Source organism: Dendropsophus ebraccatus, chromosome 7, assembly GCF_027789765.1.
Source record: "Dendropsophus ebraccatus isolate aDenEbr1 chromosome 7, aDenEbr1.pat, whole genome shotgun sequence".
NCBI lineage: Eukaryota > Metazoa > Chordata > Amphibia > Anura > Hylidae > Dendropsophus > Dendropsophus ebraccatus.
This window is the reverse complement of record NC_091460.1, coordinates 146,731,962-146,856,664: the sequence shown is the minus strand read 5'-3', so window position 1 is coordinate 146,856,664 and position 124,703 is coordinate 146,731,962. Positions and strand designations below refer to the sequence as shown.

The window sequence follows — 124,703 nt, the reverse complement described above, 5'->3', positions numbered from 1 at the left end:
TATATAGACAGGACCTGGGGGAGGCTGTATATGTGTATATAGACAGGACCTGGGGGAGGCTGTATATGTGTATATAGACAGGACCTGGGGGAGGCTGTGGACGTTGTGTATATAGACTGGACCTGGGGGAGGCTGTGGACGTTGTGTATATAGACTGGACCTGGGGGAGGCTGTGGACGTTGTGTATATAGACAGGACCTGGGGGAGGCTGTATATGTGTATATAGACAGGACCTGGGGGAGGCTGTATATGTGTATATAGACAGGACCTGGGGGAGGCTGTATATGTGTATATAGACAGGACCTGGGGGAGGCTGTATATGTGTATATAGACTGGACCTGGGGGAGGCTGTGGACGTTGTGTATATAGACTGGACCTGGGGGAGGCTGTATATGTGTATATAGACAGGACCTGGGGGAGGCTGTATATGTGTATATATATAGTACCTGGGGGAGGCTGTATATGTGTATATAGACTGGACCTGGGGGAGGCTGTATATGTGTATATAGACTGGACCTGGGGGAGGCTGTATATGTGTATATAGACAGGACCTGGGGGAGGCTGTATATGTGTATATAGACAGGACCTGGGGGAGGCTGTGGACGTTGTGTATATAGACTGGACCTGGGGGAGGCTGTGGACGTTGTGTATATAGACTGGATCTGGGGGAGGCTGTGGACGTTGTGTATATAGACAGGACCGGGGGGAGGCGGTGGACGTTGTGTATCTGGACTTTTCTATAGTTTTCGATACTGTACCGCATTTAAGATTGGTCTACAAAATGAGGACGCTGGGAAATATAAGGAAAGTAAGTAACTAACTGGCTAAGTGATAGAAAACAGAGGGTGGAGGGGTCATTGATGGAACATATTCAGATTGGGTCACAGTTACTAGTGGGGTACAGCAGGGGGCAGTGTTGGGTCACAATTACTAGTGGGGTACTACAGGGGTCAGTGTTGGGTCACAGTTATTAGTGGGGTACTACAGGGGTCAGTGTTGGGTCACAGTTACTAGTGGGGTACCACAGGGGTCAGTGTTGGGTCATAGTTAGTGGTGGGGTACTACAGGGGTCAGTGTTGGGTCACAGTTACTAGTGGGGTACCACAGGGGTCAGTGTTGGGTCATAGTTAGTGGTGGGGTACTACAGGGGTCAGTGTTGGGTCACAGTTACTAGTGGGGTACCACAGGGGTCAGTGTTAGGTCACAGTTACTAGTGGCGTACAGCAGGGGTCAGTGTTGGGTCACAGTTACTAGTGGGGTACCACAGGGGTCAGTGTTGGGTCATAGTTAGTGGTGGGGTACAGCAGGGGTCAGTGTTGGGTCACAGTTACTAGTGGGGTACCACAGGGGTCAGTGTTGCATCACAGTTACTAGTGGGGTACAGCAGGGGGCAGTGTTGGGTCACAGTTACTAGTGGGGTACCACAGGGGTCAGTGTTGCATCACAGTTACTAGTAGGGTACCGCAGGGGTCAGTGTTGGGTCACAGTTACTAGTGGGGTACTACAGGGGTCAGTGTTGGGTCATAGTTACTGGTGGGGTACTACAGGGGTCAGTGTTGCGTCACAGTTACTAGTAGGGTACAGCAGGGGTCAGTGTTGGGTCATAGTTACTGGTGGGGTACTACAGGGGTCAGTGTTGGGTCATAGTTACTGGTGGGGTACTACAGGGGTCAGTGTTGCGTCACAGTTACTAGTGGGGTACAGCAGGGGTCAGTTTTGGGTCACAGTTATTAGTGGGGTACCACAGGGGTCAGTGTTGGGTCACAGTTATTAGTGGGGTACCACAGGGGTCAGTGTTGGGTCACAGTTACTAGTGGGGTACAGCCAGTGGCGGTCTTTGGCACCAAGCACCCCAAGCGATCACTTGGGGCCCCCAACATCCAGGGGGGCCCCCACGCCCCGCTCTTGTGCTCAAGACCGCTGGATAGGGCCGCTGCCCCACTCGCTGCTGCCATCTGAACTGTAACTATGAGCACTCGTAATGAGCGCTCATAGTTACATGCAGCAGCGCTGACAGGGCTGGAGACATTGGCTCCCTTCCTGTCAGTCACTCTTGTGGCCGCAGGAAGGGTTTTCCCTGCGGTCACAAGTGGCAGCTTTGTCCTTGTGGTGCCACCCTTCCTGCGGCCACAAGAGTGAAGAGAAGAGGAGACGCACAGACCCAGGTGAGTATAAGTGTTTGTTTTATTGTGTTATATACTATATGGGAGGGGGAGCACACAGGGGTTTGTTTAACTCGGGGAGCGCACATCGGGGGTCTATATAAATGGGGGGAGCACACAGGGGGGCTATATAACAGGGGAGCACACAGGGGGTCTATATACTACTGGGGGAACATACAGGGGGTCTATATACTACTTGTGAGGCACACAGGTGGTCTATATATAACTGGGGGAGCACACAGGGGTCTGTATACTACTGGGGCAGCACACAAGGGGTCTATATAATACTGGTGGGGCACACAGTGGGTCTATATACTACTGGGGGAACCACACAGGGGGTTTATATACTACTGGAGGAGCACACAGGGGTCTATAACAAAGTGGGGGAGCACACAGGAGGTCTATATCCAAGTGGGGGAGCACACAGGGGGGCTAAATACCCCTGAGGGAGCACACAGGGGGCCTATATACTAGTGGGGGAGCACACAGGGGGTATATACAACTGGGAGCAGCACACAGGGGGTCTATATACAACTGGGGCAGCACACAGGAGGTCTATATACTTCTGGGGGAGCACACGGGGGCTATATATAACTGGGGGAACACACAGGGGTCTATATACTACTGGGGGAAGCAAACAAGGGGTATATACTACTGGGGCAGCACACAAGGAGTATATATTACTGGCGGTAGCGCACAAGGGGTAAATACTACTGGGGGCAACACACAGCGGTATATTGTTTTTGAACGCATGTCGAGGGGGGGGGGGGCCCAGACATAACTTTGCATGGGGCCCCAGAAATGCCAAGACCGCCCCTGGGTACAGCAGGGGTCAGTGTTGGGTCATAGTTACTGGTGGGGCACCACAGGGGTCAGTGTTGGGTCCACTTCTTTTTAATATTTTTATTAATGATCTTGTAGAGCGGCTACAGAGTAGAATCTCCATTTTTGCGGATGATACTGAACTGGGTAAAGTAATCAGCACAGAGGAGGATAATATCATATTACAGAGGGATTTGGAGAAGCTGGAGGCTTGGGTGGAGAAATGGCAGATGATGTATAATGTGGATAAATGTAAGGTTATATATTTTGGCTGCAGAAATAATAAGTACAGTTATGGCTAAATAATAAAACACTGGGTAACACTGCTGCCGGACAGGACCTGGGGGGATTGGTGGCCGGTAACCTCATCTATGGTGATCAGTGCCAGGCAGCAGCTGCCAAGGCTAATAAAATAATGGGAGGCATCAAAAGAGGCCGAGATGCTAAAGATGAGAACATAGTTTTGCTCCTTTATAAATCACTGGTCAGATCACACATGGTATATACTGTATACAGCACCGGACACCGGTATATAAGAAGGACACAGGTGACCTGGAGCAGGTGCAGAGGAGGGTGACCAAGGTCATTATAGCGAATGTACAATCAGGTACATTAACTTTAAGTATTACCCATGTATAGGATCAATGGAGCCACGTCATAGAGGGGCGGGGTTTTCCTCCTACTGGGGGCGGGCCGGCTTTACTCCTGGCCCAGTACCTGTGAATAGAATAGCACTGTACGTGGAAACCGGGACGCGGTTTAACAAAAGGACTGCGGCACCATCGGGCCGCTCTATACATGGGTAATACTTGAAGTGAATGTACTGATGATACATTCGCTTTAAGGGAAAAGGAGGGTTACAGAACCAAGACAGGTTATCAAGCTTAGGGTTTTAGGTTTTAAAAAAAAAAGTCTTAGGGGCAGCAGGTTACATAGAGCGGCCAGGACTGGGCAGAAGTTGCTGCCCCCTCAGAGATCCCGAATATCTGCCGCCTCTGCCACGGATTTCTCATTCTGCCTCCTAGCCCGGGGCCCTATAGAGTTTTTTGCTATGGGGCCCCATGAATCCGAGCTATGCCCCTGAGAACCATCATTCATATTGCAACCCACCAGTGTCCTGTGCCAGAAGGAGTGTGAGGAGAACTGTGGAAGCCCTCCAGTTATCGAGATCACTCAGAGTGTAACTACAAGTCCCAGCCATCCCCAGGCCTCCTGTACAGCTTCCTCCTGAATCCCTCGGGCCTCTGGCACACACATCAACCAATATTTATTTGGCGCTTAGTGACAACCTGAATAAGTACAGGTCTCCTTGTTGTGGTGTAATAACGTTCCCTCTTGTGACATCCAGTGGACGTCTTAATCTTTTATTGTGTATTTCTTCTTGTCGCCTCTTCTACAAATTCAGAAATTAATCTGCAATGCCGGGTGTTCCTGCTGTGTCCGTATACAGACTGCGGCACGTTACTCAGCCGCCCCGTCATCCACACGGAAACTGGTTGGGCCGGTGGCGAATTAATGTCAGTCAGGTTTATTTTATGGGATTAGCACTATGTGTCCCAGTATATAATAATATAAGACATCGCTGCCACTCAGGAGACCAGGCGAGAGGCCGGCAGACATATATTATATCCTAATAAAACCACGGAGGAGAAGGAGCCATCTACTTCCTCTTCAGATCTGCACTGCCACACCATGGCTATGGAATAAGGGAGAGACTATCTGACACAATGGAGAACTACGGTAAGCAACTGATCAGGGTTAGCAGATTAGGTCCTAAAGGGGAACTCCAGCGAAAATCTTTTTCTTTCTAATTAACTAGTTTTAGAAATTTATATAGATTTGTGATTTACTTCGATTTAAAAATCTCAAACTTTCCCATACCTATAAGCTGCTGTATGTCCCGCAGGAAGTGGTGTATTCTCTCCAGTCTGACACACTGCCCTCTGCTGCCACCTCTGTCCATGTCAGGAACTGTCCAGAGCAGGAGAGGTTTTCTATGGGGATTTGCTACAGAGAGCACCATGTCAGACATAAAGGAATACAGCACTTTCTGCAGGACATACAGCATCTGATAAGTATGGGAAGACTTGAGATTTTTAAATAGAATTACAAATCTATATAACTTGATTTGAAAGCAAAAGATTTTAGCCAGAGCACCCCTTTACGGGCTTTTTACATGGGGGGATTCTTGTGCAAAAAATTTACAAAATTGTTCGAATTTAAGTGATGTTCTTCTGGTGCAAACGCAGCAACCATCAAAGGACGAATCAAAATTTGCTTGCATGTCGTTGGTCGCATCTTCTGTGCCAACCTTAAAATCATTGTTAATGGTTCTCAGCTCTTTCAGTGTAAACGTTCAGCGTCATCGTTCACAGCATATACAGTAGATACTAAGGTAATTACGACCTTCCTAGCGATTTATCTTCTCGTCTAAACGCATTGATCACGTAAGCGATTTATTTGTAAGTGTAAAAGGACCGCGACATTCTACAGCTGACCAGTATATTGAGCACAGGGATCAGATACAAGTGACAGCAGATTGTTCTGGGCCCTGGCATGTGTGTGTCTCATCTGCCGCCTCATCTACTGCAGGAGACACAGCACGCAGCACTATCTCTGCGGCACTATCTCTGCGGCACCATCTCTGCGGCACTATCTCTGCGGCACTATCTCTGCGGCACTATCTCTGCGGCACTATCTCTGCGGCACCATCTCTGCGGCACTATCTCTGCGGCACTATCTCTGCGGCACCATCTCTGCGGCACCATCTCTGCGGCACCATCTCTGCGGCACCATCTCTGCGGCACTATCTCTGCGGCACCATCTCTGCGGCACTATCACTGTGGCACTATCTCTGCGGCACTATCTCTGCGGCACCATCTCTGCGGCACCATCTCTGCGGCACCATCTCTGCGGCACTATCTCTGCGGCACCATCTCTGCGGCACCATCTCTGCGGCGCCATCTCTGCGGCGCTACCTCTGCGGCGCTATCTCTGCGGCGCTATCTCTGCGGCACTATCTCTGCCATCTCTGCTATCTCAGTCATTTTCTTAAATTCTTGCACTACTGCTTTCCGTAAGCCGCTTGTTCTTTCATTTGCCAGTTGACACAGACACACGAGGACGTCAATTGTACAAATAATTAATATAAAATAAACGTTTATAAATATTTCTGGAAAAGTAATATTAAAACAAAATAAGATTCCACATTTTGGGGGTTTAATTTTTTTTTTTACAGCAGGTGCCTTGCAGTATAATTGGGTCAGTACAATTATGGGTCCGTGTTATTATAGGTCAGCTATGGGTCAGTGTTATTATAGGTCAGCTATGGGTCAGTGTTATTATAGGTCAGTGTTATTATAGGTCAGTGTTATTATAGGTCAGCTATGGGTCAGTGTTATTATAGGTCAGCTACGAGTCAGTGTTATTATAGGTCAGCTATGGGTCAGTGTTATTATAGGTCAGCTACGAGTCAGTGTTATTATAGGTCAGCTATGAGTCAGTGTTATTATAGGTCAGCTATGGGTCAGCTATGGGTCAGTGTTATTATGGGTCAGCTATGAGTCAGTGTTATTATAGGTCAGCTATGGGTCAGTGTTATTATGGGTCAGCTATGGGTCAGCTATGGGTCAGTGTGATTTTGGGTCAGTGAGATTATGGGTCAGTGGGATTATGGGTCAGTGTGATTTTGGGTCAGTGAGATTATGGGTCAGTGGGATTATGGGTCAGTGTGATTTTGGGTCAGTGGGATTATGGGTCAGTGTTATTATAGGTCAGCTATGGGTCAGTGTTATTATGGGTCAGTGTTATTATAGGTCAGCTATGGGTCAGTGTTATTATAGGTCAGCTATGGGTCAGCTATATGGGTCAGTGTGATTATGCGTCAGTATGATCATGGGTCAGTGTGATTATGGGTCAGTGTTATTATAGGTCAGCTATGGGTCAGTATGATCATGGGTCAGTACGATTATGGGTCAGCTATTGGTCAGTACGATTATGGGTCAGCTATTGGTCAGTACGATTATGGGTCAGCTATTGGTCAGTATGATTATGGGTCAGTATGATCATGGGTCAGTATGATTATGGGTCAGTATGGGTCAGTATGATTATGGGCCAGTGTTATTATAGGTCAGCTATTGGTCAGTATGATTATGGGTCAGTGTGATTATGGGTCAGTATGATTATGGGGCAGCTTTTTTTACCTTAGCCTGTGGCGCAGTCCCTTTTTTGAATTGCCCCCTTGTTCCTGTACTTGGGGCCAGTATTTTCGGGAACACCCGCCTGCTCCAGCGCTCACCAGCCCCCAGTGTGGCAATATCCCCTCCCCTCTGTGACACAGGTCCATTGATTCTAATAGCACCACATCCAGAGGGGAAGGGTTTGGTCACACTGGGGGCCGTCAGGGGGAAGGGGGTGGCATCACCGCGCCAGCACCGATCCATTAAGTTAAAAAAATAAAAACACAGCGATGCATCCGATGATACTGTGGTGGTACGATTGAATTTGCTTGTCAGCTCAGCCAGGGATGTTAGTGACGTGACGCCAGTGCTTGTCCAGCACACAGGTGAGATGTTGGTACCTGCTTGTTTTGTGTGGCTGTATTCCCCAATGGTCGGTGACCTGCCGGGTTGTTGCAGGTCCCTTGAGTGGCAACTGACCCAACCGGGTCGGTACTATCAGTACCGCCACCCACAGTCACAGGGAAAATTAACCCAAGGTGTACAGTGCTGTGTGTGTGCGCTGGTGCGTATATATCAGACAGGGTCCCAGTGATGTAAAAAAAAAAAGAACAGCTTTACTATAAAATTCTTCAGTAATCCAATAAACTTTTGCAGAATAAATAAATCTCTGACCCAGACTTTAGTGCTTGAACTTGTGCTTAAGGAGGTGCTTGAGAAGAAGAATAGAAGAGAGTTATAGTTGTATATAGTTGTAGTGGTGTTTGGAGAGTAGAGAAGAGGAGAGGAGTTTGTCGGAGGAGCCCCAACCCAATGTAGCAATGTACTCTGCCGGAACTTAAAGAAATACTTTATAGTGAGAAGTTTACTGGTAGTTGTGTTTAGACTTTGGTCTGACCACCTTCTGCCCTACAGTGTTGAGCTACCCGTCCTGTCAGGGTACTACAAGCCCCAGCCATGGTTATCTGGGCTTAGCTAAGTGTCCGGGGGTGTCCCAGTTACCTGCTCTGCAAGATAGGATACATAGACCTTCTTCACGGCAACTCTGTCCTATCCAGTTCCTCTTGTGTTCAGAATACTGCCCTGCTCTTTGTAGACGTGTTCTCAGCATGGGTTAGGGTGTTCCTTGATTCCTCTCCCTGTAAAGTGCTAAGCACTGCATACTGAAATGGTAGTAGTCAAAGAACTGGTTGTCTCTAGCTGCATCTATACATATGGGTGTCTAGACTAGACTGACCTAGTTGTCCCTGATGGGGGTCCTGGCATAAGCCAGGCCCTGGCTTAACTACTGCAGGAACAGCTGCTTTTGCTTCTTCCCTCTCTGAGAATCTGGTTAAGACAGAGACTGCACTTCCTCCTCCGTGTAACTCCTCCTACAGGGGCTTTCATATGCCTATCTGTGAGTGTTGGGGATGAGTGTATGCATAACAAAGGAGAGAAAAGATTGGTTAGAAGTAGAGAACAATGACCCATTACTGACTTCAGCCGTGCAGACAAGAACAAAGGTATATAGTGGCAAAACTGTAAAACACCTGCTGATACATTCGCTTTAAGCTATAGGCTTTATTGGGGTACAAATGACTTTTTGATGACTTTCTCTCACAGTCTTTCTGCATTATTTTTTATGTCTTACAATGTCCACTAGATACCAACGACAGAACTGATTACTGACACCATATTGATGGATCACATTCAGCAGGACTATTTGAAAGGGTCTGCCAAACGTACATACCAGACATATCTAACCCTACCGTTATACAGTAACACACGTCTGCCATTGACTCCCATTAAAATGTATACTGAGTAATCAATTACTTTCTTAAAGGGGTTGTTCACAAAAAATATTTTTCTTTCAAACCAACTTATTCAAGGAGGTGGTCAAAGAGTGATCCTGGAAACTATAGGCCGGTAAGTCTAACATCTATAGTGCATAAAATATTTGAGGGTTTAGTAAGAAATGCTATACTGGAGTATCTTATATAAGAAATGCTATACTGGAGTATAATATATAAGAGATGTATACTGGAGTATAATATGTAAGAGATGTATACTGGGGTATAATATATAAGAGATGTATACTGGGGTATAATATATAAGAGATGTATACTGGAGTATAATATATAAGAGATGTATACTGGGGTATAATATATAAGAGATGTATACTGGAGTATAATATATAAGAGATGTATACTGGGGTATAATATATAAGAGATGTATACTGGGGTATAATATATAAGAGATGTATACTGGAGTATAATATATAAGAGATGTATACTGGGGTATAATATATAAGAGATGTATACTGGAGTATAATATATAAGAGATGTATACTGGGGTATAATATATAAGAGATGTATACTGGGGTATAATATATAAGAGATGTATACTGGGGTATAATATATAAGAGATGTATACTGGAGTATCTTATATAAGAGATGTATACTGGAGTATCTTAATAAAAATAATCTTATAATGCAGCACCAGCATGGATTTATGAGGGATCGGTCCTGTCAGACTAATCTGTTCAGCTTCTATGAGATGGTCAGTTATAGACTGGACCTGGAGGAGGCTGTGGACGTTGTGTATATAGACTGGACCTGGAGGAGGCTGTGGACGTTGTGTATCTGGATTTTTCAAAGACATTCAATACTGTGCCGCATGTAAGGTCGTTCTATAAAATGAGGATGCTGGGACTTGGGGAAAACGTATGCAAATGGGTAAGTAACTGGTTGAGTGATAGAAAACAGAGGGTGGTCATTGATGGAACATATTCAGATTGGGTATTAGTTACTAGTGGGGTACAGCAGGGGTCAGTGTTGGGTGACAGTTATTAGTGGGGTACCGCAGGGATCAGTGTTGGCACATAGTTACTGGTGGGGTACCACAGGGGTCAGTGTTGGGTCACAGTTACTAGTGGGGTACAGCAGGGGGCAGTGTTCGGTCACCTTCTTTTTAATATGTTTATTAATGACCTTGTAGAGGGGCTACAGAGTAGAATCTCCATTTTTTGCAGATGATACTAAACTGGGTAGAGTAATCAACTCAGAGGAGGATAATATCATATTACAGAGGGATTTGGAGAAGCTGGAGGCTTGGGCAGAGAAATAGCAGATGATGTATAATGTGGATAAATGTAAGGTTATGCATTTGGACCACAGAAATTATGTTACAGTTTTGTGCTAAATAATAAAACACTGGGTAAAACTACTTCGGAAAAGGACCTGGGGGTATTGATGGAGAGAAACCTCATCTATAGTGATCAGTGCCAGGCAGCAGCTGCCAAGGCTAATAGAATAATGTGAGAAAACAAGGGGTATCCACAGCTCCTTAAAAAGTATATGCGTTTTTATTGGTACAACTTAAAAAAATAACAAACAATATTAAAACCGCGCCGACGCGTTGTGGAGGCAACCCTCCTTAATCATGGCTAGTGTGTGTTTAAACATTCAATACCTTTATACCTGGCAAAAGTGTACCTCCTACATCCGGGCCCCACCCCCAAACGGGGAAAAAAGGAACAAGGGGGCCAAGATGGAGAGACCACGTGATACACATAATAAATGAACAAATAATGAACTATACAAAAAACAAAGCAGGTAAATAAATTAGTAAATAAACATTAGGTCTGTTTTTTGATTCATACCCTTTGGAAAACGGGTTGCGAGATGTAGGATCCAATATGCCTCCCTCTTGCGTAGCATCTGGACCCTGAACGCCGCAAACGAGTGGCAGAAATATTTGCGGGCACGGATATATCCGGCACCACGGAAGATCTACAAAGAGCCATCTGGAATTATGAAAAAGTAAAGAAAAGACAACTAAAGATATGGTGGCATGTAAATACCTTAAAGGAATATGTGGACAGACAAATGATTCCACGAGGACTCCGAGTGAGAAAACCTCCCAATCCAGCTGAGGGAGATGAATATGCCACGGAGTGGAATGCTGCTCTGTCCACTTGCTCTTTCACTTTAATGAAGATTATTATAGCCAAGGGTGAAAGCAAACTGATTTCCCTGGATGCTAATTTAAATGAGCTGGAAACTTCACTGCAAACTTTCCATGAAATCCCGCAATACAAAATACTCATGGACACTACTACTAAGTCTATATTGGAATACGAAAATGATATTGTGGCCACCAAAAAGATCAAGTTCATACGCGATCACAAAGATTACTCCATGGATACAGTATACAGCTGGTGGGAGCAGAGACGTAGATCAAGAGCTTAATTAGAACCAGCCGGTACACCTGGACAGAGACAAAAAACTGTTACCTTTGTTTCTACGGATTGCGAAACCTCTGACACTCAAACCGACCTCTCTGAACAAGAGGATGCTTCCCATACACCTGCCCCTCAAAGAGGCCGCTCATGGAGGAGATCGACACGAGGTAGTATGTACCAGGTGAGCCCCCAAACACACGTTCCCGTGTCAACAACTACAATGACCAGCCAAAAAACGAGCAAGGCCGCGGAGAGCAGGCAGGAAGCACCGGACGAGGCAATCGCAACCGGCAACAGAGAAGGTAACAAATGACTTGTCTGTTGATGTTTATAACCTCTCTGCCAGTATCCTCTCTAAGGAACACCTGAAAGTTCTCTCAAGAGGCCTGAACTTTGTCCCTAAAAAACCTTTTGATTTATACACAACATTGCAAGATGTGAACAGGTTCGTACGCCTCTTAACGGTAAAGAGACATTTTCTTTCTACAGAAATGGACTATCCACCACAGCCTCAGTGTGAACAGTCTAGTAAATGTTGTGACCTTAACATGCTCGGTCAAAATGCTGTACCACTAAATTTATTATTTCATGAACAATTGTCTATCCAATCCTTATTAGATTTACAGGGGGAAAACCTGAGTCATTCGGGCTCTGTTACAAATACAAATAGGATTGCCATCCCCAATCCGGGTTTCTACCCAGTCCAGTCCAGAGCACCCGTCATGGATGCCTTTCAGACTAAACTGGAGGAGGAACTTACTGCCCTCTCTAATGTATCCGTTTTGGATAATGGCAATGACAATCTTACTAAATCAGAAAGAGTGGCCCTGAAAGATCTTATGTCTAATCCCCATTTGATTATACGGCAATCTGATAAAGGAGGATCCGTGGTGGTACTTGACAGGGATCTGTATGTTCGTGAGGTACTTCATATTTTACAGGATGAAACGACATACAGATCCCTTCCAGTGGACCCCACTGAGAGGGTTAAACAAAAACTTTTGGGTATCTTAGATACTGGTATTGAGGGGGGCTACATAGACACCAAACAACAATTACACATGGTGCCTGAATTCCCCAGAGTTTCCATTTTCCATGCACTCCCCAAAACACATAAAGGGGTGTTTCCCCCTCCCCTCCGCCCAATTGTTTCGGGCATCGGATCTCTTTTAGAGCCGTTATGCGTTTGGCTGGACAGTCTACTCCAACCTCTAGCCACACGCAGTGCAGGATATATACGTGACAGCAAAAGCCTCCTTGCCAACCTTGATAAATTGCCTCCCCTACAGGGTGCATCATGGCTGTCATGTGATGTGGTTGCTTTGTACCCTTCTTTACCACATGATCTTGCGGTACGAACACTGTCCTTCCATCTGTTTAAATATAGTAATTATGAGAGGGGTCTATGTGAGTACATCCTTTTGGTCACCTTTTTTCTGTTGTCAAATAATTTTTTTCAGTTTAAAAAAAAGTTTTTTCTCCAAACCAAAGGCTGTCCCATGGGGGCCAGCTTCTCTCCGTCCCTGGCAAACATTTACATGGCTTATTGGGAGGAGGTCGTCTTGTATGCCGTCCACAATCCCTACCGAGGACACATATTGTGGTACGGTAGGTACATAGACGATCTCCTCCTAATATGGGCAGGGGACAATGACACAGCTCAAAATTTTGTCCATTATATTAATGGGAACACTTTAAATCTAAAATTTACATCTCAGTATGAACTCTCCTCTATTCCTTTTTTGGACGTCATTTTATCTTTCTCTGAAGGTAAAGTAACTAGCACTTTGTACAGAAAACCATCAGCTGGTAATGGTATCCTCCACGCTGACAGCAGCCACCCAGCACATGTTGTCAAAAATTTGCCAATAGGGGAATTCATACGTGTCCAACGCAATTGTTCGTCTGAACAGGGTTATCTCAAAACCGCATCAGACCTAACCAATAGACTGCTTATACGAGGATACAGCAAACATTGCATTGCCAGGGCCCGAAAAATTGCAGAGAGCCATAATAGACAGTATCACTTAACTGGTCGGCACCCACGTACCAGTAGCTCCAGTGATGCCCACACTGACCCTAGAGAAAATACTAGTCACTTGACTTTCTCAACTGTATACAGTCCACAATTTCAGGCTATTACAAATATAATACGTAAATATTTACCCATGCTATTTCAGGATGACTTATGTGACAAAATCCTTTCCCAAGGTGTCAGGTATGTGGCTAAGAGGGGTTTAACCCTTGACAACATCTTGTCCCCCTCCGCACTTCCTGAGACATTGGCCACACACAGCGGCACAGCGTGGTTGAGAACCATTGGATTTAACAAGTGTGCCGCTTCGAGGTGTCCAATGTGTTTTTTCACAAAAAAACAACTTACTTTTACTTCTTACACCACAGGACGCACCTTTAGAATACGGAGTTTTCTAAATTGCGATACTACATATACCGTGTATCTAGCACACTGTACTATCTGTAGATTACAGTATGTCGGCTCTTCCAAGAGGAAACTTAAAGTTCGGTTCTCTGAACACCTCCGTGACATACGCTCCGTTGACCCTCCCTTCGGAGGTTCTAGAGCTATGTCAGGGTTGTCCAGACATTTCCACCAATGCCATGAGGGTGACACTAGTTCACTCATTATACAGGCCATTGAGAGGGTGGACAAACCTAAAAGGGGCGGAGATTGGGTCCAGATGCTACGCAAGAGGGAGGCATATTGGATCCTACATCTCGCAACCCGTTTTCCAAAGGGTATGAATCAAAAAACAGACCTAATGTTTATTTACTAATTTATTTACCTGCTTTGTTTTTTGTATAGTTCATTATTTGTTCATTTATTATGTGTATCACGTGGTCTCTCCATCTTGGCCCCCTTGTTCCTTTTTTCCCCGTTTGGGGGTGGGGCCCGGATGTAGGAGGTACACTTTTGCCAGGTATAAAGGTATTGAATGTTTAAACACACACTAGCCATGATTAAGGAGGGTTGCCTCCACAACGCGTCGGCGCGGTTTTAATATTGTTTGTTATTTTTTAAGTTGTACCAATAAAAACGCATATACTTTTTAAGGAGCTGTGGATACCCCTTGTTTTTAACACAATTTATACGGGTGACGGCCCGCAACATTTTCCACGTGCTCCTGCCTCCCGGGGAACTGCATCATACTATAACCACTATTTGCCACAAGGGTAAGCTAAAGTTTCCCCCCTTAGAATAATGTGAGGCATCAAAACAGGCCGAGATGCTAAACATAAGAACAAAGTTTTGCTTCTCTATAAATCACTGGTCAGAGCACATATGGAATACTGTGTACAGCTCGGGCACCTGTATATAAGGCTTGGTTTACACTAGGTTTTTACAGCCTGTTTTTTTCATCTGTTTTTGCAAAAAAACAGATGGAAAAAACGCATGCAACTGTGCATCCATTTTGATCCGTTTTTTCCATTGGCTTCCATCAAATCTTATCTTTGTGTACATAAAAAAAAAAGTATGCGTTTTGATCCGTTTATTTTTATAACGGAAGTCAATGGAAAAACGGATCAAAACGGAAGAAAAAGATGCATTGCAAAAAGGTAGTGTGAACCCTGCCTAAGAAGGACACAGCTGAACTGGAGCAGGTGCAGAGGAGGTGACCAAAGTCATTAAGGGAATGGGTGGGTTAGGGTCCTATTCCACGGGCCGAGCAGGGCCCGATCAATGATGTAAATGAGCTGCGATCTGCTAGATCGCCGATCGTTTACTAGGCCTATTCCACGGCCCGATGATCGTTGAGCGAGGGCTGCAGGGACATCGTTACCGGTATCCTTGCAGCAGTATACATTACCTGTCAGGTCTTCTCCGCGCTGTCTTCATCCCCGGGTCCCGCACGCTCTAACTTCAGAATTGCCAGTCAGCTGACAGTCCACACTGCGCTCCGTCAGCTGACCGGCCATTCAGAAGATAGAGCGCGCGGGACCCTGGGATGAAGAGGCAATGTGATCACAATGTTCAAATGTACGAATGGACAGTACAGAGTCTAGAGGAAAGATGGGGATTCTTTACTGTAAGAGCAGTGAGATTATGGAGCACTCTATATTCTTTACTGTAAGAGCAGAGAGACTGTGGAACTCTCTATATTCTTTACTGTAAGAGCAGAGAGACTGTGGAACTCTCTATATTCTTTACTGTAAGAGCAGAGAGACTGTGGAACTCTATATTTACTGTAAGAGCAGAGAGACTGTGGAACTCTCTATATTCTTTACTGTAAGTGCAGTGAGACTATGGAACTCTCTATATTCTTTACTGTAAGTGCAGAGAGACTATGGAACTCTCTATATTCTTTACTGTAAGTGCAGTGAGACTATGGAACTCTCTATATTCTTTACTGTAAGAGCAGTGACACTATAGAACTTTCTGCCAGTCCAGAGACCAGTAAAGGGTTTTTTTATGGGGATTTGCTGCTGCTCTGGACAGTTCCTGACATGGACAGAGGTGGCAGCAGAGAGCATTGTGCCAGACTGGAGAGAATACACCACTTCCTGCAGGACATACAGCAGCTGATAAGTACTGGAAGACTGGAGATTTGTTAATGGAAATAAATTACAAAACTCTCTGGCACCAGTTGATTTTAATGAAAATGTTGTTTTGGTGAACAATCCCTTTAAACTAAAGTCAGACTGGGAAACATTTGTACCTGTGAGGGTTGTATCCCTCTCCTCCATTATGTTCAGTGCTTCTGTGTTGTGCGTTGTGCACGTCAGTACTTTCCCAGTAAAACTTGTTTCTGCAGGTCTGAGTAATTCCAGGGTAGAGAATGACGCTGAGGTCATAGATGATACTTAGGGAGTGCGACTGTGCGACTGTGCAACTTCAGCATTTGCCCGCAGAATCTTCTAACAATCACACCCAGCTGTCTTATGTGTTCGCCGATACTACCAGGTGGTTTATCTTAGGGATATTTTATGGTTGTGACAGGTTTCCAGAGCAGATTTCCTTCACTACAGTGTATAGGGTCACCTCCCTGGTAAATCCCTATCTATCCCTATATAGAGAATCCGCAGCAGAAACCATCACACATCTATCTGCCTTATACCTATTTATTCTGGGCTCATTATACTGTATGTACAAAGCGCTAATTGTATTGTCATCTAAGTAAACAATGGGGGATGGATGAATAACAGACAGAGGTGCCAAGGAAATATTGATTCTTGAAAAAAGTGTTGCCTGAAACCAAATAAAGCTCAGGGATGGCACCATGCCGGGACTGGCATCACACAGCTACAGTGTAACATGGAAGGACTGGCATCACACAGCTACAGTGTAACATGGAAGGACTGGCATGACTGGCAGGTACAGTGTAATATGGAAGGACTGGCATCACACAGCTACAGTGTAACATGGAAGGACTGGCATCACACAGCTACAGTGTAACATGGAAGGACTGGCATGACTGGCAGGTACAGTGTAACATGGAAGGACTGGCATCACACAGCTACAGTGTAACATGGAAGGACTGGCATGACTGGCAGGTACAGTGTAATATGGAAGGACTGGCATCACACAGCTACAGTGTAACATGGAAGGACTGGCATCACACAGCTACAGTGTAACATGGAAGGACTGGCATCACACAGCTACAGTGTAACATGGAAGGACTGGCATCACACAGCTACAGTGTAACATGGAAGGACTGGCATCACACAGCTACAGTGTAACATGGAAGGACTGGCATGACTGGCAGGTACAGTGTAATATGGAAGGACTGGCATCACACAGCTACAGTGTAACATGGAAGGACTGGCATCACACAGCTACAGTGTAACATGGAAGGACTGGCATGACTGGCAGGTACAGTGTAACATGGAAGGACTGGCATCACACAGCTACAGTGTAACATGGAAGGACTGGCATGACTGGCAGGTACAGTGTAATATGGAAGGACTGGCATCACACAGCTACAGTGTAACATGGAAGGACTGGCATCACACAGCTACAGTGTAACATGGAAGGACTGGCATCACACAGCTACAGTGTAACATGGAAGGACTGGCATCACACAGCTACAGTGTAACATGGAAGGACTGGCATGACTGGCAGGTACAGTGTAACATGGAAGGACTGGCATGACTGGCAGGTACAGTGTAACATGGAAGGACTGGCATGACTGGCAGGTACAGTGTAACATGGAAGGACTGGCATGACTGGCAGGTACAGTGTAACATGGAAGGACTGGCATCACAAAGCTACAGTGTAACATGGAAGGACTGGCATGACTGGCAGGTACAGTGTAACATGGAAGGACTGGCATGACTGGCAGGTACAGTGTAACATGGAAGGACTGGCATCACATAGCTACAGTATAACGTGGAAGGACTGGCATGACAGTGTAACATGGAAGGACTGGCATGACTGGCAGGTACAGTGTAACATGGAAGGACTGGCATCACATAGCTACAGTGTAACATGGAAGGACTGGCATGACTGGCAGGTACAGTGTAACATGGAAGGACTGGCATCACACAGCAACAGTGTCAGGGCCGTCTTATCCATTGGGCAGGGTAGGCAGCTGCCCGGGGGCCCTTGCGTCTTAGGGGCCCCTGCCCTCTGTGACCTGTATTTTTAGCTTTATAAGACGCACTTATAAAACTAAGTGCGTCCTATAAAGCGAAGACGGCTCCCAAGCAGGGCCGAGCACCGCAAGGAAGCCGCCCCGCCCGCCCCTGTATTGCCGCTCACTATACATATGCATAGTGAGCGGCCCTGAGCCACCCCCTCCGCCCGCCCCTTCTATCGCTTCTCAGCTGACAGCCGATCAGAAGCCCAGGAAAGTGCAATGAGCAGCACTTTCCTGGGCTTCTAATCGACTCAGCCAAGCGGCGATAGAAGGGGCGGGCAGTCCAGGAACTCACCCGTCCGCCGGCCCCAGCAGCTCCTCTCCCGGCAGTGCGCACTCCCGACATCCTCCGGGCAGAGGCAGCGGGGTACAGAGACGCTGCCTGTGTCCTGGATGTGTCGTGCAGCCGGACACTTCGGCACAGTCAGTCTCTCTGTACCCCGCTGCCTCTGCCCGGAGGATGTCGGGAGTGGCATGCTGACGGGAGAGGAGCTGCTGGGGCCACCGGACAGGTGAGTAACTGGTTTGTTGTTTTGGGGGGCACCTCTGCCCAGGGGCCCATAATACTGTTAAGACGGCCCTGAACAGTGTAACATGGAAGGACTGGCATGACTGGCAGCTACAGTGTAACATGGAAGGACTGGCATCACTGGCAGCTACAGTGTTACATGGACAGACTGGCATGACTGGCAGGTACAGTGTAACATGGAAGGACTGGCATGACTGGCAGCTACAGTGTAACATGGAAGGACTGGCATCACAAAGCTACAGTGTAACATGGAAGGACTGGCATGACGGGCAGGTACAGTGTAACATGGAAGGACTGGCATGACTGGCAGGTACAGTGTAACATGGAAGGACTGGCATGACTGGCAGGTACAGTGTAACATGGAAGGACTGGCATGACTGGCAGGTACAGTGTAACATGGAAGGACTGGCATGACTGGCAGGTACAGTGTAACATGGAAGGACTGGCATGACTGGCAGGTACAGTATAACATGGAAGGACTGGCATGACTGGCAGGTACAGTGTAACATGGAAGGACTGACATGACTGGCAGGTACAGTGTAACATGGAAGGACTGGCATGACTGGCAGGTACAGTGTAACATGGAAGGACTGGCATGACGGGCAGGTACAGTGTAACATGGTAGGACTGGCATGACAGGCAGGTACAGTGTAACATGGAAGGACTGGCATGACTGGCAGGTACAGTGTAACATGGAAGGACTGGCATGACTGGCAGGTACAGTGTAACATGGAAGGACTGGCATCACAAAGCTACAGTGTAACATGGAAGGACTGGCATGACTGGCAGGTACAGTGTAACATGGAAGGACTGGCATGACTGGCAGGTACAGTGTAACATGGAAGGACTGGCATGACTGGCAGGTACAGTGTAACATGGAAGGACTGGCATGACTGGCAGGTACAGTGTAACATGGAAGGACTGGCATGACTGGCAGGTACAGTGTAACATGGAAGGACTGGCATGACTGGCAGGTACAGTATAACATGGAAGGACTGGCATGACTGGCAGGTACAGTGTAACATGGAAGGACTGACATGTCTGGCAGGTACAGTGTAACATGGAAGGACTGGCATGACTGGCAGGTACAGTGTAACATGGAAGGACTGGCATGACGGGCAGGTACAGTGTAACATGGTAGGACTGGCATGACAGGCAGGTACAGTGTAACATGGAAGGACTGGCATGACTGGCAGGTACAGTGTAACATGGAAGGACTGGCATGACTGGCAGGTACAGTGTAACATGGAAGGACTGGCATCACAAAGCTACAGTGTAACATGGAAGGACTGGCATGACTGGCAGGTACAGTGTAACATGGAAGGACTGGCATGACTGGCAGGTACAGTGTAACATGGAAGGACTGGCATGACTGGCAGGTACAGTGTAACATGGAAGGACTGGCATGACTGGCAGGTACAGTGTAACATAGAAGGACTGGCATGACTGGCAGGTACAGTGTAACATGGAAGGACTGGCATGACTGGCAGGTACAGTGTAACATGGAAGGACTGGCATGACTGGCAGGTACAGTGTAACATGGAAGGACTGACATGACTGGCAGGTACAGTGTAACATGGAAGGACTGGCATGACTGGCAGGTACAGTGTAACATGGAAGGACTGGCATGACGGGCAGGTACAGTGTAACATGGTAGGACTGGCATGACAGGCAGGTACAGTGTAACATGGAAGGACTGGCATGACTGGCAGGTACAGTGTAACATGGAAGGACTGGCATGACTGGCAGGTACAGTGTAACATGGCAGTGATGTTTCAGATACTTCACAATAAATATACATTGTTACCAGAAGGATTTACAGCTGTGGAATTTTTGCTAATTTGCATATTTCTTTCCCATGGTGCACCACCTGGACAGGAGTCTTCATTCTCCCCTGTGATTCTTCTGTGAGGATTCTCTCCCTTGTCCTGCACTCTGTAGGTCGGCACCATCTGTCTGTCCTGAAACTTTCTCACTATCTAGGAAACTGAAGGTGGGTATCAGAAAGACTTCCTGGCTGGCAGTAAGGTGACAGGGTCTCAGTACACACTATACCGCCGAGTGACAAGGACATCTGAGATGCTAGAAAACTCGCACCTTTCCTCTGCAAACACCTCACAGGTCTATGAGAGTCCCAGCAACCAGCTGCAATAATACCCGGTCAGATGCGCAGCTGTGGAGCTCAGTCTACTGTAGGAGGGGCAGAGGGGCTTCTACCATGTGTCCCTTTTAACAACATTCCCCCCTCATGATGGTAGGTTATCCCTTAAAGGGACAGTTCACAAAAAAAAATCTTTCAAATCAACTGTGCCAGAGATTTGAAATGTACTTCTATTAAAAAATCTCAAGTACTTCCCATACTTATCAGCTGCTGTATGTCCTGCAGGAAGTGGTGTATTCTCTCCAGTCTGACACAGTGCTCTCTGCTGCCACCTCTGTCCATGTCAGGAACTGTCCAGAGCAGCAGCAAATCCCCATAGAAAACCTCTCCTGCTCTGCTTGTGACGTGTGAGAAGTTATAATTGATGTGTGATCAGTGATGTGTGAGGAGTGATGTGTGATAAGGGATCAGTGATGAGTGATGTGTGATCAGTGATGAGTAATCAGTGATGAGTGATGTTTAAGGAGTGATAATTGATGTGTAATAGGTGATGTGTGAGGAGTGATACGTGATGAGTGATAAGTGATGTATGAGCAGTGATATATGATGAGTGAAAAGTGATGTATGAGAAGTGATAAGTGATGAGTCATATGTGATGAGTGATAAGTGATGCATGAGGAGTGATAAGTGATGAGAAATATGTGATGAGTGATAAAAGATGAGTGATAAGTTATGTGTGATTTGTGATGAATGATGCGTGATCAGTGATGTGTTACCAGTGATGAGTGATAAGTAATGAGTGATATGTGATGTGTGAGGAGTGATAAGTGATGTGTGATATATGATGAGTGATGTGTGATCAGTAATGAGTGATGTGTAAGGAGTGATAATTGACGTGTGATGAGTGATGTGTGAGGAGTGATATGTGATGAGCCATAAGTGATGTATGAGTGATAAGTGATGAGTCATATGTGATGAGTGATATGTGATGATAGATAAGTGATGAGTGATGCATGAGGAGTGATATGTGATGAGTGATAAGTGATAAAAGATGACTGATGTTATGTGGGATGAGTGATGCGTGATCAGTGATGAGTGATGTGCTCTCAGTGAGGAGTGATAATTGATGTGTGAGGAGTGATAAGTGATGAGAGATGTGGTAGGAGTGATAAGTGGTGAGTGAGAGATGTGGTAGGAGTGATGTGTGATATGTGATCAGTGGTGTGTGATCTGTGATAAGTGATGTGCGATAAGTGATTAGTGATGAGTGATATGTAATGTATGAGGAGTGATAAGTGATGTATGATAAGTGATGAATGATATGTGATGTATGATGAGTGATAAAAGATGAGTGATAAGTTATGTGTGATAAGTGATGCGTGATATGTGATGAGAGATGTGTGATGTGTGAGGAGTGATAGGTGATATGTGATGAGTGATGAGAGATGTGTGAGGAGTGATAGGTGATATGTGATGAGTGATTAGAGATGTGTGATGTGTGAGGAGTGATAAGTGATATGTGATGAGTGATGAGAGATGTGTGAGGAGTGATAGGTGATATGTGATGAGTGATTAGAGATGTGTGATGTGTGAGGAGTGATAAGTGATGACTGATATGTGATGACTGATATGTGATGACTGATATGTGATGACTGATATGTGATGACTGATATGTGATGAGTGATAAGTGATGTGTGATGTGTGAGGAGTGATAGGTGATATGTGATGAGTGATGAGAGATGTGTGAGGAGTCATAAGTGTTATATGATGAGAGATGTGTGATGTGTGAGGAGTGATAGGTGATATGTGATGAGTGATGAGAGATGTGTGAGGAGTGATAGGTGATATGTGATGAGTGATTAGAGATATGTGATGTGTGAGGAGTGATAAGTGATGACTGATATGTGATGAGTGATAAGTGATGAGTGATATGTGATGAGAGATGTGTGATGTGTGAGGAGTGATAGGTGATGAGTGATTAGAGATGTGTGAGGAGTGATAAGTGATGTATGATGAGTGATGAGAGATGTGTGAGGAGTGATAAGTGATGTGTTATCAGTGATGACTGATGTGTGATATGTGAGTGATGTGATGAGTGATATGTGACGAGTGATGAGTGATATGTGATGATTGTGTGAGGAGTGATATGTGATGAGTGATTAGAGATGTGTGAGGAGTGATAAGTGATGTATGATGAGTGATGAGAGATGTGTGAGGAGTGATAAGTGATGTGTTATCAGTGATGACTGATGTGTGATATGTGAGTGATGTGATGAGTGATATGTGATGAGTGATCAATGATGAGTGATGTGTGAGAAGTGATATGTGATGTGACGAGTAATAAGTGATATGTGATGAGTGATGTGTAATTGGGGCTTTTCATGTCATTTTTTTTCTGTATATTTTTTTATTCCATTGGAATGATTTCACATTGAGCGTCTCTCAGTCTATGGAGTCCAGATAACCGAGGATTTGGTGTGTTCCTCTGTGACCCTTCCTCTCCCATCCCTGATGTTCTCCATAGCAGAGCAGATACAACGTCCATGGCCGAGCTTCTCCTGTAGCTCCTGCTCTCCATCCAGCCTTCCCTTTGTGAGTGGAGCTGTCATTGCTGCCGCAGGTGCCTCCTCCTCTTCTTCTTCCTCCTCTTCCTCCTCCTCCTCCTCCTCCTCTTCTTCTTCCTCCTCCTCCTCCCCCTCTGCCTTTTGTTTTACTATCACAGGGACCGAGAGAACAATTTCCTGTTGACACCGGAATATTTAGAAAGTGCAGGGAAGGAGGGAAGAAGGGAAAGGAGGAGAGGAGGAGGCAGGAGGAGAGGAGGAGGCAGGAGGGAGGGCAGCGGCGGCGGCGGCGGCGGCGGCGGCGGCATCAGGGGAAGTTTCCTCCCGCAGCGGCGCTTGTGCCCCCGGGGAGCCTGGCAGAGGGGCAGCTGGCTGCATGTGCCCCCACACCGGGTGCAGTCAGTGTGCAGAGCCCGGCCCGCCGCAGCTGTCACCGGGGATCAGGTGCAGCTCACACCGGCAGCTTTGTGTCTCCTGGATGGATGGGAAGGATCCCGGGCAGGAGGCTGCAGAGCATCGCGCACTGATCGGCCACACACACTGATCCCTGCCCGGCCGCATCTGGGAAGGATTCTCTACAGCCCCGAGGAGGAGGAGGAAGGAGAGATGTGATTTTCTGCGCCTCCAATGCTGTTACCCTGTGCCGTCTGCTGATGGCTGAAGCCTGGCTGGAGGAAGAGGAGGAGGAGCTGAGGGAGAGTGCGGGCAACAGGAGACACAGGAGGTCCAACCTCAACCAGGCTGCAGGTAGGCATGGCAGGGGGGGGGCTGCAGGTAGGCATGGGGGGGGGGGGCTGCAGGTAGGCATGGGGGGGGGGGGGGCTGCAGGTAGGCATGGGGGGGGGGGGCTGCAGGTAGGCATGGGGGGGGGGGGGGCTGCAGGTAGGCATGGGGGGGGGGGGCTGCAGGTAGGCATGGCAGGGGGGGGGGGGGGCTGCAGGTAGGCATGGCAGGGGGGGGGGGCTGCAGGTAGGCATGGCAGGGGGGGGGGGGCTGCAGGTAGGCATGGCAGGGGGGGGGGCTGCAGGTAGGCATGGCAGGGGGGGGCTGCAGGTAGGCATGGGGGGGGGGGCTGGGGGGGGGGGCTGCAGGTAGTAGGCATGGCAGGGGGGGGGCTGCAGGTAGTAGGCATGGCAGGGGGGGGGCTGCAGGTAGTAGGCATGGCAGGGGGGGGGGCTGCAGGTAGTAGGCATGGCAGGGGGGGGGCTGCAGGTAGTAGGCATGGCAGGGGGGGCTGCAGGTAGTAGGCATGGCAGGGGGGGGCTGCAGGTAGTAGGCATGGCAGGGGGGGGGCTGCAGGTAGTAGGCATGGCAGGGGGGGGCTGCAGGTAGTAGGCATGGCAGGGGGGGGCTGCAGGTAGGCATGGCAGGGGGGGGGGCTGCAGGTAGTAGGCATGGCAGGGGGGGGGGCTGCAGGTAGTAGGCATGGCAGGGGGGGGGGCTGCAGGTAGTAGGCATGGCAGGGGGGGGGGCTGCAGGTAGTAGGCATGGCAGGGGGGGGGGCTGCAGGTAGTAGGCATGGCAGGGGGGGGGCTGCAGGTAGTAGGCATGGCAGGGGGGGGGCTGCAGGTAGTAGGCATGGCAGGGGGGGGGCTGCAGGTAGTAGGCATGGCAGGGGGGGGGCTGCAGGTAGTAGGCATGGCAGGGGGGGGGCTGCAGGTAGTAGGCATGGCAGGGGGGGGGCTGCAGGTAGTAGGCATGGCAGGGGGGGGCTGCAGGTAGGCATGGCAGGGGGGGGAGGCTGCAGGTAGGCATGGCAGGGGGGGCTGCAGGTAGGCATGGCGGGGGGGCTGCAGGTAGTAGGCATGGCAGGGGGGGGCTGCAGGTAGGCATGGCAGGGGGGGCGCTGCAGGTAGGCATAGCAGGGGGGGTGCTGCAGGTAGGCATGGGGGGCACTGCAGGTAGGCATGGCAGGGGGGGCGCTGCAGGTAGTAGGCATGGCTGGGGGGGCGCTGCAGGTAGGCATGGTGGGGGGGCGCGCTGCAGGTAGGCATGGCGGGGGGGGGGGGCGCTGCAGGTAGTAGGCATTGCAGGGGGGGCGCGGCAGGTAGTAGGCATGGCGGGGGGGGCGCTGCAGGTAGTAGGCATGGCTGGGGGGGCGCTGCAGGTAGGCATGGCTGGGCAGGGGGGGGGGCGCTGCAGGTAGGCATGGCATGGCAGGGCAGGGGGGCCGCTGCAGGTAGTAGGCATGGCAGGGGGGCCACTGCAGGTAGTAGGCATGGCTGGGCAGGGGGGCCGCTGCAGGTAGTAGGCATGGCTGGGCAGGGGGGGCGCTGCAGGTAGTAGGCATGGCCGGGCAGGGGGGCCACTGCAGGTAGTAGGCATGGCTGGACAAGGGGGCCTCTGCAGGTAGTAGGCATGGCTGGACAAGGGGGCCTCTGCAGGTAGTAGGCATGGCTGGGCAAGGGGGCCTCTGCAGGTAGTAGGCATGGCTGAACAGGGGGGCCGCTGCAGGTAGTAGGCATGGCTGGACAGGGGGGGCGCTGCAAGTAGTAGGCATGGCCGGGCAGGGGGGCCTCTGCAGGTAGTAGGCATGGCTGGACAGGGGGGCCTCTGCAGGTAGTAGGCATGGCTGAACAGGGGGGCCACTGCAGGTAGTAGGCATGGCTGGACAAGGGGGCCGCTGCAGGTAGTAGGCATGGCTGGACAAGTGGGCCGCTGCAGGTAGTAGGCATGGCTGGACAAGTGGGCCTCTGCAGGTAGTAGGCATGGCTGGACAGGGGGGGCGCTGCAGGTAGTAGGCATGGCCGGGCAGGGGGGCCTCTGCAGGTAGTAGGCATGGCTGGGCAGGGGGGCCGCTGCAGGTAGTAGGCATGGCTGAACAGGGGGGCCGCTGCAGGTAGTAGGCATGGCTGGGCAGGGGGGCCGCTTCAGATAGGCATGGCTGGGCAGGGGGGCCGCTTCAGATAGGCATGGCTGGGCAGGGGGGCTGCTGAGCCCTACACGATGCATGCCAAGGTGTAATCCTCAGGGACCTGGGCTGCTTATCCTCCTGGCAGGCACGAGGAGTATTATATTCTTAATGGGAATAGTGATGGATGAGCCACAACATATGGTGACATAAGCTTCTAGCGCGCGGCAGCCATTTCCCAGTATACTATCTATATCCTGACTTATAGGTGTATCCTGGGGGAGCAGAGGAACCCGTCTCCTAAGACCGGCCTAGGGGCTGAGGCCTGATGATATAATACTGTTATTACGGCCTTCATTGGAGACTACAGCAGATCAGGCCTCAAAGTTTTCCAGCGTACGGATTAGACAGCGATGCCGAATATGTTATAATATAAGAAACGTGACGCATAATAAAGAGCCCAGAAGCTGCAATAGTGATGGGAAATTGCTGCAGATATTTATAATGCTCTTCTATCATGTTATATACTGGCCGGTATAAGGCTATGCTCCCACTGTGCATAAACAATGGCTGTCTATGGAGATGAACGACATGAACGTTATTTTGACGGCCATCGTTCAATACATTGTGCAAAAAAACTGCGTCTGTTTACATTGACTTCATACATAGTCCGGTGTGTGACCATAGCCTAATAGTCCAATGTTGGTTCCTCTGTGGCCGTCGTTCTCCCTGGAATGAACAATAATAACAGGTGTCTGTACATATTCTGTCCTGAGATTTCTCGCTGTATACAGGAGTGGATAGAAGAGGGACAGAACTTTATATATAGTGATACAGTCCATCTCGGTCCGATGTCGATGTACATTTGGGTCAGATGTAACATTTGTCTGAATTTATTTTTTATTATGGTTTAGGTGTTTAACATGAAGTTACAATAATTACGTGAACATTTTATTATTAGAATATCCCATTGGTGCTGGACCTTTTCCACCTGTCCTGCAAAGCCCAATATTCAGGGTGTCAATCAGGTGGGATTGGCTGGCAGAAGGGCTCCGGCTCCGCTGCGGCCGCCATGCCCACTCACCAGGTGGTCGCCTGAATGGTCTTCAGAGTTCTCTTTTCAGACAGTGCAGCAGCAGAGGAAGGTTATGGGCACAGTGGCTAAAGGAGGCCGTGCTGAGCCTCAGCATGCATGCCTCTTGCCTCCCCATCCCAAGTTGAGGCTGTAGGATCCCGGTGTATCTGTCTCTCAGTATACATTTTTGCATCATAGTCTATATATACTCACGTCAGCATATACAGCAGGAGATCTGTCTGACGTATCTGTGCCGTGACTGTCACTTTGTTCAGTGTCATCTTAGATTAACAGTCACTAGAGCAGATCCAGATTACAATGTATTTCAACCTCTATTCCTGTGGGATTGTCCCTTCTGGTCATACATGTTGGATGTGAGGTCCTTGAAGCCTGATGCGGCTATCCTCACTACTACGGCTTCAGACTCAGATTCCACCTCTCATTTTCCAATGAGTCTGTGAGGAATGAGAGGTGGAATCTGATTGGTTGCCGGGGGCGACTGAGCCAGTCTCACTTTACACCATGTCTGATAAATCTCCCCCTATATCTTTGCTGAGTTTTATGTTGCAACCGGGAAGAAGAAAGCGCGTCCTGGGCCTCGGATGTGTTCTTCTATGATTGTACTATGTATCAGCAAAGCCAAACATCAAAGCCCTCCGCATCCAAGCACCCGAAGAACCCTTTAAAATCCCATTTCCACCTAAAACATTTACTGAGTGTTTTCCCATTTGTAGCATAGACCCAGTATAGTCCCAGGATTGCGATGTGCAGCAGTAATTTATATGGCTCCTGGTACAATAAATTTGGAGTAAAGGCCAGAATGCGCGCAGGCCCAGAGCCATGCGGCTGTGTCACTACAGTGCCGCAGTGATTCAAACACTTTCCCTCTCTCAGCATAATATTGATACACCATGCCGGGTGGAGACCCAATCCATTACATCAGCCTTCACTGTCCTTAAGGTTTGCAAAATTGCGGACGTGACAAAGCAGCCTATGGGCCCGTTCTTACAATGAAAAACAGGCGAAAATTTCACACAAAACCCACCGGCCATGGACTCCACTCAGAATCCTGCCTGCTATCTGTTTGAATGGGATGCCTCCCTCCCCTCCGGTCTGTGCGCTTCTCCACTCAAAGAATTGACATGCAAGGCATCCCATTGAAACAGATAGCAGGCGGGATTCCAAGCAAAGTCTGCAGGCGGCATTTCCTCTCGGAATTTCCGCCTGTTTTCTGTAGTGTGAACAAGCCCATGGGGAATTGGTGAGGAGTTTGTAGCGAAATCCACACTTTATTTCCCACGAATTCTGCTTGAAATTCTGCCTGTGAAATATTAACAGAACAAAGTCCCATTGTGTTCAATGGGATTCTGCTCTGTTATCAACATGGTGGAATTTACGCGCGTAATATTGCGCTGCGGATTTGCTTTCTGCCTAAAGAATTAACATGTCAATTCTTTGGGCGGATTCCGCTAGAGAAATTCCATAGAATAAGCTGTAACTACGCAAAACGCCTTTTCCTGAATCTGAATCCTGAATACTTTACACCATGGGGGAGATTTATCAAACTGGTGTAAATTAGAATTGGCTCAGTCGCCCCCGGCAACCAATCAGATTCCACCTCTCATTCCTCATAGATTCTTTGAAAAATGAAAGGTGGAATCTGATTGGTTGCTAGGGGCGACTGAGCCAATTCTAATTTACACCAGTTTGATAAATCTCCCCCGTGTGTGTGTATATTCAGATTGTAAGCTCTTAGGCTGCACTGATTTAGGGGCCGTTGAATCCTATGAGTCTATTCAGACGATCTGTCGGGAAAAAATAGGACATGTCATAACTCGGACATGATCACGGCACGGATAAGCCAATAGAATTCTATGGGATCCATGTTTTTCACGGACGTAAAATCGATCAAATCAAAGCAAACTAGTCAAACTTTTTTTTTAACCAGTTAAACATTTTATGCTATGTAGAAACAGACGCACCAGGATACAATTAGGGACCAAATTGTCGGATTACAGAGTCAAAATAGCGGACCTGTATGCGTACCTGGAAAAAAACCTGAATGTGTGAATGCAGCCTTAGTGTTGGGTCCCTCTGTTTCTGCATTTTACATTAAAGCATCTGCTGTTGCGGCGAATTATTGAAATGGCTTAAAATGTGAAAGTGGGTTACGCAGGTTTTGCTGTAAGGGGGAAATAATTACATTTGTAATCTATAAATTTCTTTAATTTTGGAGTCCTCCATTCCATGTGTATTGGAGCAGTAAGTGACCATGTGACTGCAGGGAGTCCCAGAGCTCGGTCCCCATAATTGTTAGTGTTTTCCATATGATACAGCGGTCGGTACAGTAGTGCAATGATTTACATGATTTTGGAGCTCCTGGCATCATAATAAATGATGATGCTGGGAGTTCTGAGGTCCGTTCTGTATCACAACGTCCATATATACGGACCGTGCATCAAACGGGTGAATGACCCTTATAGTGATATACAGCAAGATGTAAGTGATCCCTAAGGGTAGCAGGGTGGCGCTCCCTTCATATTCAGTAAAGTGCAACAATAAGAACGATGAAAACCAGCAGCTGCCCGCACCCTTCAAGGGTTTCACAGATTTGGTTATTTCAGTGCATCCACAGCTATTCCATCCCATGTAACGCTCTTCTAATACTCTGAGTATTCGCATGGACGTTATATTTCTGCAGCTTTAGTCTCATTGTATTGTACACGTCCGGATCCATCTTGTTTGTAGTTGTCTTTCTCGCGGATACACGTGTGGGATCCTCTGCTTTAGGACAGAATTAGTAGTAGAAGTGTGAGGATAGTCTGGTAGCTCAGGTTATGCAATATACTGCGGGACAACACCCATCAACATGAGTCACTCGACGTTCAAATACTAAAGATATGAAATGGGAAACTTTACACCTGCACCTACGTAAACAAGTGCGACAATCAAGTTTCTACGATACGGAGGATCCCGATGAAATTAGGCTTCATCAATAAAGGTTCAGCTCTGCCGTGATGATCGTACATATACATGTATACGTTGGGGATGTGCATAAGTAACTATTACCTTGTATCATTTCATAAAAGGGAAACAATCAGTAAACTAGACGAATCTAACCTGCGGCTATGTCCCTACAGCACAGGAGACACTGAGGGGGAAGCTGTGTCTCTTATAGTGTGTCCCTTATAGTGTGTCCCTTATAGTGTGTCCCTTATAGTGTGTCCCTTATAGTGTGTCCCTTATAGTAATGTCTCTTATAGGGTGTCTCTTATAGTAATGTCTCTTATAGTAATGTCTCTTATAGTAATGTCTCTTATAGCGTGTCTCTTATAGTAATGTCTCTTATAGTAATGTCTCTTATAGTAATGTCTCTTATAGTGTGTCTCTTATAGTAATGTCCCTTATAGCGTGTCCCTTATAGCGTGTCCCTTATAGCGTGTCCCTTATAGCGTGCCCCTTATAGCGTGTCCCTTATAGCGTGTCCCTTATAGCGTGTCCCTTATAGCGTGTCCCTTATAGCGTGTCTCTTATAGCGTGTCCCTTATAGCGTGTCCCTTATAGCGTGTCCCTTATAGCGTGTCCCTTATAGCGTGTCCCTTATAGCGTGTCCCTTATAGCGTGTCCCTTATAGCGTGTCCCTTATAGCGTGTCCCTTATAGCGTGTCTCATATAGTAATGTCTCATATAGTAATGTCTCATATAGTAATGTCTCTTATAGTAATGTCTCTTATAGTAATGTCTCTTATAGTAATGTCTCTTGTAATGTCTCTTGTAATGTCTCTTGTAATGTCTCTTGTAATGTCTCTTATAGCGTGTCTCTTATAGCGCGTCCCTTATAGCGTGTCCCTTATAGCGTGTCCCTTATAGTGTGTGTCTTATAGCGTGTCCCTTATAGTATGTCTCTTATAGTGTGTCTCTTTTAGGATGTGTCTCTTATAGGATGTCTCTTATAGTGTGTCCCTTATAGTGTGTCCCTTATAGCGTGTCCCTTATAGTGTGTGTCTTATAGCGTGTCCCTTATAGTGTGTCCCTTATAGTGTGTCCCTTATAGTGTGTCCCTTATAGTGTGTCCCTTATAGTGTGTCCCTTATAGTGTGTCCCTTATAGTGTGTCTCTTATAGTGTGTCCCTTATAGTGTGTCCCTTATAGTGTGTCCCTTATAGTAATGTCTCTTATAGGGTGTCTCTTATAGGGTGTCTCTTATAGTAATGTCTCTTATAGCGTGTCTCTTATAGTAATGTCTCTTATAGTAATGTCTCTTATAGTAATGTCTCTTATAGTAATGTCTCTTATAGTGTGTCTCTTATAGTAATGTCCCTTATAGCGTGTCCCTTATAGCATGTCCCTTATAGCGTGCCCCTTATAGCGTGTCCCTTATAGCGTGTCCCTTATAGCGTGTCCCTTATAGCGTGTCCCTTATAGCGTGTCCCTTATAGCGTGTCCCTTATAGCGTGTCCCTTATAGCGTGTCCCTTATAGCGTGTCCCTTATAGCGTGTCCCTTATAGCGTGTCCCTTATAGCGTGTCTCATATAGTAATGTCTCTTATAGTAATGTCTCTTATAGTAATGTCTCTTGTAATGTCTCTTGTAATGTCTCTTGTAATGTCTCTTGTAATGTCTCTTGTAATGTCTCTTGTAATGTCTCTTGTAATGTCTCTTGTAATGTCTCTTGTAATGTCTCTTGTAATGTCTCTTATAGCGTGTCTCTTATAGCGCGTCCCTTATAGCGTGTCCCTTATAGTGTGTCTTATAGTGTGTGTCTTATAGCGTGTCCCTTATAGTGTGTCTCTTATAGTATGTGTCTTATAGTGTGTCCCTTATAGTGTGTCCCTTATAGTGTGTCCCTTATAGTGTGTCTCTTATAGTGTGTCTCTTATAGTGTGTCTCTTATAGTGTGTCCCTTATAGTGTGTCCCTTATAGTGTGTCCCTTATAGTGTGTCCCTTATAGTGTGTCTCTTATAGTGTGTCCCTTATAGTGTGTCCCTTATAGCGCGTCCCTTATAGCGTGTCCCTTATAGCGTGTCCCTTATAGTATGTCTCTTATAGTGTGTCCCTTATAGTGTGTCCCTTATAGTGTGTCCCTTATAGTGTGTCCCTTATAGTGTGTCCCTTATAGTGTGTCTCTTATAGTGTGTCTCTTATAGTGTGTCTCTTATAGTGTGTCTCTTATAGTGTGTCTCTTATAGTGTGTCTCTTATAGTGTGTCTCTTATAGTGTGTCTCTTATAGTGTGTCTCTTATAGTGTGTCTCTTATAGTGTGTGTCTTATAGTATGTCTCTTATAGCCTGTCTCTTATAGTGTGTGTCTTATAGCCTGTCTCTTACCTTCCTCCTCGGTGCACTTAGTTATTTTCTCCTTGGTTTGGTAGCACCGTTAGGGGCACTGCCTGCTCCCCTATCAACAATCTCGCCCAGCCCCCCAGCTCACTGCAATGATTATTACTACAAAGGGGCAGATCAGCGCTATGGGGGGCAGTGCTCCTAGCGGTCTCACTGGACCATGAAGCAAAAGACTAACTGCAACGGAACGGTGCACGCGGAAGGTAAGAGACGCGCTATGAGAGACGTGCTAGGAGAGACACACTATGAGAGACGTGCTATGAGAGACACACTATGAGGGACGTGCTATGAGAGACACACTATGAGGGACGTGCTATGAGAGACACACTATGAGAGACGTGCTATGAGAGACGTGCTATGAGAGACGTGCTATGAGAGACGTGCTATGAGAGACGTGCTATGAGAGACGTGCTATGAGAGACGTGCTATGAGAGACGTGCTATGAGAGACGTGCTATGAGAGACGTCCTATGAGAGACGTCCTATGAGAGACGTCCTATGAGAGACGTCCTATGAGAGACGTCCTATGAGAGACGTCCTATGAGAGACGTCCTATGAGAGACGTCCTATGAGAGACGCGCTATGAGAGACGCGCTATGAGAGACGCGCTATAAGGGACGTCCTATAAGAGACACCCCTTCCTCCTCTGCGTCTCCTGTGCAATAGGGACATATCAGCAGGTTAGAGTCGTCTAGTTTCCCCTTTAATGTTATTGACCCACTTACAGGTGGATGAACCAATAACGGGAAGCAGGACAGGAAATGCAAATAACGACTTTGCCATGTAAATTTGTCGTCAGGATACAGGCGGCTGTTTGGAGCAGTAGACACAGGGTGTTGTGGGTAAAGGGTATTAGATGGATAGATGACTGATGCAAGTGATGGTGAATTAGATCAGTGTGTAATCATCCTTTTACACCGTTTGGCAGCTTTAGGGACAAGGACACACAAATGATCACTGGATTGTTTGAGCGGCCATTCTATCATTTGTCATCTGCACACCCCCTATTATAAGGGGAGACGGACGTGTGAGCCGTGAACAAGTAATGTTAAACATGTCAAAACCCGCGATCAGCTGATGAATGGGTGTCTGCTGTTTCGTCAGCGAGCGGATCCCTGGACCTGGTACACACAGCATCAGGTATCAGCCAGTCTGTTTGGTCGATAAACCCCCTGATCGGGTTATCCCTGGTTATATTATACATGGGGGGGGGGGGGGATCTGCCTGTCCAGCTGATAGGGTTATCCCTGGTTATATTATACATGGGGGGGGGGGGGGGGATCTGCCTGTCCAGCTGATAGGGTTATCCCTGGTTATATTATACATGGGGGGGGGGGGATCTGCCTGTCCAGCTGATAGGGTTATCCCTGGTTATATTATACATGGGGGGGGGGGATCTGCCTGTCCAGCTGATAGGGTTATCCCTGGTTATATTATACATGGGGGGGGGGGGGATCTGCCTGTCCAGCTGGTAGGGTTATCCCTGGTTATATTATACATGGGGGGGGGGGGGGATATGCCTGTCCAGCTGATAGGGTTAACCCTGGTTATATTATATATGGGGGGGGGGGGGGGGATCTGCCTGTCCAGCTGATAGGGTTATCCCTGGTTATATTATACATGGGGGGGATCTGCCTGTCCAGCTGATAGGGTTATCCCTGGTTATATTATACATGGGGGGGATCTGCCTGTCCAGCCAATAATCACCCCATGTAATTGGGCCCTTAGTCTCTGTAAATGGCTGACCGGAATACTACAGGGAGTTCCCTACTGCTGCCCTGATCTCTTATTGGATTGCCCCCACATAATAATAGACAGGTCTATTAGTGTATATTAGGGCAGTGGTCTCCAGACTGAGCTTCTTCATCCTGAATCTGGGTCTTTTTACCGTAGATGTAACTATGTTATTATGTTATTTGCTGATATACTGAGCTGCAGATTATCGCTGCTTGTTGGAGTTTAGGTCAATTTGTTTCTTGTCTCTGACAACAATGGATTCCTGACCTGTCCGTCTCGTGGTTATCCTGAGTGCAGGAACACAAACTGCAGAGGCGTGCGCTTGTGTGTGCGTGTGTGTGTGTGCGCGCGCTTGTGTGTGTGTGTGTGTGTGCGCGCGCTTGTGTGTGTGTGTGTACGTGCGCTTGTGTGTGTGCGTGTGCGTGTGCGTGTGCTTGTGTGTGTGTACGTGCGCTTGTGTGTGTGTGTGTGTGTGTGTGCTTGTGTGTGTGTGTGTGTGTGTGCGTGCGCTTGTGTGTGTGTGTGTACGTGCGCTTGTGTGTGTGTGTGTGCACTTGTGTGCGTGCGCTTGTGTGTGTGTGTGTGCGCTTGTGTGTGTGAGTGTGCATGCGCTTGTGCGTGCGCTTGTGAGTGTGTGTGAGTGTGTTTGCGCTTGTGAGTGAGTGTGTGTGCGCTTGTGTGTGTGTGTGCGCTTGTGTGTGTGCCTGTGTGCGTGCGTGCGCGTGTGTGTGCCCTCATATGTGTGTATGTATGTGTGAGCATTGCTCTTACTCCATAATGTAGGGCACTGGATAAGGTCAAATGTGAACAGTCCTGTATTCAGATTTTACATCAACTGCAAATTGTGGCAGCTAAAAGGCTCAGCCCTAGAATAGGTGGAGACCGGCTGCTGTGATGTCTCCGGTCTGTAACGTTTCCTGCATTCACATGTATATATGCCGTCTAATGAAGGTGTATTGTGTGTCAGAATCACCTTGTCTGAGGGTTTCTTAGTGTAAGTTGTACAGGGCTGTGCCGCCTATAGCTGGTGATTGCTGTGTTTTGCCTGCAGGTGGCGCTCCTGACTAGGAGGCATACAGGAGCTGCAATCGCTTAGTGAACCATTTCACACTGGGCGCACTGGTGTGGGGGCACCACATACTGGTAACAGCTGGAGCTGGCGTTCTCCTTTAGTATAGGATTATTCCCAAGATCACATTGGTGGCCATGTACACAGAATAATTATTATTTGCAATAATTTTTTTGTCCAAAATACGGCATTTAGCTTTCATTTCTCTTGTAAATCCGCCATTCTTCGCTCGGCAGTCGGGCATGCGCAGTAGGTCCTTGTAACTACAGCCTGGATTTCCATTGAAAACTGTGGGAGCCATATTTCGTATGGATTTTAGTGTGGAATCTGCCTATACGTGTGTGCGGTTTTACCCTTAAAGGGAACAGTAGACGACGTGATTCAGTAGCCGGCAGATTCACACGCTTCTCTTCCTGTGTGTCAGCTTGTGTTTTAGGTTGTTAACGTTCTAACATATGTCTTGTCATTGGTTTTGAGGAAAACTGTAAATATCGTCTGTTCTATTATTCTGGCATCTGCCAAGTTGTTGAACATTTCAACCAGGATGAGTTGCTTAAAGGGGAACTCCACCGAAAATCTGGTTTCAAAAAGTTATAGAGATTTGTAATTTACTTCTATTTAAAAATCTCAAACCTTCTCTTACTTATCAGCTGCTGTATGTCCTGCAGGAAGTGGTGTATTCTCTCCAGTCTGACACAGTGCTCTCTGCTGCCACCTCTGTCCATGTCAGGAACTGTCAAGAGTAGCAGCAAATCCCCATAGAAAACCTCTCCTGCTCTGGACAGTCCCTGACATGGACATAGGTGGCAGCAGAGAGCACTGTGTCAGACTGGAGAGAATACACCACTTCCTGCAGGACATACAGCAGCTGATAAGTATGGATAAACTTGAGATTTTAAATAGAAGTATATTACAAATCTATATAACTTTCTGAAACCAGTTGATTTGAAAGAAAAAAAATCTCACTGGAGTACTCCTTTAGGATGCATTCACATGTACAGAATCCACAGCAGATTTGATGATGTGCTCAGTTATTTAGATTTTTTTTACTTTTATTCAATTTTTTTACTTTTTTGTGGATATTTGAAATTTTCCAAAGGTTTTTATTGGTTATGACTGCTGGACGTTATCGTTTCATCTTGGATTGTTCTGTAAGTGCCGACCCGGTGACTCATGTACCTGCAGCCGACCGTTCCTGTCATACAAGATATTTGCTGTTGGTGTCCTCGAGATTTCTATGGGTGTGTTCAGATAAAAAGTGACAGCTACAACAATATGGAGCCCTGTGTGAGCGGCCGGCGTGACATAAAGCTACGTGTAAAGTCTGTGTTGCAATCGATTATATGCAGAATGAACTGATAAAACGCTGCGGCTACTAATAGTAATAATAATTGTCAGTTTTAGCAATTGCAGTTAATTACAATAGTAAAAACTGGCAGCAAATATTACAAAAATGCAGGTTAGCAGCGGCGCAACCTCATCTGCAGCCGTATTGTGTGCTGTCCCTCTAAGAAACCCTTTCTCTATGGGAAATATACAGGTTCTCATTTTCTATACGTCCCCACACTAGGTGCACCTTAGATACCTCCCCACAGTAGGTGCACCTTAGATACCTCCCCACAGTAGGTGCACCTTAGATACCTCCCCACACTAGGTGCATCATAGATACCTCCCCACACTAGGTGCACCTTAGATACCTCCCCACACTAGGTGCACCTTAGATACCTCCCCACACTAGGTGCACCTTAGATACCTCCCCACACTAGGTGCACCTTAGATACCTCCCCACACTAGGTGCACCTTAGATACCTCCCCACACTAGGTGCACCTTAGATACCTCCCCACACTAGGTGCACCTTAGATACCTCCCCACACTAGGTGCACCTTAGATACCTCCCCACACTAGGTGTACCTTAGATACGTTCCCTCTGAGGCCCACACCTGTCTTATGGGCTCCCCAGCCCCCTGAGGCCCACCTGCAGCTATTGGAGGTGGTCGGGAAGTCAAACAAAAAAACAGAGTGGGCTCCTTTAAGCAACTTGCATAATTCTTGATGGAAGTATGGAAGGATTTAAAGGGGTACTCGCCTTTCTCACCTAACATGCTCCCCCAGGGTTTTACCTGTAATGCCTTTGGGTTTCCTGCTTAACGTTCTGGCTTCTTCTTCCAAGACGGATTCCTCTGGGCAGTAAGAGCCCCCTCAGCAGGAACCTAAAGACATTGCAGGAGGACCCCCAGAGGGTCATGTCAGGGACCCCTTTAATGTACTGTATAATGTGCTGAGAAGCCCCTGACCATTAGTCATCCTCTAACTTGTGGGTAATTTATAATCTTGTGATAACCCAGTTTAAGTAATAATGGGTTACAGAGAAGACCCCCCAGATGCTATTATGCCGGTTACGTACATTTCATTAGGCCTTTGTTACTGTTGGGAGTCTATCCGGATCTATAGAGCTGCTTGGAGAATGATATATTGGAGTGGCTACAGGTTATAGGGACGGACTGTATCCATGTCTGCCTGTAACCCGGCTTCAGATTGCATAACAATGCCTCCTAGATACTCACCTTGCCCATCCAGTTCTGCAGGACCCTCACCCCATCACACACGGCCACTTATCTATGTCTCGTATTCAGCCTTGTTCTAAGTATCAATGAAACCTATATCTCCTCCCTGTAACACAATCCCACGATCGATGAACTCCTATACCACCTACAAAACACTGGCCCATATGCCAATAAACAAGAACAAAAAATATTAAATTATTCAAATCTTTATTATTCCAAACAAAGTGCCCATTAAAGAGATGGAAGACACTGGAATGATTAAGTACTATGACCACCACAATAGCAGGATTAGTCAGGAAATGCACTAATACACATAATAAAAAATAAAATAAATCACTTTCTCCCGACTCATTGTACCAGTGGATAATTATATGTTCTTGTTTATTAGTTTATGTCGGATGTATATTCAGAATACTATAATGACACTTTCTCCCTGATGCTAATGTAAGTCTGCCTGCCCATCAAAACGCCAAGGGGGACATTTATCAAGGGCTTTGCGCCTATTTTTAGGTGAATAATTAATTGGATTTTTCAATAATTTTTGGTCTCTATTTATGAACCAGGATTATTTTTCGATGCAACTTTTTTTTTTTTTTTTTTTGTTAAATCTGCCTGTTTTGAGTATCTACCCAAAAATTTGCATAATCCAGAATTTGCGCAAAATTTATCATTTGCAACTTTTGCAAAAAGTTGCACAAACAGGTGAAGGCCTATGTCCGGTCAGTACTAAGTGAATATGTTTGCGCATTTTTAGCAAATATTTTATTCACAAATTTATGAATAGTTTGTTTGATTAGTTCTATTCGCTGGGTAAAATACAGACAAATACTCATTAGAAATATTGCAGGTTTTAGACTCCATAGTAAATGTCCCCCATAGAATCTGCTGCAGCTCCCGTTTCCATGAGTCCTTCTCCTTTGTGCCGTCCCCGTGGACGTTCATTGTGTGGGTCTTTGTAGGATCACTGGTTTGTGCACTGCAGGAAGCAGACGGTAGGTGGTGGTAATGGGAATCCCAACCCCATAAATATTTGTTTTCCCACAAACCGTGCGGTGAAGAAAGTGGAGTACTTAACCCGACTTCCTACTCTGAGTGGTGAAAATGAGGAGGAACCAGTCCCTTCCTGTATGGCTGCATTCCTTCATTGCTCTTTGACCAGTTGAGCTTCTCCAATCCTACGTGTAGTAACCAGGAGCCATCCCTCCTCTCCTCCGCCTCTCCCGTCTGGATGCTGCCAGCTGATCTCATCCCTCTCTCGCTGTCTCTTACATATAGATGGGCAGTAAAGACCCCAGCAGGAGGCCTAGCTAGACCCTCTCCTTCTGGCAGCAGGTAAGCCGCAGTTCTGTGGGTTTTCCTTGACTTGCTGAGTGCAGTTGTTCTTCTACAACTCGTCTGCTGAATTATAAACCTAGCGAGGCGTGGAATAGTGACGTAGTGGAGGTGAGATTGTCTCCTGGCACACCTCACCCTTACATTGCAGTGACTTATTATAGGAATGAAAGTCAGGGCGCAAACAAAGATTGGAAGTATAAACTCAGCTCTGCTACATCTGCAGGCCCATAGGTGAGGTGATGGCAGTCACACTTAGTAGCATAACGCTGCGTGTCAAGGGGTCTGACAAATATAAGGATATCTTTACGCCAAACTAGGAGATCTTTATACAGGTACAGGTGATATCTTTATACAGGTAGAGGTGATCCGCATACACGTACAGGTGTGATCCTCATACAGGTACAGGTGTGATCCTCATACAGGTACAGGTGTGATCCTCATACAGGTACAGGTGTGATCCTCATACAGGTACAGGTGTGATCCTCATACACGTACAGGTGTGATCCTCATACACGTACAGGTGTGATCCTCATACACGTACAGGTGTGATCCTCATACATGTACAGGTGTGATCCTCATACACGTACAGGTGTGATCCTCATACAGGTACAGGTGTGATCCTCATAAAGGTACAGGTGTGATCCTCATACACGTACAGGTGTGATCCTCATACATGTACAGGTGTGATCCTCATACACGTACAGGTGTGATCCTCATACACGTACAGGTGTGATCCTCATACAGGTACAGGTGTGATCCTACAGTTGATCTTTATTCACTCCCTTTCCTTTGGATCTAATCTCACCTTTGTGTAGACTCTACCAGCGCTGCATGTTGTGAACACGGCCCACAAAACATGTAACAAATGAAATTGATTTCAGAATGTTTCATTGTATAACATTAAGAAGTTTTGCTAAATATTTATTTTAACAATGTTGCTTCCGCCGTCTGTGCCCCCCCCCCCCCCCTCATAGGTATTACCAGAGTTTAGTCTCAGCTTCTTCACACTTTATATAACTCTTCTGCTCTTGGCACAGTAGGGGTTAATGTGCAGGGTCTCCTATAAATGTTCCGGTATGTGTATAGCCATACAGGACATTTCCAGATGTGGTACAGACCTCCTTTGAACCCTTCCCCCTCCTCTGCAGATCGTTGCCAGCAATGATTCATGGAATAATGTTCTTTGTTGCCCCCCTTCCTTTCTGTGGTTTTTATGTTCTGGCTCCTGTCCGGACCGACCTGTAGGTGAGGAGACAGCTGCACACGCTTTGCTTTCTCAGCACTTTATTTGCTACTAAATTTAGTTCTTTATTAGTAGACAGGGAAAGTGTTTATGATCGGATATGGATGGATGAGTGTGTGGCGTCTACATATAGAGGTGAGAGATGGTTATTGTATACCGCCATATGCAGCGTTATTGTAATACTGTGCTAACATGCATCTCGGGATCAAGGTGATAGTAAGTACAGAGATTCTTAGTATCTCCAGACTTCATATGGAGCCAAGAATAAGTGCAAAACCTGTATTCACTATATTTCCCAGATATGTGCAGTACATAAACTAGGCGAAGTCCGTCACAGCGTGCACAATACAAAGCAGCTTCTATCCATACCATGCACAACGTTCATTCACCATATTTACAATAATTTGGCCCACCTCATCTGTGCAAATATGGTGAATAAATAAGTGTTTGCGCTTTATCTTGGTTGCAAGTTTCCTGATTTTCCTGATGAATTAAACCTATCACTATAGATGCACTATATATACTTGCCTTGTGTGTCTGCTCCTTCCAGATGTCCTAATTGTAACTTTGATTAATAAAACAATGTGAATAGCAATCAGAAACCATTCATTGTAACAAAGTGAGTGTATGTGAGCATACGATCCGCCTCTGAGCAGTGGTCGTCATCCGTACTACTAGGAGGAGTATGCTGTGTGTAAGGCCGACCATAAACCTCCATTAGCCTCCAGCTAACATCTGGCCACTGGCGTTTTTATTGGCGGGCTGCCGGTAGGCCGCAGCCACTGAGGGCGGAAGCCATAAACACAATGCGGCTGGGGTGGGTTGCAGGAAGGTCCTGATGTATTGTAAAGGTGAGCACAACTGGAGCCATAGGCTGTATCCGAGTTTTCCAGAACTCGGTTGGGCTGCATCCGACTTTCATGGAGACAGTTAGAGGCGCACAGGCCATGTTGGCGCATGCACATTTACATATCCCATACAAAGGACATGGAACCGATTTGCATAAAACAGGTCAAAGATTATTTACAGGCCAGGTGAAAAAAAAAGTTAATTTACAGCCCAGTCTGATTACTTGAAAAGCACATAAATATCTGTGGCAAAAAAGAGGTAACACTGCCAGATCGCATGTATTTTTGTAAAGAACAACTTGCAGACAGCTGCCCCTACATATAACAATGGTGTTACTGCATCAGAGTAAGCCCTGTACTTACAGATTCGGGCAATGTTCACACTACATAAAAAACACGGTCGTATTTCATAACTTATTCGTTATTTGCGCAAATATGCCCGTTGTTATGAAATACGGCCATGTTTTTTACATAGTGTGAACCCGGCCTCAGCTTATGAGCTTATAAATACCCTGCCTCATTGTGCCTCAATTTACCCGTTTTATATATATATTGGGGTCTGGAATGCGTGTGTGTGTGTGTATATATGTATATATATATATATATATATATATATATATGGGTTATGAAGGGGGAGATTTGTCAAACATGGTGTAAAGTGAAACTGGCCCAGTCGCCCCCGGCAACCAATCAGATTCCACCTTTGATTTCTCAGATTGTTTCATAAAAATGAAAGGTGGAATCTGATTGGTTCCTGGGGGCAACTGGGCCAGTTCTACTTTACATCAGCTATCTCCCTAATATCTTCCCGAAATATAAATATAAATATATATATACACACACACACACCATGGGGAAGATTTATCAAACATGGTGTAAAGTGACACTGGCTCAGTCGCCCCCGGAAACCAATCAGATTCCACCTCTCATTCCTCACAGACTCTTTGGAAAATGAGAGGTGGAATCTGATTGGTTGCCGGGGGCGACTGAGCCGGTGTCACTTTACACCATGTCTGATAAATCTCCCCTAATAACCCTATTACACCTACTGTCCACCTTCCTTTGGACCCCTCTGTATACAGTGAGACCTCGGTGGATTATAAGCATAACTCATTCCGGGAACCTGCTTGTAATCCGAATCACTTGTATATCAGAGCTGATTTTCCCATAAGAAATAGTTGAAATGCAGACAGATACCACAACCCCAAAATAAGGTGGGTAAGATGTTCTGTATTAATAAAGAAGACTGTATCAGTAAGGAAGGGGTTAATCAGCTAACTCTCTGCCTCCACACACAACCCCCCAGGTGGCTGCAGACCTGCTGGTGCTAGTGGCGGCTATCGGTGATGGGGTAATTCAGGGGTCAGAGGTCAAACACCATCCAGCTCCATGTGTAGGTAAGATGGAGGCGACTTGTGCGTGGCGACCGCGGGAGATGTCCGGACCAGGCCCTGCTCACTGCTTGGGTTACGCCTGGGCACGTAGGATCTCGGCTGCCTGAACACCAGAGTAGGAGGGCGCCGCAGCCTCACTCGCACTCAGTCCTCCGGCAGCAGGGAGAGGAGATAAGGCCAAGCTGCTCGCTTCCACAGGAGGATCTCTGGAGGAGAAAAGCCTTTTTGAGGCACACGTTTTCCCATTGACGTGGGTTGGAACATGTGTTGGTTAATTACAAGTGTTTTCCGTCAGATCTTGGCTATTGATTCTTAGATAAGTGATAGTGATGAGCTTCTTGCTCTTCAGCAGCCGTGACGTTGGTTTGTGTACCACATTGTGCTGATTCTCATGGAGGTGTCTGTAACAGGCCGCCCACTGGTTAGGCATGGCTTGGCTGGCATCGTTGCTCTGAGTTCTGATGCCGCTCTAGCTTTTCAGTGAGATCCCGGCAGATCCGTTCATCCTCCTCTTTGTTCTAGGCGGCCGCTTTTGTTTTTGTTAATCCGCTCAATGGTGTGATGTCCGGGTCCCGTGCCAGCCGGAAGGCTCTCTAGTGGTCTGCAGGGCTGAATATAGTCAGCATGGCCGGCTGCTGGGGGAGACTGCTGCACGCAAGCCTGGCTAGTAGTAAAAACTTACTAAAAATAATGGCTTATTACCCCCCTGACTATCGCTGTGCACTCGGTCAGTCAGGTCTAAGCAGATAATATACAGAAGACATATATATATATATATATATATATATATATATATATATATATATATATATATATATATATATATATATATAGTGTGCGTGGCTCCTAAGAGGCTGCTGATGATTCTGCTAGAACAAAGCTCCACTCCTTAGGCCTAATTCACACGGCTGCTGTTCTGTCCCCAATTGTGGACAGAACATAAAACTGTTATTCAATGGCCCTGTTCACACATCTATACGTGTATACGAGGATCCGTGTCACAAAAAAACTGAAATTTTGTAATGCAGACTGTTTTTTGCGGCACAGATCGCTGCAGTTAACGTAGTGCGCAGTGAAGCACGGAGCACTACAGATGCACATTTATAGTGCGGGCCGTGGGTCGGCGGTCACGGACTGCACTATGGGTGTGTGAATATAGCCTTATTTTTTTTTTTTTTAATTTATATTTATTTATGAAAAATTTCCATAATTATGCCAAATACAGAAAAGACATTTCAGCAAACATAACTGCCTGCCCGTATAACAAATATTTTAATACATAAACCCCCACCCCCACCCCCACCCACCCTGGACAGAAAGAGTGAGAAAAAAAAAAAAAAACAAAGGACTTTAAATATACTATCCCTCCTGAACCCATTTTCCCCAGAAACACTGAAATTTATAAGCGCCATTATTTTTCCTTACATACCAAACTCGTTCATAGGACATGATTTTATTAACCAGATTAATCCATTCTGAGACAGAGGGAGGAGTAGCTGTTATCCAATTTCTAAGAATAACTAACCTAGCGTAAAAAAGCGCCCTTATAATTAATTTCTCATGTCTCTTGATACCACTAGAGTCCCCCAGGATTAGAGTAAGCGGATCCCTGGGAATCTTCAATTGAAGCCTGCGGTCAAGTGTATCGCAGACGTCTTTCCAATACTCCCCAACGCTGTGACAGGACCAAAGCAAATGCACAATATCAGCATTTTCCAATTCACATTTGGGACATTGAGCTTTTTCTGAAATACCTATTCTACCCCATTGTCTAGGGGAGTAATAAACACAATGTAACAATTTAAACTGAATAAATTTATGGGCTTCACAAAGGGATACCCTATTTAGATTTCCAAGGATCCGCTCACGCCCCTCCTCACCTATATCGCCCAAGAAGCCGCTCCACCTGGACCAACATTTGTCTGTCGCTTTGCAGGGAACCTCCATAATCAGGGATTTATATATGAATGAAAGGGACTTCTTGCCTGCCGGATCAGCAACCAAATTATTAAACAAAACCGAACTACAAATTTTAAAACCGAGTGCCTCCCCAGAGTGAATTTTTGCAAATTCTAATTGTTTATAGAAAAACCAGTGAGAAGTGTCCAAACCATATATCTCCTTAAGTACCTGAAACTTAATAAGTGATCCATTTTCAAATATCTGACCAACCCGAGTAATGCCTTTCCCTATCCAAAAAGAAGAACTAGGGATATTGAGAAAAGAGTGCAAAAAAGAGTTATTCCAAATAGGAGTGAGATAAGTGCTCCCCACTATCCCACATATATTTTTAATATATACCCAAACCTTATTAATAAGCAAACAAAATTGGATCCTCTTAAAGGTTCCTTCCAACAGATTTCCCGACTCCAACAACTCAAACCAGTTATCATGTTTACTCAAAAACAATAATTGTGCAAACACCACATAATTAGTTCCCTTAAGAATACGTGAAAGATGTGCAGCAACAAAATAAAGCCGAAGATTCGGCATGCCAAAGCCACCCCTACAACTTGGAGCGGCGAAGGCAGAATACTTCAGCCTAACCCGCTTCCTGCCCCATATCAAACTCCCAAGCTTCACTTCGATCCGACGGATCCAGGCATTGCTAATCCAGATTGGAGCGGCTCCAAAGAAGAACAGCAGCTGAGGTAAAACTACCAATTTTATGATTGCAGCTCTATCAACCATGGTAAGCGGTAGCCTAGTCCAGATTTTAATACGCTTGTCTAGATTCCGCTCAAATGGTGACAGATTGGCAGGCCCAAGTTTCCCTGGGTCTCTAGTGATAAGCACCCCTAGGTACTCTAATGCATCCGATTTCTTAAGAATCCTAACTTTCCCTAACTTTTCCTTTTATAAAGAAAATTAAATCGGAACCTAGATCAGTGTCGGATCATTCTCCGATTTTACTGGAGGTCGAATTTGTTACAAATGAAAGGACCCGCAGTCCATTTCGGATGAACCCACACTGGTTTAGTGTTCTTGAAAAAAATAAAGAGTTCTGTAGTGAAATATCATGGTTCTGGTCCGTCAATAAGACATCCACTCCGGTTATAATTGCCTGGGACGCGCTGAAAGCATACATGAGAGGTATTTTTTTTAGAGATATCCTGGTTAAGAAGAGAGATTTTAGAAAAAAGGAACAGGTTGCGTTGGAGGAGGTAGAGATGGAAAAATTACGGTATGAGCAAAATGACTCACAGGAGTCCTGGCTGGCGTTACAAACTGCCCAAAAGAACTATGAGACTCTTCTGAGAGAAAAAGCCCAGCATAGAATTTTTTTCCAGGGCCAGAGTAACTTTACTGCAGGGGGAAAACCCAATAAGATCCTGGCGAATATTCTTAAGGGTAATTTAGAGAAGTCCCCCCTCAGAGCATTGAAAACGCAGGGAGGGGTAATGGTAAATACCGATTTGGAGATTGAGGATGAGATTGTCTCCTTTTTTTCCAAACTCTATCAGTCGGAGGCCTCCCCTAATACTGAGGAGCAATCATTATTTTTGAGTAAGCTGGACTTACCAGTTTTATCCTCGGAGCAGAAGGAGGCTCTGTGCGGAGATATTACCCTGGCGGAGCTCGGTGAGGCGCTCGGCTCTTTTGTTGGCAATTCCTCCCCTGGTTCGGATGGACTGCCGTTACAGTTCTATAGGGAATTATCTGGTGTCGTCTTGCCCATTCTTCTGGATGTTTTTAATGAATCCTTGAAGGGAGGGAGGCTACCTCAGTCTATGAGAGAAGCTCACATAGTATTAATTAAAAAAAGGGGAAAGGATCCTGTTGAGATATCATCTTATCGCCCAATATCTCTCCTTAATACTGACGTTAAATTACTAGCTAAGATTCTGGCTCGGAGGTTAAACTCCGTTATTTCCAGCATTATTGGGGAAGAACAGGGAGGCTTTATGCCGCACAAAACTGTTCATGATAACATCTTAAAGGTATTCGCTTCCATTCAGTCGGACTGCCCTGGGCCCCGCTCCATCCTGTCACTCGATGCTACTAAGGCGTTTGACAGGGTGGAGTGGGGTTTTCTTTGGTCAGTTCTTGAAAAAATGGGGGTTAGTGGTTCCTTTTTAGACTGGGTCAAGTTGCTGTACTCTGACCCCATGGCTAGATTGATTATTAACGGCTCTCTTTCCCGTTCTTTCAGCTTGTCTAGAGGAACCCGTCAAGGGTGTCCTCTCTCCCCTTTACTATTTGCAGTCTATATGGAGCCTCTGGCGGAATGGGTAAGACGACATGCGGAATTCCAGGGCTTTGGCCTTGGTGGCGACTCGAGTAAAATCCTACTCTATGCGGATGATGTTCTGTTGTTCATGAGAGAGCCGGTGAGAGCTCTTCCGGGGTTTGTCTCCGCCTTAGAGGATTATGGTCGCTTTTCAGGTTTGGAGATTAATTGGGGGAAGTCTTGCCTGTTCCCATTAGATGAAGAAATAGAAGACCCCATAGTGAATATAGCCTTATACTTCAGGGATCTGCTAATGTCTCATTCATCCAAACGTTATTTTACACTGTACATATAGTTATAATACACATAGAAAGTCGCCATGTAGATACATTGATTTACTAATACTGATCCTGAGTCCTGTATTTAAAGGGGTTGTTCACCAAAAAACTTTCAAATCAACTACTTCCATAAAGTGCCAGAGATTTGTAATTTACTTCTAATAAAAAAAAAATTAAAGGGGTAATTAAGGGGTAAAAAAGGGGTTTTTAAATCAACTGGTGTTAGAAAGTTATACAGATTAGCAATTTACTTTTAATAAAAAATGTCCAGTCTTCCAGTACTTATGAACTGCTGTATGTCCTGCAGGAAGTGGTGTATTCTCTCCAGTCTGACACAGTGCTCTCTGCTGCCACCTCTGTCCATGTCAGGAACTGTCCAGAGCAGCAGCAAATCCCCATAGAAAACCTCTCCTGCTCTGGACAGTCCCTGACATGGACAGAGGTGGCAGCAGAGAGCAGTGTGTCAGACTGGAGAGAATACACCACTTCCTGCAGGACATACAGCAGCTGATACTGGAAGACTGGAGATTTTTGAATAGAAGTAAATTACAAATCTCTGGCACTTTTTGGCACTAGTGGATTTGAAATAATTTTTTTTGTGAACATGATCTGCCCCCCCAAAAAACGAAAGTGTACTCTTTTCAATCCTAAATATCTGCAAGATAAAAGGAACTTTAATGTGAGGCCATGTTTCGGTATATGGTTGATTTTTGGTGTATATTTGGTAAAGCACACCGCTACTCCCAACCTGTTTCTGATTTTCCTTTATCTCGCTGTGTCTATGACTAGTATACGCCTCTTTACAAATTTCCCTTTTTTTTTTTTTTTCTTTTATGTTTCTATGAGCCAATGAGTCTTCTCATTTTAGTGGCACTTGTTATTCCGGTCTGTTGTATATCATGAGGTTTTGTATACTTGTGCATTGTCGTCCCAGTGTTGCAGCGGTCACTTAATATATCAGACTCTCGGTAGGATGGATCTGTCTGCCTGGAATCCCTTTAGCTGGTTGACCTTTCTTCAGCCGGTAGATTTGCTGTAATCCAGCACTGGCTTCCCACGTGTGTAATGGTTGATCTTATGCCGGATTCCACGTCTGTCCGTTCTTTCCCTGGTTATGAGACTCGCTTCAAATTGCATTGAGGACTATTAGTGACTAATACAGGAATGGTGCCCGGGTGCTGGTATTTCTGAAGGTTTCCTAGAATTGGGTTTTCATTTCGTTGTGTGTGTGTGTGTGTGTGTGTGTGTGTGTGTGTGTGTGTGTGTGTGTGTGTGAGCATATGTGTGTGTGTGAGTGTCTGTGTGTGAGTGTCTGTGTGTGAGTGTCTGTGTGAGTGTCTGTGTGAGTGTCTGTGTGAGTGTCTGTGTGAGTGTCTGTGTGTGAGTGTCTGTGTGTGAGTGTCTGTGTGTGAGTGTCTGTGTGTGAGTGTCTGTGTGTGAGTGTCTGTGTGTGAGCATATGTGTGTGTGTCTGTGTGTGTGTCTGTGTGTGAGCATATGTGTGTCTGTGTGTGAGTGTGTGAGTGTCTGTCTGTGCCTGTGTGTGTGTGTCTGTGTGTAAAATAACAACATACTCCCGCTGTCCAGGCCACCCCCATCACCGCTGACTTCCCCTAATGACGCGCTCTTCCAGTTCTCCTGATGAGAGGCAGGCTTGCATGAGGATAATACACTGAGGTAACAGGGCAGGCTGAAGAACCGGTGTTGGACTGTGAGGCGACTATAGTGTATTTTATTAATTCCATGGAGGACAGATATGGCCGCCCATCTGCACGGCTCTCACTGACCATCTGCTTCTCAGCACTATTTCATACTAACATCAGGAGTTGGTTACGATTTGCATGAAGTTTACATGTCGCTGAGGGTTTCCTCCCCGTGCTTTAGCTTTCTGACACCCTAGATTAATACTCATGGGTTAATTGTCTTCCCGTGAATTGGTGGAACATGTTTTAAGAGAAACTGTTAGTTTGCCTTAAATGAGGGCAGCATAAACTAGTGACAGAAATGCTGAGCACATCGGTGTATTACTGACATCTTTCTGTTCAGCCGTTCTCCTAATATGCAGGAGAATAGGATTCTTGCCACACCCCTCCCCCGCCCTCCAGCTGCTGATTAACAGGTGACTGCCTACACACAGCATGGACAGATAACTGCCAATCAGCAGCTGGTGGGTGGAGTTTTCTGCTTCTCATGAATATCCAGGACTACTGAGCTCATGCACATAATGGAGAGGACTACTTATTGTGAATGTTATTCAGGAGGAGATCTCTGGATCAGCTGCACAGAACAATGTAAGTGATCCATCATCCTGCTCAGCTTCTCTGTCACTAGTTTATGTTACCCTGAGATAGGACGCCATACACCTGCTGACCCTGAGATAGGAAGCCATAGCCTGCTAGAGTCTCTTTACAATCTATTTTCTGACTCTTCGTGTGATTGTAGATCCCTCCTTTACATCTGACAGTCCCCTATATTACTGGCCCCCATTACTTCTTCCCGCTCCTCACTATCTAATGTTTATTAATACTTTGTGTATAATAAATCTGATTGTGCAAGCCGCCCCCATGACCCTGAACGTCTCTGACGGGAATGATGGAATTTCTTCCTTGTGCTTTGTCAGCTTATACGACATTACATGTTTCATAGCTACATTTCTTATTTGTACAAACTGTTATAAGAAAAATAACTTAAAGGGGTAGTCCGGCGCTCGAGCCGGGGAGGAGGTGGCTGAACCTAACTACTTCCACCCACCTCGGTCGCTGACTGGCTTAGTGGGGATGACTAGTCAGGACCTGGCTCCCCGCTCAGATCAGGAAGCGGTCGGGGAAATGTCGGGCACGGACTACCCCTTTAAAGGCCACTTGATAGATATTTTCTGCTGGAGTTCTTCTTTATATCCTTTATTTCAGTTGTGCTCATTATCCTACCGGGCAGTGGGCAATTGCTTTTTTTTTTACTGAAATAAAGCGATGGATGGTGGATACAGAACTATTACAGCTATCTGTGAGACAACTGCAATATAACAGTGTAAGCAGTCTGACACAGTGCTCTCTGCTGCCTCCTCTGTCCATGTCAGGAACTGTCCAGAGCAGCAGCAAATCCCCATAGAAAACCTCTCCTGCTCTGGACAGTTCCTGACATGGACAGAGGTGGCAGCAGAGAGCACTGTGTCAGACTGGAGAGAATACACCACTTCCTGCATCACATACAGCAGCTGATGAAGTATGGATAAACTTGAGATTGAATCCAGTCCTATTTTATAATGTCACCATTTTTGCCTGAATATTAAATACTTGTTATATTTCTCTCCTTTACAATAATTTTCTCCCCGTCTCTTTATTGCAGAACGTCCAGAAAGGAATAAGCCCGAGCACCGGTTCCCTGGGTAAGTGCTGATTCCCAGTCTATTACTTGTTTTACGTACTTGTTTAAAGGAATACTCCACTCAAACATACCTTTTGATATGTTGCTACCCATGGTCACACTAACAATTCTGCTGCTTTATGCTGAAGATACAAAAATCTGTGTGTGAGCTTTTCTCTCCATCTCCCCTCCTCCCCCCTCCCTTCTGAGACAGCTGTTGTTTTCAAGTCCCTGGCAGGCTGTATCTGCAACATTTTAGCTGCTTTGTAGTGTTGTGAGGGTTAATCACAGTGAGTTCTTTAGCAACTTGACCTTAGATTAACCCTCCCGGAATTACAAAGAAGCTACAATGTTGCAGATACAGCCAGCCAGGGACTTGTTTACATCAGCCGTCCGAGAAGGGAGGGGGAATAGGGGGAGACAGAGATAAAAGCTCATACACAGATTTTTGTGTCTTCAGCAGAAAGCAGCAGCTTAGAACTGGGGGAAGGAGACTAAATAGATAATAACGTATGGAGGGAATTGTTAGTCTCACTATGGGCAGCAACATGTCAGAAGTTATCTTTGAGTGGAGTACCCCTTTAAGTATTTATTTATTGATAGTTTGTATGTTTTATACATTATATTAGCACACTATGTGGGCACGGTTGTAGCACATTGCTGCTGTCGTCCGGATGGGACTGGCTCCTGCAGTTTTTTATGACTTTGTCCACTGCTGTAACATTGATGTCATTCTAAAAGCCTGAAGAGCTGGGTGTGTCCGACATTTTCAGGAAAGATCTATACAGGCTGACTTTAAGCAATCTGTAATTGAGAACATGTGTGGAAAATACATATTTCCTGTTCTAGCACCAAACCTTAGTTTTACATCATCTTCCCCCGACCGAGCTGCTTAATTGGTTATTCTGCAAGTATTGTCCTGCTGGCCAGGTAGGCAAATCCCTCCTGGGTTCAGTCTCAGTCATTGACAGTCGTCTCACCTGCTGATAGTTCCCCCGTAAGGTAATAGATGTTACTCTGATACAGGAGCAGGTAGAAGAACATGTAGCTCTGTGTGTTTTTGTAGCATGTTTGGTGAGTGCGTGTATGTTTGTACTCTGTTCGGTGAGTGTGTGTATGTTTGTATCATGGTTGGTGAGTGTGTGTATGTTTGTATCATGGTTGGTGAGTGTGTGTATATTTGTATCATGGTTGGTGAGTGTGTTTATGTTTTGTACTGTTTGGTGAGTGTGTGTATGTTTTGTAATCTGGTGAGTGTGTGTATGTTTGTATCATGGTTGGTGAGTGTGTGTATGTTTTGTACTCTGTTTGGTGAGTGTGTGTATATTTTGTACTCTGGTGAGTGTGTGCATGTTTGTAGCATGGTTGGTGAGTGTGTGTATGTTTGTAGCATGGTTGGTGAGTGTGTGTATGTGTGTACTCTGGTCAGTGCGTGTATGTTTGTACTCTGTTCGATGAGTGCATGTATGTTTGTACTCTGGTGAGGGTGTATGTGTGTTCTCTGGTGAGTGTGTGTATGTTTTGTACTGTTTGGTGAGTGTGTGTATATTTTGTACTCTGGTGAGTGCGTGTATGTTTGTATCATGGTTGGTGAGTGTGTGTATGTTTGTAGCATGGTTGGTGAGTGCGTGTATTTTTGTACTTGTGTATGTTTGTAATCTGTTCGGACTCTCCTGGGACCCGTCATCCGGAGACTTCACCAGCACATAAACAGATCCAGACGCCTCCAGATAATTCTCCAGAGTCGCAGGACTGAGGTTCACATGTAACACAGCGGCCGTCTATCAGTCTCCATTGATCTCTGTTGGTTTGTGGCGGCTTCTTACCTTCTGCTTAGCGCTTCCTCTCCTTCCTATGGAGCGGCTGCTCTGTCATCGTTCTGGATCCTATTAGAGGGGCGGGCTGGGGGGGGGATTACTTTACAGGCTGGAATAAACAAAGAAAATTGGCCTTAGATTTTGGAGCTGCCCGTTCTTTCTTTCTTTCGCTGATGGCGTGCAGGCAGAGGCAGCTGCTGGGGCAAGATGGGTGGTTTTTGTGTTTTTTTTTTTTTTTTCGTTTGAAGTAACTCTCCTGTCGTCCTGTTTTGCAGACAAGGACCCCTGTCATCCATAAGAGCCGTCATTAAGAGAAGTAAGTTCTGATTCATTTCTTCTTGCCTGTTATGTAGTTTATAGTTTTCACTGATTTCCTAAAGTTTGTTTTTTCACCTACAACTTTTTTTCAGCTGAAGAACATGTGTAAATGTGCAGATTATATATATATATATATATATATATATATATATATATGTATACATAAAATTACAGTCACCCCTTCCACCTTATTGACTGGATTGGCACTTAAAGTGAATGGGCCATCGGCTACATCACTGCGCTTTTTTTTTTTACCTTACTCAGTCAGCGACAGTGCAGGGATGCCGCAGTAGTTTTATATTTGTATTTTTTAATTGCCTCCAGCTTCCTGCACTGGGGGCCGATCTTTTTGGGAGCTCAGACCAGCCCCGAGTGTGGCAACCTCCTCCCCCTCTATGATGCTGCTCCACTGACTCTAGGGGAGGAGATATGGCCACAGTGGGGATTGTGGGCCACCCCCAGTGCTCCAGGGACGGCCGATGCTCCTGAAAAGACCGGCGCCAAGCGGGACAACTGGAAGGCAATTAAAAGAAGGAACACGCCACCGGTCCATTGGCTTTAAAGGGGTAGTCCACCAAAAAAAAATTTCTTTCAAATCAACTGGTGCCATAAAGTGCCAGAGATTTGTAATTCACATCTATTAAAAAATCTCAAGTCTTCCAGTACTTATCAGCTGCTGTGTGTCCAGCAGGAAGTGGTGTTTTCTTTCCTGTCTGACACAGTGCTCTCTGTTGCCTCCTCTGTCCATGTCAGGAACTGTCCAAAACAGGAGCAAATCCCCATAGAAAATCTCTCCTGCTGTCCAGACTGGAAATAATACAACTTCCTGTTGGGCATACAGCAGCTGATAAGTACTGGAAGGCTTGAGATTTTTTAATAGAATTAAATTACAAATCTCTGGCACTTCATGGCAGCAGTTGATTTGAAAGAAATTTTTTTTGGTGCACTACCCCTTTAACCCCTTGGTGGCGTGCGATTCCCCAATCCATTTACTTAGTGATCAAAAAGTGCTCTGCCCAATCCTAGAGAGAACTGTGCGGGAGTCCCCTTTATCCTTTACCGTACTCTGATATCATCAATTAACCCCTTAACTACAATAGAGAATGAGGGAAGCTGGCATTGACCATTCTATTGTTCTTAACTCTTCTTCTTCCACCCGGGATCCTATGTAAGCCCCCCTACACTAGTCCCCTACACTAGCTCACCGTGCCTGCTAGTTTATAGCTATACTATATTATACTCTATTATACTTTACATAATGTTTTTTAGACCTGAATTGTATTGTCTTCTACTTCTCAGCTTTAAACTTTTATCATGATGTAAAATCCCAATTCTCTCTTTCAGCCTCCAGAACCGCTGGGCAGAGCGAGCAGCAGAGGGACAGAAGGTATTGCTCTCCGCTTTTTCTATGTTCCGTGTCATCTCGGACACTTTTATTAGTCATTTGGCTTTTGTATGTTTTTATCCGATTCAAAAAAACTGTATTCTATAAGTACCACGTCAGATCATTGAATAGTATACAGTGTATACATAACAGGATGCTGCTGCGCTATATACCTGCCTATGTGTACATATAGGGGGAGATTTATGAAATGTACACAAGATTCGCCCTTCTCCCTGGCGTACGCCTGCCGTATGCCCTGCTTTCCCGATGGGTGGGCTGGGGGGCTTGGGGGGGGGGGGAGGACTTCTCCCACGTCTCATTTATCATGACTTATGCCTGCTCGCAGACGTAAATCATGATCCAAATCTACAACTGCTGGAAGCAGGCGGCAGGTTCATGCAACTCTTAGTGAATCCTGCCGGGGAAAAGGGAGCGGGGCCTAATATAAGACCGGTGTACTTCTAGGCGGGTCTTCATAAATCCCCCACCTCCCATAGAGTATACGCTATATACTACTGAAGTGGATATAAACGCGTATGGATGCAAAAACCAGATGCTCCAGTATTGCCGCACTGCATGATCTGCCTCCGATCTCCATGCATTATAATGAATGACGGATTGCACCATATACTTGCTGGATATGTAAAACAACTCAGCCTCAGTGAATAGAAAACACTATGTTTTCTGGCCTACTCCTACATTGTGCCTGCAGCCAGGGTTGTTGTTCGGCTTTCTCCTGCTCTCCACACGGGAAAGAATCCACCACTTCCTGCAGGACATACAGCAGCTTAGAAGTACTGGAAGACTGGAGATTCTTAAATCTCTATAACTTTATGAAACCAGTTCATTTGAAAAAAAAATACCCCTCCAAGGATTTCTGAAGTTATGAGTTATAGTTAATTATATGTTAAACTGACCCAAAAATTATAGACCTAGAGAATTCCCTGCGCTGTGCAATGTGTACTAGTGTCCCTGGACGCTATAGATGTCAGGGGATGAAGTGTTCATCAGTATAAGCAGGGGGAGTACATAGGCCGCTCTTCTAATGGGGATGGAATCCTGTGACTTCCTCCAGGTCTGGGATCTGCCCGCTGCTGACTCACATCGCCTCACTTCTTCCAATACGTTACACACAGCGCTCAGCGGACTTCAGTATAATTAGGAAACTGCGCTGTGTACGAGATATATTGTGTGTGTATTACTGTTCTGTGACACTTACACATACATATACATACATACATACATACATACATACACACATACATACATATACACACACACACACACACACACACACACACATACACACACACATACATACATACATATACACACACACACACACACACATACACACACACACACACACGTACATACATACATACACACACACACACACGTACATACACACACATATATGCATACATACATACACATGCACACACGTACATGCATACACACACATATATGAATACACACACACACACACATACATATACACACACACCACGTCCTGGTCATCAGATAGTATCCAGTGTAGTTCGCAGCTAGAGATCTGTCTGTAACTCTGTGGAGCGTTGTGTCTTCTTCCTCTTTCTTGGCAGGAGCCATTGTTTGCGCTTCCCTTGTGTACTATTCATTTTTGTAAACTTGTAGCCAAGAGTGGAGGGAGCAGATTTCTATTGTTTGTTGTGAATTATAGTAACAATATGCCAGCAGTAGAATTACTGACAACAATAGTGATCTGCTATTGTCTCTGAACAAGTGACTTTAAAGGGGTGGTTTACCATTATTATTTTTTATTATTATTTCAAATGAACTGGTGCCAGAAAGTGCCAGAGATTTGTAATTTGCTTCTGTTTAAAAAAAAAAATCTTGAGTTTTTCAGTACTTACCAGCTGCTATTTGTAAATTACAAATCTCTGGAACTTTCTGGGAAATGTTTTTTTTGGTAAACAACCCCTTTAAGCTCTCTTCTTATCTACTGTGTGGCTTCTGCTTAGAGCGGATGTCCCGATGCTGTAACAGATTTGCTGTATATGATTTAGCTAAACCTTAGCAGATGCCCCCGTGGGGTTGTCCTGTCAGTGGTATTTATTGCTGCATGTTTCCGGAGGCTGCAGTCACACCTTGTCCTACTATGCGGCCTGGCTCCATGCTTGGTTACATTGTTTCCTGCGGTTGCACTAATCCTCTTGGCTGTTGTGCTTTTTTGGAACGCTGCTTTTCTGGTGTTTTTACTTTATTTGCATCAGGATTTTATGTTTTCTGTTTAGCAATCATAATCATTTAAAGTGATTGTTCACCACTAAATTTCTCCTTCAAATCAACTGGTACCAGAAAGTGCCAGAGATTTGTAACTTCCTTTATTAAAAAAATCTCCAGTCTTCCAGTACTTATCAGCTGCTGCATGTCCTGCGGGAAGTGGTATTTTTTCCATTGTGGAAAGCAGGACAGGTTTTCTATGGGGATTTGCTGCTGCTCTGGACAGTTCCTGACATGGACAGAGGTGGCAGCAGAGAGCACTGTGTCAGACTGGAGAGAATACACCGCTTCCTGCTGGACATACAGCAGCTGATAAGTACTAGAAGAACCGAGATTTTCTAATGGAAGTAAATTACAAATCTCTGTCACTCCTGTGTCTGTATCATATAGTGACTGGCTGCAGAATGCGGAGAGCTGCGGGTTTATAGACCTGGCTCTGTTGGGGAGATGTGAGCAGTAACCCCTTTGTTTTTCCAGCACTAATCGAGAACACTTGTCCCACCTCATCCGTCCGATCACTTCTAGAGATGGAACAATGTTGCATTTCTAGTTCTTTTATTATAACTCTGTGGGTGGCTACAATGTAACATCTCGCTGCAACAACGTGACGGAACAAACGGAGGGAACACAGATCCAGAGCGGCGGACGCTGATCAAGAAGCCTGAACCGAGATGAGGAGAACCGAGCCAAACTAAGGAGTCAAAAGTGTGAGACTTAAAGCTCTGTTACACCAAGCTGTTATCGGCCACATTGGGCCAGTTATCGGCCGTTAATCCCTTGGTGTAATAGGTCCTGTTAAAAGGCAACAAAATGGTAAATCTACAATAACAGAATGTAACCTGCCGGGTATATACATATATCTATCTGCCTGGTATATACATACATCTATCTGCCTGGTATATACATATATCTATCTGCCTGGTATATACATATATCTATCTGCCTGGTATATACATACATCTATCTGCCTGGTATATACATACATCTATCTGCCTGGTATATACATATATCTATCTGCCTGGTATATACATATATCTATCTGCCTGGTATATACATATATCTATCTGCCTGGTATATACATATATCTATCTGCCTGGTATATACATATATCTATCTGCCTGGTATATACATATATCTATCTGCCTGGTATATACATATATCTATCTGCCTGGTGTATACATATATCTATCTGCCTGGTGTATACATATATCTATCTGCCTGGTGTATACATCTATCTATCTGCCTGGTATATACATATATCTATCTGCCTGGTATATACATACATATATACATATATCTGCCTGGTATATACATATATCTATCTGCCTGGTGTATACATATATCTATCTGCCTGGTGTATACATCTATCTATCTGCCTGGTATATACATCTATCTATCTGCCTGGTATATACATATATCTATCTGCCTGGTATATACATACATCTATCTGCCGGGTATATACATATATACATATATCTGCCTGGTATATACATATACCTATCCTAAGATAATAAGAAGGTAAATACTAATAGGGCCGACTAGATGGACGGGGTGGGGGGCGGGCTTTATCTGCCGACAATCTGCTATGTTTCTATGAATCATTCTGTATCACATGTGTGAGTGGCAGTGTATGTATATATGGCAGTGTATGTGTATATGGCATTGTATGTGTATGTGGCAGTGTATGTATATATGGCAGTGTATGTGTATATGGCAGTGTATGTATATATGGCAGTGTATGTGTATATGGCAGTGTATGTATATGTGGCAGTGTATGTATATATGGCAGTGTATGTATATATGGCAGTGTATGTGTATATGGCAGTGTATGTATATATGGCAGTGTATGTGTATGTGGCAGTGTATGTATATATGGCAGTGTATGTATATATGGCAGTGTATGTATATATGGCAGTGTATGTATATATGGCACCAGTGTATGTGTATATGGCAGTGTATGTATATGTGGCAGTGTATGTATATGTGGCAGTGTATGTATATGTGGCAGTGTATGTGTATATGGCAGTGTATGTATATGTGGCAGTGTATGTGTGTATGGCAGTGTATGTATATGTGGCAGTGTATGTATATATGGCAGTGTATGTATATGTGGCAGTGTATGTGTGTATGGCAGTGTATGTATATGTGGCAGTGTATGTATATGTGGCAGTGTATGTGTATGTGGCAGTGTATGTGTATGTGGCAGTGTATGTATATATGGCAGTGTGTGTATATATGGCAGTGTATGTATATGGCTGTGTATATGGCAGTGTATGTGTATATGGCAGTGTATGTGTATGTGGCAGTGTATGTGTATATGGCAGTGTATGTATATGTGGCAGTGTATGTGTATGTGGCAGTATGTGTATGTGGCAGTGTATGTATGTGGCAGTGTATGTGTATATGGCAGTGTATGTATATGTGGCAGTGTATGTATATGTGGCAGTGTATGTATATGTGGCAGTGTATGTATATGGCAGTGTATGTATATGTGGCAGTGTATGTATATATGGCAGTATATGTATATATGGCAGTGTATGTGTATGTGGCAGTGTATGTATATGTGGCAGTGTATGTATATGTGGCAGTGTATGTATATGTGGCAGTGTATGTATATGTGGCAGTGTATGTGTATATGGCAGTGTATGTATATGGCAGTGTATGTGTATGTGTATATGTGGCAGTGTATGTATATATGGCAGTGTATGTGTATATGGCAGTGTATGTGTATATGGCAGTGTATGTGTATGTGGCAGTGTATGTATATGTGGCAGTGTATGTATATGTGGCAGTGTATGTATATGTGGCAGTGTATGTATATATGGCAGTGTATGTGTATATGGCAGTGTATGTATATGTGGCAGTGTATGTGTATATGGCAGTGTATGTGTATATGGCAGTGTATGTATATGTGGCAGTGTATGTATATGTGGCAGTGTATGTGTATATGGCAGTGTATGTATATATGGCAGTGTATGTATATGTGGCAGTGTATGTGTATGTGGCAGTGTATGTGTATGTGGCAGTGTATGTATATATGGCAGTGTGTGTATATATGGCAGTGTATGTATATGGCAGTGTATGTGGCAGTGTATGTGTATATGGCAGTGTATGTATATGTGGCAGTGTATGTATGTGGCAGTGTATGTATGTGGCAGTGTATGTGTATATGGCAGTGTATGTATATGTGGCAGTGTATGTATATGTGGCAGTGTATGTGTATATGGCAGTGTATGTATATGTGGCAGTGTATGTATATATGGCAGTGTATGTATATATGGCAGTGTATGTATATGTGTATGTGTATATGTGGCAGTGTATGTATATATGGCAGTGTATGTGTATATGGCAGTGTATGTGTATATGGCAGTGTATGTGTATGTGGCAGTGTATGTGGCAGTGTATGTATATGTGGCAGTGTATGTGGCAGTGTATGTATATGTGGCAGTGTATGTGGCAGTGTATGTATATGTGGCAGTGTATGTGTATGTGGCAGTGTATGTATATGTGGCAGTGTATGTGGCAGTGTATGTATATGTGGCAGTGTATGTGGCAGTGTATGTATATGTGGCAGTGTATGTGGCAGTGTATGTATATGTGTATGTATATGTGTATGTGTATATGTGGCAGTGTATGTATATATGGCAGTGTATGTGTATATGGCAGTGTATGTATATGTGGCAGTGTATGTGTATATGGCAGTGTATGTGTATATGGCAGTGTATGTATATGTGGCAGTGTATGTATATGTGGCAGTGTATGTGTATATGGCAGTGTATGTGTATATGGCAGTGTATGTATATATGGCAGTGTATGTATATGTGGCAGTGTATGTATATGTGGCAGTGTATGTGTATGTGGCAGTGTATGTATATGTGGCAGTGTATGTGTATATGGCAGTGTATGTATATATGGCAGTGTATGTATATGTGGCAGTGTATGTGTATATGGCAGTGTATGTATATATGGCAGTGTATGTGGCAGTGTGTGTATATGGCAGTGTATGTATATATGGCAGTGTATGTGTATGTGGCAGTGTATGTGTATATGGCAGTGTATGTATATGTGGCAGTGTATGTGTATATGGCAGTGTATGTATATATGGCAGTGTATGTATATATGGCAGTGTATGTATATGTGTATGTGTATATGTGGCAGTGTATGTATATATGGCAGTGTATGTGTATATGGCAGTGTATGTATATATGGCAGTGTATGTATATGTGTATGTGTATATGTGGCAGTGTATGTATATATGGCAGTGTATGTGTATATGGCAGTGTATGTATATGTGGCAGTGTATGTATATATGGCAGTGTATGTGTATATGGCAGTGTATGTATATGTGGCAGTGTATGTATATGTGGCAGTGTATGTATATGTGGCAGTGTATGTATATGTGGCAGTGTATGTATATGTGGCAGTGTATGTATATGGCAGTGTATGTATATGTGGCAGTGTATGTATATATGGCAGTGTATGTATATATGGCAGTGTATGTATATGTGGCAGTGTATGTATATGTGGCAGTGTATGTATATGTGGCAGTGTATGTATATGTGGCAGTGTATGTATATGTGGCAGTGTATGTATATGTGGCAGTGTATGTATATGTGGCAGTGTATGTATATGTGGCAGTGTATGTGTATGTGTATGTGGCAGTGTATGTGTATGTGGCAGTGTATGTATATATGGCAGTGTGTGTATATATGGCAGTGTATGTGTATGTGGCAGTGTGTATATGTGGCAGTGTATGTGTATGTGGCAGTGTATGTGTATGTGGCAGTGTATATGTATATGGCAGTGTATGTATATATGGCAGTGTATGTGTATATGGCAGTGTGTGTATATATGGCAGTGTATGTATATGTGGCAGTGTATGTATATATGGCAGTGTGTGTATATATGGCAGTGTATGTATATGTGGCAGTGTATGTATATGTGACAGTGTATGTATATGTGGCAGTGTATGTATATGTGGCAGTGTATGTATATGTGGCAGTGTGTGTATATATGGCAGTGTATGTGTATATGTGGCAGTGTATGTGGCAGTGTATGTATATGTGGCAGTGTATGTATATGTGACAGTGTATGTATATGTGGCAGTGTATGTATATGTGGCAGTGTATGTATATGTGGCAGTGTATGTGGCAGTGTATGTATATGTGGCAGTGTATGTATATGTGGCAGTGTATGTATATGTGGCAGTGTATGTATATATGGCAGTGTATGTGTATATGTGGCAGTGTATGTGTATATGGCAGTGTATATGGCAGTGTATGTATATGTGGCAGTGTATGTATATATGGCAGTGTATGTGTATATGGCAGTGTATATGGCAGTGTATATGGCAGTGTATGTGTCAGTGTATGTGAACCTTTGCATTGAGTATCTGGTATTACCCCATTGTATGTCAATAACTGCATCTAAATGTTTTTGGTTAATGTTATTTGTTCCTGCCCATCGGCTCGGGATCAGCTCAGAATAATTTCAGCCAATTCCTCCCATTATAACTAGTTTTTATTTGGAGTAAAGTTACACTGAGCCGACAGGCCTGTGAATAGCGTCTCATATTCCAGCTCAGATATATGTTTTCTGTATAGATAATACGGAAGCCGTAGTATAGACATATGCTGGGTATACATGGAGCCGTTATCGGGCGAATTTTCGTGATAACAATCGAATTCGAACGATAATCGTACGTGTAAACGCGGCGAACGATCGAAAAATCGTTCATTTTGATCTTTTAACAGGTTCATAAATCGTCGTTCGCCGATCGCAAAAAATTTGCAGATCATCCCGTGTAAACAGTCGTTGCGCAATAGTCTTCGGACATCCCCGGCTCCCCTCTTCAGCGCTGTAGAGATGAGCCGGGAAATCCTGCCCCCCCCCCCCCCCCCCCCGCACTAGCTTTATTAGTAAATACTTGTATTCCCCATTAAATAACTTTTCTGGAACATCTTTTCTTCTCGCCGTGTGATCTGCCGTTCCTCTCTTGAAATCTATATGACTCAGTAACCAGCTGGGTGTTACCAGCCGGGGGCATGTCAGGGCAAGAAATCCTCTATATATGTATTCCCATTGGAATGATATGAAACTGTTTATACTTAGGCCTGGGTCACATGATGTATGAGAAGTATGGCTTCAGTATCATGGTTAGAGGGGTTGTCCAAGCCAAAGCAAAATTCTCTCCAGGGCCGAGAGTTGTATAAAAATATTAAACGTTCTATACTCCCCTCATCCCGTCCCTGCTGTTGCTCTGATGCTGCAGGTCATCCCTTGGTCTCTTCTTTCAGGTTGAGTTCTGACCACACAGGATCTGCCTGCTCAGCCAATCAGTGACGTTGGTGGGAGACCTCCGCTGCCAGTCATTGGCTGAGCAGGCAGTACCGAGACCAGCTGAGGATCAGGAATATTGGTGCAGCAACTGTGGGGGACCAGAGGAGGTGAGTATAGGAGGTTTATTATTAAACAACCCCCCCCCAGCCCTGGAGAAAATGTTGCTTTTGTCCAGACAACCCCTTTAATGGTCCAGCGTGACCTCCGCAAACAAAATGTTTCCTTGGTGACTGTAAAAAATTGTTTTATTTAACAAAAGCTAAAGGGAAAAAAATAGTGAGTGACTATTGTCTTTTCTACAAACAATTGCTTAGATTGGGTGTTTGTGGATGCCAATGAATGTGTCATTGGGGTCAAGAGGGATATTGGGGTTAAAGGGGTACTCCGGGGAAATGTTTTTTTTTTCTTTCAAATCACCTGGATTCAGAAAGTTATAGAGATTTGTAATTAATTTACTTCTATTTAAAAATCTCAAGTATTCCCATACTTATCAGCTGCTGTATGTCCTGCCGGAAGTGGTGTATTCTTTCCAGTCTGACACAGTGCTCTCTGCTGCCACCTCTGTCCATCTCAGGAACTGTCCAGAGCAGCAGCAAATCCCCATAAAAAAACTCTCCTGCTCTGGACAGTTCCTGACATGGACAGAGGTGGCAGCAGAGAGCACTGTGTCAGACTGGAGAGAATACACCACTTCCTGCAGGGCATACAGCAGCTGATAAGTACTGGAAGAATGGAAATTTTCAAATGGAAGTAAATTACACATCTGTTTAACTTTCTGAAACTAGTTGATTTGAAGGAAAAAAAATTCTGCTGGAGTACCCCTTTAATTTCTGCGATGCCTGAATTTTTAGGTTTTAAATGAAGTGAGCTTTCATTCCTGAAAACCATTTTCTATTAGCCGGCTGTCCTGGTGACTCTTGGTGATATTCTTCCGACATGTATATGTGATGTGCTTTAGTGTCTGTTATTTCATATGATTTCTCCTTCCTCCAGACGCCCTGAGATCACCATTGTTGCTGCTGAGCCCATTGGTCCAGGATCTTGGTTCCATGGTGGCCCCCCAGGGGGTTTAGGGTTCCCTCCACCACCCCCACCCCAGTGGAGACCTAGTGACACCCACCCCCCGGAGGTAAGCGTCAGTCTATTACATTATACATCTGTTCTCCTTTTTCCACTCCTCCTCATGGTTCACCAGTTTAAAGTCTACATTGCCAGATGACATGTTATTAGTTTGTACGATTTTTGTGCCTTTATAAACTGAATATTTTTAACTTGCCGATGTTGTTTCCCGTTTTCTATTTTTAAAGCAAGTCGAAGTTTGCACTGTACGGGTATGTTTACACTGAGCAAATAGGGCGGAATTGACATGTCAATTCTTAGTGCGGAGGCCCGCGAGCCCTCCCATGGAGATGAGGTCTGAAGCAGGTGGAATTCCGCTCCATTTGCTCAGTGAGAACATACCCTAAAAGATGAGACTGTTGTAGTAAATATGGCCATCAAAATGTTTGCACACAGTACCTTGGCTCAGTTTTCCACTAAAAAGACAGTTTTTAAAAATATTTTGTTTTATTGAACTCCATAGAAAAAGTACTGGGTTCACACTACGTTTTTTTCATCCGTTTTTACAACAAATAGCTGCAAGAACGATTGCATCCTTTTTTTTTTTTTTTAGCGTATACAAAAAATGTGGTCGACCAGAAAGCATCTTTTTTTTTTTTTTTTTTATTATGGAAGACATTGGAAAAACAGATCAAAATGGATTCACAGTAATTAGTTTTTTCTTCTGTTTTTTTTTTTTTTGTTTTTTTTTATATATATAAAAATGGATGAAATAAAATGAATGGAATAAACATAGTGTGAACCCAGCCTTACAAATACATAAAAAATAATAACATTTGTTGTAGTAAAAAATATATGTACTAAAAAAAAAAAATACAAAAGGCAGATAAAATAGTAAAAAATTTTAAAAAAAATTTACATAAAAAACAATATTTTTTTTAATTGCATAAACTGCAGAAAATGCACTTGGCCTAATGTGCATGAAATATATTGAAGTGGGTTCAATATTGTTTGCTGGTTGTTTGACACGCTGGCTGCGTTGTGCAAGGTCTGTTACTGATACTGGTTAGTAAACAATGTGGCGCTTGAGAAATCGTAAATAGTTATAAGTATATAGAGAGGAACCAATCCCATGTGGTTTTCGGGGAGTGCTATAGAAGGGGGGATCTGTGGATGTCGTTCCCCTCCTGATTTTAGCGGCATGAACAGCCAGGTTATGGGTTATAGCCTTTCTGCATCTCTCAGCTGGATAAATTCATATTCTACATAAACTTTTTTGTTTAACCAAAGCAGATGACTTTTTTTTTTTTTTGCGTTCAGCAGCCGCCATCCTATGAGCAAGTAATTAAGGAGATCACACAAGTCCAGGTAGCCACAAGCAATTCTAATGTTGAGCCCAGACGGACGACCACATGTGCAACCCAGACGGACTTTCACCTTGAAGATGACTACACGGGGTCGGGCAATAATGTAATCCCAGTCACTTGTGATCAAGCCACATCTACAGGTAGGTTACATGGTTACAGATAGCGCCGATATTTTCTGTATATTGAGGTGTGTAACATTCCTGGGATATTTACTCGCCTCTGGTAATGGAAATGACTGTGTTTCTTCTATGTAATTTATAAAGAAAGAAACTTTTGGTCCAGTTAACTTCGTGGATAAAACTTCTATCTGATCACGTACGATGTTTGTAATTCTTCTTCTGTGCTTTAATTCCCAGTTCAAAGGACGAACGAGAGATCGCGCCAGTCACTCCCTTTTGTGACCAACAATGTTCAGGACAGTGCCATCCAGATAGCGGTCAGTAATACTGCAGGGACCAGCGTCCGATATGAAGAACCCCAGATCACCAGATACCCAGTGCCAAGGCCACGGACAAAGTCCAACCTTAAACCTGTAGTAAACAACAATCTAAGTATCTATCAAGGTAGCAGCGAGCTCTTCTTCCAGGGTTCCGCAGAAGGAGAACTTCATCCCAGCCAGCCACCTTCTGGTTTTGATGATAATTTTCTGGGGGACTTATTAGAAATGAACAATATGAGCCATGAAAGAAGCCAAAACAGTATTGTGTCAAGGATTAAAGCCTTCGAGTCTCAAGGTGAAAGTTCGGAACATTCAAAAAGACCAGAAGTTGCACCGAGATCCATTAACACTAGGGGTGCTGTCACCACGAAGCCTGTAGTAGCTCCCAAACCAATATCCAACAGAATATCTGGCGATTGGGACCCTGGTAAAGACAACAAGCCAAAATTTACAGCAAGAGAAGGGCCCGTCCCATCCAGTCTGCAGGATTCTAGTGGCGTGACCAAACCAGACCTGCCAAAGAAACCAAAGCCGAATCTCTCAAAAAGCAACAGCAATGAGTTCCCTGATGGTCTGCTGGGGATGTCTACAAGCAGTAAGGAGCCTGAGAGAAAAGTCCCGGTTCCTGCTCCCCGGCCTCTGCTGCCTAAGAAATCCATTCAGACGGACAACCTTGTCTCTGCACCCGGGGGAGCCAAACCCTTCGTTCCTGCCCCGAAATTCTCCGTAGCTTCTCAAGCCAAAGCATTTAATGCCGTAGAAGCCCCCATAGCCAGAGTGGTACAGAGCAAGTCGGTGGGGGACCTGGACCTGATCAGCTTTGATGATGATGTTTTAACTCCGGTCATGCCTAGTCCAGATGTTATCGGGGATTCAAAGGCTAATGTTGGTAAGAATCGATAAGCCGGCAATCGTTGTATATGGGACATTTTGCTTCTGCTTTGGGTGCCGGGTACTAGATTCAATCTTGGCATAAATTGACCACATATTCTGCGGCTTAGTAGCAGCAATAACTCCCAGCTCTTGTCTCATAAGTTAGAAGATGTATTGGACTAGTTAAAAAAAATAAGTTTTGTGCATGGTCACTATACAAAGAGTTAGGCAGCTTCCTAGTCGTTTCTGTGCAGAAATCATTCAGTGGTTCGGATGGGTTTTCTGGGCATGAAGAATATTCTAAAGACAAACTTTGCAACAATTAGAATCGTAGGCCCTAATGAAATCATCTGCTCGAGATAAAAACTGCAGTCATTGGCAGTCATAAAAACAGCAAGCAATGGCAGCTCAGGTTTCCTTTTACCAGAGTTTGTTAAAGGGGTACCCTGTACATTCATACTATTGAATCCCCCGCAAAAAGCTCTGACCGACAATTTTGAGACTGACTCCTCTTGGCAGTGACAGCTCGCTTCATTCTAGCTGCTGATTGACAGGTGACTGCCTATACACAGCATAGATAGATAACTGCTAGAGATGAGTGAACCTGGAGCATGCTGGAGTCCACCCGAACCCGAACTTTCGGCATTTGATTAGCGGTGGCTGCTGAACTTGGATAAAGCCCTAAGGCTATGTGGAAAACATGGATATAGTCATTGGCTGTATCCATGTTCTCCAGACAACCTTAGGGCTTTATCCAAGTTCAGCAGCCACCGCTAATAAAATGCCGAAAGTTCGGGTTCGGATGGACTCAACCCTGAACCCGGTTCGCTCATTTCTAATAACTGCCAATCATCAGCTGGTGGGCGGAATTTTCTGGTGCTCATGAATATCCAGGACTACTGGGCTCATGCACATAATGGAGAGGACTACTTATTGTCCATGTTATTCAGGAGGAGATCTCTGGATCAGCTGCATAGAACAATGTAAGTGATCCATCATTCTGTTCAGCTTCTCTGTCACTAGTTTATGCTACCCTGAGATAGGACGCCATAATCCTACTGACCCTGAGATAGGACGCCATAATCCTACTGACCCTGAGATAGGACCCAATAATCCTACTGACCCTGAGATAGGACCCAATAATCCTACTGACCCTGAGATAGGACCCAATAATCCTACTGACCCTGAGATAGGACCCAATAATCCTACTGACCCTGAGATAGGACCCCATAATCTTACTGACCCTGAGATAGGACCCCATAATCCTACTGACCCTGAGATAGGACCCCATAATCCTACTGACCCTGAGATAGGACCCCATAATCCTACTGACCCTGAGATAGGACCCCATAATCCTACTGACCCTGAGATAGGACCCCATAATCCTACTGACCCTGAGATAGGACCCAATAATCCTACTGACCCTGAGATAGGACCCAATAATCCTACTGACCCTGAGATAGGACCCAATAATCCTACTGACCCTGAGATAGGACGCCATAATCCTACTGACCCTGAGATAGGACCCAATAATCCTACTGACCCTGAGATAGGACCCAATAATCCTACTGACCCTGAGATAGGACCCAATAATCCTACTGACCCTGAGATAGGACCCAATAATCCTACTGACCCTGAGATAGGACCCAATAATCCTACTGACCCTGAGATAGGACCCCATAATCTTACTGACCCTGAGATAGGACCCCATAATCCTACTGACCCTGAGATAGGACCCCATAATCCTACTGACCCTGAGATAGGACCCCATAATCCTACTGACCCTGAGATAGGACCCCATAATCCTACTGACCCTGAGATAGGACCCAATAATCCTACTGACCCTGAGATAGGACCCAATAATCCTACTGACCCTGAGATTGGACCCAATAATCATACTGACCCTGAGATAGGACCCAATAATCCTACTGACCCTGAGATAGGACCCAATAATCCTACTGACCCTGAGATAGGACCCCATAATCCTACTGACCCTGAGATAGGACCCCATAATCCTACTGACCCTGAGATAGGACCCCATAATCCTACTGACCCTGAGATAGGACCCCATAATCCTACTGACCCTGAGATAGGACCCCATAATCCTACTGACCCTGAGATAGGACCCCATAATCCTACTGACCCTGAGATAGGACCCCATAATCTTACTGACCCTGAGATAGGACCCCATAATCCTACTGACAGAATCTCTTTATAGGCGTGTTCACAAGTACAGGATCTGCAGCAGATTTGATGCTGTGTTCAGTCACTTAGTTACATGGATATCTGCACCATCATATTTGCTGCGGATCCTGTACGTGTGAACACACCCTAAAGAGGTATTTTAGATAACAGAATCTTTTAAATGTTACTGGTTGAAGCATTGAAAGTAAATGAGCGGGCTGTCACTGCTGAGAGACTACGAGCTCTGAGGGAGCAGGGGAGGTGAGTATGTGCTATTTTGTGCTATTTTGTATTTTTTGGAATCCCTGTTAATTTTTCCTCTGGGGAACCACAAGAACAATGACCAGGTGCTGCCAGCTTCCCCCACAGGTTGCAGCTGCTTATTGTCCCAGCAATGAGCTATATTCTCTGTTATTTTGGATGAGGGATAGATTGCCATGAGCACCAGAAACCTCCCGGAGCACGGACGCCCAGGGATCAGGATCTTCACAGAGAATGATGTGGAAAGTCAGTCGGTGCTAACTGACTTTCATTGTCACCTGTTATTGGGAGGATAATGGTTCCTGTGATCGTGCCTTCACCTCCTCTCTCATAGACAGACGTTGTTTTTGAGACTTTCCTGTGCGTCTGGGTAGATGCTGACTAACAGTTATTGTAACATAGAAGATGTAATCGGCCGACAACGAAGCGTTTGTGTGATGTTTACACTTAATGACCGGGAACGTTCTTCAGGACGTTCCTTTGTCTGACTCTGATTCAGTGTAAAATGGCCTTAACTGAACTGACACAAAAAATGTACGTAAAATAAAAAAAACCAACTCCCCTCATGATATCCTTGGATTTATCGGTATCAGCATATTCCAGAATGTCGGTAACAACGTGTTCTATGGCGCGGTGTTTGCTGCTATCGTCTCCACATTCCAGATTGAAAGGAAAATGTTTTCTCTCTTCAGATCCCTTCCAGCTGTTTTCCAAGGATGGGAATGAGAAGGAGCAGCCAGCTCCCCCCACAGCGTTCAGAAAGCCGACCGTCATCCGCATCTCTGGCAAACTTGGGAAATGTAAGGCCTGTACAAAGATTCTCTGTCTCCTGCAGATGGGAGCGATACGTAGTGATACTCACCCTCCTGGAAACTGCCGATCAGTCATGGAACTTCAGTTCTGTAATGAACATGGAAGTATAGAACAGTATAGGATCCCGGTGTATTTCACTTATCACATGAACACCGATGGGTGCAATAGTCTACACACACTTGTCAGGTCAATCATATGGTGACTCGACCTCAGTAAAACAATCCCATATATAAAAAAACTTTATTAACAAGGTATTTTGGCTCTTAAATAACACTGAGGAGGGTTTTCCCATGGGGAAAAAAAGTTGGCAAAAAATAATAAACCATGTTAAGGTACCTTTCCTGGTGCCGCTTCAGGGTCCCTTTCACAGCCGCCGGTGACTTGTAGCTTTCCTAGCTGCATCGTCCATAATCTATAAAGTATAATATTCTTTATTTACAGCTTGTGAAGAACTTCAGACTCCTCCACCTCTTCCTACTGAAAAACCTGTCGGGGGCTTATACAATAAACCAACTGCGAGGACGCGCCCTACGGTCAGAAAGGTGGGCTACATGGATTTAGGTGGATTGCCACATTTATTATACTGTGATACCAACCATTTGTCCCATATCGCTGGCTGTGGCGATCAGAGTTACAGGGGTGGAGGTCGTAGTTTATTTTTCTATTTTATATGGATATTATATGTTTCTGTATGTTTTATGTCGGTTTCAGGAATGGGAGCAATTTGACAATACGGAAGAGACTTGGTCTAAGCCCGTACTACCTACCAGGTAGGGATGTGTCAAGTCAAGATGAGTGCCAAAAGTTGTACTAGACAAGTAAAGGATGCCCGTGTAGTAGAGTGCCATGATTCCATGACGCCATGAAAGTATTTGAGCACTAGAATGCAAGGAACAAGAAATTAAAGCCTCAGCGTTGCACTATTTTCCTTGCTTTACGTTATATGTCTGACCATGGCGTTGTACCAGACCATGGCGTTGTACCAGACCATGGCGTTGTACCAGACCATGGCGTTGTACCAGACCATGGCGTTGTACCAGACCATGGCGTTGTACCAGACCATGGCGTTGTACCAGACCATGGCGTTGTCATGCATTCAAGGTTCCTTTTTTGATAGTCCTTTATGTATTTTATGTGCAACAACATCAAAGGTTTTCACTTTATTGCAACATCATGTAAGGAACAAAAGGTGTGTGGGGGGGTGCCACACAGGGTCTTAGCTGAGATGTTTTTTTGGCGTTTTTTGCACCCACACCCCCTCCCAGTCACCTTTTGTTTCTTACATGATTTTGCAGTCAGAAGAGAAGACTGATAATCGCCACCTTTTACTACTTTGGTGCCGTTGTACATTACATGGATCTACTGATTGATTCTGCCGCTGAGCATGACAGTCGCTGACTAGTGCCGAGGGTAGAGGACTCTGCCATCCAGTGTTTCCAGTGCCCGGCGTCTGTCATTTTTCATTACATGCCTTTATGTATTTTAGTTATTTTATTTCTCTCGTTCTGATCTAGACCAATTGGTGTCAAAGTAATGGAGACGCCACAGCCACCTCCTCCGAAAGGACCACCCGGAAGGCCTCCACCCCCTAAAATCTCCAAAAATGCCTCAAATCGAGATGCCTTTCCCCGATCATCTTCTGATGTGGGTATGGGCGCAAAACATAACACATCTGGCCTCAACAGATCAAAAAGTCAAGTGTTAAAAAGACAGCAACCAGATCTACCTCCTCGACCTAAGCCTGGACATCCTCTGTATAATAAGTACACGGTAAGGCCCAATACCCACAGTCTTATTTACTGTCATCAATATCTTATATGTCCAATCTATATTCAATTGTCAACTGATGGAAACCAGAGATGCTCCGAACCAGTTGTTTAGCAATCCTATTTGGCCGTAGTTTGCTCTGATCCTTATGCGTGCCCACTTCTTCTGCTTACACATCACCTTTAAGAATTAACCATTTACCTGTTGCCATGTTTTCATTCATCCGGCATGTTTGTCATCAGGACCCAGACTGGAGAATGCTGCAGCTATGTTGGGTGGTCCATTGTTCTGGGACTGTCACTGCCTATGGGGCAACAGATGGGACATTGGATGCAGAAGATCCATATTGCGGCATTCCCATCCAAGATGGTGCCAGATCGCTGGACTTCTGTAACCCCAGCCCAGTATATCCCATCTAGACAGGTGTCATTGTATATATTCAGTGGGACAGTTTTTGTATTATGTATTTTCTGGTGTCCAGTAAGAAAATAAAGGGATGGATCTTCTTCTTTTGCTGCATTTAAATGATAAACTGCTGCGGCTGCTGCTGCGGATCTTTGCGGGTTGTTTACTTGTTTCAATGCTGGCGATTAAACTGAAAAAATTAATTCAGAGGAATTTCATCAACTTAACATAAAACAGAGCGGCGGCTGTAATGCAGGCAGAAGTACTATGGGGTCACGGTCGCACATTGTTTAGTCTGCCGCACGAGGGAAAAACTATAGAACATAACTTGTATTTTTCAATCTGTTTTCATGTGAAGGTCACAGCGATAGAGAAGAGAGGAACAAGCGATACGGTTTTACTGTCTGTATTCTAATAGTCGTTTGGTGGGGATTAAAAAGTCTAAGTAAATCTCCCCCCCTTGTGTCTGGACTCAGAGAATGTGTCATCTAAAATGGTGCCGTGAAAAAGAACGGCCTGACCTGTTACAAAAGGCAAAACCCTCATAGAGCGGCCTGAGCCGGAACACTAAGAAGTCAAGAACACACAGAACAGAGAACTAGCTGCATCTTTAAAGGAGAAGGCCGAAATGATAAAAATGGAGGTGGGGTCCCAGTCTGTGTTAGCTTTGTGATAGCGGGCATAATGCTATAGATGTGGCTTACACCGCTTACACCGCTATCCAAAACTAAAACAACGGCCTCTCTATAGAAAGAACCAGTCTGACCGCTGACTGACACCCCAGAATCTCTCCATCATGGTCCAGGCGTTTCGGACTCTGGTTTGGGGGTTTGGATACGTAATCCAGTTTCTAGAATTCTATAGAGATAATATATGATTGTATCACGTTGTCTCTTGTATTTGCAGTTGCCTCTGCCTCATGGAGTTGCTGAGAAGGATATCGTATCCGCAAATCACGGAGAGCTGTCATGCAAGGTGAATCTTCTGCTGTCAGCCCCGCATGCTATATGACAACAAAATGCCGACCTTCTGTTTAACATCATTTCATAGCAGTAATGTGATCAGAACAGACCCCACCAGAGCAAAACTACCAGAGACCCTCAATCATAATGCTTTATTAAGGGGCTACTTTGGCCACTACCCCCCACCCCCACACCACCCCATTCAATCAACTGGTTTCAGAAAGTTATACAGATTTGTAATTTGTTGCTATTTAAAAAGTCTTCCAGTACTTATCAGCTGCTGTATGTCCAGCAGGAAGTGATGTATTATTTCCAGTCTCTCTGCTGCCACCTCTGTCCATGTCAGGAACTGTCCAGAGCAGCAGCAAATCCCCATAGAAAACCTTTCCTGCTCTGGACAGTTCCTGACATGGACAGAGGTGGCAGCAGAGAGCACTGGAAATAACACATCACTTCCTGCTGGACATACAGCAACTGATAAGTACTGGAATACTGGAGATTTTTTTATAGAATTAAATTTCAAATCTCTTGCACTCTCTGAAACTTGTTGATTTAAAAGACAGTTTGGGTAAATTACCCCTTTAACCTCCATATTCTTCCACCCTCTCATATTTAAAGTCTTAGATTCCAAGAAATGGGTAGAAATGTATGTTCCTATTGGCACCTAAGCGTATATAAAGTAAATGTGTGACTGGGACTAGGCTGGCCTATAAAGTGTGTGTGTGTATATATATATATATATATATATATATATATATATATATATATATATATATATAATATATATATATATATATATATATATATATATATATAATGTGTGTAATATGATACTAGTCAGAGCACCCAGGTATCCAGGGACACCAGCGCAGTATCAGTGTCTGTTCCCTGACCAGTGACTGCAGTAATGGACGCTGTATGTATAATGATGGATGACTCCTTACATATTACTTTCCCATTTGTCTGATACGTGCAGCGTGGAGAGGTGCTGGTGCTGCTGGAGCAGAAGGATAACAGTGTCGTCCATTGCCAAAAGGGAGGAGTAAGCGGAGATGTGAAGGTGGCTAATATGAAGATCATCACCCCACTCGATGACGTCTCCGACCACAAACAGAAGGTAGGATCCTCCTCAAAGAGAAGAGAAGATTTACTACCATAGAGATTTCAGTGGTTTCTGTGATTTAAAGGGGTATTGCAGGATATTTTGACATTTACTCTACAGATAAGTCTTGTAATATAATCAATTTGTCTCATTAGTTTCTATTACGAATTTTGTCTCTTTCACGAGTCACGTGGTCCTGTGACGTCACCGAACCGGAAGAGTACTGACTTGCCGACTCAGCCGGCCTCTAGTTAGTTATTCACTTAGCAGGCTTTGCAAACGGCCCTCCCTGAGCACGGGACGTCACATGACGCCCTGTTCCAGAGCTGGCCTGTCAGTGTAATCACCTCAATCCTCCCGGCCCCCCTCCCTGTGTAATGATTGCGGACCCCTCAGCCCCGGCCCCTCTCTCTCTGTAAATCATTGCGGACCCCCCCCCCCCGGCGACGCCCCCCTCTCTCTGTAATGATTGCGGACCCCTCCCGGCCGCGTCCCCCATCCCTGTGTAAACATTACGATATACAGATCACTCACCCCCTGGTGTAAGCCTGTTGCATCGCTGGACCCGATTTTGGCGCCTTTTTCAAGCAGCTATCCTCAGCTGACAGGCGCTCTGTGTGAGACAGGAGAGATTCCTTTCCTGCTTCGTACAGAGCGCCTATCAGCTGAGTTGTATCGGGCGATCTATAGGCGATCTGTACAAAGCAGGAAAGGAATCTCTCCTGTCTCACACAGAGCGCCTGTCAGCTGAGGATAGCTGCTTGAAAAAGGCGCCAAAATCGGGTCCAGCGATGCAACAGGCTTACACCAGGGGGTGAGTGATCTGTATATCGTAATGTTTACACAGGGATGGGGGACGCGGCCGGGAGGGGTCCGCAATCATTACAGAGAGAGGGGGGCGTCGCCGGGGGGGGGGGTCCGCAATGATTTACAGAGAGAGGGGGGCGCAATCATTACAGAGAGAGGGGGGCCGGGGCTGAGGGGTCCGCAATCATTACACAGGGAGGGGGGCCGGGAGGATTGAGGTGATTACACTGACAGGCCAGCTCTGGAACAGGGCGTCATGTGACGTCCCGTGCTCAGGGAGGGCCGTTTGCAAGGCTCTGAAGCCTGCTAAGTGAATAACTAACTAGAGGCCGGCTGAGTCGGCAAGTCAGTACTCTTCCGGTTCGGTGACGTCACAGGACCACGTGACTCATGTAAAAATTGCGAGAAAGAGACAAAATTCGTAATAGAAACTAATGAGACAAATTAATTTTATTACAAGACTAATTTGTAGAGTAAGCCGCTTCCTGGCTGAGCGGGGCTGACATGTCATGACCCCAGTCCCCACTCAGACCAGGAAGCGGAGTAGGGGACAGCAGACCCCTGCACTGGAGCTGGGGAGGTAGGTGCATGTTATGTTTAACCACCTCCTCCTGGGTCTTTTGAAAAAAAAATGCCTGATGCCGGACTTCCCCTTTAAGGAAACCTTCTAGCAGGTGTGCGCGCTATAAGCTACAGACATGGGCTGACAGATACTGATGCAATATCATGCAGGTTACTTGAAAAGCTAAAGGCCTTTGGAGAAGTTCTATTGTTTTTATGCCAGGCTGAGGTGTCAAGGAGGCGGGGCCAGGCTGAAAAGTTCTTCGGCAAACAGCTTGTCTCCAATTTCCTGATGCCTCAGCCTGGCTTACAAACCTTAACCTTACCAGAGGCCACCAGCTTTATAAAAGGTCATCTTAGTGTTATTTGTCGGCTCTCGTCTGCAGCTCATTGCACGCACATGGCCTGATAGATCAAATCCATTCACCCACACAGGATCTGCAGCAGATACTAAGGGGGAACTATCAGCAGGTTAGACTGAGTACTGAGGAGGAGGCGATGTCTCTCACCTTCATCCTCTGCGCCGTTCCCATGTAGTTAGTAGTGTAATCCTGCGTCCAGTGGGTGTGGTAGGACAGCGCACTGATTGGCTGAGCGGGATGGCGGGAGCCTGAGAAGCAGCCGGAGCGGGGACAGCTAAAGTATTCCCCGGGCTGTGGCGGGTTTATAGGGATGAAGCTTTACATATTCGCAGCATGAAATCCCCTGTGATCCGGTAGGTGTGAACCCGCCCTTACAATGGGAGTGCAGTACAATATCTATACTGAGCTGATTATAATTATACATCTGTATTATTATTAGAGATGAGCGACCCTGGAGCAGCTGGAGTCCATCCGAACCCGAACGTTCTGCATGTGATTAGCGGCGGCTGCTGAACTTGGATAAAGCTCTAAGGTTGTCTGGAAAACATGGATACAGCCAATGACTATATCCATGATTCCCACATCGCCTTAGGGCTTTATCCAAGTTCAGCAGCCACCGCTAATCACATGCCGAACGTTCGGGTTCGGGTGGACTCCAGCTGCTCCAGGTTCACTCATCTCTAGTTGTTATCTTTATGTATCTTTATGTATATGATTTGTTTCCCATTGTTACCAGTATGCTGATGCTAGATCATTGAGACATTTTCTTAAACATGCTTCTTATTTACCTGTTTTTCAAGGACGCGCCCCGTAGAATGGAGGACAGCCATACACCTCACGCATTGGTGCTGCATGACTATCCTGGAGGTATGCTGAGCCTCACCTATATTATAGCTATACCTTCTATTAGCACATGCTAATAAGATATACATATAGATGTGTATATATATATATATATATATATATATATATATATATATATATATATATGTATATGTATATATGTATATATATATATATATATATATATATATATATATATATATATATATATATATATAATATATATATATATATATATATATATATATATATATATTCCCAGTTATTAGATTCCAATGTAACATCATAGATGGGAATAGATTTGATACTTATATTCCAGCCTGTTCTGGACTAAATATAAATAAAATAGCAGCAGACCATAATAACTTTTTATATTGTATGTAGTGTCTTTTTTTTTTTTTCTTTAATTTTTGTATAAATTTTTTTAGTCTGACAGATTAAAGGGGCACTCTGGTGAAACTTTTTTTTTTTTTTAAGAAAGTTATACAGATTTGCAATTTTACGTCTATTAAAAAATCTCCAGTCTTCCAGTACTTACGAGCTTCTGTATGTCCTGCAGGAACTGGTGTATTCTCTCCAGTCTGAGCAGGAGAGGTTTTCTATGAGGATTTGCCGCTGCTCTGGACAGTTCCTGACATGGACAGAGGTGGCAGCAGAGAGCACTATGTCAGACTGGAGAGAATACACCACTTTCTGCTGGACACACAGCAGCTGATAAGTACTGGAAGACTGGAGAATTTAAAATAGAAGTAATTTACAAATCTATATAACTTTTTGTCACCAGTTTATAAGAAAGAAAAATAAAATTGCCAGAGTACCGCTTTAAGTTTAGATGTCAGTTCCAGTAGACAGGATTAAAAGATGAGATAAATCCTATTTGTTCAGTCAACATCCTCGCTGCTTTGCTGGTTATAAATGCTTTTCCTACAACGTCTGACGACTGTATTCTGTCATATTCTGTGATCCTCTGGGATGTTATGTGGCTGAGGGAATTACCACAATAGCCAGAGTGTTCAGCACTAAGCATCTCATCCAGGCCGACTAGTACAGACGCTGAACCCCTCCTGCTGTACACAACACTACATTACAGTATACGAGCAGCAGTCAGGGGGGAGGAGCGAGGGGCAGTATGCAGAATAGTTGTTTAAAGTCAAAGAGTGTAAAATATATATATATATATATATATATATATATATACACACCTGTTGTATGAATAATGAACATATATTTATAAGGATTTCAAGAAAAATGAAATGGTAATTTTTAGCCTGTTATTTATTTCTTTTTTTTTAATTTTATTATTTATGTTGTTTATTTCAATGTTTATGTCCTGTAGTAGCTGGAAGTTCCTTGTAGTGATAAGCAATGGCGCCCCCTGGTGTTTACATTGTTTTTATATTTATTTAAAGCTGAGGAAAATATCCCATAAACCAGGGGCAGGGAACCATGGCTCTACAGAACTACAACTCCCATTGCACTGCTGACTTTAAAAAAACTATTAAAGCCCGCACATTCATACTTGTTCACACTATGCAGTTTGCACACAGCCATGGCTAACAGTAATTACACAACAGAAAATTCTGCAGCAAAGCGCAAGTGCCATATAACATTTTAGGTTTTTTAGAACATTTTTTTAGAAAAATCTTTTAGAAAATTCTTTTTAAAAAATGAGGTTCTTAGCAGACGGCTCCCTCTTTATATCCGTGTACTTCATCCAGCTCCTGGAGGTGTGCTACATGTTACCCCTATATGCCCAGATATGTAGACTTATAGTCCGAGAGAGGCCGTTGTTAGTGTAGGTCCAACTCTCTGAGGGCACCTTAACGTGGTGAGTTGGTACATTCAGTTTGATCAAACCGTCTGCTAAGAACCTCATTTTTTTCAAAAGAATTTTCAAAAAGATTTCTCTAAAAAATTTTCTAAAAAAACTAAAATGTTATATGGCACTTGCTCTTTGCTGGAGCATTTTCTGTTGTGTAATTACTGCAGACTTTAAATCCACAGCTTGTCACAGATACGCTGCAGATGGATTGAGGATTTTTCCCCTTGGCTGCAGTGGGGAGGTCGGAAATCCACAATCGGGATATGTTCACACAGCATCATTTTTTATGATAAGAATGGCCGTTCTTGTCATAAAAAATGTGTTGCATTGAAATCAATACAAACAGCGGCCGTTGTTCACGCAGTGTAGTAGTGTTCGCTGCGGCAATAATTGACGTGTCCATCAGTGCAGTTTTCAACAATGGCCGTTCAAACACAGTGTACACTTTTTCTAGCTTTTTCTTTTCTTTTTTCGGTGCTGTACTTTGCAGAACACGCAGATGACCTTAGTCTGACCTCAGGGGAGATTGTGTACCTGCTGGAGAAAATAGGCCGAGAATGGTACCGGGGGAGATGGAAAGGAAGCAGCGGCATATTTCCTGCCAATCATGTCCAGGTCTTGGTATGTGATTCCATTTCACTAAGATTATATATATACTCTATATAATGTGTGTGTGTGTGTATATATATATATATATATATATATATATATATATATATACACATATACACGCCCTGGAATAGAGTATTATAGGAATCTGTGGGGAAATACTGTTACACACTTACTGTTACACATACTGTCGTCCCCCCTTTCCATATCCGGAGGTCTCGGCACCTTCTTAAACTTATATTCTGGACACTTCATATCTTAGCATATTAAGGATTTCTTGGTGGTCTCTCCCCTCAAAAATGTATGCTATTGTTGGTGGAAAGTGCCATAGGGGCGGCCTTAACGGCTGTGGTGCCCCATATCTCCACCCACATCACTGTTGTAGGCCCCACCCCTATGTAACTTTATTGGTGCCTAGGCCTGCCCCTCTGACCTGGCTGTCACTGAGATGTCACAGAATGGGGCTGAGAATTCCTGATATGGAGGGGGGGGGCAATATCACTTTAAAAAAATAAAATAAATATATATATATCTATCAGCATGCACAATTGAATATAAAGGGAGGAAAATCTCAGATAGGGGTCTCTGTACTTACATCGAGAAGGCGTTCCAGATTCTGATCACAAAATCTCTTTGTGTAGGTTGACATTCCGGATAATGGATTCCAGAAGAAAAACCCTGCAATTTCTAATCTAAAGTAAGTGTACCTCACGGAATATTTACTATACCTACCATCCCCCATCATTTCTTATGTCTGTATTTATTACTTAACTGTGACTGTCATCAGGTGAATGTAATCGGTGCAATGCTACCGTTGTATATACAGTATATATCATATATCTTTGTGTGGAGGTTTTTCAGGCCACCACTCATTATGCATAGTAGCCATCAGGGGTGGAGTAACTTTACCATAGGCCCTGGGCTCCCCCACCCCACTGTAACTATAGCAGCACAGGTGGTATTCATAGTACAGGATAGATAATATGAATTGATTTGTGGTAAAAAAAAAAAATTGGTAAAAAAGCAGTGATTTTTTGCAAACCATGGCAGAAATGTATCCAGGGAAAGTACACCACTGAAAGTATAAGTCTTTTTGGGTGTCCATGTGCCCCCCAGGAGCTCAGGGCCCCGGGCTACCACCCAAAAATGACCTATTATAATCCGTTACTGGTAACCATTTTCTTTGGAGAAGACCACCCTCCATAGAAGACCACCCTCCATAGAAGACCACCCTCCATAGAAGACCACCCTCCATAGAAGACCACCCTCCATAGAAGACCACTTTTCAATGCTATTTTTGTTTTCACTGTATCAAGATGGAAGCAGTGAGACATTAAAGAGGACCTGTCACCCCCGGTGACGGGGTGACAGGCTCCCGACCCCCCGTTAGAGCACCCTATACTCACCTAATCCCGCCGGGTCCTGCTTCTGGAGATGTTCGGGTCACGGAGATATCGGCGCCTGAAGCCCAGCGCGCGCTCCTCAGATGAGTCCAACACTCATAGAGAATGACAGGAGAGTCCAGCTTCGGGCGCCGATATCTCCGTGACCCGAACATCTCCAGAAGCGGGACCCGGTGGGATTAGGTGGGTATAGGGTGCTCTAACGGGGGGTCGGGAGCCTGTCATCCCGGCACGGGGGGTGACAGGTTCCCTTTAAAGGCTGCAGTCGCTGATTCTCCCTATAAGCAGAAACTGTTCCATGGATTATTTTTACCTGTAGATACTTTGGATGCCTTTTAACTCCCAATGTGGATGTAGCAGGGGCCGAGACTCTCCACTAGAGACTAACGAAGCTTGAGCAATGCGCTTGATTACCAGTGGCTGAAGAAGTTGGATGCAGCCCTAGGGACATGGCTGGAGCCTATGACAGGTTAGGGCTGCATCCAACTACTTCAGCCATTGGTAATCAAGTGCAGGGTGTTCAGGTTCGGACGCTCCAGGTTCACCTATCTCTAATCTGCACTTAAAATGTGGATACTGATTAATTAAAATTTTTAGGGAGCAGCTTTACACCTCTGCAATACGCCAGATAAGTAGTTTGTCTGCCTGTCTGTCTATGAAAAAAGGAAGCAACTTTGACCTTGGCTCGGGTAGCTCCTTGCATCTCTTCATGTTCTATGGCTTAGGCTGTATTCCATGGCCTGATCTGTCAGGTCAGCACTCCCTGGCTCCTCGTTCCCTGCTTGATGCTGTTCCTATTACATGCGCAGACAGCGAGTGGGAAGGGGCTGCCCAGAAAATCTTTAGATTGTATGAATGGCCTATAGAAGATGGAGGAGGTCTGCTGCCACTGCTCAGATTACACAGTCCGGTGGCAGATCATCGCTATCATTATCAATTGTCGCCTTTCTGCATGAACTATTACACCAGAGGATTATCGTCCGTCCAGTAATCGGCCAAGTACAGCCGATAACCACTTCCTGTAATAGTACCCTAGGTTCCGGATGGTTTGTAGTTTGCTGGATAGTGGCGTTCATGAGCCCCAGGCAGCCCTGCACCCCCCTTCATTCTCATTGCTTCTTTCTAGGGGTCCGCGTTGTTTGGCACGTTTCGAGTTCATTGGGGATCAGAAGGATGAGCTCAGCTTCAGTGAGGGCGACACCATCATCCTGAGAGAATACATCAATGAGGAGTGGGTGAAGGGCGAGCTGAAAGGACACGTCGGCATTTTTCCAATCAATTTTGTGGAAATCATAGAAGACTTGCCGAGCAAAACTGCAGGTAATCGCGGGATGTCAGAAGGAAATCAGTGTTTAGTGTAAACAGTCTCCAAAACGAGGGAATTCTCCCCCGGAGATCAGTGCTCGCTGCGCGGCCGTGGATACACATAAAATGCCATATTTCTTCTAAAACCTTTAACTTTTTTTTTTTTTTTTTTTTCAGCCCCGGATTCTCTGGATTCACAGAAGAATAAACCATCTGGATCTTCTGCCCAGGTTGGTGGTTTGGGATTTTCATCAGCAAAAGTGAACAATCTGTCTTCGGCTGCCACATACTGTATACGGCCATAAACGTCCGGTAGATGCGAATCCTTCCTCTATAACCCGCCCCCAGGTTTGGCTATAGCTATGGATAGTCTCCCTGCTTCAGTAGATATGTGGCCGTGTGAGCAGGCTGGGACGTCCTTTTCATGTTTCAGGATTTCTGAGTGATGTCTGTGTCGGGATAAATTCTGGGTAACAAAAACCAGAACAGACCCGCAGTAATGTTTGTTGTATTCCAGGCCTTCCCTATACGTTATTATACGTGACAATTCCCAATAATACTGAGGGAGTTTTCAGCTGTAGAGAACTTTAGTTGTGCGTGGGTTTTTTGCCTCTGTACATGAACAAAGAAATAGAGAGATGTATAAGCGATTGCTTGTCAGGTCACACTGCGTTTTTGCAATCTGTTTTTTTTCATCTGTTTTATGAAAAAAAACGGATGAAAACTATGGATGCATTTGTCTGCATCCGTAGTGATCTGTTTTTCTATTGACTTCCACTATAAAAAGCGGATCAAAGCGCATCCATTTTTATAGCGCACACAAAAACATGGTTTTTGTTAACGTTTTTGCAAACATTTTCTTTCATCCATTTTTGAAAAAAAACGATTAAAAAACAGAGGAAAAAGGTATGCATTTGTGTGCATCCGTTTTGAGTCACTTTTCCATTGACCTCAATTATAAAAAAAAAAAATGTTCACAAAAACGTAGTCACCTCATTTTTGTGTCCTTCAAAAAAAAACCAGTTTGATCCGTTTTTGTTTTTTTTGTAATGGAAAAACAGATCAAAACGGATACTCACATATACAGTGTGAACCCAGCTTAAGGATTTCATTTTTTTTTCCGTCCAGTCAGTTTTCAAGAAGCATGAACCCCCATCGCCTTTGTGCACATTGTCTGATTGTTCCGATATAATTTGATTCTGAATCCGTATTGAGAACAGCTGTAACAGCAGTGTAGCGTCTGCCTATGTGGCTAATGTGCAGCTACTGGATATGTACAGGTGACCGGTCACTCTGCACAGCATCTTCCATCTTTCATGGTTGGCGTCTTGGAGGCCGTCTCCACCAGCAGTTATGTATGAGATTGTGCCTGACTTGTCCGTTATCGGTGCCGCTCATGTCATTGGTTTCTTTCTGTCTCTATCGCAGCTAAACCGCCTGTCTGGGGAATGGTACGAGGCGCTGTATGATTTCACCGCAGAGACGGAGGATGACTTACCCTTCAGAAAAGGAGACAAGATACTGATTATAGAGAAAGTGGACTCTGAGTGGTACAGAGGACGACTGAACGGCAGAGAAGGGATTCTGCCCACTGCGTTTGTACAGCTTTGCTCAGGTGCGTATGTCACCGAAAATGTCAAAACCTCGGGTTACGGTGCCAGAGTCCCCCTGTGATCAGGGAGATGCTGCCATAGTGTGATGAGTGGAGATTGCTGTGTAAGAGATAGATGTCAGATCGTTGCCGTCCATCAGCGGGAAGTGTGAATAATGGATGAGATTCTCCGGAGAGGTAGAAGTCTGGCGGCACTGACAGCCATGTGCTGAGATTCTACGTGACTTATATGACTGAAAGGCCTGAGTACATTAAAGTAAATGTGATGGTCAGGGGGCCCACTAACCACAGAGCTATGTGATGGTCAGGGGGCCCACTAACCACAGAGCTATGTGATGGTCAGGGGGCCCGCTAACCACAGAGCTATGTGATGGTCAGGGGTCCGCTAACCACAGAGCTATGTGATGGTCAGGGGGCCCGCTAACCACAGAGCTATGTGATGGTCAGGGGGCCCGCTAACCACAGAGCTATGTGATGGTCAGGGGGCCCGCTAACCACAGAGCTATGTGATGGTCAGGGGGCCCGCTAACCACAGAGCTATGTGATGGTCAGGGGGCCCGCTAACCACAGAGCTATGTGATGGTCAGGGGTCCGCTAACCACAGAGCTATGTGATGGTCAGGGGGCCCGCTAACCACAGAGCTATGTGATGGTCAGGGGGCCCGCTAACCACAGAGCTATGTGATGGTCAGGGGGCCCGCTAACCACAGAGCTATGTGATGGTCAGGGGGCCCACTAACCACAGAGCTATGTGATGGTCAGGGGGCCCGCTAACCACAGAGCTATGTGATGGTCAGGGGGCCCACTAACCACAGAGCTATGTGATGGTCAGGGGGCCCGCTAACCACAGAGCTATGTGATGGTCAGGGGGCCCGCTAACCACAGAGCTATGTGAGGAACCGTTCTAGTTCCGTGCACTTACAGTACCGGCACATGCCAGAAGATCAGGTGAAGATTGCTGTGTAAAAGATAGATTCTTTTACTGATTATGTTATAGGGGCGGCCATATTGCCTGGGCTGTTTTTAAAGGGGTTATCCAGTGCTACAAAAACATGGCCACTTTTTTCCAGATACAGCACCACTCTTGTCTCCAGCTTGGGCAGGGTTTTGCTGCTCAGTTCCATTGTTCCATTCCAAGTGAATGGAGCTTAATTGCAAACCGCACCTGAACTGGAGACAAGAGTCATGTTATCTCTGAAAGAAAGTGGCCATGTTTTTGCAGCACTGGATAACCCCTTTAACAGCATTTCGTGACATGCCTTACAGCAAGCCTCATGGACATAGATGACAATAGATAGTTTGAGATGAATGTGAGACATTACTGAGCGCGCTCTGTGACCTGTGAAGAGGTCATTCCACAGGGAGCTGCTATTGTCTCCTCTATCTACTGGTGTCACATGACGCTGCAATGCTGTACAGATCACTTTACTGCAGCCTCCTCTTATCACCACAGACACAACAGGAAGTCTCAGCTTAGTTTTAGCCCCAGTGGTGAGAATGAGAACTGCAAGATATCAGGATTATTATATAATATGGAGAGAAAAATGGAAAATTAGAAAAAAATGTCATAAAAAATTATTTAAAAAAATGTTTACCATAAAAACATTTATACAATAAGTCATTTTCTGATGAGACCTTCCCTTTAATATAGAATAAAAACAAGGGTGGTTGTATTATACTGTGGTCTATCAGGCCAATAAACATTAAACATCACTTGTTGAATTACATCAAATAAGGTTGGCAAAGCTCAACTAAGAAAAACCCTGTACCATAGAGATGCAGAGTCTGTACAGAGATACCCGGAGTCAGTGCAGCTCTACAGGACCATAGACGGTGTGTGCATCTGTATATAGACCCCATATTACACATATATAGTCTAGAGGAGAGCTTCTCTATAATATAAGTGGAGCAGCTACACTATTCATTCTGATGGATCCCGCAGCCAACGTCTCATCTTTAGATACCGCCAGATTTTTAGCCGTCACTTTTATCACAGTTTTATTTAAACTATAAGGTAGGATCCATTATTTACACAACACAACTGAAATACATTGAGGAATAGACAAAGTAAAAGAGACAGAATTTACGAGTGGAGTCCACGCCGTAGATTCAGCTTGTCAATCTGTCTGTCCTTTTGCTTCAATGGGATTTCTGCTCTCCGATCAAAGACTGAACACGTTAATTCTTTGAACATTCTTTCCCCACCTCCTCCCCACCACGCCTCTTCCACACCCTCTCCCTGCCATGCCTCCTCCACGCCACACCTCCTCCCCGCCACGCCTCCTCCCCGCCACACCCCCTCCCTGCCACGCCCCCTCCCCGCCACACCCCCTCCCTGCCATGCCTCCTCCCCGCCACACCCCCTCCCTGCCATGCCTCCTCCCCGCCACACCCCCTCCCTGCCATGCCTCCTCCCCATCTTGACGCATTCCCTCTGCCCGCCCATCAGGTGAGGCAGAAGCTTATGGCTGATGTATGCCAAAGGTAAAAGGCATTTTGCATGGCAAACGTCAGGGGTGTAAATTTCTAAATCTGCCTCAAACTGTATGAGGACCGTGAGTTCACTAAAATGTGATGACGGAAACAGTAGACCTCAGCTTGGGTCACAGACGCCCCTACCAGGCTGGCACCAATAATCGAGTTCACAGCTTCTTGAAATCCAACATTAGTCTTATTCAGCATTACAAAAATAAAAAACAGTTTTTAAGTTTTTATTTTTGTAATGCCGAATAAAGACTAATTTTGAATTTTAATGCGCTGTGAACACTGACTTTTATTGGATGCTGTACGGGTTGCAGCCCGCAATATTCTCACGTGCTTCTGGATGCAACCACTATCATTCAACAAGCATACAGCATTTTGGGTGAGCTGACGTACTGTTTTTTTCTGTATTTTACCAATAATCATTCCCCTTTGGATCTGTGTCGGGTCCGGCACATCTCCACCATAAGGCCCCAATCACATGACCTTTTATTCTGTCCGCATTTATTTCTATGGCCCCTTACATACACATACAGTGATCTGTGCTGCAGAAAATCGCCTATTCTCTATGAATGGGTCCAGAGAGTTACGGATGTAATGATTTTATCACCAGTGATTATACCATATTCTTTCTCAGTCGTGTAGCTTGCGTTACCAGTGACGCCGGTCGTTAGTTTATAACCTTTCAATATGTAAAAGTTCAATTCATCTATGTAAAAATTGGGAAGTTCTTGTTATTTAGTCCAACCCGTGTGTGTATATTCTGCCACATTTTCCCTAATGAATTTGTGACTATTTCTAGAAGTTCTTTTGGTGAAAAGAGACATTAGTTGAAGCTGTTATTTTGAAGGAAATTGATCTTGAAGAAAAAAAAAATTGTAACTTTTTAAAAATTTTGGCTGTTTTAATTTTTGTTTTTATTTTTACATTTGCTGACATATAGTGGCTAAACAGGTAACAATCTCCCTCGTGTTTCCACTGTGAAAATCACCTCATTGTCTCCATCGGGTGGGAGAATATTATTAAAGCGGTATTAACTGAGATAATAGCAAAGGAAGAGAGTTGAAAGGGTGATGTTAGGATAGTGTCAGAAAATCTGCGGCACTTACAGCAGTAGAAAATATAATAGAGATATAAAAAAAAGATCAAAAACCAGATGCTCCCGAAGAAACCAACACAACGGCCCAGAAAGGGGTACTCCGGGTCGGGGGGCTTTTTGCGTATGGCCGGGAGGAGGTGGGTGAGGGCAATGACGTCCCCTTACCTCCCCCGTTCCAGCGCATTGTCCTGCATCGCAACGCTCCGGTCGGCGCTGAACGGCCGCTTCCTGGTCACTGATGCAGGCCCAAGACGTGACGTTTCAAGTCCGCTCAGCCAGTCAGTAGCAGAGGCGGGATCCTTCCTCTGACCACTGACTGGCTGAGCGGACTTGAAAACCTACATGGCCGCCTTCTTCCAGAAACAGCACCACTCTTGTCCTCGGTTTGGGTGCAGGGTTTTCAGCTCATTTCCATGAAAGTAAATGAAGCTGAATTGTACCACACACAACCTGAGGGCCATAGCTGCCTGATGTAACAGGGTCCTTAGGGGTTATCTTTACAAACTTATGGACTTCATTCAATAGTGAGTAGTAAAAAACAGTTCTTTTGAGGATTGCTTCTAGGAATTAAAGTGGGGGTCTGCCCAATTTCTTTTCTTTTAAATCAACTGGTGCCAGAAAGTGACAGATTTGTAATTTATTTCTATAAAAAAAATTGCAGCAGCAAATCTCTCCTGCTCTTCAGACTGAAAAGAATACACCACTTCCTGCAGGACATACAGCAGCTGATGAGTAATGGAAGACTGGAGATTTTTCAATAGGAGTAAATTACAAATCTCTGGCGTTTTCTGGCACCAGTTTTTTTTTTTTTTTTTTGTGAACTACCCCTTTAAATATAATATAATAAAATATAAAATAAATTAGAGAAAGTAATATTTTATTCTTCTCCTTTCAACCTGCAGAGAAAAGACTTTTAGCGCTCGGCAGGCGGAGGCTTTATAACCCTGTCTGTGTTCTTACGGAGCTGCTTTGTGTTGGCTGCAGCCGCACTCAGGGCCGGGTTGTCATGACAGCCGGAGACGGCAGAGAGGAGTCGCCATCTGGTTATAAAACTTCCTGATCTCGCTGTATTTTCTGCTTTCAATGAACAGGGAGCGATGCATAGTACATAGTTCCTGCATTGATCCTGCAGTAAAAGGGCAGGAAAGTATTCTGGGAAATCTTCTATATTCTTAGGAGCCTCACAGATCAAAGCCAGGTCTAATGCCGGCCCTGCGCTAGGCCTGAGAGCGGCCCTGCGCTAGGCCTGAGAGCGGCCCTGCGCTAGGCCTGAGAGCGGCCCTGCGCTAGGCCTGAGAGCGGCCCTGCGCTAGGCCTGAGAGCGGCCCTGCGCTAGGCCTGAGAGCGGCCCTGCGCTAGGCCTGAGAGCGGCCCTGCGCTAGGCCTGAGAGCGGCCCTGCGCTAGGCCTGAGAGCGGCCCTGCGCTAGGCCTGAGAGCGGCCCTGCGCTAGGCCTGAGAGCGGCCCTGCGCTAGGCCTGAGAGCGGCCCTGCGCTAGGCCTGAGAGCGGCCCTGCGCTAGGCCTGAGAGCGGCCCTGCGCTAGGCCTGAGAGCGGCCCTGCGCTAGGCCTGAGAGCGGCCCTGCGCTAGGCCTGCTCCGTCGCCCCTGCGCTAGGCCCGCTCCGTCGCCCCTGCGCTAGGCCCGCTCCGTCGCCCCTGCGCTAGGTCCGCTCCATCCCCCTAAACCATGTCTGTAAGACTCCATTCTCACACATTCATACGTGTCTCATGTAGCTGTGGTCACTATTAATGCTGTTTTGATGGATAAAATGTGTCTGTCTTATGTGCTAAATGAGCTGGGTGATAAACAAGGCGCACGCTACGTGCAGAGGCTCTTAAGACCCTATTTTTATGTAAGGCTGGGTTCACACTATGTTTTTGAGAAAAAAATGATGAAAAAACAGATGCATTTGTTTTTTGTTTTTTTTAAGCACACAAGAACGTAACCAATTTTATTTTTGTCACCTAAAGTTAGAGTGGCGGCACTACAGGTGCATAAAAAGAGCGGAACTGTCTGAGGTTAACAGGTGTATATATGTGTGTATCTTGGTGCTGCTCCCTTAGATATAGTCCAACTTGTAACAATGAAAAGAAAAATAGGGGCACACTTACCTGGTAAAATCTTGTCTTTATTTCTTCAAAACATAAAAGCCATCAGCCCGGCTTGAGAATGGTGGAAACGCTAAACACCTAGAAGTCACAGACATGACAGCTGCTTCGCTCCTTGCTGACGCTTCTCAGACATCATCCAGTACTTATCAGCTGCTGTATGTCCAGCAGGAAGTGCTGTATTCTCTCCAGTGTGACACAGTGCTCTCTGCTGCCCCCTCTGTCTGACTGGAGAGAATACACCACTTCCTGCAGGACATACTGCAGCTGATAAGTACTGGAAGACTGGAAAGAATATGCCACTTCCTGCAGCGTATACAACAGCTGATAAGTATTGGAAGACTGAAGATTTTTAAATAGAAGTAATTTACTTTCTAACACCAGTTGAGTTGCCATTTGACTATTACAAAGTATACAGCCAACTCCTAGTGAATGTTCTGCTGTATTCATGAGGAGGGTAGTCCGCCACTGACAGCCGCCTACACCCACCCCTCTCGCCACTCACTGACAGCTGCTGCAGGTACAGATGTATACATGTAAATACACAGTAGATGTCAGTCAGTGCTGAGGAGGTGGGTAGTGGCAAGATTAAAAACTGTTCATTGTGTTTGTTTGTTCGGGTCTGTTACGTGCCGCCACGATATGTTCCTTGGGCTGATACTAGACGTGGCCTCGTATTACGCTGCCCTTATGTAGGACGTATATTCAGGTGGTCTAATCTGTCTGTATTACATAGATGCCGTATCTACTGTCCATAGTTATTTCTGTACCTTTCTTGTAGGACAAACAGCGCGGCAAACTCAGGGAGGGAAATCTGGAACGGCTCGGGCACTTTATGACTTCTGTGGGGAGAATGAGGATGAACTTTCATTCAAGGTATATTACTAACCCGCTCCTCAATGGGGACAAATAAAATGTAAGGGGCTCGGGCTGGGTTACATATAAATGTGAGGCGGCACTTTGGTCGTCTGTGTTACTTCTCTATTCATACCCCGGTGTGGTGGAGTCAGACAGGGACCCCCCATAGGCAGTAGTACTGTAGGACTCGTTACACCCCCCACCCCTGCTTATAATATAAGAAGTTGCCCAGATGACCAAGGGGTGAACGCTGCCTTTTATTTCTTGTACTGGATATGGCACATTAGCTGAGAACCCCCTGCCGCAGTACTATGAGTGCTTTGAGGTGGGTCTTGGATTGCGTATAGTTTGTATCTGACATCCCACTATATGTTATGTAAAGTCATTTTCCATGATCTTCCGCTGCTGCCACTTAAGCAGTGTTCAGTCTTTTCCATAAACCCTATTCTAATTATAGAGCTGGTGCATGTAACTATTCCAGCCACTAGGTGTTTGACTTCCCTGCAAACTGTAGCAGAAGAAACACCAAGACTGAGCACAGGGGTGGGCGGGGCTTAGCTAGTGCCATGCAGGGGAGAAAGCCTGCACTGTGCACCTGCAATCTGTAAACCTGCCTCCTACCCCAGAGGGTGCACGCTGTGCTGGAAAGCTGATTGTACTAGCTCTGCCAAACTGTGTGACCTTAACCTGAGGTGTGTTGCTCTCCTTCACAGGCTGGTGATATAATCTCTGCACTGGAATCAATAGATAATGAATGGATGAGTGGAGAGCTAGACGGGAGAACTGGGATATTTCCAAAGAACTTTGTTCAGAAATGTTAGCAGTATACAGCGGACATTGCATTGTACCCTCTCACAAAACAGACTATCACCTTTGGTGCCAACTGAACTTTTTTTTTTATATAGATGAAATGTGTGAGATTTTTGCACTATGTTTTTGTGTAATTTTTTTTTTTTTTTTCCCGATAAGATGTTTTGTTCTGGTTTCTGTATGCGCTGTTTACCTGCTTGTTCTGTACGGATACATCAAGTCCAGCCGGAGCTGTTTAATGCATATAGGCCGTGTAGCATTGTAAAGGGCTTACAGAAAAACGTCCTTGATTTCACTGGCCAAGAAACTCCAACTTCTGATCTACCTGACTTCTGGTCTGCCCTGCGGATGATGGACACACACTTTGGCAAGTCCAGCATTGTACATGGCCAGCCTGGGAGGATGCTACGTGACTGTACTGTAGAGTTTGTTTGTTTTTCCTGAAGCAATCATCATACGGCCAATATCCAACATGGCTGCACGGCCAACAGACTTGAGCATTTTGTGGAACAATGACGCCTATCCACAGGGCTGGGATGTTCAGGGCTTGTAGTATCTGCAATCCATTTAGTGCCTGTGTACATGACCACACCATGGGATCTCTCTCCATCACTACATTATTGTTTTATCTTCACACGTGACATTGTTTACGCGTTCTGCTCTGCAGAAATGTTTCTCTGATCCATTTTCTGTGCTTAACACATGCTGCTCATTTACTCCTATGAGAACCACCAAACAGGCCCGTCCAGTAGAGCGGACATCTCCCCACTGCATCAGCCAGCATCATTGTCCTTGTTTAACCATCAGAGAAATGGAAAAGTGAATTAAATTGTACTCGGTAATGGAAAGCTCCATAGACTCGCCGTCCATTGCCGGAGATTGACTCCACCTGAACCCAAGTGTAAACTGTGCAAAATTCTTTGCATTTCTTTAAGATAGGGTTATTTTTTTTTTTTTTATTAAATCAGGTTTCAATATTATTTTCTGACAGATCATATAATTTGACAGGATTTAACACAAGCTTATAGGTTCACCAACCCGTTAGATGCAAACATGACGTAAGAGGCAGCAGAACTTCTGAGTATTAAGCGGAGCTGTGACGTTTCCCATTGGATGTTAGTGCATCGATGAACTCGCCCACGTACAGGGTAAATTTAATGGATCTTTCTAATCATTCCTTTTGACACTGTATACAATCCGACTTTTATGAGGACTGCATCTTTTTCTATGCCGATCAAACATGCTAATGTATAATATTTAAAATAATTGTGTGTCCTGGTCCGACATGGGGAGTGTGTGGAGTTGCACTTAAAACTCTTCAGAATTGAATGTCTTTTGCATAACTTGTGGATTCAAGGTCTTTGAATGAGATACTTTCAGTGTTTCTTTTTCTTTCCTATTGTAAATTACTGCATCTCTTTATTACAATACCGTAATGCAATTGATGGAGTAACTGGCTATTCTCCGCCATGATGGGCCACATGTATAAACTAGTGCTGACAAAGCAGAAATTTCCAGCCCCCCCCCCCCCCCTTTCCCTGCACTAGTGTTTATATATAAAGACCCCATGTGTCATAAATCAGCAATGCACTTTAAGGATCATGACTGCTGTCTCGACTCGGAGATTGTAACATATGGAAGTGGTGAATGAACTTTGCCTTGTTGATAGCCCAGTGAACACAGGGCAGGAGTATAGCAAGTGGAGACTATTTGTTTAGAATCTTTTATTGGGCAATCATGCATTACTGGAACGTTACATAATAAAAAGTAATTTATAATACGTTGAACCGATTAATGCTTTTTTTTTTCTCAACTCATGACGTCAAAGTGGCCCTCAATATTTCAAGGGGTACTCCAGTAAAATTCTATATCTTTCAAATCAACTGGATTCAAAAAGTTATATAGATTATATTGTAATTTATTTCTATTTAAAAATCTTCCAGGACTTATCAGCTGCTTAATCTCCTGCAGGAAGTAGTATATTATTTCTAGTCTGACACAGTGCTCTCTGCTGCCACCTCTGTCCATGTCAGGAACTGTCCAGAGCAGGAGAGGTTTTCTATGGGGATTTGCCGCTGCTCTGGACAGTTCCTGACATGGACAGAGGTGGCAGCAGAGAGCACCGTGTCAGACTGGAGGGAATACACCACTTCCTGCAGGACATACAACAGCTGATAAGTATGGTAAGACTAAAGATTTTTAAAAAGTAAATTACAAATTTCCGGCACCAGTTGATTTCCGGAGGACTTCTATAAAAGAACATCTTTTCCTCAGTTCTATGTTCAGTTTGTGCAGATGTAAGAGTCACTGCCCACAGGTGTTGTGTCTGGCAGCTGTTTCAGCTATGGGTTATCCAATAGTAAAGGTATTGAGTGTGTGATAACATAATAAGATCATAAAGGGTGGAATGCCGTGTATTACTGAATAATCCTCGAAACCAAAAACTCTGCCAGGTATATCCAAAGCTTTCCAATCTATAGCCAGTTGTCGGGTTTAACTGAAAAGTTTAGACTTTGTATTGTGGTAAAGGCCACACAACTTTTCTTGAAATGTGGGCAATTTTAGAAATTTGTTGGGATATCGGCCAAGTTTACCACTAACCTAAAGTCCAATGTCAGAAAAAAAAAAGTCGCAGAATTGCTGGATAAGTTATAGCATCATGTAGCTACAACCACAAAAAGTCAGACAGGTCAGATATCACAAGTCCCAAAAGGGGTAGTCTGGCCAAGCTTACATGGTACGGAGCTCAGCCGCCGAAGTCTGACATCACAGCATGGCTGCAATTCTGTGCCGTGACATCAGCTGCAGAGGGCGTCTCTTACTTCACTCTCACGATAAGTCTCTGCTCTGTCCACTGTACTCGGTCATCTGTCACAGCAAAGAATGGCAGCCACGCCGTGACACCAGACTTCTGGCTGCTGAACTCTATACAAAGTTTGGCCGGAGTCACCCTTTAGGGCATTTTCTGGACCAGACCTGAATGTGTTAAATCTGGGGCTAGGAGCAGCGGTAGGAAAAGTCCAGAAGTAGATACTATAACTGCACCCATCTCTAGTGTCTGGTCAGTGGATGCCTTTTTTTTTTTTTTTTAAAATGGAATAGTGTCTGCACCCCTTTAAGTATTTAAATATGTGTAAACACAAAAGACGGTCAGACTTTGGGGCTTTAATTATATTTATAACTCCCCCCCCCAAAAAAAATCTCTGCAGAATGCAGCTGCCAGACACATGTGCCACAGCTCCATTCATTCTCCAGTGAGAGGCTGCAGATTTCGTAACACTTGTTCTGGAGATCACAGGGGGCCCCAGCAGTGATCCCTTAGTTATGACCCATCTAGGATAAGCCATAACTACCCTAGATCGGAGTACCTCTTTAAAGGATTATGTTTAAATAAGCAAATTTACAGCTGTAACAGAATGAAGCAATTTGCTACCCTCTGCCTGGGAAACCTGGACGCAGTCTTGGGAGGTCTGTAAATTCACTCATCTCTAGTTACATTTCACCATGACTTCTAGTTTTGGATAATAGTAGGTTGTCTTAAAAGGGGTACTCCGGGCTTTTTTGCCTATGGCCGGGGAGGTGGATGAGGGCAGCAACGTCCCCTTACCTCCCTGGTTCCAGCGCTGTGTCCTGGATTGCGTCACTCCGGTCCGCACTTCCTGGACTCTGATGCGGGCTTGAGATGTGACATTTCAAGTCCGCTCAGCCAGTCAGCACGGACCGGGACACTCTGCTGAGTTCGGAGAGGTAAGGGGACATCATTGCCCTCATCCGGGCACCCCTGCCCAGAGTACCCCTTTAATATCACTAAGGCTAAAATTAGAGATGCACAAATTTTCCAAGTTTCCCAGCACTCAGGGAGGAACGGCACAGAGAGGATGGACTAAAGCCGCAGCCGGATGAGCAGAATGCGGATAGTCACTATGCAATTTACTCATCTCTAGCTAAAATGTCACCTCAGCTGACAGACAGCGGCTTCTATGATCAACAACATGGACAGATAACTGGTACCTATGGATCCTTGCTGCTCATGTTAGATGCAACAGTCACTGGGACACAGAATTTGTAAAGCAGCTACAGAAATATAAAAAAAAAAAAAAATTCTGAAAGTGGCTCTCCAGAAATCAAAATTTTGTTTTACATATGCCCAAGCGTGGTGTGTAAAAGTATAGTTTCTTACACTACTCCCTGTAGCCGACACTTGCTGGTTCCATTATCATCCCCTATAAGAACCGCTCACTCAGCATATCACTGGCCGGAGTACTGCTTTAACTTTGTTCTGCAGGTCAGTATGATAACAGCAATACAAAATAGTTTTTACTACTTAGTCACTGTCGTATTTTTTTGGGAAAAATCAATAGTCCAGGCGATTTTAAGAAACTTTATAATCGGGTTCATTAGGCAAATATGCCATTATCTGCATTAAAAAAAGCCTTTTCCCAGGTCCCCCCCCTCCCTCCTCTTTTCAATTCACTGCAAAATATCAGGAAATTGACTTGTTGCATCAGACACAACCCTGTCTGTTCTAGAGAGGGGAGGAGGGACATGAAGGATTACAGGCATGGAGACAGCTGTATTCAGAGGTCAGTGCTGACTGTTAGAGGAGATAGCCGGTCATGTAGTTGTAAATTAACTCTTTGTTATCCTGTTTTGGTGTCTCATTTCCCTCTCCATAGGAGAACAATGAAGACCCGGGGGGGAAGCTTCAAACTGCTTTATGATAAAAATTCATTTTTCAGCTAATAAACCCAATTACAACGTTTCTTAAAATCACCTGTACTATTGATTTCTGCAAAAAAAAATTTTTTAATGACAGTGACACTAACCATTTAAAAGGATTAAGTCAATGCGGTCTTGAGTTTAAACCATTTGTCCTCTGGTAAAACTGACATGTTATCTGTGTTCCTAAAGTCAGCACAAATACTACTAGAGATTACTACCAATTTACAGTAATAATGAAGGGAATCAGCTGCCGGAGCTTCGGGATCTCCAGCACAGGCAGTGTGACACATGGAACGGGACTGGAGACTTGCAGCTGCTGGGAACGGGTTATAGGTGAGTAGAATTCTGGGGTTTTTTTCGTAAGTGGTTGCCCCATACGGTGGGGATGCAGCCATTTTTTTAAGCTTCCCCACCTTATGGGGCGACCATACCCAGTGTATAAGAAGACAACCGACTTGTGAGTATCTCTCTATCTATTTTTTTTCTTCTCCCCATTAGCCTTACATTGAGTGCAACCCCCACCATGGTGCATTAAATCATATTGGGTTGAAATCCATGAGAGCTTGTCATTTACTCATTTAAATGGCTCGCCTAGGTCTATAAAGCATATGTCTCCCAACAAAGTATGCAGAGGTCACGCAGTTTTTACTAATGTACAAAAAAATAATTATACTAGACACGTTATATAGAACAGTTTATTTTTTTTCAGGCTACTTCAGATCAAGCATCTCAGACAGACTCCTGTACAGGAGGTTCATATCCATCAGCCCGTTCAACTTTGGCGCCTGTGTCATCCCCGGCAGGTTTTCCAGAACCACCGCCCTCTCCATGGAGCTCCATAAGTTTACCCACTACAAAAAAACAACAATGTATTACTTCAAACACAAAGAGACTGACAGGATAATAGAAAAACTTACACCAGAAATATCTAGTAAAGCCACTGTATATAAACCTACATTTTTGCATCTTGCCACCCATGGCAATACATTTAAAACTGCTATTAGGCCATCATTTACACATTCTGTGCACAGTCCTAACTACAATGTACAACGGAACGCACGTCGGAGTTCCCAACAATCATTTATTATGATACTGGGAGCGCCAAGTCTTTGTGGCACTGTACTGAGCACCGGAATTTATTCTTCATTTCTAAGACTTTGGGGCTCAGATCTGTGACCTCTTTACACTTAAAATTACTAATCACACAATTTCATAATTTACACACAAGAAAAAAAAAAAATCTGTATAACGATTTTTCTAGCGTTTTTTTCAAATTTCAAATGCTGATTATAAAAACCAAATTGTTGCTTTAAAATAGTTAAAACAATCGATTGGGCAAATTATCGCTCAGTGTAAACGTAGCATTATTGGTATCGGTCGTGATACTTAGGGGAGTAACTGATCAATGTAGTAGCTGATGCCAGTCAGCGACAGAATATCAGCTACTGACAGCAGCCAGCACCAAGCATGTACTTGCCGCTACTGAGTACACGCCAAGCATCAATCTGCTGTACATGGAATACAGATATTGACTAAGGTTTAAAGTCAATATGGGAGTTAAGCTTAACTAATAGTGCTACAAAATTCCCACTGTCATCACAGCCTAACTCCGATATTGAATTAAAACCTTTGTCGCACTACCAATTAAGCTTAACTACTAAGGTTACGTTCACATATTTAATCGCTATTTTGCTGCAAACGTATATCGATCTGTTTGCTGCAATTCTGCCACAATTGCTGCAAAAATATTACTTTTACTGTGAATTGTGCAAAACATTGCTAATTAAATGTTATGTGTGAACACATTGCCTAAGGGAGTAAGACACAAGGATAATACAATAGTTTATAGTGAACCCAATTTTAAAAAAAGATAAAGAACTTACGCTCAAACTTTGGCTTTTTAAGCATCTTGACTTTACGAACATAGACATCATGGAGGGGATAGATAGACTGGCAGGCCTTTTCAATGTCTTTGCCTATGCTATCTGGGATCCTAAAGTGAAAGCAAGTTAAAGGCAAAGTCAGTACAAATGTTTGATACTGCAGTGGACAACCAAAGCTATAGTGAAAGAAATCTATAGCTGTAGCAGGATTTCTAGCAATTACAACTATCTGGTTATTGATACGGCAACACTGTACAATACAATGAAAGAACGCATGTTACAGAAACCATTATGCTTAAAATAAAACTAGTATTGGTATTCATGGGCACGGTGCGATGTGGAACGATCTGGAACGATCTCAAAACAGTAATCACAGATTGTCATTTGGGACAGAAACATATTGTCATCACTTTTTCCACAAGGAACCAAGTAACTTAAAAATGACGTCACACAGAAACTTACAGTTTGTTAACAACTTCCTTCAGGTCATTTGTTTGCACCTCGCGGGTCATTATTTCCATCATCTTCTTGCGAATCTGACGGACTTGTTGGTGCTGGGCATAGGAGGTCTTCCTGATCTGATTGTTACGCTTCTTGGTGAATCCAACACAGAAGAGACGGAGAAGGTAGCCATCTGTGGTCTTCACATCAACGTGGGCTTCAATCATGGTCTAACGCAAGACAAGAAAGTAACAGGAATTTTGATGACTCTTTCCTTATCATAGTTACTTATTCGGAGTCGCACATACTGGGCCTGGCCATTCCTGCGTATACTGAGGTTGTTCTGAGTTAATACATTTTCAGCAAGAAAAGTGAAAGGGAATGTGTCACCTATTTATTTTTTTTAAATCTAGAGGTGAAATGTGTTCTTCATTTTTCTAAATGTATTTTTGGAAATGTTTCGTTTATCTCCTTGTCAGGAAATACATTTTTATTACTTCCCACTCTTGACCAACAGAGAAAGCCAACATAGGAAACTGGGAAAGGCGAACAACATGTAACTTAACTGCTGCAAATCTGGCCTCACTTTCCTGCTAGGGACCTTGCACCTCCCTTCCTCTGGTGACTGAGTAAAAACAAGGGGGGGGGGGGGGGCGCGCAGGGAGAAACAGGCCCTCTTTACCATTGCACTTTGCCATTTTATTATTTGTTTTACAGCTAAGGTTTGCAGGAGTACATTTAAAAAAAAAAAAAAAAAAAAACTAAATAAATCTACATTTAGCTCCAAATTACTAATTTTTAAGAAGGAACCGGGGGAATTATGTGCTATGCAATTTGTCCCTAGTACAGCGGTAGCCCGTATGTGACATATCCTAATGTCTGGGCACTTAGCAGGGCTCCAGGGGAGAGGAGCTCCATTTTTACAGCTGCTTTTAGGACATCGTGTCGCATATGCACAACCACAGAGATACTAGTACAGTGGGAACAAAAGACAGGTGACCCCATTTTGTAATTACACCCTTGAAGGGATTTATTTTGTTTAGGTTTTGTTTACTGGGAAAGGTAATTTTTTTGTTTTTTTAATTCTTAATTTTTTGTCCCCCTAGGAGACTTGAAGCTGTGATCATTAAATTGCTGGTAGAGTATGCAGCAGTACAGCAGCACTAACCTTTTACTATACCTGTCAGTATTTTTTATTGTAGTTACAAAGAAGGAGCAGGATCCCAGGAGAGGAGTGTGCCATCAGCAGAGCATATGCCACATACCACATACTCCAGATTACTTGATGAGGGCTGGAGGAATGGGAAGAGGTCTCCTTCTGCTGGTCAGAGAACATAGGAGGCTACTCTACACATGGGGAGCATTGCTGTGGGCCGCCTTCTCTATGGGCTTCACAGTTCCGGTGTCTGGTTTCTCTCCTACTGTGCTACGAGCTGTCGCATTTTCACAATCGCCCCCCACAATGCGATAGTGGAAGGGCGATACAGTCATCTTACCCAGCCGGGCCTCCACGTCGAAATGGCGCTGATCCCGGAAATGGATTGTAATAAGCTCCAGCAGCCCATTCTAATTGAACACTGAGCGATCAGTGCAGTAACTTAAAATTTAGTGTAAAAAAAAAAAAAAAAAAAAAAAAAAAAAAAAAAAAAAAAGTTCTCAAAAAAATCCCATGCCATAATAAAGTGTTTAAATCACCCACTTTTCCCATTTTCTAAATAAAACAAACATTTGCAATCGCTGCGTGCGGAATCGCCCACACTATTACATTATCTTGCACAGTGAGCTGTGTAAGCCCCAAAATCCGCCAAAGTGCAAAATTTATTTTATTCAGAAAAATTGTAATTAAAAGTGAACTAAAAAGTTGCATATACGCAAGCCAGCGACCGATAGAAATTACAGATCACGAAGCTACCGGGCGCTAAAGAAGCAACAAAAGATTTTAAAGCTAATTTTGGTAATTTAATAGGCCCTTTAAAATTCATTCTGGAGCCCTGGGTACAGGCGCCCTGGTTAACAGACCATCTTGTTGCCTTTCAACAGTGCCAAGTCGGACGTGCCAATGATTTTTTTCGCTCTTCATATTTGCCAACGAATTACAACATAGACCTAATTTTGACATCCAGAATTGGAAAGTGTGTGACCACAAGAGCCGAGCACTCATCTGGTTCCACAACTAAACTATCCCTGTGAGCTCATGTGATATCCCAACATGAATGGAACGAGGAAGCACGGCACAGGGATCATCTACACAGCCTCAGGGGTGACATGACTGCTACATTGGAGGATCCCTGGAGATCTGAAAATCTAAACTAGGAGGGATTTTAAACACAACAAACACCATCTAGTTTCTTCCCTCCTGGTAAGGGCGATACGATACAATAGGGAACATCAGAACGATCTCACGGTAGTAATCACTGACCATCATTTGGGACCGAAACATTTTGTCATCATCTGTTCCCATATTATCTTTAGCAAATACTTTGCATGACTAAGAAACAACTTAAGCGAAGCTCAGAGGTATCAGGCCTCACTCACACACACAATTCCAAGAGTAGCTGCAAAGATGAAGTGACACGTGGGAATATGGCTGCTGAATACAAATGCCACTTGATAGTTGCAGAACACACTGTTTAACATTTAAAGGGACTGTCACCTCCAAAACACCAGCTGAAGTCATCAGCAGATTACAGACCATAGAGTATACAGCACTGATTCTATATCTGCAATTGTTATCTATGATCTTTCTTGCATTCCTTTGCTATAAGCTACAAATAAAGGAGTCTATGGGCTAGGCGTTATACCGCAAAAATACCGATACCGTCACTGGTGTCAGTTAACCGACCTCAACTCTGCCAGGACGGTATCTGCGGTATTTCCCCCCCACACCCGGCGGCCGCATGCTCTGGTGCAGGGAGAGAGAGGGGTGCCGGGTGGAGAGGTGGAGGCTGGAGAGCTGCTGCTCCGATTCACTTCCCGATCCAGGACGCACATACCGTATACTGCTGCAGGGCAAGGGATCCTGCTGTGGGGGCTGAAGAGGAAGGCTGGAGAACTGACAGGCTGCACACAGATGGCAGCGCCCCCTCCAGTGTGTGCTTTGTGCTGCTGCTGCCGGGCGTCTCACTTCTCCTAACTTCTCTGGAAGCTGCATGGTGAGCCCTGCCCCCCCTCTCCCGCACATACAGTTGAGGTCAGGTATAGGTCGGCACCTCCATGCTTAACTGGCCATCGTGATCATTGGTATAGGTGTGGACCTATAATTGTCAGGTGCAAACCGTGCATCGCGACGTGTAATAGTGGTGTGTGGCCGACGATATGCAAAAAAGAATACATTACCTATCCATGCTGCAGGGCTCTCTTGCACTCTTGCTTCTCCCCGGGTCCCGCTCGCTGGAGCTTCAGAGCGGCCTGTCTGAGCTGACAGGCTGCTCAGCCAATCACAGGCCGGGACCGCCGCAGCCAGTGATTGGCTGAGCTGTCAGCTGAGACAGGCCACTCTGAAGCTCCAGAACTCGGGGAGAAGCAGAGTGCAAGAGGAGCCCTGCAGCATGGATAGGTAATGTATACAGTTTAAGCAAGGGCTGCAAGGATATCGGTAACAATGTCCATGCAGCCCTTGTTAAGCGATTGTTGGGCTTTGTAATAGGCCCAGTAAACGAGCGCCGATCTAGCAGATCGGCGCTTATTTACAGGTGTTATCAGCCCGTGTAATACTACCCTAAGTCGTCGGCCTGCCCATTGCGTCCCGGAGCTCAGTCGGCCTGCCCATTGCGTCCCGGAGCTCAGTCGGCCTGCCCATTGCGTCCCGGAGCTCAGTCGGCCTGCCCATTGCGTCCCGGAGCTCAGTCGGCCTGCCCATTGCGTCCCGGAGCTCAGTCGGCCTCTCTATGTGACATGCCCGGTTTTGTAGGCCTACAGTAAAAAGCTACAATTTACAGACTTGGGATCACATCCTTTATCCTACCTACAGATGACGTTAGTTTAGGGTATTGAGGAGGGTGGGTTGGAGGTGACAGAGTCCCTTTAAGTTCCTCAGTTTTAGAATCTATGATCAGACAGAACACACCAAGGTACGAACTGGAAAAGTGCACAATTCTTTAAACATACCTGCCATTTCTTGACCATTGAGCACATCTTGTCCCGGGTCAGATCCATGCCATGGAAGTTAGTGAGGCAGTTCTTGCCCTGTACATCTTCTGTAATCAGCTTGAACTTACGGAAGGCCACTTCATCGTTCTGCAGGTCAGCCAGGCTCACCTCGAACACTCGGCCCTTCAGGCCATCGGAGGCAATCTCTGTTTTAAGTAACAAATATGAAACACTCAGCCCCTTCTGAGAGGAAATCATTAAATTAATTCATAAAGAGAAATGGGAATAATCAGAACGATCTCACGGTGGTAATCACGGACATCATTTGGGACCGAAACATTTTGTCATCATTTATTCCCATATGACAAAAACTATGAATGGAAGGATCAGTGTTATGTTTGGAAGCGCAGAAACCTCTAGCATGGAAAGAAATACACAATAAGCTGTGCCGTATATTGCTTCAATAGTTCTGCACATTTGTCCTCCAAAGGCTGCAATGCTGCCATTCATTTATATAGGTGCAACTAATTATATATATATAGCCATAGGAGGAGCATTCAGCTCATGCGGCTATTCTACAATCTGACTGCGGCCACATGGCAGGAAGGAGCAGGGGACTCACACAGACCAGGAAGGGTCCACATCCCAGCCTCTAATGAGTGACCGCTGTTACACCTGAGTAATACAGCAGCAGGTGACTGAAATGCGTAGGGAAAGGTTGTGGGTACAACTGACAGGAGAGTGTGTGACCCCCAGTACAGGCCCAGGAGTTCACCTACTTGTTCCCTGGGTTCTGGTGACCAGAGTCTTCCCAAGATTACGGATATTGAACATTGCTGGTGCCTTGACATCGTACCAGTCCTTCTTGGAAAAAGGGTCCACGCTAAAAAAAACAGAAAGCATAAGCTTAGGTCACACAGGGCACCGGACGGGCAGCGCGGCCACAACACACAGGGCACCGGACGGGCAGCGCGGCCACAACACACAGGGCACCGGACGGGCAGCGCGGCCACAACACACAGGGCACCGGACGGGCAGCGCGGCCACAACACACAGGGCACCGGACGGGCAGCGCGGCCACAACACACAGGGCACCGGACGGGCAGCGCGGCCACAACACACAGGGCACCGGACGGGCAGCGCGGCCACAGCACACAGGGCACCGCAGCCACAACACACAGGGCACCGCGGCCACAACACACAGGGCACCGGACGGGCACCGTGGCCACAACACACAGGGCACCGGACAGGCAGCGTGGCCACAACACACAGGGCACCGTGGCCACAACACACAGGGCACCGGACGGGCAGCACGGCCACAACACACAGGGCACCGGACGGGCAGCGCGGCCACAACACACAGGGCACCGGACGGGCAGCGCGGCCACAACATACATACAGTTTAAGGTAAGACTCCAGTCACACATACATACACAGTCTATGATAAGGCTCCAGTCACAATATTATATATATATACACACACTAGGGTAAGGCTCCAGTCACACATACATACATATACACACACACTATGGTTAGGCTCCTGTCACACATATATACACTATATATATATATACACACACACACACACACACACACACACACTATGGTAGGGCTCCCGTCACACATACATATATATATACACACACACACACACACACACACACACACACACACACACACACACTAGGGTAAGGCTCCCGTCACACATACATACATATATACACACACTGACTATGGTAAGGCTCCAGTCATACATACATATACACACACACACACACAGACTATGGTAGGGCTCCCGTCACACATACATACATTATATATATATATATATACACACACACACACACACACACACACACTATGGTAGGGCTCCCGTCACACATACATACATACACACACACACACACACACACACACACACACACACACACACACACAGACTATGGTAAGGCTCCCGTCACGTGTGCAGCTCCTCCGTGCACTCCACACACCGCAGCGCTGCAGGACACCGGGCCGGGCCAAGCGCAATCCGCCTCCCTCCCGCGCCATCCTTCCCTCCCTCCCCCTCCTCACAGCACAGGGCCCTTCCCTGATGTCTGCCCCTCACAGCCGTGTCCATATTGTTACTCACATCTTCTTTTTGGCCCCCTTTTTGCCGCCTTTGGTCAGCCGCTTGTTCTTGCCGACTGCCATCTTGTCGAGCTGGGAGAGAAAGAGGAAGCGCGGGCCGCACACGCGAGACTTCAGAGCGAGAGAAGACCAGCGAGAGGAGGAGGACGAGAGTCCGGGAAAGGACCGAGGACCTCTAGTGGCAAAGCGAGTAACTGCAGGACATCAATGGGCTGCAGCAAAGAGGAGCGAGAATGACGGCGCAAATAGAGAGCTGTATATAGTCAGAGGCTTCTCCTCCTCCTCCTCATCATCATGGCGACTTATTACAGCTGCTCGTTATGTCATATGCACTACGCTGCCTTCTGAACAGTTTTGTCTAGTTTATGTGTTTTGTAACCTAGCTTTATGGATCTCAGTACACAGGAAGGAAAAAATCAGAAAAAAGTTCTGTTCTGAAGACTTTGTAGTGACACGCTCCATTTCTCCATAAGATATGCTGTGAGGTGAAATAAAAATAAAATGCTACTTTTTCGTCTTACATTTTCGTCTTCTCGCCGTGTGCTAAAACTGACATGTTAGGCTGGGGTCAGACAATGTTTTTTTCATCCATTTTTGCAAGAAAAATTTGCACTTTGTCAGTTTTTTCTGCTTACCGTTTACCGTGCGAGATCGGGAATCTGATAATAGTTCGGGCCATTCCGCATGTGGCAATACCAAACATTTATTATTTTTTGTTTACTTTTTTTAACCCTTAGACCAGTGCTTCCCAACCTTTTCCACCTCGGGGCACTCCTACTAAATAATGTTCTACAAAATAAGAAAACCGTCATACAGGGACTCACAGGTGACGTCTTCTTTGATCTGAGGAGTCACTTTCCCTTTTCCTCTCCATCCGCCATGATGATTTCTTCCAGCTACTTTTCATCTCTTCAGAACCTGCGAGACAAACAAATTTAGGCTCCGCACATTTCTAGTAACTTCCTTCCCTTTCTCCCTCCTGTCGGCTCCCATAGTAACTGCGCTGTTTGGTGTTATGTGCAGTAAAGCGAGTAGGAATGTGGGATGCCCCCTGTATGTAGGATCCCCTGCTGTGATGAACTAATAATGCCCCCAGAGGTGCCCCCAAGAACTAATAATGCCCCCAGAGGCGCCCCCATATACTAATAATGCCCCCAGAGGTGCCCCTATATACTAATAAAGCACCCAGAGGTGCCCCCATATACTAACAATTCCCCCACAGGTGCCCCCATATACTAATAATGCCCCCAGAGGTGGCCCCCATATACTAATAATGCCCCCAGAGGTGCCCCCATGAGCTAATAATGCCCCCAGAGGTGCCCCCATGAACTAATAATGCCCCCAGAGGTGCCCCTATATACTAATAATGCCCCCAGAGGTGCCCCCATGAGCTAATAATGCCCCCAGAGGTGCCCCCATATACTAATAATGCCCCCAGAGGTGGCCCCCATAACTAATAATGCCCCCAGAGGTGCCCCCTTGAGCTAATAATGCCCCCAGAGGTGCCCCCATATACTAATATTGCCCCCAGAGGTGCCCCCATATACTAATAATGCCCCCAGAGGTGCCCCCATATACTAATAATGCCCCCAGAGGTGGCCCCCATATACTAATAATGCCCCCAGAGGTGCCCCCATATACTAATAATGCCCCCAGAGGTGGCCCCCATATACTAATAATGCCCCCAGAGGTGCCCCCATGAACTAATAATGCCCCCATAACTAATAATGCCCCCAGAGGTGCCCCCATATACTAATAATGCCCCCAGAGGTGCCCCCATATACTAATAATGCCCCCAGAGGTGCCCCCATATACTAATAATGGCCCCAGAGGTGCCCCCATATACTAATAATGCCCCCAGAGGTGCCCCCATGAACTAATAATGCCCCCAGAGGTGCCCCCATACAATAATAATGCCCCCAGAGGTGCCCCCATATACTAATAATGCCCCCAGAGGTGCCCCCATACACTAATAATGCCCCCAGAGGTGCCCCCATACAATAATGATGCCCCCAGAGGTGCCCCCCATATACTAATAATGCCCTCAGAGGTGCCCCCATGAGCTAATAATGCCCCCAGAGGTGCCCCCATATACTAATAATGCCCCCAGAGGTGCCCCCATGAACTAATAATGCCCCCAGAGGTGCCCCCATGAACTAATAATGCCCCCAGAGGTGCCCCCATATACTAATAATGCCCCCAGAGGTGCCCCCATGAGCTAATAATGCCCCCAGAGGTGCCCCCATATACTAATAATGCCCCCAGAGGTGGCCCCCATAACTAATAATGCCCCCAGAGGTGCCCCCTTGAGCTAATAATGCCCCCAGAGGTGCCCCCATATACTAATATTGCCCCCAGAGGTGCCCCCATATACTAATAATGCCCCCAGAGGTGCCCCCATATACTAATAATGCCCCCAGAGGTGGCCCCCATATACTAATAATGCCCCCAGAGGTGCCCCCATATACTAATAATGCCCCCAGAGGTGGCCCCCATATACTAATAATGCCCCCAGAGGTGCCCCCATGAACTAATAATGCCCCCATAACTAATAATGCCCCCAGAGGTGCCCCCATATACTAATAATGCCCCCAGAGGTGCCCCCATATACTAATAATGCCCCCAGAGGTGCCCCCATATACTAATAATGGCCCCAGAGGTGCCCCCATATACTAATAATGCCCCCAGAGGTGCCCCCATGAACTAATAATGCCCCCAGAGGTGCCCCCATACAATAATAATGCCCCCAGAGGTGCCCCCATATACTAATAATGCCCCCAGAGGTGCCCCCATACACTAATAATGCCCCCAGAGGTGCCCCCATACAATAATGATGCCCCCAGAGGTGCCCCCCATATACTAATAATGCCCTCAGAGGTGCCCCCATGAGCTAATAATGCCCCCAGAGGTGCCCCCATATACTAATAATGCCCCCAGAGGTGCCCCCATGAACTAATAATGCCCCCAGAGGTGCCCCCATATACTAATAATGCCCCCAGAGGTGCCCCCATATACTAATAATGCCCCCAGAGGTGCCCCCATGAACTAATAATGCCCTCAGAGGTGCCCCCATGAACTAATAATGCCCCCAGAGGTGCCCCCATATACTAATAATGCCCCCAGAGGTGGCCCCCATGAACTAATAATGCCCCCTGCTCTGCCCCTTAAAAAAAACAAAACATCCTACTCACCTAATCCGGGCTGTGGCTGCAGGCAGCAGCTCTCCTCCTCCTCTTCGGGCTCTTCTGCGAGCCGCGGGGACGGGACTTCCGGCAGACGTGATGACGTCACATGATCACGCCAGCCGGAGAGGTCACGTCCCGGCCTCCCATAGGCTGCTGGTATGAAGTGCCGGCAGCCTATGGGAGTGAATATAGGAGCAGGATGCTGACAGGTCCTGCTCCTATATTCTGCTTACTTTAATGTTCCGCCCGCTCATAGTGCGGGCGGAACATCAAAGCGCTCTGTGCATCCTGAGAAGCTGCGCGGCCGCAGCTTCTCGGGATGCTTAAAGAGACAGCTTGCATTTCCCACCGGGATCCCGCGGCACCCCTGGTGGGTTCTCCCGGCACACCAGTGTGCCGCGGCACCCCGGTTGGGAAACGCTACCTTAGACGACCCAGGGCGTAACTCTACGTCCTGGGTGGCTCTCCCGCTATGAAGCGTGCTCCAGAGCGGAGCGCGCTTCATAGCAGGGTGGGGGGCGGCTGCCATCAGCAGCCGGGACCTCACCGGTAATGACACGCTGCCGCGTGTCATTAACCCCTTAAACGCTGCGCGACCACGGCGTTTAAGTGTAAGTGACAAGTGTAAGTGACGCACGCGCCGAGGGGAAGGCCGGCCACAGCAAGCTACGTCACCGTGACCCGTCCTCCCCGCGGCAGCGCCCCCAGTAGAGACACCCACCAGGCAAGGACAGCCCCTTTCTACACCCTGCATGCGCTCTACTACCGGCCGGATCAGAGGAATTAATAATGGCATGTAATACTGAGATGGGTATAGCATAATAGTGGAGGGAGGATACAATAATAGACTAAATACAGAGGAATAATGAGTTATGATATACTAGAGAGCAAATAAATATAACACATTAAATAAATACCTACAATATCACAAACTACGAGTCACATAATAGATTGCATATATATGTGGTGCAGCCTGTATCATTAGGTTACCCTGGCCTGCTCATACCTGTGGTGCTCTTTTCCATGTGTGGTTTCTGAACTTTTTACTGCTACTCTGCTGCTATTTTTAATTAATAAAGTTTTGAGTTCTAATACTTAATATATGTTGACTTCAGTTTATCATTACACGTAAGGTCTTTTTTCTTTCATAGGATTATTACTCTCCTATATACAGTCTGGCTGTGGAAATTCATGTCTGTGTGAACTAAAGGAATAGTTAGGATAGTTAATGCAACATATAAATTCATTGGTGAATTCCAGGCAGTATTCCAGCAGTCAGAATAGGATGTTTATATGCAGGAAAGGTCAGGCAATATGCAGCTTATGGGCAAGCTGATATAAATCATCTCAGCAAGACCACTGTACATCGCCATTACAAGCAGAGGAAGGAATGCAGAAGTAACGGTTTAGGGAAAGCCACTCTATATGTTAAAGCGCCCCCCCCTCCCCCCCCCACCCAAACCACTTGTACCGTCAGAAAGCTGCTTTTAATCCAAGATCTGTCCTGGGGTCCGTTCGGCAGGTGATGTAGTTTTTGTCCTAAAAAACAACTTTTAAACTTGCAGCCCTGTGTCAAATTGGCGTTGTCTAGAGTGTGTTTGTGTCTCTGTCCCACCTCCCCACCCTCTTCACCATTTGGAATACCCCAGGCAGGATTTCTCATATTCATCACCTGTGTAAACACTGCACGTGCTGAATCATTAAGGCACCTGTACAATGTTCAGACAAGTGATGAATAAGAGAAATCCTTCCAGGGGCATTCCTAATGATGAGGGCAGAGAGGAAGGACGGAGAGGCGTCACAGGCCTAGAGCACACACACTCTAGGCCATGCCAGTTTGACACAGAGCTGCAAGTAGTTGCTTTTTAGGACAATAACTGCATCACCTGCCGAACAGACCCCAGGACAGACTTTGGATTAAAAGCAGCTATCCGACGGTACAAGTGGTTTGGGGAGGACAGACTGTGGGTACAGAGTCGCTTTAAAGGGCTTTTCCGAACCTATCTTTCTTCTATAATTTCCCTATAGCCTGGATAATTGGTCAGTTTACTGGTATATGAGGTTTCCTACTATTTTGTAGCTTTAATTTCCAGAACACTCTTTGGTTATGTTCACACTACGTTTTTCCTCTCCATCTTTGAAAAGGAAAAATGACGTCCATCAGTTTGAGTTTAAAATTACGTCCGTCATTTTGCTGTTTGGCTGCCGGTCAGTGCAGTGACGGCTGTTTGTCGATTATTCCAGGTCAGGTGGACTGATTGCTCTTTGTCTATAATTGAAAAGTCCATTTAATAGTAAAAACGGTGAAAGGACGGTGAGAAAAGAAAAACTGTTTGTGACCAACTAAACAATAACGTCCGCTGTTTGCAAAAGACGTCCGAAAATAATTGTCATGATCATTATTCTTTTTTTGTCAATTGTATTTTTAATAATTTTCAACTCAGAAAACAGTAACAGACAATAACTCACAGTGAATACAGGTGAAGTGGGTCCCTCTGTGAAGGGCAAAAAAAGAATAGAAGGCACTTAAATACAGGCATTACAATAACAGTACATTTTGGATCATGTCAGCCAGCCTACCTTCCGTGTAAGGGAGGATATATTCATCAATAATAAAACATGGCAAAACAAAACTGTCAGAGTGGCAGTCCTCCACAGAGTGGCCACCGAAAATGCAGCGGGGGCAGAGTACATGGCTCACATGCTACGTGGGGCAACTGCAAAAAACATGTCTGCAGTTCAAACAGAGGAGGAAGGTGAGACTAGAAGAGGCAGTAAGAAAGAAAAGCCAAGAGATGGGAAAGTACAGGAGGGGGGGTTGAAGGGAAAGGGTGGGAAGGACCTAGAGGAGTGGGAACAGGGCATCCGGGCAACCCAGGCCAAGGCATTACATATCCCAGTCTCCAGCTGCCGGAGGCGGACTATTTGGTGGGGTGAGCAGAATCATGCTGACATTTTTATGATATTTGGAGTCTAACCAAGGTCTCCACAATTTGGAAAACGTATCATGGGATCTGTTAGCCCAGCTGACCATCTCCTCAAACCCACAGATCTGGTTCACTTTTTGGAACCACTCCATCGGGGTTGGCGGCGACGTCTGTCTCCATTTGAGAGGAACTAGTGCCTTGGCAGCTGCCAATAGATGAGTAGACAGGTTACGCTTGGGAATATAGTTCTTGGCAGGTAGGCCCAATGCAATAATAGAGATAGATAGTGGGAAGGCGGCTCCCGTTACTTCCTCTATAACAGTCTGGACTGTTTTCCAGTAAGTGCTTAATTCCAGACAATGCCACCAAATGTGGGACAATGAGCCCGTGTGGCTAAGACGTCGCCAGCATTTGTCGGATGGAGCAAGCTTATAAGCATGAAGCCATTCAGGTGTCTTATACCAATGAGACAGTAGCTTGTAGTGGTTCTCCTGCAGGAGTACGCACCTGGAGAAACCATGCGAGTAAGTTAGAATGGTATGACTCGACTCGGTCAAAGTTATGTTCAGTTCTCTCTCCCAAGATAACAAATATCCCGGCTTGGAGGTGTTAGACAACATGCTGACTAGTTGGTAAAGTGGAGAGACAGAGCGCTTCTTCAGCCCTCCCGAGGAATAGATCTTTTCAAACTCTGTGGCTTCCCTGGATAACGGGCCTGCCTCTAGTAATTGCTTGAAGCATTTGGTGATATGGGCAACATGGAGAAACGTGAGATTGTAGGAACGGAAGTGCTCGCGTACTAAGGTAAGGTCTAATGCGTAGTCACGAGTGAGCAATTGGGCTACAGGTGTAGAGCCCAGACTGTTCCAAATATTGATATAGGTAGGTGTGGGGTCTCCCACTATCCAGGGGACCAATGCTGCAGGCATAGCACTGGAGGGTAAGGGGAATAATTTCGGTTGGAGATCATGATCATTATTCTGATGTCCGCACAGACAATGTCCGTTATTTTATACACTGTGTGCATTGGACGTCCGTCATTCCATTGACTTCTATACATTGCACTGATGTCAATTACATTGAGGCAATACCGGACGTCTTTTTAAATAGAAAAAGCAGCCGCCTTTTCTGTTTTTTTGTACGTAGTGTGGGACGCACGGCTCTGGCACACAGTACATCAGTTTATCCGTACCTGACACAATGTTACCTATAATTACCTAGATGTTAATATATATTGATCACATTTTTTAAAGAAATTTTATGAGTAAAGAGAAATTCTGTATGGAAATACAGGGACTATACAAGGACTGTATAAAAATACAGGGACTATACAGGGGACTGTATGGAAATACAGGGACTATACGAGGACTGTATAAAAATACAGGGACTATACAGGGGACTGTATGGAAATACAGGGGCTATACGGGGACTGTATAAAAATACAGGGACTATACAGGGGACTGTATGGAAATACAGGGACTATACAGGGGACTGTATGGAAATACAGGGACTATACAGGGGACTGTATGGAAATACAGGGACTATACGGGGACTGTATAAAAACACAGGGACTATACAGGGGACTGTATGGAAATACAGGGACTATATAGGGGACTGTATGGAAATACAGGGACTATACAGGGGACTGTATGGAAATACATAGACTATAGAGGGGACTGTATGGAAATACAGGGACTATACGGGGACTGTATAAAAACACAGGGACTATACAGGGGACTGTATGGAAATACAGGGACTATACAGGGGACTGTATGGAAATACAGGGACTATACGGTATACGGGACTAACGATTTTCTGGTCATTTATTAACATTCATAAATTCTTTTCCTGTGACTATAGGTATATACACTTATTGAGACTTAGGACAATTGATCGTACTGACTCTTTCTCCAAATAAGGATACATGATAAAAACCCTTCTGGAGCCTGTGCCTGTCACCCAGAGCTTAGAGGAAAGCTCTAGCAGCCAAGCTCATAAGGGCTTAGGGTATGTTCACACTGAGGAATAGGCGAGTATTAAGCGAGGAAGAGAAAAGTTTTCTGCTTGAAATTCCTCACCTATTCATCTCTGGCAGAATAGGAGCAGAATTTAAAGCGACTCTGTACCCACAATCTGTCCCCCTCAAACCGATTGTACCGTCGGATAGCTGCTTTTAATCCAAGATCTGTCCTGGGGTCCGCTCAGCAGGTGATGCAGTTATTGTCCTAAAAAACAACCTTTAAACTGGCAGCCCCGTGCCCAATGGCCAGGGCTTAGAGTATCTGTGCATTAGGCTGGCACACCCTCTCTGTCCCTCATCCCCGCCCTCCTCATCATTAGGAATGCTGCAGGCAGATTGTCTCCTATTCCCCACCTGTGTCAGCATGGCACATGGGCTGGATCGTTAAGGCACCTGTGCAATGTTCAGACAGGAGAACATGTTCCAGTGGCATTCCTAATGATGAAGAGGGTGGGGAGGAGGGACGGAGGGGTGGTGCAAAGTTAGGGTACAGATACTCAACCCCGTACCCAACAGACAAAGTTGGGCACGGGGCTGCAAGTTTAAAAGTTGTTTTTAGGACAATAACTGCATCACCTGCCAAATGGACCGCAGGACAGATCTTGGATTAAAAGCAGCTATCCCAAGGTACAAGAGGTTTGGGGGGTCAGATTGTGGGTAGAGAGTCGCTTTAAGCAGAATTCATGCGGAATTCAAGTCCTATTAACTTATATAGGATTCCTGTAGTGGAATCTTCCCAAAGAATTGACATGTCAATTCTTTAGACAGAAAGCGGATCAACGGCGGAACTTTCAGCGCAGAGATTCCGCAGTGTGAACGAGGAAGCAGAAAGCCCATTAAAGCCAATTTACATTTACAATGTTCATTTATTACGGGTGGAATTTCGGGCGCATTCCACATGCATTTTAACGCAGAATCCACTTGAAATTCAGCACGTATTCCTCAGTGTGAACATACCCTTACTCCATGCCTGGACAGGTTACTAAGCTTTTACTCAGTTTAAGGCTGGGTTCACACTACGTATATTTCAGTCAGTATTGTGGTCCTCATATTGCAACCAAAACCAGGAGTGGATTAAAAACACAGAAAGGATCTGTTCACACAATGGTGTAATTGAGTGGATGGCCGCCATATAACAGTAAATAACGGCCATTATTTCAATAGAACAGCCGTTGTTTTAAAATAACAGCAAATATTTGCCATTAAATGGCGGCCATCCACTCTATTACAACATTGTGTGAACAGATCCTTTCTGTGTTTTTAATCCACTCCTGGTTTTGGTTGCAATATGAGGACCACAATACTGACTGAAATATACGTAGTGTGAACCCAGCCTTAGCTAGATTGATCCCCCCGCCGCCCGGAGCATACTTTACCTGGTCCATGCACCGGTTGCATCTAAACTTCCCGGTCCCTGTAGGTTCTGCTCAGCCAATCAGTGCACGGCCCTGCTGGGTCACTGATTGGCAGGGCGGGACCTCTGGAAGCCTCAGATGGAGGGGGTGGGCCAGAGGACGCAGCAGTGCTGCTAAAGGTGCTTGGAGCAGAACTTACCTAGACAAACAGCATGGGACCAGCGCCGGGGAGGAAGGTAACACACATACTTCCCCCCTCAGCATTCCTGCGCTACAGGGGGCTATTCCTCTAACCTGCTGATAGCCCCCTGTAGTGCCGGGGACACAGAGGAGGAAGATATTACCTTCCTCCTCTGCGCCTTCCTCTAACCTGCTGATAGTTTCTTTAAAAAGATGTTATAGGTGCCTAATATCCTACCACAACATTCCCAGCTGTGCACAATCCCAGTTCATAGACAAGAAATCCCAGTCAGCCAATCACTGGCCATAGCAGTGGGACAGCTTAGTCAGTGACTGGTGGAGCAGGCATTTCCTGAGGAACTTGTTTCTTCAGACCCTTCTTCTCTGAATAGGTTGTGACTCTTTGGCCCTAAGGTCACGCATTCTAAGAAGGTTTTCCATTGCTCTAACAAGGTATACAAGCCCATGTGCTGGTGCCTTATGGACTGTGGGCTGCCTTTGTGCAGATCTCTCATCGGTCTGTGATAGTACCATTATATTGGTGCTGCTTTTCGGTTTCCCAAGCTAACAGGAATCTCTGAAGATATCCGTGCAGCCGTCAATGACATTCACATACAGCTAATTATCCACTTTCTAAGCCATATGCCCTGTGGAGTATTGTAGCAACAAATCAATCCCTCTAACGTTCCATTTGGCTTAATAGCGTGCCTGTACAATGCACAAGAAGCATGTGTGAATGGCCGTCACTGCATATGGTACATCGGAGGAACGGATCTGCTGGAGGCCAATTCACAACAACAGTCATTGACTAATAAGGGTCCGGCTTCTCATATCTACAACATTGTTCTGACATGCCCCCTCCCAGATGTATGCCCATTCGGCTCCCCAGCCTTAATTCCCTCAGTAAGCTACATACATTAAACCCCCCATCTAAATGTCCTCCCAGCTGTCATATAAAATCAACATTAGCATTAGTAAAGCATTGTCTGGTGTAATCACGTCTGAATGACTATTAATAGATAGTTTACGTGTTCATCCCCACATTGTATTTCATTTTAATACATCGTAACATGTCGAACGGAATCGTGTTACCCTCACTCTCTGCTTAAAATGTTAATTTTGTTGTATGTCATTATAACAACTACACTATACTAATACGTATAGTCTCATACATTGCTAGGGAAGAAGGTATAAAACAGGGGTATTGTGAGAATGTAATAAATAACAGGTACAATATGTAATAAATAATAGAAACAATTACAATATGTAATAAATAATAGAAACAATTACAATATGTAATAAATAATAGATACAATTACAATATATAATAAATAACATACAATTACAATATAGTTCACCAAATGTCACCAAATAGTTCAATATAGTTCAATAGTACAATATAGTTCACCAAATGTGTGGAGCTATGGAGGAAAGGTCACGATAATACAGCCGACTGTTGCTGTGATTACTATGGAGGACGGGAGCGGACGGTGTTGTACATCTTTGGATCTGATGGCTTCTCTCTTCCTGTAAACGCACTGATACCAAAGATTGAATTCAGGCTGGATCTGTCATCCAACCATACTGCATATTAGAATATAGCCCCACGTTGTGGCCGTTACATTTGGATGGCACCACTCCTGTATACAATGGCCAATGGAATGGGCACCTGATTTTGTTGGTAATTCCCCTAACATTGGCAACTACATGCAGCTGCCGCAATGTGTGGCACTATTCTTATAATGCCATGGCCACTAGGTTATAATAGCAAACAGCACGAAGAAATATTGTGCGGCCAGCTGGTTGATAGCAGCTAAGACAGACTATAATGGGCTCCTCTGTATCAGTCTGCCATACTGATGAGGACAGTGCTCCATTTCCCTACTCCGGCTCACTAACTATAGATAAGAAAACCTCTGCGTATGTGCCTATATAGCCTGGCATACTGGCCACTGAGATGTGCCGCCTATAAAAGAGGACCTGTTGTGCTAAACAAGCAGTCTAGTCTGCTTAGCTAAACTTAGGAGTCCAGTGGGTGGTCCTAATCTGACAGCTATCTGTGTATACATGCTTGTGCAGGGACCAGTGATAGTGATTGAGTTAGGGCCCTATTACAAAGCCCTACAGAGGCCACAATGACAATGTCCCGGAGCCGTCACCATGTCTCCTGATGATTCATAACACCTTCTACAGGTTCTGAGGTTGGGCCTGAAATCTATTATGTTATATGTTATTATGTAGTGTTATATCAGTATTATTAGAGGCCAGCATGGCTATTATTTGCATATTGCAGTGTAGTTATTCATAGTAATGAATATTGTGGTGTATATACCATATTACTATTTCATATGTTATAATCTACTGTAGTGTCGCTAGATTATATACTACTATTTGTTTTTACCTGCAGCTGTTTTTATTAGGCCACATATTTGTAGTAAAAGAAAATGCAGTGAAGGAGGTGCTGAGGTGCCGGGATGGAGGAGCTGGGGTGCCGGGATGGAGGAGCTGGGGTGCCGGGATGGGGGTGCTGGGGTGCCGGGATGGGGGTGCTGGGGTGTTGGGATGAAGGTGGTAAAGTGCCGGGACAGGGGTGGTGGGGCGCTGGGATGGGGTGGTGAGGCGCTGGGATGGGGTGGTGAGGCGCTGGGATGGGGGTGGTTAGGTGCTGGGATGAAGGTGGTAAGGTGCTGGGATGGGGGTGGTAGGGCGCTGGGATGGGGTGGTGAGGCGCTGGGATGGGGTGGTGAGGCGCTGGGATGGGGGTGGTTAGGTGCTGGGATGAAGGTGGTAAGGTGCTGGGATGGGGGTGGTGGGGCGCTGGGATGGGGTGGTGAGGCGCTGGGATGGGGGTGGTTAGGCGCTGGGATGAAGGTGGTAAGGTGCTGGGATGGGGGTGGTGGGGCGCTGGGATGGGGTGGTGAGGCGCTGGGATGGGGTGGTGAGGCGCTGGGATGGGGGTGGTTAGGCGCTGGGATGAAGGTGGTAAGGTGCTGGGATGGGGGTGGTGAGGTGCCGGGATGGAGGTGGTGAGGTGCCGGGATGGAGGTGGTGAGGTGCTGCGATGGGGTTGGTGAGGCGCTGGGATGGGGGTGGTTAGGTGCTGGGATGAAGGTGGTAAGGTGCTGGGATGGGGGTGGTGGGGCGCTGGGATGGGGTGGTGAGGCGCTGGGATGGGGGTGGTTAGGCGCTGGGATGAAGGTGGTAAGGTGCTGGGATGGGGGTGGTGGGGCGCTGGGATGGGGGTGGTTAGGCGCTGGGATGAAGGTGGTAAGGTGCTGGGATGGGGGTGGTGAGGTGCCGGGATGGAGGTGGTGAGGTGCTGCGATGGGGTTGGTGGGGCGCTGGGATGGGGTGGTGAGGTGGGATGGGGTGGTGAGGCGCTGGGATGGGGTGGTGAGGCGCTGGGATGGGGGTGGTTAGGTGCTGGGATGAAGGTGGTAAGGTGCTGGGATGGGGGTGGTGGGGCGCTGGGATGGGGTGGTGAGGCGCTGGGATGGGGGTGGTTAGGCGCTGGGATGAAGGTGGTAAGGTGCTGGGATGGGGGTGGTGAGGTGCCGGGATGGAGGTGGTGAGGTGCCGGGATGGAGGTGGTGAGGTGCCGCGATGGGGTTGGTGAGGCGCTGGGATGACTGAGCCTGAACGCTGCATTTGATCTCTAGTGACTGAAGAAGTTGGATGCTGCCCGAGGGAATCCTGGAAAACGTGGAGACAGCCTATAGCTATGGTGCCATTATGGGAACGGGACGACATTTATTGGGAAAAGTCGGACGTCTATTAATAAGGGTCCATTTACACAGAAAGATTATCTGACAGATTATCTGCCAAAGATTTGGAGCCAAAGCCTGAAATAGACTATAAACAGAGATCAGGTCATAAAGGAAAGCCTGAGATTTCTCCTTTATGACCTGATCTCTGTTTATAGTCTATTTCAGGCTTTGGCTCCAAATCTTTGGCAGATAATCTGTCAGATAATCTTTCTGTGTAAATGGACCCTCAGATTCGCTCATCTCTATTCTGTAATCATTCTATTTCTCACCCACTTTAAGGCTATGTTCACACACTGCACAGACAATGGCCGTTCTATCGTGAACAGTCATTTAACACTACCTATGGCTGGAATCAATGGTCCCAATGGTGCACTCTTCATGTGGTTTTATCGCATTCAGGGACACTAATACCTCGGTGCTCAAACTAAATTCCCCCTGAACTTTTATACAATACTAGAACAATGTTCGGTATCCAAACAAAATCAGGGGGGATAGCTGTCAGGGTAACTACTGTTCAGCTGTTGGTTATTGAGGTGTTTGGAAACACCAAGGTTACAGGAGCAGGGACTCCCCTCATTATGACAGGAATCCCCGCTCTAAACTGATGTTCCCCACAGGCAGAGAGAGAGACAGGAGAGGGCGGCTATTAGAACTTGCTGCCCTTGCTTCTCTCCTCTGCGCAGAAAAGCTCCTCTAGCCCCTGGACACTTCTCCAGGCCGGGCAGCTGCCGCTAGAGCATACACCGGCTGTGGCCGCTGCTTCTCCCCGATATGGCGCACCTCCACCAGTCTTCCAAACCTCCTATGATCCTTCTCCAGTTAGCCACCCACCTGAAGCCCTGGCCAGCCGGCCGACTCTTGCTGGTCCGACAGCTGCCACTGCAACTTCTCCCTGGCAGGGCGCACCTCCACCAGTCTTCCTGACCTGTCACCAGGCTGCTGCCAGCCCCCTTTAATGCCCTCCGCAATGCCAAAATCAAGTAGCCAGCGCCAAGTTTAAACAGCCGCCCCTACAGCCTCTCTCTCTCTGCCTTGGCTGCGGGGAGCACCCGGTTAGAATGAGGATTGCCTAGGGGGAATCCCCACTCATAATGAGGGGAATCCCCGATCCTTTACAGTAAGTAATAGTGTAAGATGCCCTGCTACTTACTGACAGTCTTTACGCTCTGTGGGCCGGGCGCTCTGCACCCATGGAGGGTAAAAAACAATTAAAGACATTTACGTTGATCCTTCTGGGATCACACGCCTTGCCTCTGGAACGAGAAGTTCTGGAAGTTCGAGAACAGAGGTATTACTGTACTGGTATATTCTATTTTGGTTGACTGATCTAAGGAGTTTTAATCTAAAGAGTACATTCTGTCCATGTTCTGAACATTCGCTACTCACAAAAAGTTAGGGATATTTGGCCTGCAGGTGAAATTTATGGAAAACATAAAAAAGTTCATCATAATTCTCAATAAGAAAATAAAGCGGCACTCACCATCATACTTGTGCAGAACTTCGTGCTCATTTATTGAGGTAAAAACACAATATAATCATATCAGCAGGTAAGATGCCACTCCGCCCCAACAAAAAATGGCAATGTTTCAATAACTTCACGATGACATGTTTAGGCCATGTTCACACACTGTCTTTTTTAGTAAAATAACGGTCATTATTTTCAGTCTTTAAAGTGAATGTACCATCAGGCGGGCCGGCCCACCCCCAGTGGGAGCAAACCCCTACCCCTCTATGACACTACTCCATTAGAATCAATTGAGCAGTGTCATAGAGGGCGCGGGGTTCCTCCCACTGGGGGTGGGTGCTGCAGCCCGGGCCTGATGGTACATTCACTTTAATGATTTTCATTGTAGTTTACAGAAGCCACGACCGTTAGTTCACACAATGCACAGAATAACAGATTTTTTCACAGCGGCCCTCTGTGCCCTCCCATAATAGGTTCCCTATGTGCATCCCTATAAGGGCCTCTCTGCGCTCCATCAAGTAGTTAGGCCCCCTCCGCTTCCCCATATAGTATTTGACCCCTCTGTGCCACCACATAGCAGTTAGGGCCTCTCTGTGCTCCATCTAGTAGTTAGACCCCCTCTGCTTTCTCATATAGTATTAGGCCCCTCTGTGCCACCACATAGTAGTTAGGTCCCCTCTGCTTTCCCATATAGTATTAGGCCCCTCTGTGCCACCACATAGTAGTTAGGTCCCCTCTGCTTTCCCATATAGTATTAGGCCCCTCTGTGCCACCACATAGTAGTTAGGTCCCCTTTGCTTCCCCATATAGTATTAGGCCCCTCTGTGCCACCACATAGTAGTTAGGTCCCTTGTACCTCCTTATAGTATTAGGCCCCTCTGGGCCACCACATAGTAGTTAGGTCCCCTCTGCTTCCCCATCTAGTATTAGGCCCCTCTGTGCCACCACATAGTAGTTAGGTCCCTTGTACCTCCATATAGTATTAGGCCCCTCTGGACCACCACATAGTAGTTAGGTCCCCTCTGCTTCCCCATCTAGTATTAATCCCCTCTGTGCCACCACATAGTAGTTTAGTCCCCTCTGCTTCCCCATCTAGTATTAGGCCCCTCTGTGCCACCATGTAGTAGTTAGACCCCCCCTGCTTCCCCATCTAGTATTAGGCCCCTCTGTGCCACCACATAGTAGTTAGGTCCCCTCTGCTTCCCCATCTAGTATTAGGCCCCTCTGTGCCCCCACATAGTAGTTTAGTCCTCTCTGCTTCCCCATATAGTATTAGGCCCCTCTGTGCCACCACATAGTAGTTAGGTCCCCTCTGCTTCCCCATCTAGTATTAGGCCCCTCTGTGCCACCACATAGTGGTTAGGTCCGCTCTGCTTCCCCATCTAGTATTAGGCCCCTCTGTGCCCCCACATAGTAGTTTAGTCCCCTCTGCTTCCCCATATAGTATTAGGCCCCTCTGTGCCACCACATAGTAGTTAGGTCCCCTCTGCTTCCCCATCTAGTATTAGGCCCCTCTGTGCCACCACATAGTAGTTAGGTCCCTTGTACCTCCATATAGTATTAGGCCCCTTTGGGCCACCACATAGTGGTTAGGTCCGCTCTCCTTCCCCATCTAGTATTAGGCCCCTCTGTGCCACCACATAGTAGTTTAGTCCCCTCTGCTTCCCCATCTAGTATTAGGCCCCTCTGTGCCACCACATAGTAGTTAGACCCCCTCTGCTTCCCCATATAGTATAAGGCCCCTCCGTGCCACCACATAGTAGTTAGGTCCCCTCTGCTTCCCCATCTAGTATTAGGCCCCTCTGTGCCACCGCATAGTAGTTAGGTCCCCTCTGCTTCCCCATCTAGTATTAGGTCCCTCTGTGCCCCCACATAGTAGTTTAGTCCCCTCTGCTTCCCCATATAGTATTAGGCCCCTCTGTGCCACCACATAGTAGTTAGACCCCCTCTGCTTCCCCATATAGCATAAGGCCCCTCTGTGCCACCACATAGTAGTTAGGTCCCTTGTATCTCCATATAGTATTAGGCCCCTCTGTGCCACCACATAGTAGTTAGGTCCCTTGTACCTCCATATAGTAGGTAGTATCCTTCCTGGTAACTAAGGGCGGCCTTGCCGATCTATCCCAGGGACATATAACATGGGGCAGATGTATCTCAGGGGTCTTATATAAATGACTGGGATGCCAAGGACTGACTGGTTGCTATGGGAACAGATGTGATACATGAGGCCCCATAGTGATTCAGTGTAATATAAAGTTATACAATGTGCTGCTATACCGGGGACTTCTAGAGACCGTGCAGACTGTGAGGTATCTGTCCGGTAACGTGACACCGGGACACTAGTGTTACTTGTCCTATGTGTCTGATCACAGATAGAGAAGGAACAGTCCCGAAGTGCAGGATCCATGCAGCACTATACAGCACCGGGACACCGGAGGCTCCGCCCAGCACAGGGGGCACCGGCACACCACGTGTGAGGTGAAGCTCACCGGCTCGCCCTGCCCTTGTGATGCCATGGCGCGCTGTCTCTTACCTGCGGGCAGGAGGGGACTAGCAGGCGGCAGCCCCGACCAATCAGAGAGCTGAATGAAGAAGGTGGGCCAATGAGAGCGCAGCCCTGACAGAGAGCCGCGGATGGCAGCCAATAGCGAGCCGGGAAGCGGTGACAGACGCCAATAGCATGGCGGAGCAGGAGGGGACGAGCGGCCACTTCCTAGGACGCTGTAGTGAGTGAGAGGAGGGGGAGATCCCGGCGCACCTGACAGGAGGACGACTTCCCGGGGTTGTAGTGCCGGTGCCGGTGAGGAGCTGCGCCCCGGCTGCCCGCACAGGGGCCCGCACCCACGGACAGCTCCCCGGCTGAGAGCGCGGCACGGCGGCCCTGTGTGTCCCCGCACTCCGCCATGGCCAGCCACGAGAGACAGGTGCAGACAACAGGTGACGAGCGGAGAGCCGAGGGCCCCGAGCCCGGAGCAGCCAAGCCGCTAGGCCCCGGGGTGCCGATCAGGGGCATCCGCATGAAGTTCGCCGTGCTGAGCGGGCTCCTGGAGGTCGGGGAGGTGACAACCAGGGACCTGGTGGAGACCGTGTACAACCTGGTGAGTGTGACCAGTCCGTGTACAGACCAGGCGGTACCGCAGCCTCTACCTGTCCGCTCCTGCGCTCTGTGTCCTCAGTCCTATCTGCTCTCTGGAAAGCTGGGTGATGGTGCCGTGCAGTGCTGGGGTGTCCTGATGGGGGCGCTGTGATGGGGCCATGGGGATCACTCAGCTGATGGAACTTTCCACAACTTACTGGAAGGACTCTGCCTCTTATTGCTGCTGATGCCGGTGACTACTACTCCTTAGTGATGCTGAGCGGCTGGGTTATTGGAAGGGGGTGTAATCCTGGGGGTCCATGGTGTCAGCGCCTCTGCTTGCTGTCAGTGCATGGAAACCTGTCCTGACCCATCCTGCTCCCTGCTGGGGGTCTCTGACATGACATATATTCCTGCTCCCTGCTGGGGGTCTCTGACATTACATATATTCCTGCTCCCTGCTGGGGGTCCCGGGCGTCACACACACACACACACACACACACTCCCAGCCGGGGGTCCCCGGTGTCACACACACACACACACACTCCCAGCCGGGGGTCCCCGGTGTCACACACACACACACACACTCCCAGCCGGGGGTCCCGGACGTTGCGCACACACACACACACACACACACACTCCCAGCCGGCGGTCCCCGGTGTCACACACACACACACACACACACACACACTCCCAGCCGGGGGTCCTGGACGTCACACACACACACACACACACACACTCCCAGCCTGGATGGCGTTATAATAAGTCGGGGCAGTCTAGCGCTGATGGCAGCTGTCACACAGAGGATCCGGCAGAGCGGGGCGGCTTTTGTTGCCATAACACAAAGGTGAACTTGGCAGAAGCCGGACATACACATTAGATCAGGGTTGGGGAACCTTCGGCCCCCCAGCTGTTGCATAACTACAACTCCCATCATGCCTGGATGGCCAAAGCTTTGCATCAGCTGGAGAGCTGCAGGTTCCCCATCTCTGTAGTAGATACTGTCAGCCCTATGTACTTCCAGCTGACATCTCTCTGGCCTCGCACCCTCATACATATGAGATTGACTTTACACTATGTATCACCTTTATGGGTAGTTACATAAACAGCGCCGCTCCACGCACCCTGCTACTAGTGTAATTCCCAGCTTATGTGGCTGGCGTGGCCCCTGGCACCCCACTGGTTACACAGCTCCCCATTATAGGGCACCTGTAAAGCTAAACTCGTGCCTGTTCCATGCTTGTTGGCAAAGTGGCCGTGGTAACAGTATGGAGTCCAGCGGGTTACGTATATTAGTATGTTATTCAGTAGGAGTTATATGGCTGCTGTGGCCACATGGATCTGCAAGCGGAGCTCTACAGCTACTGTACCTTTAATCACTATGGAAGTTGTGTAATCTATCAGACACTTATGGCGCATCCTGTAGATATTCCATAAATATTGAGATGGGAATACCCCTTTAAGCCTCTGTCTCCCACGTTCCCTAAGAAAAGTGTAATCCAGCACTTCCGGGACATCCGTAAGGGCAGGGACCCCTATACACATTACATGGTTAGCCGCAGCAGACTGCTCACATGATACATTGTAACTTTTTAGACTCTGAATAAAAACAATGTTTCCTTTCACTGCCAGCAAGCAGAGATGCTGACCTGTGTAGCATTCTGCGTATTAGGATGTTGCAGGGAGTTCCGTTGACTTCTATAGTAAATCAGTTAGGGAGGCTCTGTTCTCAGCAATTGTAAAATAAGGACAGGATACCCAACTCAGAGGAACCAAGTGACCCCCTTTATAAGAGCGCAGGGGTCTGTCTGTCAATGGATCTGCCGTCTACAGTACTGCTGTGGACGGGGCCTGACATGTGCTTCTCTGGTGCCGCTGTGTGTGACTCCTCTTACTCTATGAAAAGAACCATTTTTTATTTTATTTTTTTTCCCATTTCTTATTTTATTAAACTTTTACAATATAAACATTAGAAGAAAGCTCAGCAAATGGGCAATAAGACCCATAGGGTAATAATTGGGGCATCTTAGTGATCAGTATGGCCCTTTACACCCTACCATGACACCTCTGTATTAGACAGCAGCTCTTCTGTGCACTGGGGAGGCCGGGGCATCAGGTGGAGCGCTGTTGTCGGCCTCCATTGCACATTGCCTGAGGGTTTGCTAGCACTGGAATCAGCAGGTGCACGCACAGCAGACGGCCCTTCCCATGCTCACATTGTACTACCGGCTGATATCAATGACACCATGTGCAGCGAGCCGGCCGTTGTCAGGGTCGGTTCACACATTGCAGTTGTCAGGTTTTGTACAAGTAAAATCCACAGTGGTATTTCCGGGGAGGAGATTTAACTAATCGTGTCCACGTGTTACACAATATTTCTCAATGGAAAAGGACGTACGGTGCAGATGTGACAGCAGCTTGTAATTTCTGTGTCCCCCCCCCCCCCCCCCCCCCCCTCCCCGCACCTCTCTTCTTGGTTAGAGGTGATCGTACAGAGCTATTGTTCTGGAGCGTACGAACTCGAACCATCGGTATTTGACTCCCGCAGTCTTCCTGTTCCGTGGGGAAGGAGGAGACGGCCCAAGTCCCGCCTGGAAAACAGGAATGCAACCTATGGCCCCGGCTGTATTCCTGTTTTCCAGGTGGCACTCGGGCTGTCTCCACCTTCTCCACCAAACGGGAAGACCGCGGGAGTCAAATACCGTTGGTTCGAGTGCGTACGAACCAGAACATTAGCGCTGTTTGATCATCTTTATTCTTGGTTCCCTCACTGGTCTCTGTGTACTGAGCTCCGGGGGTCACAGGTAGCAGTCATGTCTCTGCACCTCTCTTCTTGGTTCCCTCACCGCTCTCTGTGTACTGAGCTCCGGGGGTCACAGGTAGCAGTCATGTCTCTGCACCTCTCTTCTTGGTTCCCTCACC

At 45.9% G+C, this 124,703-nt stretch overlaps 3 protein-coding genes and 3 non-coding genes across 10 annotated transcripts in view; 2 read left to right on the top strand and 4 right to left on the bottom strand.

Annotated features, from left to right (window-relative positions):
* The first annotated feature begins 4,696 nt into the window (after positions 1-4,696).
* SH3D19 (SH3 domain containing 19) lies at positions 4,697-92,328 on the top strand. 4 transcript variants are annotated; one of them, XM_069978681.1, is made up of 21 exons: positions 4,697-4,724; positions 50,490-50,529; positions 52,600-52,640; positions 53,987-54,029; positions 63,624-63,759; positions 65,010-65,196; positions 65,413-66,384; positions 69,506-69,613; positions 70,068-70,168; positions 70,338-70,396; positions 71,141-71,396; positions 72,705-72,773; positions 73,737-73,877; positions 76,393-76,459; positions 78,748-78,878; positions 79,508-79,563; positions 81,396-81,589; positions 81,752-81,804; positions 83,003-83,189; positions 89,655-89,749; positions 90,445-92,328. In XM_069978681.1, exons 1-21 carry the CDS (start codon positions 4,712-4,714, stop codon positions 90,550-90,552), a joined length of 3,057 nt encoding a protein of 1,018 aa, XP_069834782.1. In that variant the 5' UTR covers positions 4,697-4,711; the 3' UTR covers positions 90,553-92,328. The 4 variants fall into 4 exon arrangements, with proteins under 4 accessions (XP_069834782.1, XP_069834779.1, XP_069834778.1 ...); XM_069978678.1 differs by lacking the exon at positions 4,697-4,724 and adding an exon at positions 23,475-23,924 and having other exon boundaries at positions 65,013-65,196; XM_069978677.1 differs by lacking the exon at positions 4,697-4,724 and adding an exon at positions 23,475-23,924.
* A 3,616-nt stretch (positions 92,329-95,944) lies between these two features.
* On the bottom strand, positions 95,945-103,917 carry RPS3A (ribosomal protein S3A). Its single transcript, XM_069978684.1, has 6 exons — positions 103,808-103,917; positions 102,456-102,559; positions 101,695-101,882; positions 97,609-97,817; positions 97,147-97,256; positions 95,945-96,114 (listed from the first exon to the last, which is right to left on the bottom strand). The coding sequence occupies exons 1-6, from the start codon at positions 103,867-103,869 to the stop codon at positions 95,993-95,995; spliced, it is 795 nt and encodes a 264-aa protein (XP_069834785.1). The 5' UTR covers positions 103,870-103,917; the 3' UTR covers positions 95,945-95,992.
* On the bottom strand, positions 97,507-97,561 carry LOC138797939 (small nucleolar RNA SNORD73). The gene has a single exon (XR_011364028.1). It is a non-coding gene; the product is annotated as a small nucleolar RNA SNORD73 (small nucleolar RNA).
* LOC138797937 (small nucleolar RNA SNORD73) lies at positions 99,972-100,043 on the bottom strand. Its single transcript, XR_011364026.1, has one exon. It is a non-coding gene; the product is annotated as a small nucleolar RNA SNORD73 (small nucleolar RNA).
* LOC138797938 (small nucleolar RNA SNORD73) lies at positions 101,961-102,032 on the bottom strand. The gene has a single exon (XR_011364027.1). It is a non-coding gene; the product is annotated as a small nucleolar RNA SNORD73 (small nucleolar RNA).
* Positions 103,918-121,387: 17,470 nt separating the features above from the next.
* Positions 121,388-124,703, top strand: part of LRBA (LPS responsive beige-like anchor protein) — a 384,885-nt gene continuing 381,569 nt past the window's right edge. For both annotated transcript variants that reach the window (XM_069978673.1, XM_069978674.1), the window contains exon 1: positions 121,388-121,803. In XM_069978673.1, coding sequence (XP_069834774.1) covers positions 121,609-121,803 — 195 coding nt within the window. In that variant the 5' untranslated portion in view covers positions 121,388-121,608. The remainder of the gene's footprint in view (positions 121,804-124,703) is intronic.

Excerpts from the sequence above, each read along its gene's own strand:
- SH3D19 (XM_069978677.1), top strand. The coding sequence starts at position 23,831 with ATGGCTGAAGCCTGGCTGGAGGAAGAGGAGGAGGAGCTGAGGGAGAGT. Across the intron at positions 72,774-73,736 it reads ACGGAGAGCTGTCATGCAAG|CGTGGAGAGGTGCTGGTGCT; the intron begins GTGAATCTTCTG and ends TGATACGTGCAG. Across the intron at positions 81,590-81,751 it reads CTTGCCGAGCAAAACTGCAG|CCCCGGATTCTCTGGATTCA; the intron begins GTAATCGCGGGA and ends TTTTTTTTTCAG.
- RPS3A (XM_069978684.1), bottom strand. The coding sequence starts at position 103,869 with ATGGCAGTCGGCAAGAACAAGCGGCTGACCAAAGGCGGCAAAAAGGGG. Across the intron at positions 102,560-103,807 it reads AAGGGGGCCAAAAAGAAGAT|CGTGGACCCTTTTTCCAAGA; the intron begins GTGAGTAACAAT and ends TGTTTTTTTTAG. Across the intron at positions 96,115-97,146 it reads TAAAAAGCCAAAGTTTGAGC|TGGGTAAACTTATGGAGCTC; the intron begins GTAAGTTCTTTA and ends GTTTTTTTGTAG.